The sequence below is a fragment of the Symphalangus syndactylus genome, chromosome 1 (assembly GCF_028878055.3).
Source record: "Symphalangus syndactylus isolate Jambi chromosome 1, NHGRI_mSymSyn1-v2.1_pri, whole genome shotgun sequence".
Classification (NCBI taxonomy): domain Eukaryota; kingdom Metazoa; phylum Chordata; class Mammalia; order Primates; family Hylobatidae; genus Symphalangus; species Symphalangus syndactylus.
This window is the reverse complement of record NC_072423.2, coordinates 114,326,470-114,447,358: the sequence shown is the minus strand read 5'-3', so window position 1 is coordinate 114,447,358 and position 120,889 is coordinate 114,326,470. Positions and strand designations below refer to the sequence as shown.

The 120,889-nt window shown below is 44.3% G+C and overlaps 3 protein-coding genes and 1 long non-coding RNA gene across 4 annotated transcripts; 3 read left to right on the top strand and 1 right to left on the bottom strand.

Annotated features, from left to right (window-relative positions):
* Positions 1–536: 536 nt before the first annotated feature.
* Positions 537–50,702, bottom strand: LRRC2 (leucine rich repeat containing 2). The gene is made up of 9 exons (XM_055279836.2): positions 50,411–50,702; positions 35,087–35,230; positions 28,387–28,594; positions 22,406–22,562; positions 14,643–14,779; positions 11,783–11,928; positions 9,255–9,410; positions 3,522–3,658; positions 537–1,079 (listed from the first exon to the last, which is right to left on the bottom strand). Exons 2-9 carry the CDS (start codon positions 35,209–35,211, stop codon positions 1,030–1,032), a joined length of 1,116 nt encoding a protein of 371 aa, XP_055135811.1. The 5' UTR covers positions 35,212–35,230; positions 50,411–50,702; the 3' UTR covers positions 537–1,029.
* On the top strand, positions 41,420–43,722 carry LOC134732175 (uncharacterized). Its single transcript, XR_010115051.1, has 3 exons — positions 41,420–41,450; positions 41,693–41,754; positions 43,186–43,722. It is a non-coding gene; the product is annotated as an uncharacterized lncRNA (long non-coding RNA).
* Positions 50,703–58,095: 7,393 nt separating the features above from the next.
* CRIPTO (cripto, EGF-CFC family member) lies at positions 58,096–62,795 on the top strand. The gene is made up of 6 exons (XM_055294662.2): positions 58,096–58,364; positions 59,457–59,509; positions 59,594–59,728; positions 60,104–60,218; positions 60,316–60,425; positions 61,451–62,795. Exons 1-6 carry the CDS (start codon positions 58,330–58,332, stop codon positions 61,567–61,569), a joined length of 567 nt encoding a protein of 188 aa, XP_055150637.1. The 5' UTR covers positions 58,096–58,329; the 3' UTR covers positions 61,570–62,795.
* Positions 62,796–94,821: 32,026 nt separating this feature from the next.
* Positions 94,822–109,564, top strand: FAM240A (family with sequence similarity 240 member A). Its single transcript, XM_055279799.2, has 3 exons — positions 94,822–94,995; positions 99,484–99,629; positions 108,145–109,564. The coding sequence occupies exons 1-3, from the start codon at positions 94,963–94,965 to the stop codon at positions 108,233–108,235; spliced, it is 270 nt and encodes an 89-aa protein (XP_055135774.1). The 5' UTR covers positions 94,822–94,962; the 3' UTR covers positions 108,236–109,564.
* The last annotated feature ends 11,325 nt before the right edge of the window (positions 109,565–120,889 follow it).

Below are 120,889 nucleotides of genomic sequence, written 5' to 3'. Positions count from 1 at the left end.
CTGAGGTGTGTCCCAGGGCCCCCAAGGTGACCACTCAGGGCAGGATGGCCGTCCATGAAGGCCACTGAAGACTTCCCATGAACAGCCAGGCCCACACTTCCTCAACTAGAGCTACCCATGCACCATCTGAGCATCTCGTGCCCAAAGCATGGGCAGATATTCCAGCCTTTCTTTCTTCAAGGCCTAGCTTGTACCTACAAGTCTCTCCTGGGAGTCTACAGTCGCCAAAATATAACTTAAAACATATGGAAATAGCAGTTTATATAAACTCAAGGAAGATTTTTCTCAGTAAAAGAAATAAACTCTTTCAAAATAACAAAATACTCTCATCTGATTAGTCCAATATAAATGCTTTTTTCACCATCCCTTTATCTTTTTTTTTTTTTTTTTTTGAGACAGAGTCTGGCTCTGTCACCCAGGCTGGAGTGCAGTGGCACAATCTCGGCTCACTGCAACTTCCACCTCCCAGGTTCAAGTGATTCTCCTGCCTCAGCCTCCTGAGTAGCTAGGATTACAGGCACCTGCCACCATGCCCAGCTAATTTTTTGTATTTTTAGTAGAGATAGGGTTTCGCCATGTTGGCCAAACTAGTCTGGAACTCCTGACCTCAGGTGATCCACCCACTTCGGCCTCCCAAAGTGCTAGGATTACAGGTGTGAGCCACACCACACCCGGCCCCTTTATCTTTTGATTCCTGAAAACAATGCACTTAACTTCAGTATTTGGTCTTTTAGTTATAATTCTTAAAAATAAGACATTTTAAAACATATTAAATGTGCATTATTTGGAAACAAATGTATGCAAATGAACCTGGAAATATCAATATATAAACCAGTTTTTCAATTCTCCAGTCCATGGAGGGAGATATTCATGTATTTGACATTTGAAAACCATTTTTCTTAGCAACTATGATAGTGGTTTCTAGACTTTGTCCTTAAGCACAAGCCATTCTTCCTATATGACATGATCATAACAAAGATTTATATATAGCTCCAGAGAGTAGTGAGATTTGCAGTCTTCTGATGGATATCAAAGTTGAAGGCTAAAAGACACTTTGGTGGTATAGCTGGGAACAGATTCTGTAACAGAAAGAAAAAAATATGCTCAATCATTCACCATTTTATTATGAAATCTAACTACATGCTATGGCCTATGTCAATACACTCATTATTGTCACTTCATGTTTTAAGTACAGAGATACTGTATAGGTGATAAATAATGCATTTGTCACCGTTAAGTAAGCCATCACAAATGTGCAGTCCAACTTTAGAAACGTTTATATCTAAGAATCATTAACTTTCATTCTTTGGCCATCTTTCCAGCCAACTCACAGTTACATCAAGATCTTGGAAGCTGTATGACCCTATAGTATTAATAGTTGACAAAATAGAAATAGATGGTCATGGACTTGGGACTGTGGCTAGTAGGTGGCAGAGGGTACCGTTTATAAGAGAAGTTTGGGCTGTTCCTAAACCATACATGATCTTTGAAAGTAAACCTTCTCTCAGCCTTGCTCTTCCCACTAGGTGCTGACCCCTCTTCTCTCTCCCTTCACAGCCAAAGTTTTGACAAAGGATGGTCTATACCAATGGTTCTCAAAGTGTACTTCTCAGACACAAGGCATCAACATCACCAGGGAGCTGGTCAGAAGTGTACTTTCTCAGGCCCTGCCCCAGGCCTGATGAGTAAAAACTCTCATTCCTATGTTCACTAAAGCTTGAGGACCAGTGAGGGCTTCACATCCTCATCCTTCTTGAATCACACAAGGTTGTAGGTCCTTGTGGGCAGATTAAATCTACTATTTTTTCACTCAGACATTGGTCTGATGGGGAAAGAAGGAAAACAGGGAAGACACCATGATAAAGAAAAGAAAACGAACAAATTTTTTAAAATTCAGAGCACATGCCTGACCATATCTAGGTTGAAACATTAAAAAGTGTAATTTCTGTAGCACAAAACCAGCTAAATATTAGCAATATCATGTGTTCAATCTAATATATATGAATATATACAGAATAAATTATTATTATTTAGAAATAAGTGAACAAATTAAAAATCTATCATCCCTAAAGTTAATTTTTAAAAGCAAATTATTTTAAAATAAATTAATTTAAGTAAATAATAACTAATATATTATCAATAAAATTAATAATAAATAATATATTTATTAAATGATATTTTATAACATATAAACATATTTATTTTATTTAAATTGATTAATTTTAAAAGCAAATTGCTATTGCTGGCCACATAGATCCAAAACTTAACACCTATTTTCTTTCTTTCTTGCAGTTTTACATAATAGCCCTACAATATAATTATGAATAAATAAATGAATAAAATGGAACACTAAAGGTTCTCACAAGAGGAAAACCATACAACCCAAAGGTAAATTTTGACAAACAAATGGTTCTGTTATTTCAGTTTCACATTTACAATAAATTTGTAATTTATTTCATATTAGTTCAGCATTCAAAATTAGGGATATCCAAACAGATTAAAAGTAACCATATAGAAATTTTAGTTTAGCTGAAACAATTTTTAATTTGCCCAATAAGTGACACTTTCCATCATTTCTAACTATCTGAATGTGACTAATCGTCTTCAGACATCTACTGATGAGGGAGGGGCATGCTCATACATGCCATTTTCTGAGGGTGGCTAAGGGAGCCTGCCCACAGATGCTCATCAGCAGAAGCCCAGGGCCAGTGCTGCTTCCTTCCTAAATCCACTTGTGGGACATCTCTCTTCCTGCCAGGTCTGCACCTAGCTCATCAAAGAACTGAAAAATTAAGGAATGACTCTCAGGCATCCACACCCAGAAAGGAGGCAGTGATTAGAAGACCAAAGACTGATGTATGCCTTTTTTCCTAGGGAAGCTGTCTTGTGATGGAAGGAAGGTCTTAAGGCTTCCAGAACACCATTAGGATCTCTCCACTCCTTTGGAAACAGCCGCCAGAATCTGGCGCTGGGAAAAAGCCTTCCCACCCTTTCTTGAGGTACTTGACCCCCCTCGCCCCTCTGTATTCTCACCACCCTATGGGAACCAAAACTAAATGCATCTATGCACAAATCGGCCATTCTGTGCTTTCCCTTTTGTGATTTTTATGTAAGTGTTCTTGATTTATGTGAGATAACTTTTTCAAAAGTTGAATGTAAATGGATTTTGAAATGACATCTTATTTTTCTAGTAACTTAGGATACTACTTTGTCAATATCGTTTAGTTAAAAACTCACGTATGGTTAGTAATGCAACCCTGACATTTTAAGTGCACGTTTCCCAGCCTCTCTGTCCAACAGTGGATGATTCATCAAGCATTCAAATGGACTAGGACAATTTGATATTTTAAGGAAATGTATCATTTGGAGTGTGTTGGAGGGTAAATGGAAAAATAATTTACAAAGTAACATGCCCCTCAACCAATAAACTTTTTGTCAATTTGACTTCTATTAACAAATGTATTCCATAAGTGGAAGTCTGTACACTAATTTTAAATAATTTTTAAATATGAGTAACCCACCTCTTTCTTTAAGGTCTTCAATATAGGCTTTCATAACTTCTTTATCAAAATGTTGGCGATCCCGTTCACTTTCCATTATTTCATTGCCATCTTCACAATGGGCATTACCAATAGGGTTGTCCATAAGGCTTACAAATCTATTCGAGAAAGCATGGAAAGTATCACATTATCACCTGTGCATTTTAAACTGCAAAATTCCTCACATAAAATAACCTCTGCTATCCCAAGTTCTGGCTTATCTTTAAAAGTCACAATTGACCACATGATACTAGCATCACCAGTGGAATTCCAGTGTGGAATAATCCAACAGTAATATAGAGCCAGTTTTAAAGTACAGACTTTTCAGAGGCCTGATGGGGAAATGAGAGCTCCTTAGTCACAGGCAGAGAGGACAGGAGGCCATGGAGTGGACAGTAACACCTCCTCTCAGGCAGATCCTCACAGCTGCATGTCGTCATGCAATGTTTGATGTTACTCCCAGTAAGGGACATCCAACTTTAAAATGATGTGTCCAAATTACAAAGGACTTAAGGAAAATCCCCACAAAATGGGTATTTAAAGGATAGGACATGGCTGGGCGCAGTGGCTCACTCCTGTAATCCCAGCACTTTGGGAGGCTGAGGCAGGTGGATCACCTGAGGTCAGGAGTTCGAGACTAGCCTAAACAACATGGTGAAAGCCCGTCTCTACTAAAAATACAAAAATTAGCTGGGTGTGGTGGCAGGCACCTATAATCCCAGCTACTCAGGAGGCTGAGGCAGGAGAATTGCTTGAACCTGGGAGGCAGAGGTTGCAGTGAGCCGAAATCACGCCATGGCACTCTAGCCTGGGCAACAGAGCGAGACTCAATCTCAAAAATAAACAAACAAATAAATAAATAAATAAAAGATAGGACAGGAACAGAGGCTCATGCCTATAATCCCAGCATTTTAGGAGGCCAAGGCAGGAGGATACGGTTGAGGCCAGGAGTTGGAGACCAGCCTGGGCAGCATAGAGAGACTCCATCTTTACAAGAAATATAAAAGATTAGCTGAGTGTGGTGGCACATGCCTGTCATCCCAGCTACTCGGCAGGCTGAGGCAAGAGAATCGCTTAGTCCAAGGAAGTCAAGGCTCCAGTGAGCTATGACGACACTACTGCACTCTAGCCTGGGCAACAGAATGAGAGAGACCTCATCTCTGAAAAAATAAGAATAAAATGAAATGAAAGATGAACTACTGCTAAAACACACACACACACACACACACACACACACACACACACACACACACAAGCTAAAGCGGGGAAACCCAAATGGCATTTGATCTTCCGTCTTCACAATTTTCAAAGATGTATCGATGTGAAAAATGTTATAATTATTTCAATTCAAAACAGTAAATCTCTTAAATAGTTTTTGGTTGCAGTTGCAGGCCCTGCTGTCTTGAGATGTTAGCGTGTTCTCATTGGATTATAGAAGAGGGCTGTATATATGGAAGATATGAGCCACGAGTGTTGTATTTTAGTATACATATATATTTCCCACTTCATTTTCCTTTTAATTTTATTTAATGTCTGAACATGGAGAAAGTTTAAAAGTTGTAATGTTTAATGTAGATAGAACCATTCAACTCTTACTTTATAATTTTTTCACTGAGTTAATGTTTATCATCCTTCCCTATTCAAAAATAAGAAATATACCTACATTTTATCATTCTTAAAATTTTTAATCAAAGTAATCATTGTACATATTTTTAAATCTTCAGAATGTAATCGTGCTTCTTTGTGAAGCAATAGTCTCTCACCCTCCCTTTGATTACTCTTCAGATCCCAAAAGCAATCTTTTTTCATTGGTCTATCACTGTTTTTCCTTAATCTATTTAAAATACCTTTTACCTTAGGACAAATACTTTCATGTCATTCAATCAAGTGTTGGTATTTCTCCCCTTCTTTCCAGTTTCCCAACCTTCACACTTCCAAATTTTTACCTACTATTTTACTTTTTAAACATTTCATTATGAAAATTCTTAAATATTCACAAAAGTAGAAAAAAGTTCACAGTGAACACCCATGTACAATCCCCTAGATTCCATGTTGAACATTTTGCTATTCTTGCTTTAACACATATCCACTCATCTGTCCACACACCTATCCGCCCAACTATCCACCCATCTATCCACCCATCCATCCACCCATTTTTCCAACCATCCATCCACCCATCTGTCCACCCATCTATCCACCCATCCATGCCCCCATCTACCCACCCATCTGTTCACACATCTATCCACCCATCTATCCACATGTCAGACATCTCATTGTTTTTGATGCATCTCAAAGCACAATCACAGACATTGTGTACTTTTACTTTGTTAAGGTCAATACTATACACATTCTGATGTGTAATCACATCTCACTTTTCTTTTGCCTGCAGTTTGATTCTAAAATTGAAAATCAATAAATAACATTTACATTTTTGTGACAACTATCTGGTAAGGCTGGTAATGCCTTCATATCTGAGAATGAGACAGTAGAATTTGGCTGGGCCCCTGAGTATGTGTGCAGCGCTGGCCAAGGTACTGGCCTCACTGTGGGTGATCACTCAGGGACGGAGCTAGCAGGTCCCCAGGGCAGTCGCCAAACACAGAACTCTGGGGTCTTTTCTCCAGGGCTACCTTAGAGAAAATCTCAGGCTTTTGGTCTGGGGCCTGGACTGCTGGTACAGAGTGGTCTGCCCCTTGTAATTAAGGAGGAGGTTGGGGGGTGCCTGTTGATATAAAAATTCTTCCGTTTTTCCTCTTGTTTTAAGCACCATATTTCTGTCTACAACTCCCTGTACTGAAATTTCTGGCCACCAAGCATCTTCAGGACAGATTGGCCTGCTCCTCGGCTTGTTCTCTGGCATTTGGTCTGTTTCACCTTACTTTCATCAATGACTGCTATTCTGTCTGCTTGATGTATCTCATAAAAATGTTGAGATTTCTCATATTTTAAATTTTTTCCTTTCATTTTAATAGGCTCTTATAAAGGATAAGTGTGTAAGTGTTAAAAGGGATCAAGCCATCATCATTAACATGGCATTCCTTATTCTTTTAATAACTTTCTTTTTATATTTAACTTGTCTCTTGGTCTAGTTTTCTTTCTATATGCTATTTATACCATATATTTGTGATATTAACTATATATGGCATATATAGCAATGTACTCCAAGATTTCTTATGCTATAAAGTGAAGAACAGGCTTTATCACTAGCCAGTTTCTTCATACCATATGAAGTCATTCATACTTTCCCCAGTTGCTTATGAAAATTCCTATATCATGTATTAGCATTGATTTCAGGACTATCTATTCTCTTCCAATAACTCACCTACAAATCATTGCCCAGCATTGCATCATTTTGAGGTCACCCCTTCTAAATGTATTGTAATTCTTTTTTTTTTTTTCAGATAGAGTCTTGCTCTGTCATCCAGGCTGCAGTGCAGTGGTGAACAATCACAGCTCACTGCAGCCTCGACCTCCCAAGCTCAAGCGACCCTTGCACCTCAGCCTCCCAGGTAGCTGGGACTACAGGCACATGCCACCAAGCCAGGCTTTTTTTTTTTTTTTTCTTTTGACAGGGTCTTGCTGTGTTGCTCAGGTTGGAGTGCAGCAGTGTGATCACGGCTCACTGAAACGTCGAACTCCCGGGCTCAAGCAATCCTCCCGCCTCAGCCTCCCAAGTAGCTAGGACTACAGGGGCATATCACCATGCCTGGCTAATTTCTTAATTTTTTGTAGATCCAGTATCTTGCTATGTTACCCACACTGGTCTCGAACTCCTGAGCTAAAGCAATCCTCCTGCCTCACCCTCACAAAGGGTTAGGTTACAGGCATGAGCCACTGTGCCCAGCCACACTATAATCCTTGATAAGCCAAGTTCTGTCACATTACTCTTGTTTTCTAAAATTATTATTACTGTCCTTAGCTTTTGTCTTTCTACATATACTGTCAAATACATTTTTCAAGCTCTGAAAAAGAAATTCCATTAGTGTTATGATTGGAATTACATTACACTTAAGTATAATTTTTGGAAGAAATCACATCTTTACCACCTTTTCACCCGGAAAAGATACATTATACCTTTTTCAAATATTCAAGTCTTCTTTATTATTCTTTGGGAAGACTGTTTAATACTCTTCATGTAAGAGAACTATTTTCACTAGAGGTTTTCCTAGATATTTTAGATTTTTGGTTATTATTATTAATGTCATCATTTCTTCCATTATTTTTCTACAGGTTATTTCCTTTTTTTTTTTTTTTTCTTTTTTTGATGGAGTCTCACTCTGTCACCAGGCTGTAGTGCAGTGGTGTGACCTCGGCTCATTGCAACCTCCGCCTCCCGGTTTCAAGCGATTCTCCTGCCTCAGCCTCCTGAGTAGCTGGGATTACAGGTGCCCATCACTGTGCCCAGCTAATTTTTTGTATTTTTAGTAGAGATGGGGTTTCACCGTGTTGGCCAGGCTGGTCTTGAACTGCTACAGGTTATTTCTAAGAATCAGTAAGCTATTAAATTTTTATGCAAACCTGTATCCTCTTTTATTGAAATTTCAATAATTCAAAGAGCTTCCATCTGATTCTCTTAGATTTCTGAGTCCTACAATTATATCATTTGAAATTACTTTAGTTAGGTGACAGGTTTACCCTGACTGCTATGAGACGTGAAGCTGCCAAGCCTGCTTCCAGGAGCTGGATGTGGAAGGGGCTCTGGGGAAGACTCCTGCTACCCCTCTCACCAGTGGTCTTCTTCTTATTCAAACAATATTCCACACACAGCCAAGCACAGTGGAAGACCTGTTCTAGTGGAAGGAGCGGAGTAGGGCATGTGTGAGATGTCTTACACCCTGTTTATCTTGTGCTTATGCAGATATGAAGTTGGTCTCTTTCTCTCCAGCAGTCGAACCTCTTTATTTGTTTGCCATGCATTTATTGCAAGGACAGGAAGATAAGATTGAACTCTGCTGACAGTAAGCTCTTACCACTGAAGAACTAGGAGCCCTGGGGAAATATTCTCGCTAGTGGTTGTGTGAAGAGCCACCTGGTGTTCAAGGCCAATGGGTCTCTGGACAGAGAGAAGGTGGCTGTTACTAGAGCAGCCTCGTGTGAAGAATGTGGGGAGGGCCCAAACCGCTAGGGATGGACAAAAATGGTCTCAGGTAGAATTAATGGGGCAACCCCAAAGCTCCAGATTCTGGGAGGTTGTGCTGCCAGGGAGCCATCAGCTGCCTTGGAGTCATTTCAGGGGAGGGCGGAGCTAGGACTTTTCAAGTCCACTTCCACATCCCCAGATTGAAGGCTATTTGGAGTACATTTGCATGGATGGTTTTTCTTAGTTGTGGGTGGTTTATAGGTTCACTTAAGGAAACCTAAAGAAGGGTGAAGCAACCAGGGAGGGTCCTTTCAACATCTGCTGACCCCTCCAGGCCAGCAGCGATGTGAGCACTGAGCGAGAGATCACAGGCCCTGGACATATGTCTCACAACACCATCAACCAGCATGCAGCATTTGTGCAGAAATCCTCTGAACCCTATGCCTCTTCCTTGTGTCATATGCCACAAACTCCAAAATCCTATAAAAAGTCACCAGAACTTCTGTGAGTTGGGATCAGGTTCTCAGAGTATGAGAGCCATCTAATCCGGGTCCTGAGACAGCTTCCCAGGCTCCGGTGCTTCTCACTCCTTACCTGTGTCTGACTGTGTCTACTGGGATTTCTGGGCTACTCACTTTAAAGGTGTGGACGAGTCACAAAGGGCAGTTGGGAGCTCCACCAAATGGTCCCCACTGACGACTAACAGAGTGAGCTTCTTCAGGTTCAGCATGCAGTAGGGAAGGTAGGTCAACTTGTTTTTATACAAGAGAAAGCTCTGCAGCTCCTCTAGCCTAAGAAGAGGTAAAAACAATCATAGCACTGGACTTAGCATCATAGCTAAGAAAACCAACATGAATTACAAATAAATTCTAATAGGAAGTCCCTACTTTATTTTATACATGTGACCTTTATAAGAACCAACTTATTCTCAGTTTTGTTCTTGGTTTTTTTTTGAGACAGGGTCTTACTATGTTGCCCAGGTTGGAGTGCAGTGGCACAATCTCGGCTCACTGCAGCCTCAACTTCCTGGGCTCAAATGATCCTCCCACCTCAGATTCCTGAGTAACTAGGACTACAGGCACACGCCACCATGCCCGGCTAATTATTTTTTGTATTTTTTGTAGAGACAGAGGGTCTTGCCATAGTGTCCAGGCTGGTCTTGAACTCCTGGGCTCAAGCAATCTGCCCGCCTCAACCTCCCAAAGTGTTGAGATTACAGGCATGAGCCACTATGCTCTGCCTAAGTTTTAAATAACTAAAGTCATGCCAGGTGACATGATTTTTTGTAAGTTTTCACTGACTTAATCACCAGTTGAAGACACAGCTATAGCAGCGGGATAAGCATACTGCACAATACACACTAGGCCATGATGGAGCCTCAAACATCAGTATGTCCCTTCTGAGAGTCTACTGCATTTACAAGGGTTAACAGGGCATGGGAAGGCAATCATACTAGAATTGAAATGAGAATAAACAGATTTTAGCAATGTACTTCCTTTGGTACACCTTTTTGTTTTTTAGTGAGAGAGACGGGGTCTCACTATGTTGCCTAGGCTTGTCTTGAACTCCTGGCTTTAAGCAATCCTCCTTCCTTGGCCTCCCAAAGTGCTAGGATTACAGCCAAGAGCCACTGTGCCCGGCCTCCTCTTGTACATCTTTAAACCCAGTCATTATCCTTCTCTCATCACATCTTCCAACTTTAAGACAGGAAGGCAACTGCAGAGTGAAAAATAAATGAGCAAAATATGTTCCAAATATGTCTTATTCTGTTTTCCATTTTATTCTAACTCAGTGGCCTCCCCCTGGGAATTTTTCTTTCATTTATTTCCAAAACTTTGGCTAATCCCAAAAATATTTCATAAAGTTCCCATGTTGCAAACTATAAGATTCCCTCTTAGTCTCAAAAGCCTAGAAAGCATCAATACACATCGCATGTACCAGGAATAAAGAAAAGTCACACAAGATGGCATTCAGGCCTAAGCCATTGCTGGCCTCTGTGTCATCATAGCTTGCTTGTGTTTCTTTATAAAAAAGATTGTAGGCCAGGCATGGTGCTCATGCCTGTAATCCCAGCACTTTGGGAGGCTGAGGCAGGAGGATCACTTGAGTCCAGGAATTCAAGACCAGCCTGGGTAATACAGCAAGACCTTGTCTCTGCAAATAATTATTTTAAAAAATTAGCCAGGTGTGATGGCGCACATCTGTGGCCCCAGCTACTTGGGAGGCTGAGGTGAGGGAATTGCTTGAGCCCAAGCAGTCGAAGCTGCAGTGAGCCATTACTGCACTACTGCAGTCCAGCCTGGGTCAGCTAGCGGGACTCTGTCTAAAAATAAATAAATAAATAAATAAATAAATAAATAAATAAATAAATAAATATAAAATAAATTGTAGGTTCCAGGATGCCAGAGATTGTGTTTCCTTTACCACTTTAAACCCATCCCATTCTCTAGGCTTGCCATACTGGAGTCTAATAATATCATAAGTGAATGACTGAATCTTACATGATAATTCTTATTTTAAAAAACATGAAATAGCTGCAAGAATATAATTTGGGCCAGGCACAGTGGCATGCCTATAATCACAGAACTTTGAGAGGCCAAGGCAGAAGGATTGCTTGCACCCAGGAGTTTGAGACCAGCCTGGGAAACAAAGCAAGACCCTGTCTCAACCAAAAATAAAAATTTAAAAATATGTGTACTTTTGATTTGAAAGAATATAATTTGAAAACCTGGCTAAGTATATCAATTTTGTTTGAAAGTTTATGTATAATGAATCAATAAGTGAAACTAATAAAATTTGTCCTCATTGATATTCTAAACATACAGTGATATGCTTCTATTCTATACTTAATAAATTAACTTTTCCACTTCTGTAGAGTGAAGGAAAGTTAATGGTGCCATTCTATGGAAGACTAAAGCAAATTAAAGTTCATCAAGACAATGAAGATGTGTTCAAATGCACGTAAACACATACATGTATGATGCAGACTGGAAATTGTCTTATTCTATAATTTCCTTGGAAACTGATTTCCTGGAAACAATAAATTCTGGAAAATTAGTTGATTCCAAAGAACATTCATGTACTGTACATGTTTTAAATGTTAACAGTGTTCGAAGCGTTAGTAACTAATACATACACCTCACCTTAGAATGCAAGTAGCTACCTGTCTATATCTTGCGGCAGGTCGGTCAGGTTATTGTTGCTGATATCCAACCACTGCAAATTCGACATCCGCAGGACACAGATTGGGACACTGGAAAACTTGTTTGCTGAGATATCTACAAATGTAACTTGCTTCAAATTACTTAACTAGAAATGAATAACAAAATGTTCTAATTACTTTTATAAGAGTGGGAATTAAGTTCAACTAATAATTTTAAGATTGGTATTTCTTCCCCAAAGGCATTTCTATGAATATATGCAAAGCAGATCAATACAGTACGTATTTTGAAGCACCTCAGATGTGTCATTCACTGTGTACACGTAGGGAAGTTAAGATAAATAATACACTGCGGCTGCCTTCCAGGATTTTATATTGCTATAAATTATCAGTGCAAGCTGGGTGTGGTTGCTCATGCCTGTACTTCTAGCACTTTGGGAGGCTGAGGTGGACAGATTGCTTGAGCCCAGAAGTTCAAGACCAGCCTGAACACCATGGCAAAACCCCATCTCTACTAAAAATACAAAAATTAGCCGGATGTGCTGGTGCACACCTGTAATCCCAACTACTTGGGAGGCTGAGGCAGGAGAATCACTTGAAACCGGATAGTGGAGGTTGCAGTGAGCTGAGATTATGCCACTGCACACAAAAAAGACATAACCGATACCAGGTAATTTATAAAGAAAAGAGGTTTAATGGATTCACAGTTCCACATTGCTAGGGAGGAATCACAACCATGGTGGAAGGCAAAGGAGAAGCAAAGGCACGTCTTACATGGCAGCAGCAAAAAGAGAGCTTATGCAGAGGAACTGCCATTTATAAAACCACCAGATCTCATGAGACTTATTCTCACGAGAACAGCACAAGAAAGACCTGCTCCCGTGATTCAATTACCTCCCACCAGGTCCCTCCCACGATGTGTGGGAATTATGAGAGCTGCAATTCAAGATGAGATTTGGGTGGGGACACAGCCAAACCATATCACCATATCGTGTAAAACATAACTATAAAAGAGTTAGAGTGACTATATTAATATCAGACCAATTATATTTAAGAAACAATATTGTTAAGAATAAAGAAAGACATTTCATAATAATAAAAGGGTCAATAGCAGGAGCTCCCCTGACGTATGTCAGGAAGATACAAGAATCATAAATATATATGCAACTAACAACTTAAAATATATGAAGTAAAAACTGATGGAATTAAAAGGACAAAGAGACAATTCAACAATTATAGTTAGATTTTTTTTTTTTTTTGAGATGGAGTTTCACTCTGTCACACAGGCTGGAGTGCAGTGGAGAGATCTCAGCCTCCACCTCCCATGTTGCCTAGTCCTGGGAGTGGGAATGGGGATTCATATCAAAGGAGCAAGAGAGAATTGGGGGTAGTGGGTGGGGAAGGAGTGATGGAAATGGCCTAAATTTGAATGGGTGAGTAGTATGGTGTGTGGATTACACTTCAATAAAGGAGGAAAAGGTAGAAGAATGGGCAGAGAAGCAAACAGGGAGGCTGTTGCCCCAGTCCAGATGACAGACAACACTGTCTTGACCAGGGTGGCAGTGGGAAGGTGATGAGAATGGTTAGACAGAGTATATTCTGGAGGGCATGCTCAACAGGATTTATTTATGGATTGGATATGGCACATGGGAGAAGAGAGGTTAAGGATGACTTAATTTACTTCCAGCCTTAACATCTGTGTGAAGATTGAGCCATTGCCTGAACTGGAAAAGACTGGGAGATGAGTGGATCTGTGCAGGGAACCATGACCCCTGGCTGTGCACCCTCACCAGGACCCGTGCTGTGCATCTCCTAGGGTAGAATGGGTGCTAACAGCTTAGAAGCAGACACTTCCTCCTACCCTGCAGCATTCAGGAAAGGAAAATAATGCCCCTTCTAGGATGGCAATCGGTGTCCCGTGCCTTGTCACCAGCAATCACCATTTTTAGCTCATTAATTACCAGTAGGATTGTGACATCCTTGCCTCGCTCCAGCATGAGATGCTTATTGAGTTTAATTTGGCATTAAAAATTGTTCACTTTTATGCGCTCTACTTTATCAGAAAATGATTTAAAATCATTTTTCCATGAATACAGACCAAAAGAAACTAATGAATATTTTTAAATCAGTGGATTTCTTAAATCCTATCTGTAGGACTACTTTAATCATCTACAAGTTTTGCTATGAGTATATAAAAAATTTTACCACTTTTATTTTCAATTTTACCATTGTGGATAAATAAATCAGGATCTGCATTAGAGACAACAGGCATCATATATTACAACCATTAACAAGCATTAAATAAAAATTTCTTGTGTGAAATTTTGCCTGGTTTTCCTTTGATAGCATTTCTGAACTTAAATTTGGGTTCTGACCTAGTATAAAATGTTTTTAAAGAAGGGCAGGTGCGGTGGCTCACGCCTGTAATCCCAGCACTCTGGGAGGCCAAGGAAGGTGGATCACCTGAGGTCAGGAGACCAGACTGGCCAACATAGCAAAACCCCATCTCTACTAAAAATACAAAAATTAGCTAGACGTGATGGTGTGCACCTGTAGTCCCAGCTACTCAGGAGGCTGAGGCAGGAGAATTGCTTGAACCCAGGAGGCAAAACCTGCAGTGAGCCGAGATCACACCACTGCACTCCAGCCTGGGTGACAGAGCAAGACTCCATCTCAAAAAAAAAAAAAAAAAAAAAAAAAAAAAAGAGTTTTTAAAGACCAGTATACGGTGATTGAAATGTCAGGAAAACGTGATATAATAAAGATAGATTTCATATGTTAAAACTTCTTGCCATATTATAGGCCATTCTATGTCATAAACCAAATAAAAGTAAATCGTAGTGCAGAAATGTTTATCTCTTACTTCAAAGGGTAGCTCCATTAATTCTAGATTTCCAGAACAATCCAGTCTCTCTAGATTTTCACAGTCTCCCAATTCTGGAGGAATGCTCTTCAGGTGGTTGAAACTCACATTGAGCTCTTTCAGGTTCTTCAAACAACCTGTCATTAGAAAAAGTTAACTTCCATTGAATAGGTCCTTTATGGTCTTTTAAGAACAAAAAACAAAACTAAGAAGTAAACAGCTCTGTAAATAATGATAGGGAAGGAACTAAACATAATTTAGTATTTGGGTTTTGGGGGGTGTATCTGATGAACATTATCTTGTAGCATCATGACCCCAAGGTTCTGGAAATCACAGTTTTTCAGTGTGATAAGGGTCCAACATTACAGAATCTAAAACAAAACTTTTAAGGCTCATGCCTTCAGTGTGTCATATTTTTAAATAACTGATTAGTCTATTCTTTCTTGAAATGCCCAGGGATCTTTTCCAGCTGAAATGAAGCTGCCTACCTACTCCCTGTTCTCCCAAAGCCCTCAGACCTAATTTCCAGTAAGGGGAAGATACTACAACTGGAGCACAGTGAATTGTATAGAGGCTCCTTGTTTCTAGAGCCCAAGGAGCAGCTTAAGGAATTACCATACCGTACAATATTTGAGTAAAAATGTTTAAATACAGATGCTGCCTAACTTACGATGGAGTTACACCTCAATAAGCCCACCATAAGTTGAAAATATCATTAGGTCAAAAATGCATTTAATACACCTAACGTGTCAAACATTGTAGCTTCACCTAGCCTACCTTAAATGTGCTCAGAACACTTACATTAGCCTACAGTTAGGCAAAATCATCCAACATAAAGCCTGTTTTATAATACAGTGTTGAATGTCTCCTGTAATAAATTGAATACCACACTGAAAATGAAAAGCAGAATGTTTGTATAGGTACTCACAGTTTCCTTCCTTCCTTCCTTCCTTCCTTCCTTTCTCCTTCCCTCCCTCCCTCCCTCTCTCTCTTTTCTTTCTTTTCTTTCTCTTTCTTTCTTTGTTTCTTTCTTTTTTCTCTTTCTTTCTCTTCCTTTCTTCCTTCCTTTCTTTTTTTTTTTCTTTTTGTTTTACTTTAAGTTCTGGGATACATGTGCAGAACATGCAGGTTTCTTACATAGGTATACATGTGCCATGGTGGTTTGCTGCACCTATCAACCCATCATCTAGGTTTTAAGCCCCACATGCATTAGGTATTTTCCTAATGTTCTCCCTCCCCTTTCCCCCCAGCCACCAACAGGCCTGGTGTGTGATGTTCCCTCCCTGTGTCCATGTGTTCTCATTGTTCAACTCCCACTATGAGTGAGAACATGCGGTGTTTGGTGTTCTGTTCCTTGTGTTAGTTTGCTGAAAATGATGGCTTCCAGCTTCATCCATGTCCCTGCAAAGGACAGGAACTCCTCCTTTTTTATGGCTGCATAGTATTCCATGGTGTATATGTGCCACATTTTCTTTATCCAGTCTGTCATTGATGGGCATTTGGGTTGGTTCCAACTCTTTACTATTGTAAATAGTGCTGCTCTTTTCTTTTCTTTTTTGTTGTATTTCTTTTCTTTTCTCTTTCTTTCTTTCTTTCTAGCAGCCGCACCCTTCTAGGAACAAAGTACAGTTTCTACTGAATGCACATCACTTTCACACCATCAAAAAGCTGAAAAACCTTACATCTAACCATTGTAAATTAGGGATCACCTGTAATTCCAATAATTAGCTATTTTAAATCCATATAATGATAATTTCTTGGGAGTTTCACAAAGAAGTTAAGAGCACCACTCGTTGTCATTCTTAATTCTTTGATGTCAAATGTCAAAAATAATTGCTCTAATAATGAGATAAAGAATACCCTGTCTAGTAATCACACCTCCCTGACTCCTCCCCTCCATCAGCCCTCAATAGATCTATAAGAAAACACGATAAGAGATCAAACCCCACCTCCTTTACAAAATTCAGCTGCTCAACATAAAAGAGCTAAAAATCCTTTGTTCATTCCCACATTCCTCACTATGCTTGAGCATCAGATCCTGCAGCTGAGTGTTTCTTCATTTATCCCTAGTTTGTAAGGAGATATATCTGCTCCTCTAGGAGAGAAACATGCTCTGAATTAATATGTTTTCATTTCTTTTCGTTTTGCCCCACATGTGAAAATTGATTTATTCTAGATGCTCTCAATACTTACGTTTGGTAAAAAAGAGGATTTACTCAAAATACTCCATGTTAATAACTCAAAGAGTATCAAGAAGCAAGTACTAGAAGAAAATTACCTAAATCGGGTTGGAAGAATCAATATCGTGAAAATGGCCATACTGCCCAAGGTAATTTATAGATTCAATGCCATCCCCATCAAGCTACCAATGACTTTCTTCACAGAATTGGAAAAAACTAAAGTTCATATGGAACCAAAAAAGAGCCCACATCACCAAGTCAATCCTAAGCCAAAAGAACAAAGCTGGAGGCATCACTCTACCTGACTTCAAACTATACTACAAGGCTACAGTAACCAAAACAGCATAGTACTGGTACCAAAACAGAGATACAGATCAATGGAACAGAACAGAGCCCTCAGAAATAATGCCACATATCTACAACTATCTGATCTTTGACAAACCTGACAAAAACAAGAAATGGGGAAAGGATTCCCTACTTAATAAATGGTGCTGGGAAAACTGGCTAGCCATATGTAGAAAGCTGAAACTGGATCCCTTCCTTACACCTTATACAAAAATTAATTCAAGATGGATTAAAGACTTACATGTTAGACCTAAAACCATAAAAACCCTAGAAGAAAACCTAGGCATTACCATTCAGGACACAGGCATGGGCAAGGACTTCATGTCTAAAACACCAAAAGCAATGGCAACAAAAGCCAAAATTGACAAATGGGATCTAATTAAACTAAAGAGCTTCTGCACAGCAAAAGAAATGATCATCAGAGTGAACAGGCAACCTACAAAATGGGAGAAAATTTTTGCAACCTACTCATCTGACAAAGGGCTAATATCCAGAATCTACAATGAACTTAAACAAATTTACAAGAAAAAAACAAACAGTGGGCAAAGGACATGAACAGACACTTCTCAAAAGAAGACATTTATGCAGCCAAAAGACACATGCAAAAATGCTCATCATCACTGGCCATCAGAGAAATGCAAATCAAAACCACAATGAGATACCATCTCACACCAGTTAGAATGGCCATCATTAAAAAGTCAGGGAACAACAGGTGCTGGAGAGGATATGGAGAAATAGGAACACTTTTACACTGTTGGTGGGACTGTAAACTAGTTCAACCATTGTGGAAGTCAGTGTGGCGATTCCTCAGGGATCTAGAAGTAGACATACCATTTGACCCAGCCATCCCATTACTGGGTATATACCCAAAGGACTATAAATCATGCTGCTATAAAGACACATGCACACGTATGTTTATTGCGGCACTATTCACAATAGCAAAGACTTGGAACCAACCCAAATGTCCAACAACGATAGACTGGATTAAGAAAATGTGGCACATATACACCATGGAATACTATGCAGCCATAAAAAATGATGAGTTCATGTCCTTTGTAGGGACATGGATGAAACTGGAAATCATCATTCTCAGTAAACTGTCGCAAGGACAAAAAACCAAACACTGCATGTTCTCACTCATAGGTGGGAATTGAACAATGAGAACACATGGACACAGGAAGGGGAACATCACACTCTGGGGACTGTTGTGGGGTGGGGGGAGCGGGGAGGGATAGCATGAGGAGATATACCTAATGCTAAATGACGAGTTAATGGGTGCAGCACACCAACATGGCACATGGATACGTATGTAACAAACCTGCACATTGTGCACATGTACACTAAAACTTAAAGTATAATAACAAAGTAAAATAAAAAAGAAAATTACCTAAATCATTCTAAGAACATCTCCCTCTTTATTATTGTGTTCTTTTCTTAAGAATTTCCTATATAATGATGAAAAATTGTGATACTCACATGTCATAAGAATTTCCAAACTGGAGATATGATATATGTCTCGGCCATGTGAGAAGGGAATGGTCTGTCTTTGCCTAAGTTATGGATGTATTTGGATAAATTATATTCCATTGATTTGAAATAGACTGAAAATTGTAAGTTGGATAAAATACATATATGACTTAAGTCTGGTATAGAAAGAGTATTAAAGCCTCTGAGATTTATTGTCTCCCTCCCTCCCATAGGTTAACTCACAAAAAAAAATTCAACTAGAGAATTTTAGAGGCGGCAGATGTTTTAAAGATCATTCTGACCCCTTATCCTACAAATGAGGATACTAAGATTTAAAAAATTAAAATATGTGCTCAAGTTACTCGAAGTTAGATAACATCTGCGTCTTCAGAATCTTAGGTCAGTCTTCAATTCACTAAGTTTAATTTTAAAATATTTGGGGAACAAGTTAAATAAATAATGCCATAATCATCACTCAGCTACTAAGGAGAATAGGGAAGGTTTAGATGTTCTGATACTGAAAAATAACATTAACATAAAGATGATTCTAATAATAGTAATAACAATAATAATGGCTAGTGAATACCAGTGATTCACCTACTCTAAATGCTTTCTATGTATTATCTATTTAATCCTCACAACAACCCTGTGAACTAGGTACTCTTGTTATCCCCATTTCACAGATGAGGAAACTGAAAACCAGTAAATGACTTGCTCAAGGTGACCTTCCAGTAAGTCAAAGAGCCAGGGAGCCTGATCCTAGAGTCCACCTCTGCCTTCATGGGGTGATCGGGGGAAACATGTGAGGCACAGACTGAAGAACACAGTGTAAGCCCATGTGTGTAAATATATTTAACATGCATGGTTACATGTCTGTTTATAAATAGCTACAACGTAGGTCTCTAGAAGAGCATGAGTGTATGTACAATGTGAATACTCAGGAAACTTAGCGCTTACTGAGAGGCTTGATTTACATTTTACACCTTTCTAGAATGTTTGAATAGTTTTCCCTGCACATGAATGAGGTCTGTGGGGATGACATCATGTTTTCAACAGGACTCGAGTGCCTTGGAATAATCACTTGAATGATCACTTGGAATAACAACTATGTACCCAATATGTTGGTGTTTATTGCCTTATCTAATCCTCGCAACAACTAAATGACAGCAACAACTATTATCCCAACTTTACAGATGAAGAAACTGAAGTGCAGAGAGATTAAGTATAGTGCCCCAGTCCCACATTGGTCCCCCCACGGATACGCCTCACCCACCAATCTCTTCTCCTCCTCCGAGTGTGCAAGGATAACATCCTCACTCCCCCACCAGTGGTCTCAACCATGGCTGCACATGGGAATCATGTAGGGAGTTTGTTAAATGCTGATTCCTGGCCCTGTACCCAGAGAATTGGTCTGCAGTGGGTCTTGGGCATTTAGATTTTTAAGGCTCTTTGGGGAATTCTAAGGTGTAGCCAGGGTGAAGACCACTGCTCAAATCAAACAGGCTCATGAGGAAAGAATGAATATTACATTGGTGTAGTGTGGGAAGTTAAAAAAGAACAGGTGTTAATCTTGCTGGAAATAATTTCAAGGAAGACATTTCAAGAGATGAACAAAAACACATATTAAGTGGAGCACCTCTGATGACATTTCAGACAACTTGTGAGCATGACTCATCCCATGGTGATGCTCTGATGCCCCCCTTTTGACGGATCCATGCTTAATACCCCATCTATCTTGCTGCCAACCACTGGATTCCCAAGCCCAGGTGGAGGATGGCAAGGATCCCTGAGTCTAGGTCAACCACTGTGGTTTCTCAAATGTATAAGGACAGAACCTTCCTACTTGAAAAGGGTTGTTTGTTTGTTTGTTTGTTTGTTTTGAGACAGGGTCTCACCCTGTCACCCAGGCTGGAGTGCAGCGGTGCCATCACCGCTCACTGCAGCTTCAACCTCCTGGGCTCAAGCGATCATCCCACAGGCACGTGCCATCATGTCTGGCTAATTGTTTACTTTTTGTAGAGATGGGGTTTCGCCATGTTGCCCGGGCTGGTCTCAAATTCCTAGGCTCAAGTGATCTGCCCGCCTCAGCCTCCCAAAGTGCTGGGATTCCAGGCATGAGCCACCGCCTCCAGCCTAAAAAGCGTTTTTAAAAGTAACTCAGTCCTCAGAAACTCTATCCAGTTATTTAAATATACCATGAGCTTGCCCAAAAATGACCTGCAAATAGTGAAATCTGGCTTCTAGGCCAGGCTCTGAAGAAGTTCCTTAGTGTAATATGTAAATGATAAATGATTCAGTCAGCTAACGTCAGTGGGTCTCTCCAATTTGCAAAATAAAGGGGCAGGAGGTAAATGACCCCTTATGTGTCAAAAATGGTACTTTTTAGTCATAAAAATTCTAAGGTCATTTCTACCTTTCCAGAAACTAGGCAAGGAAACAGAAGTACTCGTCCTTGTTGGGTCTAGAATTTGATTTTACCCTGCTTAGAAGCTAATAAGTTTTGCCTATTCCTGTTTCATGGATACCGGCAGAAGACACAAGGCTCCTGGTCCAAGACAGCATACTGATGTGAGTTGGACTTACAGCTAAGTCTACCAAGCCTGACGCAGATGGCCTGGATAGATGCTATGCAAATATACATCACAGCTGAGAACCCTGAGCTTGGGGAACCCACCGCTTTTACAGCAAGTGGTTAGAAAGGCTGCTCTTTGCCTGGGAGCAGGTGTCACCTCATCCCTCAAGGTTAGTACGTGCATAAACATCCCCAAGATCGGCCTGGGTAAGAGAGCGGTCAGAGCCTTGTAGTCTTGACACAGCCAGCAAGATGTGTACGAACACCAGAGGCCCCACAAGCCACCTGTCCCACAGGGTCTTGGCTTCTGGTAAATTTTCACATAACTATTTGAAACCACTGGTCCCAGGGCACATGCGTAAGAATGGAGCTCCGTGCAGCCCCAGACCTTCACTCCTCACACCCCAGGAAAAAGAGAAGCAATAATGATCACTCTTATTTTCATTTTAAGATAACACAACTGAATAATGACTGAGAATTATAAAATTTTGATCCATCAAAAAGACATAGGCTGGTTACGGTGGCTCACACCTGTAATCCCAGCATTTTGGGAGGCCAAGGCAGGCAGAGCATCTGAGGTCAGGAGTTTGAGACCAGCCTGGTCAACATGGTGAAACCCCTTCTCTACTAAAAAAAAATACAAAATCAGCTGGTGGCATGTGACTGTAATCCTAGCTACTTGGGAGGCTGAGGCAGGAGAATCGCTTGAACCAGGGAGGCAGAGGTTGCAGTGAGCCGAGATTGTGCCATTGCACTCCAGCCTGGGCAACAAGAGAGAAACTCTGTCTCAAGGAAAAAAAAAAAAAAGACATCATAAGTTAAACTAGATTTATCAATGGACTAATGTATAGGAACAATACATTACATTTATAATAAGCATATTGCATTTTTATAGGTTTAAAACTAAAAGAAAATAAACACAGAGTTCCTAAACAAAGTATTGCTCACTCATGAAACTTCTGGTTTCTGAGCAATTGGCAAGTGTCCCATGTGCTGAGTTATACAGGTGAGATGCCAACCTCACCGCCCAAACGGATGCTGCAAACAAGCAGCTCTGGGGAGCCTCGAAACTGCCCTGCCCAGCCACTTCCTGGGGCAGCTGGAAAGGAAACACGGTGTCTGCACAGTGTCTGTCACCTGCCTGACAGCTGCCTGTTTAACACACCAGAAGCCCGAAGACCCCTGCTAAGTTGACATACCGATTTCTGCTGGAAGATATGAGATTTGGTTTTTTGGCAGATCCAGAATTCTCATCGCTTGAAACAACTCAATATATGTAGGAATGATTTGAATCAGGGTATTGCTTATGTGCCATTCTCTCAGGTGTGTCTGCTCCTTCAATGAATCTGGGAGCTCCTAAAATAGAAAGAATGACATCAGTCAGGACTAGCTCCTCCGTGTGCACAAAGCCGTGTAAAGCCAAGCATTTATTTTAAAACAGGAAGAGAGAAAGCAGACACGAGAGCATAAAACTTAACCACCAGCACTCCAGCCATTTCAAAAAGAAACCAAAGATACCACAGTTGTCATCAACTTCACAACAGGATATTAGCCCTATTTCAAAACTGCCGTGAATTCATGATGTTATTAAAATTAAATCCCAGTGAACACAAAAAACCAGACTCACACTTACAGCCACAATATGTATTATTTATTTGCAACATACCAACTTAACATCCCCTAAGGTTTGTCTATACATTCGATTTCAAAATTTGCGCTTCGTTTCCCTTTGTCTGTAGTTGCTTTTAGAAATACTTGATAAACCTCTAATATTTGCTGCACCACATTTCCAAATATTCTTAAGAGTTTATGAAAGGGAAAAAGCATGAGAAAGACAGCTGGGACACCTGAGTTCTGGCCCAGGCCCTGCCATTTTTCAGTCACGCCACCTCCCTGGGTCTCCACTGCTGAAATGACATTGATGAACTCAGTGTCCAAGGCCTCCCCTAGCTCAAATGTTCTGGGATAAAACTGTAAAGGTGTCAAGCAAGAAGCATTTAAAGACGTTAGGGAGGCTATTTATCCAGCTGAAGAAATCTAATTCACCGAGAGTTATCAAGCCCCCACTGCAGCTGAGGGGTGCTCAGCACTGAGGGGTGGGGCAAATACGAGACACACAGGTCCCCTCACCTCAGAAGCTGACCACAATGCACCATCAGCAAAGTGGCTGGAGCACAGGGTGGAGGTGGGATGAGGTGTGGAAAACTCCATGGCAGTTGAAGGGGAGGTGGAGGGAGCAATGGAGTCCATAGTGATCCTTCTTTTTTGTACTTGGTACTTGTAATGTGCTTTACAACCATTGCCATCCTGTGTGTGGGTTAAGCCGTTAACTTGCAAAAGTGCTTTCACTCTAGTACTATCTCATGCAACAGTACCATAAGATAGGCAAAGTGGGCCGGGCACGGTGGCTCACGCCTGTAATCCCAGCACTTTGGGAGGCCAAGGTGGGTGAATCACCTGAGGTCAGGAGTTCGAGACCAGCCTGGCCAACATGGTGAAACCCCATCTCTACTAAAAATACAAAAATTAGCTGGGTGTGGTGGCATGCACTTGTAATCCCAGCTACTTGGGAGGCTGAGGCAGAAGAATCGCTTGAACCGGGTAGGTGAAGGTTGCAGTGAGCCAAAATAGCACCACTGCACTCCAGCCTGGTGTGAGGCTCCACCTCAAAAAAAAAAAAAAAATTGATAGGCAAAGTGAGCCCTTTTGGAAGAGGAAAGCTGAAACCCCAAAGACATTTAAGTGAATGATTTACAGTGAGGCTCCACTACTGAGTTTGCAGAGCCTAGTGCAAAATGAAAATGCGGGCACCTTGTTAAAAATTAAGAAGTTCAAGATGGTGAGCACAGAGCATTAAACCAAGCATAGGGCCCTGTGCCACTGCTTTTGCAGCCGACTACCTAGTTACCACCTGCCCCCTTCGAGTGGTCCTGGCAAACTGTCCCGACACCTCTTGATCTGAATGGAACCTGCACCACACCAGAGGGTTGCCTCCTGGAACTGAGACAAAATGAGTTGGGTCATCAGGGAGCTGACCACAGGCTCATAATCACAATCTCTTCGTTGAAACTTCAATGTACTGACTCCCTCATAAATAACCTATCTCGTTCCACTCTTTCAATAATGGCACACATGAAAGATTATTAAATTTCTAAAATTATGTTCATGACTATTTTTAACACGAAAAATTTAGGATAGGCCAGGCATGGTGGCTCACACCTATAATCCCAGCACTTTGGGAGGCCGAGGCGGGCAGATCACGAGGTCAGGAGATCGAGACCATCCTGGCTAACACAGTGAAACTCCGTCTCTACTAAAAATACAAAACATTAGCCGGGTGTGGTGGCGGGCGCCTGTAGTCCCAGCTACTCGGGAGGCTGAAGCAGGAGAATGGCGTGAACTCGGGAGGCGGACCTTGAAGTGAGCCAAGAATATGCCACTGCACTCCAGCCTGGGCAACAGAGCGAGACTCCGTCTCAAACAAACAAACAAACAAACAAAAATTAGGATATCACATGAAATAGAAATGAAAAGAATCGAGTAAAAATGACAGATTGAATGTATGCATGTACTTTTGCTCTTCTCCAAAATTCCATTAAAGACAACAGTACAGGAACTTTTTAGGTGCCATAAACTTTGTAGAAGGGCAAAGAGAAAGGGAAAGGAGACATCAGCTGCAAAATGTGGATAACCAGACAGCTGGAAGATGGTAACCTGGCTTCCCAGAGCTGCTCAATCTTAGACCAGCAGCAGAAACAACTGGGATACAACCTGGGCTTCTCACCAGAAGCCACCAGAGACTCGGCGGTAGAAGAGCCTGGTACCCCTGGAAGTGAGAGCTGAAGTCAGGGCCCAAAGAAAGAGATCGGGTTCAAAGTCTGAGGACCAGAACCTTGACCCCCATCCATGCCACAGAGCAATTACCTCTGCTCCCCACCAGTAGGAAGCTGAGGCTTAGTCACTGGAGGAGGTTCAACAAAGTCCCTGAACTGGGGTATCTCAGGCACAGCTGAGGCAGGGGAGGCGGCAATCAGATGATGAGTGACGAATGCTGAGATTCTCTCTGTCCCAGGAACTAAGAAGATCCTTCTCTGTATGCTCCCACAGCTCCAGACAAATCATGAATGTGCATTCATGAACATTCATGAATAATCATGAATAGGAGAGGGGAGGCACCAGTGAGATGAGGACTTTACAGCAAGGTCCTCGAAAGCTAAGTGTGGCCGACACACATTCAGAGCTTCTGGTCAGCTTGTTAGTGCTCTGGACAACCCAGTATCTCCAGACCTCCAAGAAAAGTCCCAACATCCAAGATAAAGACACATACCCTAAAAGAAAAGGGAAACTCTGAAACGAGAAAACATCCCCCCACCCCACAAAAAAACTATCCAGCACTTTGGGAGGCTAAGGCGAGACAATCACTTGAGCCCAGGAGTTCAAGACCAGCCTGGACCACAAAGTGAGACTCCATCTTTAAAAAAAAAAAAAATTAAATTAGCCGAGTGTGGTGGCATGCACCTGTTGGTTCCAGCTACAGAGAAGGCTAAGGTGGAAGGATCACTTGAGTCCAGGAGATAGAGGCTACAGTGAGCCATGTTCATGCCGCTGCACTCCAGACAGAGTGACTAAGCAAGGCTCTGTCTCAAAAAAACAAACAAAAGAAAAAAGAAGAAAAAAAAAAAAAGATTGATCCCAAGATAGCTAAGAAAAGCCATTACCCTGCAAAATAAAAACAGAACAAAATTTTAAAAGCTAAGATTAAGAGATATCTGTAAAAGTGGAAAAATAAAGCCACTTCACAGAATTCATCCATTTGAAGAAACAAACAGCAAACAGCTCTGGGAAATTAAACATGTGGTAGTAAAAATGAAAAATTCTATTGCAGGGTTGGAAAATAAAATTGAGGATCTCCCCTATAAGAGCAGGGTCTGGGGTCTGAGAGCTTCTGGCTCAAAACAGGAGCCCCAGCCCCCAGCCCAAGCTGGCCACACAGCCTCAGCCAGCCCTAAGGGCTGTAGCAGATCTCTACCTAGTCCCTAAGGCCCCAGAAGCTCCACAGCCCATTCCTTCCCTCCTGACCTCTTGCAGGGGCCAGGCAGGCTGCCGGGTGTGACTTCAGAGGCCACAACTCCCTCACTGCCACAGAGCACTCTAAGAGGTTGAAAAATCCCTTAACACACACAGCCTTTCACTCCTTAGTCAGAGGTGAGGCCGAAGCACAAGCTCTCTGGGGGAGGAAAATTGTAACTGAAATTCACTCTAATGAATACGTGGGGCCCAGAGCCTTCCTGGACTCTCCTGTACTCAGTCACAACAGAGTATAGCTTAGGGGATGGAGTATGGGGACAAAGAGATTGCAAGTTTTGAGGACGCCATCCACCTGGTTCACAATGGAGGTCTCTCCGAGCCTTCTGAATCCTAACCATCTTCCCATTCCCCTTACCATACCGGGCACATTAAACGCGCTTTACGTCCGGGTGCAGTGGCTCACGCCTGTAATCCCAGCACTTTGGGAGGCCGAGGCGGGCGGATCACAAGGTCAGGATATCGAGACCATCCTGATTAACAGGGTGAAACCCTGTCTCTACTAAAAATACAAAAATTTAGCCGGGTGTGGTGAGGGGTGCCTGTGGTCCCAGCTACTCAGGAGGCTGAGGCAGGAGAACGGCGAGAACCCGGGAGGCGGAGCTTGCAGCGAGCTGAGATCGTGCCACTGCACTCCAGCCTGGGCGACAGAGCGAGACTCCATCTCAAATAATAATAATAATAATAATAATAATAATAATAATAATAAATATGCTTTACAATGATTTTCAAAAGATAGATTGTGAAACATGAGGGCTCGTGACAGGTTCTCCAGGTGAACTGGACACCCTTACAGGGTAAGTGCCACAGCCAGGATCGTGTTTATTGGCCAATGGTGTTTAATTAACAATCCAGACACGCCTCCCTTCGTGCCCCAGAATAGGCAGCCCGTTACCTACTGATCTCAATGATGGGGATGCAAGGGAAAGAACAGCAAAGAGGTTTACAGTAATAACCTCTCGCATTTTTTAAGAACTTTATACTTCACAGAATGTTCATGCACTTCATCCTCTCAATAGCCCTCAGATAGGGTCAGGGCAAGCATTAGCAGCATTTTACTGATAAGAATGATAAAAACCCATAAAAGTGATATGCATTTTTATCAAATGATAAAAACCGCCTCGGATCACATGGCTAATAAAAGACAGCCCCGGGTCATGCCAAATATGTAGTCTCTCCACCGAGTCCTTTTAGTCACAAAATGGCAGGGTAATCAGCTTAAGCTCAGGAATTTGAGACCAGCCTGGGCAACCTGGCAAAACCCCGCCTCTAGAAAAAAAATACAAAGCCAGGGCACAGTGGCTTACGCCTGTAATCCCAGCACTTTGGGAGGCTGAGGCGGGCGGATCACCTGAGGTCAGGAGTTCGAGACCAACCTGGCCAACATGGTGAAACCCCTTCTCTACTAAAAATACAAAAATTAGCCAGGTGTGGTGGCGCGCACCTGTAGTCCCAGCTACTCGGGAAACTGAGATCTTGCCACTGCACTCCAGCCTGGGTGACAGAGCGAGACTCTTGAACAACAACAACAACAACAAAAGACACAAAATGGCAGGATAGAAAGAGATGGAGGGAGGGTCCCAGGGAACCCTCTCCCGATGAAATGGGCAATAGCCCAAGTTATTATGGGACCTGAGGAAAGAAAGATGGAATTGTCTTTGCCCTGGCCTCAGAATCTCAGGACAGGAAAACCAGATAAAGGATCTGCAGAAATTCCTTTGCTGCCCTTCGGCACTTCGGCAAGTAAGTAATTGCCCACTGCCAGGGTGTTAGATGAATGAAAGGGCACTGTCACTTAAATTAATGTTTTTTAAAGGCAAAGAATTATGTTAAGGGTCTGGGGCGGGGAACAGGAGAGGAACGCATCCTGAAAGACGGTGCTGTCCAGGAGAGGGTGCGAGCATCCCAGCTGCTCAGCCACAGAGGTATCCAAGTGGGTCCCATCACTGCTTCCAGGACTGCACTGCGTTTCACTGAGGAAGGGACAGGAGAACCGCCTCTAAAGGCAAAAGCATTCATTCATTCATCCTTGGGCTCAGGCGAGCAGCAGTCATCAACCACAGCACCTCATTGGGCGAGAACTGCCTCGACTCACCGTCCAGTGCTCCCCAGAAAGTTCAAACACAAACGCACTGCTCCGTTTGCCTCTGTCCTTGGGAAGTGAACTCTGCCTTGTGAGAGTGTTCCTTTCAATCTTGTCCAGAAGCCGCACGCTGGTGTCTATGAAGCCATTCTTGCAGTATACAGCCTGGGGGATGCCCTTCCTCCTGCATTCGGCCACAAAGTTCCACTCCTCCTTTATCCTAAAACAGGCAGCAGGGGTCACAGTTACTCTCCTGGGGGCTGGCCATCAGCTGCCTAGAGAAGTGAGTCAGCCACCTGGGCATGGGTGCTCTCCTTGTCATTCCCAGGCCTACGTAAGCACTCCCTTCCTCTTTCCTCCCTGCTGTGGGGGTGCAGGGGAAACCCTAAACCCTTTTGCGAATTATTAGTAACTTTAACTTTAAAAGTAGAGACGATGGGTTAGATGGAATTTCTGGCTATGCATTTAATTATAATTTCCTTTGAAATTATATCATGCCAACCTAAGTTTTAAAAAAGTGCAGGGCCACAGGGATTCACTGATCTTTCAAGGGTATTTGAATAGAAATACAGAGCTCCAGTGTATAAAACACCTGACTTTGGAATGTCACCATCAGCCACCTTGGGGAATTTCACTCCTGTAGATGGACCTGAGGTCCACTCAGACACTGGAGCTGGCTGAGGACTCAGCATCCCCACCAAACCTCACCACCCACGTGTCGCTAATTTTCTGACCTATCCTTTAGAGCTTTCCACATCCATAGCTCATCCCCCAGCTTGATGTTAAGCTCCATGATGACAGCTGGCATGTCTCACAGCCCTTCAGATGCCAACACAGCTGTCAGAACAGGGCTCTGCACCTGGTGGGCCTTTCTTCATTTCGGAATTTGTTTTCTGTTTGAGGCCTTTAACATATTCTATGTGATGCAAAACAAGATGCTTTGTGGTTTTCCTTCAAAACCATCAAACACAGATGTTGTCTGACTCAAAATAAGGTAGCCCACCTTTGATAGGGGCTTAGATGCATTCCACACTCAGCAAAGCATTCCACACCCTACTCAGCCCAACTGGGAACCTGGTGGCAGTCAGGATTCAGGTCTTCTGGGGGCTACTTTAGAAACAAGCTGCAGGTGCAGACTTGGTCTTCACATGGCCCAAGGCAGTATATACACTAAATAAGTGTGAGATAAGCCCCATGGTCAAGGAACAATCCTAGTATGGAAACTCTCTGCTGTTATCTGAAAGAAGGGTGGTTCAGAGTCTCAGTCAGGCTGTAGGGTGGCACTGTGGGGCACAGGCAAGCCTGCCATTGGAGTGGTTAGGAGGGGTCTGAAGATTTACTGCACCTAGGACAAGACCAGCTTCCAGGACTGGGCACGCAGGAAGTCCCGGTCTGGACCACTAGGCACTGTCAAGTGTAAGGAGAAATTTCAGATTTTGAAAGAAGCAAAACACAGCTGGATAGTGTTTTCCTGGAATGCTGGAGCCTCCAGGGGATTCTCCGATTCTATAGGAATGTACCTTTGACTTTGACTAAGCTATTTTATAACTCTGTAGAGAGTAAAGTTAACTTGTAGAAAACGGAAAGCCATACAAATAATTCTTATCCATAAACACACATAAATTCTACCCAGTGGAGGGACAACCCTCTCCCATCCCCAGAAACACCAATTTGCTCCTTTTTTTTTTTTTTTTTTGAGACAGAGTTTTGTTCTGTCACCCAGGCTGGAGTGCAATGGCACGGTCTCAGCTCACTGCAACCTCCGCCTCCCAGGTTCAAGCGATTCTCCTGCCTCAGCCTCCCCAGTAGCTGGGATTACAGGTGCCTGCCACAGTTTAGTTTATATCCCATTATCTCCCTGCTCTACACCTGCCCCCACACAGTAAATGAGATGAAGGAAAACACATAACCTTGCACACTGGTCTGGCTTTGAAAGGAAAACATATTCATGGCTCCCATTGTAATCACCTCCTGGCATCCATCCTTAACTCCCTTGCCCCTCTCTTGCCATCAGTGGCGTTTGCATTTGCTGTTACTCCTGCCTGGAACCCTTGTTCTTAGATTTCTGCAGGGCTGGCTCCCCAGGTCTACATGCAAATGTCACCTTCTTAATAAGATGTTTTGCTTTTAAGAAACCATTTCAGATATTGCTGGAGTTTCATGCTTGCCATTCAGCTGAGGGAAGCTGGAACATTTGAAAAAAAATATTTTGCTGACAGCACTGGCTGGCACAGCTCTATAGGTCTCAGTCCCAGTGAGCTGTGCTGGGGAAAGGCACCCAGCAATCAATGAGTCGGGGCTTCAGGATCTACATATGAAGTCTGTAAGTAATATAACAAAAGTGATAAATTTTAAAATATTGCCGGGTGCAGTGGCTCAGGCGGGAGGAACACTTGAGGCCAAGAGTTTGAGACCAGCTTGGGAAACAAAGTGAGACCCCTGTCCCTACAAAAAATACAAGAAAAAAAAAAAGTGGGGCTGGTGGCACATGCCTATAGTCCCAGCTACTCAGGAGGCTGAGCTAGGAAGACTGCTTAAGCCCTGGAGGTCGAGGCTGCAGTGAGCTATGATCACACCACTGCACTCCAGCCTGGGCAACAGAAAGAGACTTGTCTCAAAAAAATTAAAAGAAAAAAATATATATATATACATATAATGTGTGTGTGTGTGTGTGTGTCAGCACATGAAGGGATATGAATTTAAAAGCAGAAGAAAGTGCTGAAAGAGAAGTGGGCTCCTCTGGGAGAGGTTGTAGTGGCTTGGAATTGTTGCTTTTCCTTATTAGCTTTTCTGTGTGATTTAGTTTTATAACCATATGATAAAAATGAATTTTAGGCCGGGCGCGGTGGCTCACGCTTGTAATCCCAGCACTTTGGGAGGCCGAGGCGGGCGGATCACGAGGTCAGGAGATCGAGACCACGGTGAAACCCCGTCTCTACTAAAAATACAAAAAATTAGCCGGGCGCGGTGGCGGGCGCCTGTAGTCCCAGCTACTCGGAGAGGCTGAGGCAGGAGAATGGCGTGAACCCGGGAGGCGGAGCTTGCAATGAGCCGAGATCGCGCCACTGCACTCTAGCCTGGGCGACAGAGCGAGACTCCGTCTCAAAAAAAAAAAAAAAAAAAAAAAAAAAAAAAAAAAAAAAAAAAAAAAAAAATGAATTTTAAATATCTACCTGTAGATTTAGATCTTACTGTAGCAGTCAGGACAAGGGGCAGACTCTAGGTCAAAGACATGCTGCTGGAACTTCTGTTAGAAGCAATACCTCCAAAATTTTTAAAACCAACAGCACAGCCACTGCAAGTTTTTGTATTCACTGGGCACTTTTCAGATTAATGTCTCTAACTTTTCTTTCCTCATTTCTTAGACTGAACCTGAAGGCAGATCCTAGCAATATAATAAGATGATACCGGTTCATCCCTATGTAATATATCATTCCTATAGCACATATTACAAATTGTTATAAATATTTCACATATTTTGGCACAGCCAATATAAAATGGAGAAAAAAAGAAAATTAGATGTACCCCATTAAAAATAATTATATACCAAATCTATTTTGTAATCTTTCGTAAATATTTTTTGTCTTATTTTCTTTATTAAATATTTTATGTCTTATTCCCTCTGAAACCTAATGAAAGGAAAGTGAAGAAGGAAATATAAACTATTTTTTAATTCCATTCTCTTCCTTGAGAGTAATTAAAATAAATAAAATTCATTGTCTTTTCACTCTATCTCCCATATAATTGAATGTGAAATCTTCCTCTCAACTCAGTTTTAGGTGAATGCCAAATATGCAATAAACATACAAAAAAATGCCATTAGAGTTCTTCTAATTAAATCAATAAATGTGCAAATAAAATACCTTTTCCTTAGGAAAGGAACCCACAATCCCAGCCCAGATGGCAAACAGCCTCAATGGAGAAGAAATTCTTCACTTACAGCCTAACAATAGCTCTTTTATTTCTCCCTCTAAATCAGTGGTCCTCAACATTTTTGGCACCAGGGACCAGTTTCATGGAAGGCAATTTTTCCATAGATGAGGGGTTGGGGGGATGGTTTCGGGATAAAACTGTTCCACCTCAGATCATCAGGCATTAGATTCTCATAAGCAGTGGGCAACCTAGATCCCTTGTATGCACAATTCACAAAAGGGTTCGTGCTCCTATGAGAATCTAATGCTGCGGCTGATCTGACAGGAGGCGGAGCTCAGGCAGTAATGCTCGCTCGCCCACTGCACACCTCCTGCTGTGCGGCCCAGTTCCTAACAGGTCAGCCCAGGGCTTGGGAACCTCCACTCCAAATGATCAAGTTTCATTCGGAGAGAGTGGTATTTCGTATTTTATCTCTACTTATAATGTTTAAGCATCGGTATATACTTCATGGAACAGCTACAGCATTACAGGATGAGATACCCTAAAGCGAGGTCACAAAACAAGCTAGGAGGTTTTATTTGCTTCAATAAATTTAAATTAACCAAATAGTTGCCTTTTATAATCAGGCAGCCATTAATTTTTCAACGTATTAATTCCTCCTTTGCACAGTAAACAGATCATGAGAAACTAAAAGTTAACCCTCGAATAGTACAAATGATCACAGTATGAATTATATTATGGAAGCTCAAAAACACCTGTAAAGAAGGCAAATTCGCTACCCCCATTTCTGAGGAGCCTGAGAAACTAAGTTCCTTTCTTAAACATGCACATTCCTCCCCAGCCCTGCCTCACATTCCTCCTTATCTGCCCAGCCAACGTGGTGGCTGTTTTCCTTACCTTGGGCTAGAAAAGCCAAACAAATATCCGAGAAGTTTTCTGTCTTAGGTTAAGATGAGACAGTGCACAAGCTCAATGACAAGTCAAGCTCAATCCTACGTACATGAGAGGCCTGAAGCTGTTTAACACCACAAAGAAAGACAGGGTTGAAGGGCAGATCCCACTCCAAAGCAGATGAGAGAATACAGTTTGCAGACCCCAGGTGTCTGCAGATGGCTCCTCTTTCAAGAACCTCAGGAAGCTGCATCAGCTACAAGTGCTTCCCTAACTCCCCTCCCCACTGCCAAGGGCATGGGCCTCCATGCAGCAAGCTTGTTCTGCTCTAGAGTAACCCCAGATGCTAGGTGTGCAGAGGAAATCGAAGCACGGCTGAGAGCTACTTTGGGCTCTGGGACCTTGTATGATTTATGTGAGTGTAGGTCTCTTGGATGCGTTGCCATGTGGGCTTTCTGGTTTAAGGGTTCTAATTCTTTTTTGTTGTTTTTTTGTAAAGACGGAGTCTCACTATGTTGCCCAGGTTAGTCTCAAACTCCTCAAGCAATCCTTTACTTCATATTGGGCAATCTCAGATTAGTGGCAAGAGAAAAGATGTTCTAACTACCTGTGATTACAGCATTATATAGAGGCAAGGGCTTGGCCACATCTTCCACTTACCATCTATGTGAACTTGAGCAACTTACCTAAGTCCCAACTTCCTCATCTGCAAATTAGGGATGGTGGTAACCACCTGAAACCACTGTGATGAATACAGTAGCAGCTTAATTATCAAGCATGATCAGAATAGGTATTTGTTTAATCCAAAAAGATAATAAAGGTGGAGAACCAAGAATGTAGACACATTCACACCTTACACATCTTTTTTTTTTTTTTTTTTTTTTTGAGACGGAGTCTCACTCTGTCACCCAGGCTGGAGTGCAGTGGCTTGATCTCAGCTCACTGCAAGCTCTGCCTCCCGGGTTCACGCCATTCTCCTGCCTTGCTGCCTCAGCCTCCCAAGTAGCTGGGACTACAGGCGCCTGCCACCACACCCAGCTAATTTTTTATTTTTAGTAGAGACAGCGTTTCACCGTGTTAGCCAGGATGGTCTCGATCTCCTGACCTCGTGATCCGCCCGCCTCGGCCTCCCAAAGTGCTGGGATTACAGGTGTGAGCCACTGCACCCAGCCCCTACACATCTTATTTTTAACTTAAAGTGTGCAAATATACCATCATTGGCCAACTTGATGTAGGGTTGGGACTTGCTTTGAGAATGGGTCTGCCAGTGAGAATCCCACTGTGTCAGTCTTATATAAACAGCACCCCTAATGCATCATCCATGAGTTCCAGTTCTGGATTCTCCGCAGGGAATAAAAATTGCAGATATATGCAAAGCCACCTGCAACCTTTCTACCTTGTAGATTTTCCAAAGCACTCAACTTGGTGTTCATATACATAACTTTCTTTTACTCATATTTCATGGCCATATATGATAGGCAAATGACACCATTTCATCCAAGTAAAAATGACACCAACACAACGAATCTTACCTAGAATTTAGCTCAATGGGGGAGGGCTGAAGTGCACAACAGAGTAGCCTCAAGCTGCCCCAGATGGCAATCAGATGTTCTCCAGAGCGCCAGACAGCCTAGTGAGTTAGCTCAGTGAACTCTAGCTAGGCAGCCTGCTACAGCATTTGCTGTAGGGGGATTTATTGTGTCATCTCGGTCTTCCTCGTGCCTACCACGAGGGTGGTAAGTAGGTCCTTATAACCATGGGTGTTGCTATCATAGGAACTGCATATTTGTACTGAACAACAGTGTAAGGTTCTGAAGTTTAATGAGGAAAATGTTACCAACAGTGAGAAATCCCAGAAGAAAAGCATCCTCCTCCACAAAGCAACTGTTGCCTGTCCAAATCCTAATTCACCAAACAAGCTACAAGACTAGGTTGAGAAAACACGTACTTCTCCAAGGCACTCTTCTCAAGCCTTTCCGCTTCCTTCTTCTGCCAAGCTTTGTGCTTCTTGACACGAGTTTCCCACAAGGCTCTGATGACAGAAATGTCGAAGACAACGACTTTATGTCCCATTTTGGGAGCATGGAATTACCTATTTAAAAAATATATAGATATGTCAGCTTGATACACAAACAGAAAACAGTTTTAACATAAACTTTAAAATGAAATATGAATGAATCAGTTGGCTTAAGGAATGATATGCCTTACTACTTCAAGGATGACAGTTTTCTTTTTTTTTTTTTTTTTTTTTGGCTTGTTTGGATGGTTGGGTTTTGTTTTGTCTTGTTTTTATTGAGACAGTCTCACTCTGTTGCTCAGGCTGGAATGCAGTGGCACGATCATAGCTCCAACTGCAGCCTCAACCTCCTGGGCTCAAGCAATCTTCCTGCCTCAGCCTCCCAAGCAGCTGGGACTACAGGCTCACACCATCACACCCAACTAATTTTTAAATTTTTTGTAGAGACAGGGTCTCGCTCTATTGCCCAGGCTGGGAGGATGACAGTTTCCTAATGTTCTTAAGGTTTGGTAATACTTTGGTAAGTAAGTCATAGTTCAACACTCACCCTAGGGTCACCTTCTCTAGATGGTCACACTTGTCTCCTTAACCCTCAGATAGACTCTGGGCTCCCAAAGCCCCCTGGGGATTCCTCAAACTTCACGGTTCCACATTGTATTGAATTCACTAGTATATGTACCTAATATTCCCAGTAGGTTGTTACATAATCAAGGATAAGTTAGATGAATTAATCACAGGGCACGGGTGTGCACACACACACACGCAGGCACGCATGCACACACATCCTCTCTCCTCTCAAGTAGAATGGAATATAACTTCTTAGTTGTATTTAAATCTAAAAAAAAAAGCTCACATAGGCAGTGTTATAATTGCTTTTCTAAAAGTCCCCTTTCGTTAGTAGAAATTTATTCTAAAGATATTTGAGTGTTCTTTCCTTCCTTTAAGTATAGGACACGAGGCACATAACAGCGACTTTCTTCTGTAACCCATCACCTCAATCTTTCCCCTCTGGGATTGCCTTTTCCATCCTCCTCCTGCATTCTTTCATCAGTCCGGCTGATCTACCTCATTTCTGTTCTTCAGGGTAGTCTCTGCCACCACGAGTCTCTGCCTCTCCTCCCCAATATTCCCAGCCCTCATCATCTGAGGCCACAGGCCAGACACCATTAAGTTAAAAAAAAATGGCACTGAGCCCCACTGAGCATTCTGCCACCTAAGACTGACCACACAGCCTGGAGACATGTCCTCTGAGGTTTCCCTGCAGATTGAACCTTCACAAACCGTTGGTCTCTGTTTACCTGGTTTTCCAAAAGCAAGGAAAGTCAAACTTGGGCACATTTTGGCCATGACATCTCAGTGGGAATTTAGAGATGATTTAGTCTCTACTTTCAAATGAAACATGAGAGGCCCCCCAAAATTTTATGTCTATATCCCTCGCACCTAGTATAGTGCCTTGCACATGGTGGGCCCTCCATAAATATTTGTGGAATCCATGAGGGAGTGAATGAATGAATGAGTAAAAGAGATTGCTTCACTCTCAGGACACTAAATGAGCTCTCTTCTTTTTTATTTTCCTACTTTATATTTACTTTTGGTTTTAAGTAATTATTTGATCATTGCAAAAAAAAATTATCAGGACAGAAAAGTACCTTTCAGTGTCCATTCCACTAAGTTATACTTATGTCCCTTATCTAAGTAAAGCAACCTTCTAGATATTGTTTTGAAATTCCCTAACTGCAGCAGCAAAGTCTTGCTAAATCCATGTCCTGATTTGCACAAACACAGATTGTCAGTTGCTAAATAGTAGGGCTGGTGAATACTTTCCCCTCCAATTTCAGACACTTCTAAATAGCAATCATGGACATGAAGCCAAATATTTAATCTTCTTTTTCTTTTTCTTTTTCTTTCAGACAGGGTATTACCTGTTCCCCAGGCTGGAGGGCAGTGATCCAGGTGCAATCACTGCTCATTGCACCTGGATCTGGGCATAGTGGCCCACGTCTGTAGTCCCTCCTGGGCTCAGGGGATCCTCCCATCTCAGCCTCCCATGTAGCTGGGACCACAGTCGTGCGTCACCACACTTGGCGAATTTTTTAATTTTTTTGTAGAAGCGGGGCCTCGCTATGTTACCCAGGCTGGTCTTGAACTCCAGGGCTCAAGTGATCCTCCCGCCTCAGCCTCCCCCATAGTGCTGGGATCACAGATTTCATGCGTATCCATGTGAAGAGACCACCAAACGGGCTTTGTGTGAGCAACATGGCTGTTTATTTCACCTGCGTGCAGGTGGGCTGAGTCCAAAAAGAGAGTCAGCGAAGGGAGATAGGGGTGGGGCCGTTTTTTAGGATTTGGGTAGGTAAAGGAAAATTACAGTCAAAGGGGGATTGCTCTCTGGCGGACAGGAGTGGGGGTCACAAGGTACTCAGTGGGGGAGCTTTTGAGCCAGGATGAGCCAGGAGAAGGAATTTCACAAGACAATGTCATCAGTTAAGGCAGGAACAGGCCATTTTCACTTCTTTTGTGGTGGAATGTCATCAGTTAAGGCAGGAACCGGCGATCTGGATGTGTACATGCAGGTCACAGGGGATATGATGGCTTAGCTTGGGCTCAGAGGCCTGACAACAGGCACAAGCCATCATGCCTGGCCAAAATATTTAATCTTCTGACTCAAGAGTGTGCTCTCTATAAATTGCTTGCCAATAGGAGTGGGAGAACTGGCTTATGTTTGTGCAGCTGAAAATAAGAACGTGTATAATTTTACTCTAAAGATCTGACAATGCTGACCTAATTTATTCCCTTCTTTCCTTTGATTTCTGATGTCTGAGACTGCCTTTGTTTGTTGTTGTTGTTGTCGTTGTTGTTGTTTGGTTGGTTGTTTTTTGGTTTTTGGGGTTTTTTTTGTTTTTTTGTTTTTTTCCTGAAACAAGGTCTCACTCTGTTGCTCAGGCTAGAATGCAGTGACACCATCATGGTTCACTGTAGCCTCAACCTCCCAGGCTCAAGCATTCCTTCTACCTCCACCTCCCAAGTAGCTGGGACTACAGACATGCGCCACTATGCCCAGATAATTTTTGTATTTTTTGTAGAGTTGGTGGTCCCACTATGTTCCCCAGACTGGTCTCAAACTCCTGGGCTCACGCAATCCACCCACCTAGGCCTCCCAAAGTGCTGGGATTATGGGCATGAGACACTCTGCCCAGCCGGAGACTGCCTTTGTCTCCTTTAGAATTGTTTTACCTAAAGGAGGCCGGGTGCAGTGGCTCACGCCTGTAATCCCAGTACTTTGGGAGGCAGAGGTGGGCGGATCATGAGGTCAGGAATTCAAGACCACCATGGCCAATACGGTGAAACCCCGTCTCCACTAAAAATTACAAAAATTAGCCGGGCATGGTGGTGCACACCTGTAGTCCCAGCTACTCGGGAGGCTGAGGCAGAAGAATTGCTTGAACCTGGGAGGCGGACGTTGCAGTGAGCCGAGATCATGCCAGTGCACTCCAGCCTGGGAGACAGAGCAAGACTCTGTCTAAGAAAAAAAAGAAGAATTGTTTTACCTAAAGGAGATTTTTGACAAAAGTTAAAATGATGCACAAGTTTTTGTGTGTACATTTGTTGTCTTATCCTTGGTAAACATAAAGGAGAATTGTTAGGTTATATGATAACTCTATAGTTAACCTTTTTGTGAACTGTCAGACTGTTTTCCAAAGGAGCTACATCATTTTACATTCCCACCAGCAGTGTATGAAGATTCCTGTCTCTCCACATCCTCACCAACACTTGTTATTATCTGTCTTTTTTATTATAGCCATCCTAGTAGATGTGAAGAGGTATCTTGTTGTTTTGATTTGCATTTTCCTGATGACTAATGATGTTGAGCATATTTTCATATGCTTATTAGGCATTTATAGATCTTCTTTGAAGAAATGTCTATTCAGATCCTTTCCCCTTTTTTAATTGGGTTAATTGGTCTTTTTATTTATTGTTAAGTTGCAATAGTACTTCATATATTCTAGATACAGGTCCCTTACCAGGTATATAATTTGCAAAAAAATTTCTTCCATTTCGTGAGTTGCTTTTCACTTTCTTGATTCCATCATTTTATATTAATCTAACTATATGCTTATAGTTGATGTGAGATTTTGTAGACAGACTATTACTGGATCATTTATTTAACCAGTTCTGACTATCTCTGTCTTTAATTGACGTATGTATGCCATTTATATTTAATACACTTACTTGTATATTTGGATTTAAATCTGTAATTTTATTACTTTTTTTCTATTTGATCCCTCTTTTATTTTCCTCTTTTACACTTTCCTGCCTTCTTTTCTCTGAACATTATTCTTGTATTACATTTTATTTTCTCTATTATATATTTTACTATGTCTCTCTGGGTAGTTTTTTTCTCTTGTTTTATGGTTGCCCTAAGAATTATTACACATATTTACTTTTTCATAGTCCACTTAGAAACAGTATGTTACCACTTCAAGTGAGATGTAAAAATCTTACCACCATATAGGTCCTCCTACACTCCCACCTTTATGTTGCAGTTGTCTTATGTATTATGTCAATCAATGTTATATTTTTGGCTTCTAATCATCAAATTTAAAGAACTCATGAGGAGAAAACTAGTCCATTATATTTACCTTGATATTTATATGCTCCTGTTCCTTCCTTCCTGCTGTTCAAGTTTACATCTGTTATCATTTCCCTTCTATCTAAAAACTTGCCTTAATTATTTTAGAGAAAATATGCTGACATATTCTGGTTTCCTTCAACTGAAGATGTCTTTTTCTTACCTCCATTCATAAATATTATTTTTGCTGGATATAGAATTTGAAAGCAATCTTTTCTTTTCTATTAATCAGCACCTTTAGAATGTTGTGCCACTTTCTTTTGACATCCATAGTTTCTGATTAGAAATCTGAAATAATTTGAATCACACTTTTCTATAGGAGATGCATCATTTTTCTCTTGCTACTCTCTTTTTTTTTTCTTTCCCCCCTCCAGAGACAAGATCTCACTCTGTCACCCAAGCTGGAGTGCAGTGGCACCATCACAACTCACTGCAGCCTCAACTTCCTAGGCTCAAACAATCCTCCCATCTCAGCCTCTCAGGTAGCTGGAAACACAGGGATGCACCACTATACCTGACTAATTTTTTTAAAAAATATTTTTGCAGTGATGAGGTCTCACTATTGCCCAGGCTGGTCTCAAACTCCTGGGCACAAGTGATTCTCCCACCTCAACCTCCCAAAATGCTGGGATGACAGGCATGAGCCACTGCACCTGGCAAAATTTTTTCATCTTTGGGTTTCTTCAGGTTAATTATTATATCTGGGCATGGATTTTGGGTGGGATTATCCTGATTTGGATTTGTTTAGCTTTTTTAATCACTTGATTTATGTCTTTTGACAAATTTGGGGATTTTTCAGTCATTATTTCTTTTTTTTTTTTTTTTTGAGACAGAGTCTCGCTCTGTCGCCCAAGCTGGAGTGCAGTAGCGTGATCTCCGCTGACTGCAACCTCAGCCTCCCGGGTTCAAGCAATTCTCCTGCCTCAGCCTCCCGAGTAGCTAGGATTACAGGCACATGCCACCATGCCTGGCTAATTTTTGTATTTTTAGTAGAGACAGGGTTTCACCATGTTGATCAGGCTGGTCTTGAACTTCTGACCTTGTGATCCACCCGCCTCAGCCTCCCAAAGTGCTGGGATTACAGGCGTGAGCCATTGCGCACAGCCCCAGCCATTACTTCTTGAAAATTTTTTCTGCATTACACTTTTTCTCCTCTCCTTCTGGAATTCTGATGACACAAATATTAGACTTTTCAGTATTGTTCCATAGATTATTGAGAGCTTGTTCATTTTAGATAAATCTTTTCTTCTATTTTTTTTTTTTTCAGATTGGTAATACCCAGTGTCAGGCCTCTGAGCCCAAGCCAAGCCATCGCATTCCCTGTGACTTGCATATATACGCCCAGATGGCCTGAAGTAACCGAAGAATCACAAAAGAAGTGAAAATGCCCTGCCCCGCCTTAACTGATGACATTCTACCACAAAAGAAGTGAAAATGGCCGGTCCTTGCCTTAAGTGATGACATTACCTTGTGAAAGTCCTTTTCCTGGCTCATCCTGGCTCAAAAGCTCCCCCACTGGGCACCTTGCGACCCCCAGTCCTGCCCGCCAGAGAACAAACCCCCTTTGACTGTAATTTTCCTCTATCTACCCAAATCTTATAAAACGGCCCCACCCCTAACTCCCTTTGCTGACTCTCTTTTCGGACTCAGCCCACCTGCACCCAGGTGATTAAAAGCTTTATTGCTCACACAAAGCCTGTTTGGTGGTCTCTTCACACGGACGCGCACGAAACCCAGTGATCTACTTCAAGTTTCCTAGCTCTTCCCTATGCCATCTCCATTATGTTTGTGAGCCTATCCAGTATTTTATTTCAATTATTGTCTTTTTATTTCTAAAATTTCCAATTAGTTCTTTGTATCTTCTGTTTCTTTGTTGATATTTTTCTATCTTTTCATTCATACCCCAGGGCTGAGGTAGCATATCCAAGGAAGGGCCAAGTTGGAAGGGGTTCAGCCCATCAGATAGCAGGTAAGTCCACTGGTTTGGGCAGGCTAGTCTGGAGTTGCTCGGCAACTAATAGAAGAACCCCTCAAGTGCAGGTAGGGACAGCCAATCCGCAACTGGTGGCATGGGCATGTGATGGAAGTCCAGATGGCCTTCAGAGTGTGTGGACCACACAGGCACTTGCAGAAGGCATGGCAGGTTGACATGTGACCCTCAGGGGCACAGGCAGCTGTGTGCAGGTAATATGGAGGCTTGCGAAGAAAGTCGAAACACAAGCACAGGCAGGAGGTCTTCAGAGCACGTGGGCTGCACAAGGGCTCTGTTTTCTGGCTCAAGAGAGCTGTAGAAATATGACTACAAGGCCAAGGATGCAAAGTCGCAAAGGGACTGTTTTGAGCCCATGCTTGGGGCAGGTTCCGATGGATATTCTCACATGCACACTGCTGATCCCCAGCCCACGCCAAAAAGAGGCAGGAAGCCTCTTCCTACTACCTTGTCCCTCCAGTGCCTTCTACTGAGAAAGCATAGCACTGCGCTCACTTTAAAGGACCAATATTTAAAGGACCAATATTTAAAGGAATGCCATTGTATAACACAGGGTATATTTATTGAGTGGCGCATTCAAAGCTGAGAGGCAGTAAGTTGATAACTGACACCGTGGGTAACCAATTTGGTTGAGTTCAGACCACAAATTCCAACCTGCCTTCTGTGGGTTGTGATGCCCATGTCAGGTCAGTTTCCAGTTTTCGTGGTGCTATTCAGCTATGTTCCGTGTGCGCCACCCAGTGGCCAGGCTACGGCGTGGCTGAATGTCTATCTCAGTGTTCAGGTCTAACATCTTTGGAGTGCTGGTTAGGGTCAGATCCACGCATGCGCAGCTCGGGGAGGAATCCCAGGAACAAACTTACGGAGCTGTTTTCTCGCAATTCCTCCCTCTCTGTGATCTCCCTGGTCCTTTCCTGATCGCTGGGCTCCCTTTTTCGGTCCTCTGGCCAAAAACTTGGTGGTGTAGTTACCCTGCTCTGCCGTGCACTTCCTACAACTGTACCCACAGTCGCGGCCAAGCAGCGAAGATTTAAGAGAGTAAGAAAGCGTGACGGTTTGCTCCACTCTTTTGGGCTATAGCTCCTCTAATCAGAAAAGGAAGGTTCCCTGCATGTCCCACTTTATGTGAAATCTAAAAAAGTTGAACTCGTAGAAGGAGAGTGTAGAAAGAGGTTAGGGCCGGGGAGGAAGGGAATGGGGAGTTACTGGTCAAAGGGTACAAAGTTTCAGATAGGTAGGAGGAATGTTTTGAAATCTATTGCATAGCAGGGCGACTACAGTCAATAATAAAGTATTGCATATTTCAAAATCACTGAAAGGGTAAATTTCAAATGTCTACCATAAAAATGATAGGTAAAAGAAGTGCATTTAATTTTTCTTTTACCACTTTTCTTACTCTGTTATCTTCAGCTCAGGAGTATCTAACCTGCAAAGATCTTAATTAAGGCTTTGGCTTTCGACTTAAAAGTCTCTATAAAGGAACACTACGCGTCATCCTGAAAATAAAGATCAAAGTCCACAGCCAGTGGTGAAGAAACATTAATAAGAGAATCAGTCAGCCTAGTTTTTTTGAGGAAATCTCTACACAGATCCCAAGTCTACACATAAACCAACAAGCCAAAGTAAAGTTAACTGCATTTGAGCAGTGTGGGCAGCCCAGCCAGCCAGAGTAACTGAAGCTGGAAGAATTACTCCCTACACACAGGGCTCGTGTTCTCTAGATCAACCAGACACATCACAGACTCTGTTGTTGACGTTCTTTCATTTCCTTAGGCCAGTTAGCCCTTGGCAAGTAGCCAGAGCTGTACATTAACTGCCCCTACATTTTAAAAAACATTGCTTATGAATTGCTATGCATTAACTTAGAGAAATGTAATTCTAATTCCCATCTTAGAGGAATGGTCTCTTCTTAATGCCTTTGTGTTCTAAATATTTGATCATGTCAACAAAAAACAGCTTAATCATCTTTAATAAATTCCTGGAATTATGAAATTTAATTACCAAAGGCCCTGACATATTTTTAAGTAGTTATAAGTCATTACTACTCTCGGTATTTTGGTGGGAAAGAATATATTCTGTCTGTCATCTAACCATGTTCACCATTTTCCGTGTGTTTTTAAAAAGCAGAAAAAGAGGTTCTCTTACACAATTAAGGGGGCTTTGAGGCCGGGCGCGGTGGCTCACGCTTGTAATCCCAGCACTGTGGGAGGCCGAGGCGGGCGGATCACGAGGTCAGGAGATCGAGACCACGGTGAAACCCCGTCTCTACTAAAAATACAAAAATTAGCCGGGCGTGGTGGCGGGCGCCTGTAGTCCCAGCTACTCAGAGAGGCTGAGGCAGGAGAATGGCGTGAACGCGGGAGGCGGAGCTTGCAGTGAGCCGAGATTGCGCCACTGCACTCCAGCCTGGGTGACAGAGCGAGACTCCGTCTCAAAAAAAAAAAAAAAAAAAGGGGGGGGGGCTTTGAATGTACCGGGATGTAAATCAGCATCTTGCCTATAAGATGAAGTTTGGTTTGCAAACATGTATAATGAAAACTGGAGACTCTAAGAACAGTGGGTGATGACCACATTTGCTAGCAATTTACATGTGATGTCCAGAGGTGCTGGGAAGCTATGACATACAAAGTCCTGAGTGCCAGCTCCAGCCCAGCCCCTGGCATTCCATGTAGGACAGAGATAAGTCCAGACCTCTCTAGACAACTGGACAAATTTTACCTTAACCTAGAAGGTAGTTCATGGGTGGGTTCTGAGACTGAGAAAGTAGTTTCAAATGAGAGTCCATGTGTCAGTCCAGGGTAAGTAGGAGATTCTCCATCCAGGAGTGAAACCACACTGGGGAGCCCATAGGACACAGTTGTCAGGGACAGACATAGATGCCAGTCCCTCAACAGCTCAGGGGAGAAATCTCCTCACAAATTTACAAAGCTAATCTCTTCTTTGTAAAATAAATTCTAGTCAGCACAATCTTTCAGGCAAAGACATAGAATGCAATGTCCTAAGTACTAACTTTCTCTAGGACTATAGAAATGTCATCATCATTTGCTACTCCAACACAGAAAAGGGAAAAATTAACCTCTACGGGATCCAGTCAGGAAACCCTCAATACAAACAAAGCAATATCCTCTTATAGGAAACTTTACAACGAAGTAGATTCTACAAAGCAGCCTAAGTGTAAAGCTTCAGCCTGGGCCCTCATTGAATTTGACAGCAAAGTGTCATGGTTCCAAGACAGCATCTGATTCCGGTTCCCTGCTGTGGGTCTGGTTTTGTGTGGTTGTAGCAGAATTATGAGAACAAGCCTCCCTCGATTTGGGCTACACTGTCCACGGTCACACAGCATCTTCCAGGGAAGAAAACACCTGCAATGATGAGACAGAAGGAGAACGGTGGCATCTCTCACTGCAAAGGAGTGTTCCAGCACACTCTCAAAGGTTGGATTAAGGAAAATAACGCCTGGAAAATCTTTTGTTTTAGTGCAGGGCTGAGAAAACTTGATGGTAAATAATAGAGGTTTCACAGGCCAATAAGCAAAATTGAAGATATATGTAGGTGTTTACATAACAAAAGAGAATCCTCTGGCGAGCCTCTCCCTACTTGCCTCCAGAGAACCATCCGGAGTAGTGAGCATGTTTCATGTCCAGCTGCTGCTTGCCAAAAACATTCTCAGAACAAGAGGGACTAGCCCAAGAGGGAAAGGCCTAGCAGGTATGGTGAAAAAGGGGCAGGGTGGCTGGGTGCGGTGGCTCACACCTGTAATCACAGCAGTTTGGGAGGCTGAGGTGGATGGATTGCTTAAGCTCAGGAGTTTGAGAGCAGCCTGGGCAACATGGCAAAACCCTGTCTTTACCAAAAATAAAAAATAAAATAAATAAATAAAATAGCCGGGTGGTGGCATGCATCTGTGGTCCCAGCTACTAAGGAGGCTGATGTGAGAGGATCACTTGAGCCTGGGAGGCAGATGTTGCAGTGAGCTGAGATTGCACCAATGCACTCCAGCCTGGGTCTCAAAAAAACAGAGAGGAGAGAGGATGGCAGGGGAAGGGGCCGGGGAGTGAGCCTGCTGCAGTCCGTTTCTTTCTCTGCCCCAGTATCACCCAGACAGGTGCCTGTGTGTCCTTCTCTCCTCCAGTCGTCACAAGTTGGACAGCTGGCTGGAGGCAAGGTGACCTACTCAGTCACCAGCTCCTGAATTGAGATTCCACTGCTTGGTTGCTAACAATAGAGTCTCCAATGTGTAGATGGCAACCAGGGTGGGCCCTGGGCTGCAGCAAAATACAGCTGGCCAGGCGGACAGGAGCTGAGAGCAGTGGGGGAATAGAAACAGAAGAAAATACTCCAGCTTGGTCCCCAGATGCTCCAGCAGTGCCCACATTCCATATGCAAACAGGTGCCAGGCCTGCAGGTTATAGTTTACTGATCCTAGCTTTAGTGGACAATAAAATGTAAAATATTTTGCTTTGGTGGATGTGATGGTTTTAAACTATATCCACAAAGTCTTTCACATTCTTCCCTTTAAAAAGGTAGAACTTAATTCCTCCTCCCTTGAGCATGGGCTAGACTTAGCGACTCACTTCTAATGACTAGAATGTGGTGAAAGTAATGGTGTGTGGCTTCTGAGACTAGGTCTTCACTCTCTCTCAGATCACTCACTCTAGGAAGTCAGCTGCCATGTCATGATGATGCTCAAGCAGCCTTGTGGAAAAGCTTCACTAGGAGAGGAACTGAGGCCTCCTGTCAACAGCCATGAGAGGGGGCTGTCTTAAAAGCAGATCCTCCAGCCCCAGTCAAGCCTTCAGATGACGGCAGCCCCTGTGGACATCTTGATCACAACTTCGTGAGACCCTAAGCCAGAAACACTCAGCTAAACTGCTCTGGATTTCTGACTCTCAGAAACTGTGAGATAATAAATGTCTGTTATTCTAAACTGTTATGCCTGGGGGTAACTTGTTATGCAGCAATAAATAACCAAGACAGTGGATTTTTATAAAAGACACTTTAAAAATCAGTCTTAACTTCTAGTGCCATCTGGTGTGCATGCTCAGCTGCCTCCTTGAATATGCACTTGGATGTCTCACACATATCTCAAAGAAACATGATGTTCTCCAAACTTGCTCCTTTAGAGTCTGTCCATCCTAGGCCTCCCTTAATTCCACACCTCAAGAATAACTCCATCATAATCTAGAAGATCTAGAAGTTACTTCTTTTTTTTTTTTTTTTTTTTTGAGATGAAGTCTCACTCTGTCACCCAGGCTGGAGTGCAGTGGCACAATCTTAGCTCACTGCAAACTTCACTTCCTGGGTTCAAGCAATTCTCCTTCCTCAGCCTCCTGAGTAGCTGGGATTACAGGCAAAAGGCACCATATCCGGCTAATTTTTGTATTTTTAGTAGAGATAGGGTTTCACCATGTTGACCAGGCTAGTCTCGAACTCCTGACCTCAGGTGATCTGCCCGCCTCGGCATCCCAAAATGCTGGTACTACAGGTATGAGCCACTGCACTTGGCCAGAAGTCACTTCTTTTGCTTCGTTTCCTCACTCTGCCCACCCACTATGCAGACAGCATGCACACACACACGTGCATGCACACACACATTCATCCACACATCCAGTTATCACCTATGTCTTAGAGGGCATGCATTTCTCACCACCAACTAGTGTCACGCCTTGCCTCAGTTGGGGAAAGGCCTCCTAACTGGTCTCCTGGCTTCCCACTCAACCCCATCCAAACCATCTTCTACTCAATAGTGACAGTCACTTTCCAATGAGACCTAGATCATGCCACCACCTGGCACAAATCCCCCCGAGGCCTGCCTTTGAAATAAGAATGAGATCCCAGCTTTCCACAGAGGCAGTGAGCCCCTGGCATGGTCTGCCCTCGGCCAGCCCATCCCACCTCACCCCTCCTGCTCCCCTTCTCAGTGCTCATCCACCCCACGCCTCTTCCCGCTCAGAGCTCAGCACATACTGCTCCCTCAGCCTAGAGCAGTCCTCCCCAAGTCACGTGGCTTCCTCCCCACACCCCTGGAACCCACCTTAAATGTTTTCTCCTGTCTGGCCTTCCTGGCCTCCTCATCTAAAGTAAACTCGCCTGTTATTTTATTTCTCAGTCTACTGTTTATTTGCATCACAATACTTAGTGCAAGTTAAAGTATTTGATTCATTATATTTTATTTATCCATGGACCAAGCCATAGACGAGCCACAGTTTACTGACAGGAGCAGCCACTTGGGAGTCCCCAGACTTGGGTTCACAGCATGGCCCCCACGAGTTCAGCTGAGCAGGTCATACTGTAGCATACTATGGGAACTGGAGGGGCCTCTCCATCACCTTGTCCAAGCCCCTGCAGAGAGAGGTGTGCTATGGCCATCAAATGAGGAGGTTTTGAGTAGTCCAGGGGCTACAGATGCCAGTCTCCTGCTTCTGAACCTCAACATAGAAACCATGTGTACTGAGCCAGTGTACTTAGTGTGTATTTCTGTTTTTCAATGCCTAGGAACCCTAAGTGACATTATGGACACTCATTAAATGCAGAAAGACAGAAGTTTTGTCCATGCCTCCAAGTTCCCAATCTACAGGGGAGAGCATCGAAGGATATATTTGAGCACAGTACGTTCATTAGACAACAGAGGCTGAACCAACCCCTGTAGGAGCCAAAAGAGAAAGGGGAGGGGGAGGGGTTGGGAGAGTCCTGCAGGGACCTTGAGGAAGGGGAAAGGGCTAACAGTGCAGGTTTGGCTGAATAACGTTCCACATGCCCCTCCCCAACCCAGTTATATCAGAACCACTTTACAGAGCCATCCACTTTACAGAGCCATCCACTTTACAGAGCCAGAGGGCATGACTGGAAAAATATGTCCCCTGGCACCAGGGCACTAGGCTCCACTCAGAAGTCATATGCCAGGGGGAGGGGGGGCTTTCCGGTCACCTAGTCCTCTCCCTTCTTGTCAAATGACACTGGGTTGCTGGGTAGGAGGTGTGAAGTGGGTTCACAGTTAACCTCTCAGAGCATCCTAAGAAGGATCTGGGGGAGTCTGGGAGGAGACTCACCTCATCATGTAGGTGCCAAGCCATTCTTGGCACTCCCACTGAGGCTGGGAGGGGGACAGGAGCAAGGGATGGAGCAGGAGAGGAGGACGGAGCTGATGCCAGAGGTCACCTGAACCAGCCAGGCAGAGAGAGGTTCTCTCCTCCACACCTGCCCCTCAGAACTCCCAGGACCCCTCCACCCCAGGCTACCCAGCTCCAAGCCCTCCACAGCACCCTTCCAGGTATGTCATCAATGTAAGGAAAGCCTCTATCATTAGCCTTGCTGTATCCAAGAGAACAACTAACCCATGGGAATTTCTGGGGGCACCAAGATACAATGGGCAATAATAAGACAACCAAGGAGCTTTGGTGACTCACAAATTCCATTCTATCCTCACATAAGGCCACTGCCTGGACACTAGGGTTGGAATGAACGCAGTGAGTTTTCTGATAGAAACGGGGGTAAATAGGAGCTAAATAGTCAAGTAAGGTCAGTATAGTCAGCCAAATCCTGAATTAAATGACATTTATGCCACATGATCAGAGTTTCCCTGGGGACATCTGATTAATTTTATTGTAATTTGTTAAGCTAGCAAATCCAGCCGGGGAGGCAGAGGGTCCAGACGGGATTAAGAGGGCAGTTCCAGGGCCAAGTTGCCTGGGCTGGAGCCTTGCCTACCCACTCTCTGGCCACATGTCCCTGAGAACACGGCCTAACCTCTCTGAGCCTGGTGTTCTCATGTGGACGTGGTGGAACAAACAGCACTGAGCTCACAGGTTGGCGAGAACACCACGTAGGATCATTGTGTCAAGAGCTTAAGACAGTACCTGGCACCTAGTAAGGTCAAAAAAAAGTTCAATCATTTAAAGAAAAAAGAAAGGAAACTAAGAATCCCTGTCACCAATTAAACGTAAGACAAAAACAAGAGGTATGAGAGCATCCGAGGGTTTTTCTCCACCTGGCGTGATTAGCAGAGGTTCTTTGGGTGAATAATGGGTGAACCCCCAGTCCCTGAGTTCTGGGAGAGGGTTTGGTCCAGCAGAAGAGCTAGCAACAGCGCAGAGCCGCTAACAAGCCAGACAATTCCTTCTCCTCTGGGTCTCCAGTCACTTTCCGCCCTTGTCTCACGCCTGTCCCCACCCCAAGCCAGGGGGCGTGAGATGCTGGAAGAAAAGACTTCCCCGCCAGGGCCATGTGTCAATCATACCATTCAGGACACAAACAAAGTTGATTTATCTCCCCTGGACGGCGCTTTGGACCAGAAAGCTTTGGGCTCAGCCTTGGGCGCCGGAGCAGTACGCGCAGGGGAACTGCTAAGCCGGAGCGAGATTCACTCGCGGGGACCCCTGCCTCCCCACGCTCTCTCCTTTCTCGCCATCCCACCGTAATCCTGGACCTCAGATACCGGTCGATGCCTAAGCCCCAGCCGCTGTCCGGTTAGGGACGTTTACCCCTGTCGTTCCGGCCGACTGCAGGTCACCAAGGCACGGAGGAAGGAGTAAACAACTGAACGCCCGGGGCACCGGCCGTCGGCCCGCGTCCTCCCACGAGGAGCGCAAGGCCCCCGCTCCCGCCCCGCCGGCCACCTCGGACGCCCAGCGCTTACCTGCCGCGAGGGGCGGGCACTGACAGTCCTGGCCTGCCCGCCGCGGCTGTTTACACCGCAGAGGCTGTTTACACCGCAGAGGCTGTTTACACCCGCTGAGCAGCACGGCCGAGCGGGAAGAAGCCTCCCGTGCCTGTGCGCTAACAGGCTATATTTGTAGGCGGATAATATGATCTGGAGGACATGTGCTAAATCAACTATCTATCTATTCTATGTGACTCAGCCCAGCCTGAGACAAAACAGACTTCGTAGGGGAGGGCTTGGCACCCTGCGCGCTGCAGCCGGCCAGCGGCGAGCCCCGGCCCCAGGGACTATCTGCAGCCTCCTACCCAGGGCCAGGAGATCCCGGAGGGTGTGGAATGGAAAGGAGCGGGTTCCGAGTGCTCAGCACGCTAAGCTGGGAACCCAGCCAGACGCAGGCTTTGAAAGCCGTATGACCAAGGGAATGTAAAAGTGTTTTCGATGTTAGAAGCAGCAGACATCGAAGGTCTCAATTTCACCATTATATTTTATCTTTTTAATATCCTAAAATGTGTGTGAATTTAGGTTCTCTTTAGATACTTTACTAATTGGCCAAATATGTTTTGCTGATAGCCGATATCGTGAAAATATGACAATAATCAGTAATCAAGTCCCTGGCTGCTCCCAGGAGTCCATGTGACCACTTCCTGATCCTTAATGGCAATGGCTCCTCATATCCCTTAGCCTAAACTGAAAAATACCTTTTCTGTGATATATGTGTCACACTTCTAAAATTCATTTCCTTGAAAAGCATTATTTTCTTTTCTTTTCTTTTCTTTTCTTTTTTTTTTTTTTTGAGAGGAGTCTCACTCTGTCGCCCAGGCTGGAGTGCAGTGGCGCAATCTTGGCTCACTGCAACCTCCTCCATCTCCCAGGTTCAAGCAATTCTCCTGCCTCAGCCTCCCCAGTAACTGGGATTACAGGCGCCTGCCACCACGTGCGGCTAATTTTTGTATTTTTGTAGAGATGGGCTTTCACCATGTGGGCCAGGCTGGTCTAGAATTCCCGACCTCAGGTGACCCGCCCACCTCGGCTCCCAAAGTGCTGGGATTACAGGCATGAGCCACCGTGCCCGGCCTTTTGAAAATAATGCTTTTTGGCGGGGCACGTTGGCTCACGCCTGTAATCCCAGCACTTTGGGAGGCCGAGTCAGGTGGATCACCTGAGGTCCGGAGTTCGAGACCAGCCTGACCAACATAGTGAAACCCTGTCTCTACTAAAAATACAAAAAATTAGCCAGGCATGGTGGCAGGCACCTGTAATCCCAGCTACTCAGGAGGCTGAGGCAGGAGAATCATTTGAACCCAGGAGGTGGAGGTTGCAGTGAGCTGAGATTGTGTCATAGCACTCCAGCCTGGGAGACAAGAGTGAGACTCCATCTCAAAAAAAAAAGGGAAAGAAAAAAAATTAGCCAGGCGTGGTGGCACGTGCCTGTAGTCCCAGCTACTCAGGAGGCTGAGGCATGAAAATCACTTGAACCCAGCAGCAGGTAGAGGCTGCAGTGAGCCAAGACGGCACCACTGCACTACAGCCTGGGCAGCATAGCAAGACTCCATCTCAAAAAAAAATAGCCATTAAGAGCTGTATGTGATCAAATACAAAATCCACCACGTAAGAAGCACTTGTTTTTTCTGTTGTTGTTGTTTGTTTTTTTGTTTTTTGTTTTTTGAGATGGAGTTTCACTCTTGTTGCCCAGGCTGGAGTGCAATGGCCTGATCTCAGCTCACTGCAACCTCTGCCTCCCGGGTTCAAGCAATTCTCCTGCCTCAGCCTCCTGAGTAGCTCGGATTACAGGCGCCTGCCACCACGCCTGGCTAATTTTGTATTTTCAGCAGAGATAGGGTTTCTGAATGTTGGTCAGGCTGGTCTCAAACTCCTGACCTCAGGTGATCCGCCTGCCTTGGCCTCCCAAATCGCTGGGATTACAGGCATGAGCCACACCACCGGCTTAAGAAGCACTTTTAAATGAGATTGTGCAGGTCATGAAAACCAAGTGAGACCCCACCTTGCCTCCCAAGTCTAACTCCTGGGAGTCTGTCTGCCCATCTATCTGTCTGCTGGGGCTAAATGGCCTTGACTTGGTTGGTAGGAAATTAGGAAGTGACTGCCTCCTCACCATCAGCAGCTTACTGATCACACTAAAATGGCACTTCATTTAGATTACTGGGCTTGTCTTATCTCAGGGGAGGGGAGATGCAAGCAGGAGCCCTACCTTGGAAATCTCTGTTTACCCCATCGTGCTAAGTACAGATAGCTGATCAGTAAATATTTGTTGAATTTAATTGAAAAAAATTAAGATTTTGGTGTGAAAGAATTCTAAATTATAGCTATGTCTAAAAGTCTAAATCAGGGCTGGGTGCAGTGGCTCATGCCTGTAATCCCAGCACTTTGGGAGGCCAAGGCAGGCAGACTGCCTGAGGTCAGGAGTTCGAGACCAGCCTGGCCAACTGGTGAAACCCCTTCTCTACTAAAAATACAAAATTAGCCGGGCATGGTGGCGCACACCTGTAATCCCAGCTATCTAAGAGGCTGAGGCAGGAGAATCGCTTGAACCTGGGAAGCAGAGGTTGCAGTGAGCCAAGATTGCGACATTGCACTCCAGCCTGAGCATCAAGAATGAAAGTCCATCTCAAAAAAAAAAAAGGTTAAATCAGAGTTTCCATAGTCTAACATGGTTCCCAGTAAGTACATCAAAATTATCTTGTCTTATATGTGTTAAATACTCATTTCTTTTTTTTGAGACGGAGTCTCACTCTGTTGCCCAGGCTGGAGTGCAGTGGCGCGATCTCGGCTCACTGCAAGCTCCGCCTCCTGGGTTCACGCCATTCTCCTGCCTCAGCCTCCTGAGTAGCTGGGTCTACAGGCACCCGCCACCACGCCCGGCTAATTTTTTGTATTTTTAGTAGAGACGGGGTTTCACCGTGTTAGCCAGGATGGTCTCGATCTCCTGACCTCGTGATCCGCCTGCCTCGGCCTCCTAAAGTGCTAAGATTACAGGCGTGGGCCACCGTGCCTGGCTATATATGGTAAATACTCTTAATAAGTTGCCCAGAATTCAGCCCAGAATATCAGTGGTGGTTTGGGTTACATATTTCAAATTTGTCTTTTTTCCCTTCTTTGCTGGGGGAAGAGGGTATTCTTTGTTTTATTTCCAGGATCAAGTTTGTGGAAACAAGTTGTTTTCCTGTGGCACTTCTCAAGGACCTTGCCCTCGCCCCACCCCCATTTTAGAAACTAGGGCTGAGATTTAATATGTGTCTGTCGCAGATGCGGCTGGTGGAGAAATACTAAGCCAAAAGAAAACCAGCACAGGTAACCACTGCACTAGAGGCTGGAGAAGCTGAGGTTTCTGGAAGACCAGATTTCTGGACCTCTTAGTCCAAGGGAATAAAGGATAAGGGGAGAGTTGGTGAAAGACAAACACACACAGACACACACACACACACACACACACACACACAAGCAGTTTACAATACTGTGAGACCCGGCAAGGTGGCTCACGCCTGTAATCCCAGCACTTTGGGAGGCCAAGGCAGGCAGATGGCCTGAGGTTGGGAGTTTGAAACCAGCCTGGCCAACATGGTAAAACCGCGTCTCTACTAAAAATACAAAATTAGCCGGGCATGGTGGTGCATGCCTGTAATCGTAGCTACTCAGGGGACTGAGGCAGGAGAATCGCTTGAACCCAGGAGGCAGAGGTTGCGGTGAGCCGAGATCACGCCATTGCACTCCAGCCTGGGCAACAAGAGTGAAACTCCATCTAAAAATATATATATATATATATATATATATATATATATATATATATATATATATATATATACTGTGCTGACAAGATAAACTCTGGGGACAGTGGTTGCCCAGGACAGGGCTCTCAGAACAGCTGGAAGCTGGAGTAGGGAGGATGGTCTCAGCAAGGACTTCCCAGAGCAAATGACATTTGGGCTGAGTCTCAAAGAAGCCAGTCCAAGTGCTCTGTAAGAAGGACCAGCCAGGTCATAGAAAATGAAATACAAACACCCAATAACCACAGGACACAGTGCAAATCCAAGCAACAATGAAATACTACTTTTCACATACTGTATTAGCAAAACTTAAGATGCTTGCTGCAGCCAGAGCTGGTAAGTACTTGGGAGATGAGCTCTCAATACCAACTCAAGGGGGAGGGAGGAGGGGCGGAGGGGAGATTGGTGTAGGCTTCTTCGAAAATAATTTGGAAGCATCCACCCTTTAACTAAGCAATTCCAGTGCTAGAAATTTACAAGAGGGATATGCTCTCAAGCGTTCACCAAGATATATGTACAAGGAAGTTCACCATAAAATGTGGAAACATGTCATGTCTATTCATTGATAAAATAATGTATAGTATGTCTACATAGGAAGAAATATGATATGGCCCCCATGGCGCATGGATAAAAATGAAGTCCTCTCTTAAGCCCTTCTCCATTCCTCTTACACTGTTTATGTAACAATATGGCTCTAAAACGACTCGCTTGAGCACGTCTTCCCCACTGAAATTGCAGATTTTTGAATGCAGGAATCTGTCCTTTTATGTCCCACACAGAGACCTGTGGCAAATACCGAATAAGTTTCCAGTTGCAATTTGTAAGTTTGCCAGTGAAAACAGAAAGCCATTAACTTGTTAATGAAGTGTGGCCAGGACACACTGGGTGGATAATGCTTCCGCAGGAGTGTAGCTCAGGTGTTAACAGAAACTAAGCTTGATGAAATTAGAGGCCCCGACATTCCTCAGCGGGAGGGTACATACTTATACAGAATTCCCCCGCCCCCTCTGCTCTCTCTCATCCTCTGGCCTGCCTGGATGTTCAAGGGAACAATGACAGAGGTAAGACCTAAGTGCCCTATGATAAAAGGAGGCTTTTACCTTGAAATACTGTCATTGTACTGCAGACATGGCATTCTTTTGTTAACTCTTTGGTTGGAATTTAGTTCTACGTGTTCTCAACCATTTAAACAAGGTCGAATTGGCTTTTGATAGCTAAAATTGATCCCATTCTCCAAGTTTATTTTCTTCCTTGAATTTTAGGCAGACACAGCAATTCTGTCCTTTGATTATGATGTATTTCATTCCACCATTCTTGTTTGAATGGTTTTAAGTCAAATGCTTATTTGTGTGATTTTTAAACACAATTCTGCCCCAGTTTTTAATACAGAATGTCTCAAGGGCAGTACCAAGAAATGGCCAACACCAAGAGCATTGTTTTTCACTTTCTGCTCTCAGTGCCTTTCGTGAGAGATGAGATGGGCTGCCTGTGATTGGGGAACCCCCATTGCACAGCACTTCCCAATCCTAGGCCTGACCTTTTGACACAAAGCACTCATTGGCCTGGAGGCTGGCCAGCAGCCCAGTTTCAACAGTGACCAAGCAGAGGTGACCAGTGGCCATCCTAGGGTAGTCATTCAATTCCCCCACCTGAAGGCAGCAACAACTTTTTGCAGTTAGTACAATTAGAATCAACAGTTACTGTTCTTTCTCTCCAGCCTCACAGTGGGGTCACTTCTCACAACTGTTTCTCCAGAGCCAAGCTCCAGTCCACAGGCAGCCCAGTAGTAGACGTTAAATACCTGTTAAATAGCCCTTACATCTCTAGCCCAATGGCAAATATCTAACCTCTCTTAAACACCACAGCCCTTCCCTTCCCCTTCTCCCCACCCCCCATCCCAAAACCTGGCCCAGGCTCTGACTACCCTGGATCCACTTGGCTTCCTCTGCAGTCAGTACCTATGGGGAATGGGGATCTCTTCAGGGGGTTCTGGCCCTTACAGAAGGGATTTTGTGTGGCTGAAAAGCTGGCGTCCTGGGGTTCTGGTCCCGTCAATGCCAACATCGCCAGACTGGAGACCTCAGTTACTTCCTCTGAAAATGCAGTGATTTCCAGGGGTCCTATTTAAGCTCTAAAAATTCCACAAGAGCTTTAGATAAGGAAATAGCAATGCAGGGGTGTGTTCTGTTGCCGGTTCTGCCACAGGCCTGCCCAGTCTCTGAAGACAAGACCTGCAAATCCCCAAATAGAACTAGTTGTCTTGTCCATAAAGTGAGACTAATATTGTGGGCGCTACTTATCTACTTAGCACCTTGGACTGATGAGGACTGTGGTGCACAAGCTACCTTACAAATGTACCGCACTGAGTAACATCTTTAAACCTCCTTGCAGCTCCAGGGCTAGCCTTCTCCTTTGCAGAGCCCTCCCCCACCTCCGGCCTCCTAGAGCTTCAGGCCATGTTCCCCTGTCCCCTGTGAATCTCAGCATGCTACCTGAAGCGTTTCACCTGAAAAGGCCACACAAGGAAGAGGCGAAGCGCAGCAGGAATGAAATAGTCAACTGCTGTGGAGTTGGAAATGTTGCTGCATCCCACCATTGACTGGATGGGGCCTCACTCCCCCAATACAAATTATTTTACGTTTGCTTCTCCTAAGATCATGTGTAGAAGTAAATAACACCTCTTCCCAGCACCTGTGGATCCATGGCATCCACACAGGTGGGCACTGACGCTGAAATGGCCTCGGATGCTACCAATTCTTTCTGCCGAGGCCTAAATCCAATAACAGAGATGGAAACAACTATCTAATAAAAGTTTCGCATTTGTGTGCCTGCCAATATTAAGTAACCGTCAGGCTTTCCTTTAGAAATTGGAATTAAATGCGATTTAGAAACTATTAACGACTTTGGGCGTATTTAGTAACACATGAAATAACCCGGAGGACTGAAATGTTGGGTGAGGCGACTCCGGCTCATAGACGCGCCTCTCCATCTGGGGCATCTGGTGCACAGTGGAACCACTCAATAAACATGTTTACCCCTGCAAGCGGCACATCAGAGTCCGGGGGTAATTCTCGGTGTCTTGGGGCCAGGACGGCGAGGGGCTGGAAGAGGCCGCCCTGTGGGCGCTGGGAGGCTGAGATAAATTCCCGTGATTGGGGGCTGAAATGGCCTCCCATGCTGGACTGCCGTGGTTCTAGAACTTTTTCCTGGAACAGGCCGGCACTGCCACCGCCAGAGCCCCAGGGACTGCGCCCCTGGCCGCCCCTCCCCTCTCCCGGGCACCTGGCGCCGGCTCCCGCTTCCTTTCAGGAATTCAGGTCCGCCTGGAATTTGCACTTAAGTCTGAAGCCCCCTAGGAACCCTTCCTGACCCTGAACTTCTATTTCAGTTTCAAGCTTCCTAGTCTTCCCACACACACATACCTAGCTCCTCGGGTGGAGAGCACCCCTTTCTTGGCCACCCGGGTATCCCCCAGGGGGAGTACGGGGCTCAAAACTCCCTTTTGGAAAAACAAAGGTGGAAGCAAATTTCAGGAAGTAAAACTTCCTGAAATAAAATAAAATATCGAATGCCTTGAGACCCATACATTTTCAGGTCTTCCTAATTAAAGCAATTACTTTCCACCACCCCTCCAACCTGGAATCACCAACTTGATTAGAGAAACTGATTTTTCTTTTTTCTTTTTTTTCCCCAAAAGAGTACATCTGATCATTTTAGCCTGCAACTAGTAAGGATAGAGATATTAGGGTTAGTTAGTCACAGTTTTACACGACTCCTCTCCCCACTTGTGGGCCATTGTCATGCTGGGGGGCGTCCCGCCCACCTGAAAAGTCTCCCCGCCCCGACTGGGGCTTGTCGTTGAAGAAGGAGAATCCCCGGAAAGGCTGAGTCCCCAGCTCAAGGTCAAAACGTCCAAGGCCGAAAGCCCTCCAGTTTCCCCTGGACACCTTGCTCCTGCTTCTGCTACGGCCTTCTGGAGAACGCATATTTCTCATTTTCTTCTTAAATTGCCATTTTCGCTTTAGGAGATGAATGTTTTCCTTTGGCTGTTTTGGCAATGACTCTGAATTAAAGCGATGCTAACGCCTTTTTTCCTCCTAATTGTTAAAAGCTATGGACTGCAGGAAGATGGCCCGCTTCTCTTACAGGTATGAGCTAATCTTGAATGTGAACATTTTTTGATTGCTAGAGATTGCCAGCTTAGGAAATAATGTTCTACACCTGTCATTTGATTTTTCTCTTGCTCAAGACTTAAGAGAGCTGCCAATGGCACTGCTGTTTTTCCTGAAAGACCTGAAATTTCACACGGTTACTTCTAACTTTGCCATTGGCTTTTAACATTTTCGTGTTAATGTTGATTTTCATTTTATGTTAATGACTGCCTATGAAATAGTGTTTCTTTATTCTTGTATAAACAAAGGTCAATACTACAACCAAATTTAAAATCTTCTGAAAAGATTAAAGGTATAAGCAGATTCAATACTTGCAAAACCATTAAAATAATAGCAAAAAAAAAAAAACCACATTTTTTACCTAAAAACCTTTTAAATGTTTGGTTAAAATAGTTTGGCCGGGCACGGTGGCTCATGCCTGTAACCCTAGCACTTTGGGAGGCTGAGGCGGGTGGATCACCTGAGGTCAGGAGTTTGAGACCAGCCTGCCCAACATGGCGAAACCCCGTCTCTACTAAAAATACAAAAATTAGCCGGGCATGGTGGAGGGCACCTGTAATCCCAGCTACTCCGGAGGCTGAGGCAGGAGAATCGCTTGAACCAGGGAGGTGGAGGTTGCAGTGAGCCGAGATCGCACCATTGCACTGCAGCCTGGGTGAAAAAGCGAAACTCCATCTCAAAAATAAATAAATAAATAGTTTGTAAAATGTGATTCATCAGTAACATTGGATGCAGCCATTTTTAAATCTTTATATGAAAACTGTATGCAGGAGAAAAAATATGTGAAATAGAAGATAAAAGACATATACCTACTTAAAATTAGGTACTTATGTGAGGACGGGCCTAAGAAATAATAATGTATATTAAAAAGACTTGGATATTGGTGACTTTTTTTTCAACATTTTTCTTTGTTACATGAATTAACCATTAAAAAAAGAAAGGTGGTGCTCTACAATTTCTCTTTAGTGATCTGTGGTCTTGTCCTTGTGATGAGAGGACGCAGGTGTTAACTTGTAAGGTTTTTATTTCCTTTGTTTTGCTAACTCACGTCTGACTTCCTCTTCCTAGTGTCGTTTGGATCATGGCCATTTCTAAAGCCTTTGAGCTGGGATTAGTTGCCGGTGAGAGACCTTTTGTTCTTTTGATCACTCACAATTTTTATGTGACCTGAAATACAGACTCCTTGAATTGATTTTGTCGTTAAGGGCTGGGCCATCAGGAATTTGCGCGTCCATCTCGGGGAGACCTGGCCTTCAGAGATGACAGCATTCGGCCCCAGGAGGAGCCTGCAATTCGGCCTCGGTCTTCCCAGCGTGTGCCGCCCATGGGGATACAGCACAGTAAGAACTGACTGGCTTCGATGCTTCTGCGCTGGCCCTTCATGTGTCTCCTGAGGATCTTTCCAACACTCTGTCACCTAAAAGGGCACCTGGTTCTGGAACTGGGCAGGTGCTGGACTGCTTTTGGTTTTGGAAGTGAGACAGGGATTGTGTATTTTACTTCTCTAGAGCGCAGTTTTCCTCACCTAAGTCCGCTTCACGCTGGGGAACCCCAGAACCACCACTGGCCTATGCATGAAAATGACTTCTCTGCTCAAAGGCACAGAGTCTTATTCTGTGGTACAACACATTGGTGTTGCATTAACCTTCCCTTACAGGAATTGCCCTTGCACTTTTCCATCCCTACACCCTCAGTCATCTGTTCTTACCTTTCAGGTAAGGAGCTAAACAGAACCTGCTGCCTGAATGGGGGAACCTGCATGCTGGGGTCCTTTTGTGCCTGCCCCCCCTCCTTCTACGGACGGAACTGTGAACACAATGTGCGCAAAGAGTAAGCCATTCAGAGGGGCGGGGAGCCGTGGAGAGAAGAGGGAAAGGGAAGTGGAAATTTCAGACCCAAGGCTATCGCCTTACCTGTTCATTCTCAGGAACTGTGGGTCTGTGCCCCATGACACCTGGCTGCCCAAGAAGTGTTCCCTGTGTAAATGCTGGCACGGCCAGCTCCGCTGCTTTCCTCAGGCATTTCTACCCGGCTGTGGTAAGCGGAGGCTCTCCTCTTTGTTTTGCCCTTTGAAGTTACCTAGTTGCCTTGGGGGGTGCTTAGTTAGCAGGCTCTCCTTGTACCTCTTGGCTTGCTAGAGCCTGGCACCAAAGTTCTGCTTATAAAAGCATCGCAGACTCCTGTCTTGGTCTCTTTGATATTTATTTCCTCAGGAACCTGGCTAGTCCTGCTGCCTTTCAGATGGAGATGTATTTCAAGTCTATTTGACATTTTATGGTCTGAACTTCTACCGAGGAAAATAAACAAGTCTTGGTCTCTTGTTTAACCAAGAGATGTTCTCTGGTGTTCCTTTCCTTTGGGTAGGGGGACCCAAACCAGGATGGGCAGCTCATTTAGCGCCCACCCCAATGACAAATTCTATCAGAGGCTTGGCCCCTTGCTAGTCCTTTAGAAACTTCCAGGGTTCTAAAAGTCCCTGGTAACCACCTCCCCATACCTTACCATGACTGGTCGCAGAACCCTTTCACCTTATTGATTTTTACTGATTTGAGGAAAACAATGAAAAGAAAGGCAGCACCTGGAGAGAAAAAGAGGTGACAGTCCTCTCTCCACCCCAGCCTTAGCCAGGGGGCCCCCAAGTTCAGAGACCTATTCTAGTTCTGGGCTTGGAGATGTTAGAAATGGAAAATATTCAAGTCCAGGAAGTAAATGAAAGCAAACATTTCACTGAGAACAGGAAGGAATTCCCCAATCCAGACGGGGATTGTGTCTTTGCTATGCATCCTGGGTGTCAGGCTCAGAATAGGCGTTTGATAAGTGTGGGTTGGGTGATTGGATGTGTAGGGACCATGTTCTCTTCCCGGAACATGGGGCCCAATCAGAACCTAACCAGGTTCTGCTCATCCCTGCAAGTGAAGGCATCACCACTGGGCTAGGTTCCAGGTGTGAGTGTCCTGAGAAGAGCAGGTTCACAGTAGGCATGTGGATATGCCACGTTTGTGGGCAGCAGGATGAACTGCCAGAGAGGTTTCCTTTAATGACCAAGCATCCCTACCTTCCAGATGGCCTTGTGATGGATGAGCACCTCGTGGCTTCCAGGACTCCAGAACTACCACCGTCTGCACGTACTACCACTTTTATGCTAGCTGGCATCTGCCTTTCTATACAAAGCTACTATTAATTGACATTGATCTATTTCCAGAAATACAATTTTAGATATCATGCAAATTTCATGACCAGTAAAGGCTGCTGCTACAATGTCCTAACTGAAATATGATCATTTGTTAGTTGCCTTAAAATAATGAATACATTTCCAAAATAGCTTCTAACATTTCCTTACAGAACTAACTACTTCTTATCTCTTTGACCTGCCCTCTCCCAAAAAACTACTTCTTTTTTCAAAAGAAAGTCAGCCATATCTCCATTGTGCCCAAGTCCAATGTTTCTTTTTTTTTTTTTTTTTTTTTTTGAGACGGAGTCTTGCTCTGTCACCCAGGCTGGAGTGCAATGACGCGATCTCGGTTCACTGCAACCTCTGCATCCCAGGTTCAAGCAACTCTCCTGCCTCAGCCTCCCAAGTAGCTGGGATTACAGGCATGTGTCACCACGCCCAGCTAATTCTTTTGTATTTTTAGTAGAGACGGGGTTTCACCATATTAGCCAGGCTGGTCTCGAACTCCTGACCTCATGATCCACCCGCCTCGGCCTCTCAAAGCGCTGGGATTACACACGTGAGCAACTGCACAAGGCGTGGTGTTTCTTGATACATGTAATTCTACCAAGGTCTTCTTAATATGTTCTTTTAAATGATTGAATTATATCTTCAGATTATTCAAGACTAATTCTAATGTGGACCTTAGAATACAGTTTTGAGTAGAGTTGATCAAAATCAATTAAAATAGTCTCTTTAAAAGGAAAGAAAGCCTCTTTAAGGGGAGGAACAAGAGTGCTGAAGGAATGGAAGTCCATCTGCAAGTGTGCAGGGAGACTGGGTAGGAAAGAGGAAGCAAATAGAGGAGAGAGGTTGGAAAACATAAAATGGGTTACTTGATTGGTGATTAGCTGGTGGTAGAGAAGCAAGTAAAAAGGCTAAATGGAAGGGCAAGTTTCCATCATCTATAGAAAGCTATATAAGACAAGGACTCCCCTTTCTTTTCCCAAAGGCATTGTAAAAGAATGAAGTCTCCTTAGAAAAAAAAATTATACCTCAATATCCCCAACAAGATTTCTTAATAAATTGTGTTTCCTCCAAGCTATGCAATTATTTTAACTGTTGTAGAAGAGAAAATGTTCACAATATATTTAGTTGTAAACCAAGTGATCAAACTACATATTGTGAAGCCCATTTTTAAAATACATTGTATATATGTGTATGCACAGTAAAAGTGGAAACTATATTGACCTAAATGTGAACTGGTTATTTCTAGGTGGTGAGGTGCTTTATGGTGGTAGGTTTTTGCTCCCGATGTCCTTTTGCATTTTCCAAAGTACCATGGTGAGGATGTGTTATATCTGTTTTCCAGGGTCCTAAAAGTCCCTGGCAACTCCCTCCCCATACCCTACCATGACTGGTCACAGAACCCTTTCACCTTATTGATTTTTACTGATTTCATATGGAATATGGCAACTACATCTGGCTCAAAACTGGGGAAACCAGAAGAGCCGAGTCCCAGGTGAGTGCTCAGTTCTGTTTCTGGCTTTGATGTGTGTGTTCTGTGAAGGACAAGATTTGCTTCCATTATTTAGGTACCACTTGGTCCATAATTTGTGTTTTTCCAAATTAATTCCCTGCAGATGTAAACTGCCAAATAGGTGACATTTTTTACAGTGCCCAATGGAAAGAAAGTAAAATGGGATAAGCAAGAAGCAGTGAGGTGTACCAGAAAGCACAAAATCAGGAGGTGGACAGGCTGGGTTTGGAAGGTGGTCTGGCCACTTACTCACAGTGGGACCTAGCTTCCTAATCTGAATCTAGATTAGTGCCTACATTACAGTATTAGAACTAAGTGACATAAAATAGTTAAGTAGTTAAAACATTTATACAAAACAGGTTCTCACTAAATGTCATATTTTCTTCTCTTTTTACCTGCATATTTACCACAGAGGGTTTAAAAACATTTTTGGGGCCAGAAATAGAATTTATTTTTTTCTGAGACAGGGTTTCATGCTGTCCCCCAGGCTGGACTGCGGTGGTGCATTCACAGCAGCTCACTGCAGCCTTGACTGCCTGAGCTCAAGCGCTCCTGCCACAGTCTCCCGAGTAGCTGGGACCACAAGAGCACACCACCACGCCCAGCTAATTTTGCTTATTTTTTATAGAGATGGGTTCTTGATTTAAGCCACATCATCTGTGCTTATGCTTTTCTTTATATCAACTTATTTTTATTGTAAAATATACATAACATTTTACCATTTTAATCATTTGTAAGTTCAGTAGCATTTAAGTACATTTGCATTGTTGTGCAACTGTTACCACCATCTATTTCCAAAACTTCATCATCCCAAGCTGAAACTCTACCTATTAAACATTAACTACCCCTTTGCCCTTCCCCAGGCCCCCGGTAACCACACTTCCTTTGTCTCTGAATTTGACTGTTCTGGATACCTCCAGTAGGGGGAGTTATATGCTATTTGTCTTTTTGTGTCTGCCTTATTTCACTCAGCATCGTGTCTTCAAGGTTCATCCATGTTGTAGCATGTGTCAAACTTTTTTTTCTTTTTTTTTTTTTGAGACAGTCTCGCTCTGTTGCCCAGGCTGGAGTGCAGTGGCGCGATCTCGGCTCACCGCAAGCTCCGCATCCCCGGTTCACGCCATTCTCCTGCCTCAGTCTCCCGAGTAGCTGGGACTACAGGCGCCTGCCACCACGCCCGGCTAACTTTTTGTATTTTTTTTTTTTTTTTTTTAAGTAGCGACCGGGTTTCACCCTGTTGGCCAGGATGATCTCAATCTCCTGATCCGCCCACCTCGGCCTCCCAAAGTGCTAGGATTACAGGTGTGAGCCACCGCGCCGGGTCCGTCAAACTTTTTTTTAATGCTGAATATATTTCATTATATGTGTGTACCGCATTCATCCATTGATGGACATTTGAGTTGTTTCCACCTTTGGCTACTGTGAATCACGCTACTGTGAACACTGGTGTACAAATACCTGTTTTGAGTCCCTGCTTTCAATTCTTTTGTGTACATACTCAGAAGTGGAATTGCTGGATAATATGGTAATACCAAGTCTCAATTTTGTGACATTTTGCATTCCCACCAGCAATGCAGAAGGGTTCCAATTTCTCTACATCCTTGCCCAGCACCTGCTTTCTGTTTTGTTTTGTTTTGTTTTGTTTTGTTTTGTTTTGTTTTGTTTTGTTTTACTATTAGTTATCCCGATGAATGTGAAGTGGAATCTCCTTATGGTTTGGATTTGCATCTCCCTAATTATTAGAGATGAGGATTTTTTCATGTGCTTAGTGGCTATCAACTCATTTTTTTAAATGCTTTCTACTTGGCCAAAGGAATAGCATTTCTGAAGTCCCAGATAATTTACACAAGTCTTGAAATTAAAAAATAGTAATGGTCACCTGCAAGCCATCTAAAATTATGAAGCAGAGGTACATGTTGGGAAATGGTTCTCTGGGGGGATACACAAGACTCTAGATTCTACCTTCAAATGGCCTACAAAGTCCTCAAAGTACTGCTCCCTTGTAGTACCAATAGGCATGCCTGGGTCCACGTTCTGGGGGTGGAAGCCATTCCCTGTGGGTGGACTCCTCCTGGTTGGTTCAAAACACTGGTGCTGGTTTTTTGTTTTTGTTTTTTTGAGACGGGGTCTCACTCTGTTGCCCAGGCTGGAGTGCAGTGGCATGATCTTGGCTCACTGCAACCTCCGCCTCCTGGGTTCAAGCGATTCTCCTGCCTCAGCCTCCCAAGTAGTTGGGATTACAGACACCTGCCACCACACCTGGCTAATATTTGTATTTTTAGTAGAGATGGAGTTTCACCATATTGGCCAGGCTGGTCTCGAACTCCTGACCTCAAGTGATCTGCCTGCCTCAGCCTCCCAAAGTGCTGAGATTACAGCTGTGAGCCACCATGCCCGGCCACTGGGTGCTATTTTAAAGGCCTGACATCAGAGAATGGTTTACTTATCAGAGGTCAGCCTCCACCATGGAATATTACATCACCTTTAAAAAATCATCTTTAGAAAGGATTTTTAATGCTCTGGAGAAATGCTTAAGATACTATGTCAGGTGTTAAAGGGAGAAGACAGTATGGTCTCAACTAGAATTCTTAAAAGGTAAGAAACAAAAATATTAAAGTGGTCAGTTCTGAATAGGATAATTATGGGTAATTAAAAAAATATTTTTAACTACAATAGCATGTAATTAATTTCATAATTGGGGAGTTAAGATTTTTGTAAATAAAGGCAAAACTTAGTATGGACTTGTGAGGTTACAAATAATCCAAGTAAAGTTCATGGGTGCTTTCACGGGCAAAGGAGGAGTCATCCTGGGACAACTATGAAATTACAAGGGGAAAAAACCTTCGAGATGAGTGGCTAGATGCAGAACACAGGTTTCTATTTCAATGAAAATTGTGACAGGGTTATACTATGATGACATTAGTAAATAAAAGAAAATTACAGGCCAGGCATGGTGGCTCACGCCTGTAATCCCAGCACTTTGGGAAAAGGCCAAGGTGGATGGATCACCTGAGGTCAGGAGTTTTGAGACCAGCCTGGCCAACATGGTGAAACCCCATCTCCACTAAAAAAATACAAAAATTAGCTGAGTGTGGTGGTGTGCACCTGTAACCCTAGCTACTTGGGAGGCTGAGGCAGGAGTATCACTTGAACCTGGAAGGCAGAGGTTGCAGTGAGCTGAAATCCCACTCCTGCACTCCAGCCTGGGTGACAGTGAGACTTCATCTCAAAAAAAAAAAAAAGTAAATTGGAGGAAACACAACACTGGTAGAAGCAGTTGCTTTGGAACGTGTCTGAGATGAGGTTCACAAAGAGACTCGTGTCCCAGAGGGGTTTCTTGAGGAGTGCCCTGGGCGCAGCCCTTGCCAGCCAGGCAGAGGCGACACTGATGCTGCAGTCAGCAGACACCACCTGCATTGTTGGGTGTGATGGGGAGCTCTGGAGCCATGGGGAGTTCTGGAGCTGGGGTGGCCCTTCAGAGTTTTCCCCAGTTGAAGCAAGATGCCAGGCCTTCATACCCCCCGCATCAATTGGTCATGGAGCACAAGCTGCCCCCAGGAGGGCGCATGGCCTTGGGTAAGTGGACTCCTTTGAGATGAGGACAGTTAACACCCCTAGTCTCTGGGGGAAGGTGGGTCTCATCACAGTCCACCGCTCATGCTGCTGGTTCCATTTCCTCCAGGATTCTGAATGGTCAGTTTTCCTGGGTGAACTTTAACAGAGGAGGATTGGTGGGGCAGACTACACTCCCCTCTCCTGCAGCTGATCTCAGAGCACAACAGAGAACTGAGGTTCATCTCCCTCCTGTACCCATTCTGCCTCCCCTCACCCTGAGCTAGCACCTCTGTTGTATGCAGCTTACCTGGTGGGGGTAACCAAACCTTCATCCCTAGGGGGTCTAAATCCCTGATCCCCATGCCCTTCTCAGGCTCAAATTGGGCAGGGAGTACCAAAATATACCCCTGTGGATCACCTGAGCTGAACCTTTGTACCCCCACAGCATTAGAGTCTTTCCTGGGAGGAAGCACCTCCTTGGCATCAGCAGTTCCCGTCAAGGGTGAGTCCCAGAGAGAGACACTAAGCCAGGAGCAGACAACATGCTCTAATCCACCCCCAAGGAGTGCCCCCACAGCCTTCTCACATGTACACTGCCTGGCCCTTGCTGCTTCAATAACAATGAATATTCGGCTTCTCTGATCACAACTTCTGTGCTCCACAATTATCCTTCTACCTCACAGCTGACTCCTGAGCAAGACAGGGGTTACGGGAACTGACCCTTCGCTTAGTTGAAAGTCCATGTATAACTTTGGATTTCCCCAAAACTTAACTACTAATAGCCTACTGTTGACAAGAAGCCTTACCGATAACAGACAATTAACATATATTTTGTAAGTCATGTGTATTATATGTTGTATTCTTGAAATAAACTACAGAAAAGATTATTAAGAAAATTATAAGGAAGATAAAATATATTTACTATTCATACAGTGGAAGTGGGTCATCATAAAGGTCTTCATCCTCATCATCTTCATGTTGAGTAGGCCAAGGAGGAGAAGGAAGAGGAGGGGCTGGCCTTGCTGTCTCAGGGGTGGTGGAGGTGAAATTTGTGTATAAATGGATTCATGCCATTCAAACATATGTTGTTCAAGGGTCAACTGTGTATTATGTTATGAAACTATATGTGCCATTTCACAGGTCACCTCAGGACTTAGCTGTTGCAGTAATCATGCAACAGTTAATGTTTAACTGCTTCTTTATTAGCTTAGACATTAATCAGAGGCCATGCACTACTCCCATTTGTCAACATTCTCTGGTAGGGCTCCTCTCTGGCCTCAGCGAAGTCTTAAAACAACCAAAAAGCAAAACAAGAAAAAAAGGTTGCGTGGGGAGAACCCAGGAAGTCTGACTATTCACACTTTTCTGCAAGAACATCTCCCATCTGTAGTGCCCCCAGAGCATGGGTGAGAGTCCATGTCTGTCCCCTCTATAAATGGGGGAGCAGGGACACGGTCACTCCAAATTCTACCAGCCAGTGGGGAGTTTCCAGGTGCCTTGTATGAGCAAACAAGAAGAATGCAGTTACCTGTGAGCTCACTGTTTTGTCTTGGAGCTATTGTTTTGCAAAAGCTTCACTTTTAAACATTTCTACAGCTGGCAAAACCAGTTGGCTTTACATTGATTCTACCAACATTGGAGAGTAGTCAACTGTACAGATTTTGTCAGCTATGCACATGCACTGGTTAATTAAAAAGAATAAAAAGAGACTATCAAATTTCATCAAAGGAGCCAAGAGGAGGAATGGAGGGGAGGCCCTGGTGAAGGCAGCACTAGAGCCAAGGGCAGGGCTTGGCAGCTCAGGGATGAGCCCTCTATGACTCTTTGCTAAGGAAAGGAAAGAGCTGAGGGTCAGCCCTGATGAGCACCTGAGGACCAGATAGAGGAAGGAGGAACAACCCATGAGAAGACTTGAAGGTGGAAGAAGCTTTACCGACCTGGCGAGTGTGGCTGAGAAGTCAGGAGCTAAAGGATTTGAACCCCCATTTAATCAGAGGCAGCCCACAACACACAATGTGAAAGCATCCTGGGTTGCCACTAGCACCCCGGGGCTGACAACCTCACAGGCTGTTCAAGGAGCACAGCAAAGACAGCCCACATTTTAAAAGCTGGCATGGATGTCAATAGGCCTTAGGAAGTGGTTACGAGCTTTAAAATGTAGTGCTGAGATTGCAGCTCCAACTCGGATGGACAGAGCAGCATGCGGAGGCTCACATTGTGAATTTTAGCTCCAGAACGAGTGCAAAAACAAACCGGCAATCCCGAGAGGACCCACAGACCCTCTCAAGGAAGTGGACTGCTCCTGCAGGACCTGGGAGACACCCCAAATACTGTGCTGGTATCCATGGCTGAGAGACCCATAGATGGTTCACATCACAGGACTCTGTGCAGACAACCCCCAGTATCAGCCAGAGCCTGGTAGACTTGCTGGGTGGCTAGATCCAGAAGAGAGATAACAATCACTGCAGCTTGGCTCTCAGAAAGCCACATCCATAGGAAAAGGGGGAGAGTACTACATCAAGGGAACACCCCGTGGGACAAAAGGATCTGAACAACAGCCTTCAGCCCTAGACCTTCCCTCTGACAGAGCCTACCCAAATGAGAAGGAACCAGTAAACCAGCTCTGGTAAAATGACAAAACAGGCTCTTTAACAACCCTAAAAAATCACACTGGCTCACCAGCAATGGATCCAAACCAAAAAGAAATCTCTTATTTACCTGAAAAAGAATTCAGGATGTTTGTTATCAAACTAATCAGGGAGGCACCAGAAAAAGGTGAAGCCCAGTGCAAGAAAATCCAAAAAGGATACAAGAAGTAAAGAGAGAAATATTCAAGGAAATAGATAGCATAAAGAAAAAACAATCAAAACTTCAGGAAACATTAGATATAGAAATGCAAAATGCTCTAGAAAGTCTCAGCAATAGAATTGAATAAGTAGAAGAAAGAAATTCAGAGCTGAAAGACAATGTCTTCAAATTAACCCAATCCAACACAGACAAAGGAAAAAAAAAGAAAGAAAATATGAACAAAGCCTCCAAGAAGTCTGAGATTATGTTAAATGACCAAACCTAAGAATAATCAGTGTTCCTGAGGAAGAAGAGAAATCTAAAAGTTTGGAAAACATATTTGGGGCAAATAATTGAGGAAAACTTTCCAGCCTTGCTAGAGACTTGGACATCCAAATATAAGAAGCACAAAGAACACCTGGGAAATTCATCACAAAAAGCTCCTCGCCTAGGCACATTGTCATTAGGTTATCTAAAGTTAAGACAAAGGGAAGAATCTTAAGAGCTGTCAGACAGAAGCACCAGGTAACCTATAAAGGAAAACCTATCAGATTAACAGCAGATTTCTCAGGAAAAACCCTGCAAGCTAGAAAAGATTGGGTCCCTTTCTTCAGCCTCTTCAAACAACAATTATCAGCCAAGCATTTTGATCCAGCAAAACTAAGCATCACATATGAAGGAAAGATACAGTCTTTTTCAGACAAACAAACGCTGAGAGAATTTGCCACTACCAAGTCACCACTACAAGAACTGCTGAAAAAGAGCTCTAAATCTTGAAACAAATCCTGGAAACACATCAGAACAAAACCTCTATAAAGCATGAATCACACAGGACCTATAAAACAAATATATAATTTATAAAGCAAAAACAAAAAACAAAAAAACCAAGGCACACAGGCAACAAATAGCACAATGAACGAAATGGTACTTCACATCTCAATACTAACATTGAATGTAATTGGCCTAAATGCTCCTCTTAAAAGATACGGAACTGGAGAATGGATTAAAAAATCACCCACCAACTGTCTGCTGCCTTCAGGAGACTCACCTAGCACATAAGGACTCACATAAACTTAAAGGGATGGAAAAAGGCATTTCATGCAAATGGACGCCAAAAGCGAGCAGGGGTAGCTATTCTTCTATCAGACAAAACAAACTTTAAAGCAACAGCAGTTAAAACAAAGAGAGTCATTGTATAATGGTAAAAGGCCTTGTCCAACAGGAAAATATCACAATCCTAAACATATATACGCCTAACACTGGAGGTCCCCAATTTATAAAACAATTACTAAAAGACCTAGGAAATGAGATAGACAGCCACACAATAATAGCAGGGGACTTCAGTACTCCACTGACAGCACTAGACAGGTCATCAAATCAGAAACTCAACAAGGGAACAATGGATTTAAAGTATACCTTGGAACAAATGGACTTAGCAGATATATACAGAACATTTCATCCAACAACTGCAGAATACACATTCTATTCAACAGCGCATGGAACTTTCCCCAAGATAGACCATCCCATAGGCCACAAAATGAGTCTCAATAAATTTAAGAAAATTGAAATTATATCAAGCACTCTCTCAGACCACAGTGGAATAAAACAGAAAATAACTCCAAAAGGAAACTTCAAAACCATAGACATACATGGAAATTAAATAATCTGCTCCTGAATGATCATTGGGTCAAAAAGGAAAGCAAGAGGGAAATTTAAAAATTCTTTGAACTGAACAACAATAATGATACAACCTATCAAAACCTCTGGGATACAGCAAAGGCCATGCTAAGAGGAAAGTTCACAGCCTAAATGCCTGTATGAAAAAGACTGATAGGCCGGGCGCGGTGGCTCAAGCCTGTAATCCCAGCACTTTGGGAGGCCGAGGCGGGCGGATCACGAGGTCAGGAGATCGAGACCACGGTGAAACCCCGTCTCTACTAAAAATACAAAAAATTAGCCGGGCGCAGTGGCGGGCGCCTGTAGTCCCAGCTACTCAGGAGGCTGAGGCAGGAGAATGGCATGAACCTGGGAGGCGGAGCTTGCAGTGAGCCGAGATCGTGCCACTGCACTCCAGCCTGGGCGACAGAGCGAGACTCTGTCTCAAAAAAAAAAAAAAAAAAAAAAAAAAAAAAAAAAAAAAAAGAAAAAGACTGATAGACCACAAACTGACATCTAAGGTCACACCTCAAGAAACTAAAGAAATAAGAACAAACCAAACCCAAACCCAGCAGAAGAAATGAAATAACCAAGATTAGAGCAGAACTAAATGAAATTGAAACAACAACAAAAAAATACAAAAGCTGGTTTTTTGAAAAGATAAATAAAATTGATAGATCGTTAGCAAGATTAACCAAAAAAAGAAGAGAGAAAATTCAAATAACCTCATTAAGAAATGAAAAGGGAGATATTACAACTGACACCACTGAAATACAAAAGATCATTCAAGGCTACTATGAACACCTTTATACACATAAATTAGAAAACCTAGGAGAGATGGATAAATTTCTGGAAAAATGCAACCCTCCTGGCTTAAATCATGAAGAATTAGATACCCTCAACAGACCAAGAACAAGCAGCAAGATTGAAATGGTAATTTTAAAATTACCAACAATAAAAAGTCCAGGACCAGATGGATTCACAGCGGAATTCTACCAGACATTTAAAGAAGAATTAGTACTAATCCTTTTGGTACTATTCCACAAGACAGAGAAAGAAGGAGCCCTCCCTAATTTATTCTATGAAGCCATCATCACCCTAATCCCAAAACCAGGAAAGGACATAATCAAAAAAGAAAACTACAGACCGATATCCCTGACGAACATAGATGCTAATATCCTTAACAAAATACTAGCTAACCGAATCCAACAACATGTCAAAAAGGTAATCCACCACGTTCAAGTGGGTTTCATACCAGGGATGCAGGGGTGGTTTAACATATGCAAGTCAATAAATGTGATACACAACATAAACAGAATTTAAAAAAATCAATGATCACCTCAATATATGCAGAAAAAGCATTAGACAAAACCCAGGATCTCTTTATGATTAAAACTCTCAGCCGGGCACAGTGGCTCACGCCTATAATCCCAGCACTTTGGGAGGCTGAGGCAGGCGGATCACCTGAGGTCAGGAGTTCGAGACCAGCCTAAACATGGAGAAACCCCGTCTCTACTAAAAATACAAAATTAGCCGGGCATGGTGGTGCATGCCTGTAATCCCAGCTACTCGGGAGGCTGAGGCAGGAGAATTGCTTGAACCTGGGATGCAGAGGTTGTGGTGAGCCGAGATCACACCATTGCACTCCAGCCTAGGCAACAAGAGGGAAACTCCATCTCAAAAAAAAAAAAAAGTCATCAAAATTGGCCTACAAGGGACATACCTCAATGTAATAAAAGTCATCTATGACAAACCCACAGCCAACATAATACTGAATGGGGAAAAGTTGAAAGCATTCCTTCTGAGAAGTGGAACAAGACAAGGATGCCCACTCTCACTAGTCCTCTTCAACATAGTACTGGAAGCCTAGCTAGAGCAATATGACAAGGGAAAGAAATAAAGGGCATCCAGATCAGCAAAGAAGTCAAACTGGGCCGGGTGCGGTGGCTCACGCCTGTAATCCCAGCACTTTGGGAGGCCGAGGCGGGTGGATCACAAGGTCAGGAGATCAAGACCATCCTGGCTAACACGGTGAAACCCCATCTCTACTAAAAATACAAAAAATTAGCTGGGCGCAGTGGTGGGCCCCTGTAGTCCCAGCTAGGGACTGAGGCAAGAGAATGGCGTGAACCCGGGAGGCGGAGCTTGCAGTCAGCTGAGATAGTGCCACTGCAGTCCAGCCTGGGTGAAAGAACGAGACTCCGTCTCAAAAAAAAAAAGAAGTCAAACTGTTACTGTTTGCTGACAATATGATCATTTACCTCAAAAACCCTAAAGACTCCTCCGGAAAGCTCCTAGAACTGATAAAAGAATTCAGCAAAGTTTCTGGATACAAGATTAATGTATACAAATCAGTAGTTCTTCTATACAACAACAGCGACCAAGCAGAGAAACAAATCAAGAACTCAACCCCTTTTACAATAGCTGCAAAAAATATATATAAAATACCTAGGAATATACCTAACAAAGGAGTCAAAAGATCTCTACGAGGAAAACTACAAAACACTGCTGAAAGAAATCATAGACGACACAAACAAATGCAAACACATCCCATGCTCATGGATGGGTAGAATCAATATTGTAAAAATGACCACACTGCCAAAAGCAATCTACAAATTCAATGCAATTCCCATCAAAATGCCACCATCATTCTTCACAGAATTAGACAAAGCAATTCTAAAATTCACATGGAACCAAAAAAGAGCCCCCATAGCCAAAGCAAGACTAAGCAAAAAGAACAAATCTGAAGGCATCTTGTTTCAAACTATATTACAAGGCCATACTCACCAAAACAGCATGGTACTGGTATAAAAATAGGCACATAGACCAATGGACTAGAAGACAGAACCCAGAAATAAACCCAAATACTGACAGCCAACTGATCTTCAACAAAGCAAACAAAAACATGAAGTGGGGAAAGGACACCCTATTCAGCAAATGGCACTGGGATAATTGACAAGCTACATACAGGAGAATGAAACTGGATCCTTGTCTCTCACCTTATACAAAAATCAACTAAAGATGGATCAAAGATTTAAATCTAAGACCTGAAACTGTAAAAATTCTAGAAGATAACATTGAAAAAACCCTTCTAGACATTGGCTTAGGCAAGGATTTCATGACCAAGAACCCCAAAGCAAATGAAATAAAAACAAAGATAAATAGCTGGGACTTAATTAAACTAAAGAGCTTTTGCATGACAAAAGGAACAGTCAGCAGAGTAAACAGACAACCCACAGAGTGGGAGAAAATCTTCACAATCTGTACATCTGTCAAAGGACTAATACCCAGAATCTACAACGAATTCAAACAAATCAGTAAGAAAAAAACAAACAATCCCATCAAAAAGTGGGCTAAGGACATGAACAGACAATTCTCAAAAGAAGATATACAAATGGCCAACAAACGTGAAAACAATGCTCAACACCACTAATGATCAGGAAAATGCAAATCAAAACCACAATGTGATACCACCTTACTCCTGCAAGAATGGCCATAATCAAAAAATAAAAAAACAGTGGATGTTGGCGTGGATGCAGTGATCAGGGAACACTTCCACAGTGCTGGTGGGAATGTAAACTAGCACAGCCATTATGGAAAACAGTGTGGAGATTCCTTAAAGAACTAAAAGTAGAACTACCATTTGATCCAGCAATCCCACTACTGGGTATCTACCCAGAGGAAAAAAAGTCATTATACGAAAAAGATACTTGCACATGCATGTTTATCGCAGCACAATTTGCAATTGCAAAATTGTGGAACCAATCCAAATGCCCATCGATCGATGACTGGATAAAGAAACTGTGATATATATATATATATATATATATTTATATATATATGATGGAATACTACTCAGACATAAAAAGGAATGAATTAACAGCATTTGCAGCGACCTAGATGAGATTGGAGACTATTATTTTAAGCGAAGTAACTCAGGAATGGAAAAACAAACATCGTATGTTCTCACTGATAAGTGGGAGCTAAGCTATGAGGACACAAAGGCGTAAGAATGATACAATTGACTTTGGGGACTTGGAGAGAAGGGTGGGAAGGGGGTGAGGGATAAAAGACTATGAGTAGGGTGCACCATAATCTCACAAATCACCACTAAAGAACTTACTCATGGCCGGGCGCGGTGGCTCACGCTTGTAATCCCAGCACTTTGGAAGGCCGAGGCGGGCGGATCACGAGGTCAGGAGATGGAGACCACGGTGAAACCTCGTCTCTACTAAAAATACAAAAAATTAGCCGGGCGTGGTGGCGGGCGCCTGTAGTCCCAGCTACTCGGAGAGGCTGAGGCAGGAGAATGGCGTGAACCCGGGAGGCGGAGCTTGCAGTGAGCCAAGATTGCGCCACTGCACTCCAGCCTGGGCGACAGAGCGAGACTCCGTCTCAAAAAAAAAAAAAAAAAAGTCAAAATTGGCTTTTGGTTGAAAGCATTCCTTCCCCCTGAGAACTAGAACAAGACAAGGATGTCCACTCTCACCATTTCTATTCAACATAGTACTGGAGGTCCTAGCCAGAGCAATCAGACAAAAGAAAGAAAGAAAGGGCATCCAAATTAGTAAAGAGGAAGTCAAACTGCCTCCAGAATAAACACATAAAAATATAAAGCTAAGAGAGGCTGTCAGACTTGACTATAATGAAATAATTGTCCCATGTTGGGTGTTTACAGAAAAACATTTTATGAGTAATGAATAATCTTTTATGTCTCTAATACAATAGACTGGTTTCCATAGGACATTAATTGAAAATTACAGGAATCTGTAAAAATAGTGATTATCTGAGATCAGTCACCTACTGTGAAAAAAGAATTGTGTGAAAGTCATGCATATATACTGCTTTTCATGTACCAGTTTTCCCGTAGCTCTTAAAAAAGCTTTATTATTAATGATTTAAATCATTATTGATTTATTGCAATTGATGCATTATAATTAACTTATTACCTATGATTTTAATCAGTATTGATGGTTTAATTATTAGTGATTAAGTCAGCACTGGTGATTTAAATCGGAAGAGGAATTTAACCTTAAAACACCTCGTTAGCCTTTATAGCATCTCCTCGGGTGAAAATAGAAGGTTTTTATCAGACACAAGAAAAAAAATGGAAAGACCATTTCTTACCCACAGGTAGTAAAGTGGACAAAAGCTTGGGCTACAGAGCCCAAATGCCCACTGTGTGACCTCAGGCAAATCACTTACCCTCTCTGTGCCCCTGAAGGCTGAGGTGAGGACTGGATGTGAGTTCATTCATTTGAAGAATGTGAATGGTATCTCCCTAGAATGCTCTGCCAGTATCATTGTCACCGAGCCCTGTGCAGATATGAGCATACAGAGATGAGAACGTGTAGGCTCAGAGGGTTCATGGGTCCCTTGAAACCCATCCATGGTCCATGGACCTCGGCTTAGGAACCCTCTCAGAAATCACTGTGTGTTAAATGTGTGGAGATGACCTGAAACCCCCTCATTTCACAGATGAATCTAGAATGATAGGAGGGTTGAGAATGATAAGCGTTTCCAAGGCCACAACTCCACCAACGCATGTCTTCACTCGGCCCCTGGACTCTCCCAGTCCCCTAGGCTGTCCCCTGATGACACTCTGTTCATCAGGAGACAACATAAAAGGCCTTAACTGACAGAAGAGTAATTAGACCCTAGTAGAGCAGCTGGGAGGAGCCTGGAAAGAACCGATCCTGCATTAATGGTGGAGGTCCTCAAAGCCCTCAAGTCCAAATGCTGGCACCCCCCGTTGTCCAGCAGCTGCCCTGGCTGGTGCCATGGTCACTCACAAATCACAGGCTGCACTCCAGACCCGGTATGTCAGCCCGTGCCGTGACCTGAACACGTTTGTTCACCCACCCCTGGGCTGCAGAGTGGAGGGGGTTCCATTCCGTGGTCACTGCTGCCTGATCCCTTCTCCATGAAGCCCGCCTTGGGGCTGACAAGAGAGCTGCTCTGTGATCCACCTCCGCCCTCTCCAAGCTGTATACCTTGAAACCTAAGGACGTGCCCAGGCAGACGTGACTGGATTCAGTAGCCTCATTCTGAGTATCTGAAAAGACCCCAAAGAGTCTCTTCCTCAAAATAATCTACCCAACAGTACTGCTGGAGAATCTTCCCCTGATCTCATGTTTTCTTCAGAGAATGACGTGGAACACTCCAGTGAAAATGCTAGTGTAATCCAGGGCGGCTTACTAACTAGTATCCACCTCGACAGCCAAGCAGGAACTGCTTATCTGAAAGTAAAGGAATACGGATCCGATTTATAAAGGGGTTGGAAAATGTCAGGCCAAGTGAGAAACAAGCCCAGGCCATGTCAATTTTGCAATTCGTATCCATTGCCATGCACAATTTTAAATGAGGTCCTTGAAGATAAATCACCAGTGGCACAGACTTCCAATTACTCACAGATTTCTGCATCACAAAGTGGTACAGTCTTCCCAGAACACTCAAAGACACTTAAAGCCTCAGAGGGAGGCTTTTGTCAGAGTTGCAGAGGATGCTTCTCAGAGGAGCTCCAGTTCCTGGCACTGTATCAGTTGGGGTCTGTGGCGGGCAGGGGGATTGGGGTATATGGGTCGGCGACTCTGCCCAATCCCTCTGTCAAGTCCAGTGCCCTGCCCAGGTGGCCCAGCACGCATGGGCCTGCTCCCCTGCAGGCATCCTCCTCTTCTCTGATCACCCCCTCTGAAACAGGAACAGCATCATTTGGGGGCCTTCCCCTGCCTGTCTATGGCTTTTATTATATTTGTTGCATTTCTTAACACTTTTTCAAAATCCTCATTGATAACTGATTAAATTAGATAATGTAATTGAAAGCACTTTGTAAACTAAAAGTGTTCTACAAATTCTGTATTAAATTTTTATCATTGCAGACTCACAATCATGACTCAGGACTCTTGACCTGTCCATTAGGAGCCCAGCCTGGTAAGGGGCTTGCTGAGGGATGGAGGGAGACAACAGATGCTCAGCTGCTTCCTATTTAACAGTCCCCCATGGTCTTGGTGAAGGGGGCCCAGGTTGGCCCAAGGTGAAAGCCACCCAGATATGGCAGAGTAAGGGACACAGCCCCTTGGTCAGTCACTGATGTTATTTCCTGACTTCCCTTGGATCTGGCCTAGCCATCCAGATTTTTTTTTTTTTTGAAATGGAGTCTCACTGTGTCTCCCAGGCTGGAGTGCAGTGGCGCGATCTTAGCTCACTGCAGCCTCCGCCTCCTGGGTTCAAAAGACTCTCCTACCTCAGCCTCACAGGTAGCTGGGATTACAGATGCCTACCACCCCACCCAGCTAGTTTTTTTTTGTTTTTTTGTTTTTTTTGAGACAGAGTCTCACTCTGTCACCCAGACTGGAGTACAGTGGCACGATCTCGGCTCACTGCAACCTCTGCCTCCTGGGTTCAAGCGATTCTTCTGCCTCAGCCTTCCGAGTAGCTAAGACTACAGGCATGCATCACCACGTCTGGCTAATTTTTGTATTTTTAGTAGAGACAGGGTTTCACCATATTGGCCAGGCTGGTCTCGAACTCCTGACCTCATGATCTGCCCCCTCGACCTCCCAAAGTGCTGGGATTACAGGCATGAGCCACTGAGCCAGGCTAATTTTTATATTTTTAGTAGAGTGGGTTTTACCATGTTGGCCAAGCTGGTCTTGAATACCCAACCTCAGGTGATCCACCCACCTCGGCCTCCCAAAGTGCTGGGATTACAGGTGTGAGCCACCATGCCCAGCCCAGAGATTTCTTTACTTATGGTGACCATATTTTAGAAACCGAGAAAAAAAGATACCATGATCTTCAAGTAGTAGCATCCTTCAGGAATAAGAAGTTGGAATATCTGTAGTTAAGTCTGTCCTCAAAATGCTGGGTGGAATGGTGACCATACCTTTGTCATCTTGGTTATGTGCATCTTCTAATTGCCTATATTTGGTGATGTGGTCTTTTGGGCTGTACATTCATGAGGGTTTCTTGCTTTCCAGTCAATCCCAGGCCATATCATAACAGAGATGAAGCCCTTGTTCTGCATTTCACAGCTAGTGATGTTGAGCTGTCAAGAGTTGCACGCAATACATTGGATTCCAGAACCTACACTTGCAGACTCCAAGTTGTAGACTCCTTCACTTTCTGTTGAGCAAAGCTCAGCCATCCCATTTTAGTTGGCCATTTATTTGGCCATCTGTTTTTAATTGACCACATTGGCTAATAGTTATTTTCTATTTAAGTATCAAAGATTTAACTTTGAATTTCCTAACTCCTCTCTGTTAAATGATGACTAGAAATGCCAACATGTTTTTGTCAAGTCTGGTTCAAATTACACAATGTTAATAAGGTTTTATGTGGATATTTACCATTGATATTTAGTGTGTTTTGCATACGGATCAATTTCAACAAGATACAAGCATAACAGCTTCAAGAGCACTTGCATGCTTTGAGATCAGACAGATTTGAGTACCAGCTCTGCCATTTAAGCTGTGGCATGTGATTCGGTTACAGGCATGTGATTCAGTCTTTCTCAGTCTCAGTTTTCATGCCTTTAAAACAGGGAAGATAGGCCAGGCACGGTGGCTCACGTGTAATCCCAGCACTTTGGGAGGCTGAGGCGGGTGGATCACAAGGTTAGGAGTTCAAGACCAGCCTGGCCAAGATGGTGAAACCCCATCTCTACTAAAAATACAAAAATTAGCCGGCGTGGTGGCAGGTGCCTGTAATCCCAGCTACTTGGGAGGCTGAGGCAGAGAATTGCTTGAACCTGGGAGCTGGAGTTTGCAGTGAGCCGAGATTGCGCCACTGCACTTCAGCCTGGGCGACAGAGCAAGACTCTGTCTCAAAAAAAAAAAAAGAAGAAGAAGAAGAAGATAACCTCGTGTAAAGACTTTCAGAGAAGGCTACAATATAAGATACAATGCTTCACAATAAAATGTACATAAATATTAGTTTCATTTTCCTCTTTCTCCCTTTCATAGAAAATTTATCTCCTATGCTTCAATTTAAACATTCTTTTTACCATTTTTACACTCCTTCCAACTATGATGTGATGGGGTAACTAATATGTCGTGTGTAAATGTCACGTCATCATAGGGTCCTGCAGGGAACAGAGCTCACCCTATGGAGCCTTACGAAGAAAGACCATCATTAGGTTAATAGGAAGGTCCATGCTACCAACCCTGGGGAGGCCTTTCCTGGTCTGGTCAGCCTATGCCAGAAAAGCAGCCAAGCGAAGGCTGGAAACACCATATGGCTCATATAGATACTTCCAGTGTCACAAAACCAACACTACTAAGAGGTGGGAATCAGCTGAAGAAGTAAGTTGGCTCCTCGCACCCCCTAGCTTCTGGCATATTGACCTTGAACTTGCCTGTGAAAGGTCTAAGCACCGTTGAGGAGCTGTCCTGGCATCTCAGCAGTGAACAAAGGCCTCTTCCTCTGACGAGGGATTTCTCAGAGCCCCCATCACAAAGGATAGAGATGGCCCTTCCTGGGGCTGTTTCAATGTCCACAGCCTAGACGGCAAGCATGTTTCCTGCCAGCCCTTTCTGACCAACGCCTTCTAACTTCCTCTGCTCCCACTCAGTCCCCATGCTCAGTCCAGCAGCCCCCTGCCATATGAATGGGATGACTTGCACAGTCTCATCTGTGAATCTGCTAGGTGGACCAGCTTCCTACTTCCTTGCAGCTGAATCAACTCTCGATGGTTAGGATTCCTGGTTCGCAGGCTGGGTTTTAGTTAGCTGATTTGGTGGAGGGTTTTTACAACCTGGGTTCTTATCTTCCACAGGACAGGCCTCTTTTCATTCCATTTATTCCATTCTGCCCCTGCCCGCTCCCACTACCACATCTAATCAGTCAGCTCTGAGAGCCAAGAGTATATGCTGTGCTGAACGCAATGCTTCAAAATCCACCTAAATCTTGGCAAACCCTGGAATTTTCTTCCATTGTTTGGGGATAGCCATGGTCAAACATTTAAGCAGCGTAAATCTCTCATTTCCAAGAGAAGAGAAAGAAGAAAGGATCTGTGCAATGACAATAGTAATGGTAATAGAAGCAAAATCTCCATCTATCAGGGCCTCCCGGGGACAGGAGCTTTATTTTCCAAATGTTCTGCCTGTGGGCATTTTAAAAGACACCCTCGGCTATGGCCCCTGCTTCTCTCTTGTCCTCCAAGGACTGCTTCAGCCACACAGCTCTTGCAGCTGCCACTGGCCTAACAGAGCCCACGATAGGAGTCAATGAAACCCTCAACCCAGAAAATGTCCATGCCCACTGTATTGGGCTGCCCCAGTAGTAAATGTGATTAGAAAGCAACCACAGCACCAGGATCTGCAGCGTCCCCATGACTCACTTCAGAAAGCCCGAGACCCAGGCACTGAAAGGACTTGGAAGCTAGGACCCCTCCATGGCCCAGGCACACCCAGTGCCGGGTCTTGTTTATAAATTCCTCTCTCCTGTAAAAGGTGCCAGAGCTCCTTGGAGAAATGGCTGATTCCAGGGCTGGGACAGGGAAAATACCAGATGACACTAAAGCATCTTGTGCCAAAAAGTAAAGATGTGCACAAAGAATGATGGGGACACCTCAAAGGGACACAGAAACCAGCCTGAAGTGACTCCCACTGGCCAAACGTGAGACAACTTGAGCATCAAAATTAAAAGTGAAATGGCTGGGAGTGGAGGCTCACTCCTGTAATCCCAGCACTTTGGGAGGCCAACATGGGAGGATCACTCAAGTCCAGGAGTTCAAGACCAGCCTAGACAACATGGCAAAAACCCATCTCTACAAAAAATACAAAAATTAGCCGTACAGCTGGGCACGGTGGCTAACGCTTGTAATCCCAGCACTTTGGGAGGCCGAGGTGGGCAGATCACGAGGTCAGGAGATCGAGACCACAGTGAAACCCCGTCTCTACTAAAAATACAAAAAATTAGCCTGGCGTGGTGGCGGGCGCCTGTAGTCCCAGCTACTTGGAGAGGCTGAGGCAGGAGAATGGCGTGAACCCGGGAGGCGGAGCTTGCAGTGAGCCGAGATCGCGCCACTGCACTCCAGCCTGGGTGACAGAGCAAGACTCCGTCTCAAAAAAAAAAAAGTGATAATAACATAAGCTATTAAATAAAATAATAATTTATAAATTCATACTGATAGTAAATTGATATCTAGGTAAATAGATCAGTAGGCTGATGGTTGAGAAGAGGAAACTTCTCTACTGTAGGATGTCAACTAATAAATGCCGAGGGAAAGATGGAGTTAGAAAATTACATGTGTGTGGCCGGGCGCGGTGGCTCACGCTTGTAATCCCAGCACTTTGGGAGGCCGAGGCGGGCGGATCACGAGGTCAGGAGATCGAGACCACGGTGAAACCCCGTATCTACTATAAATACAAAAAAATTAGCCGGGCGTGGTGGCGGGCGCCTGTAGTCCCAGCTACTAGGAGAGGCTGAGGCAGGAGAATGGCGTGAACCCGGGAGGCGGAGCTTGCAGTGAGCCGAGATCGAGCCACTGCACTCCAGCCTGGGTGACAGAGCGAGACTCCGTCTCAAAAAAAAAAAAAAGAAAAGAAAATTATGTGTGTGGACAGGTACAGTGGCTCATGCCTGTAATCCCAACACTTTGGCAGGCTGAGGCAGAAGGATCACTTGAGGCAAGGAGTTTGAGCCCATCCTGAGCAACATAGCAGGATCTTATCTCTACAAGAAAAAAAAATACAAAAATTAGCAGGGTGTGGTGGTGCACACGTGTAGTCCCAACTACTCTGAAGACTGAGGCAGGAGGATGCCTTGAGCCCAGGAGTTCAAGGCTGCAGTGAGCTATGATAGCGCCACTGCACTCCAGCCTAGGTGAGAGAGTGAGATCTCATCTGTAAAAAATAATAAGTTAAAAATAAAGGAAAGTTGCCAGGTGCAGTGGCTCACGCCTGCAATCCCAGCACTTTGGGAGGCCGAGGCAGGCGGATCACGAGGTCAGGAGATCGAGACCATCCTGGCTAACACGGTGAAACCCCGTCTCTACTAAAAAATACAAAAAATTAGCCAGGCGTGGTGGCGGGCGCCTGTAGTCCCAGCTACTCGGAGAGGCTGAGGCAGGAGAATGGCGTGAACCCAGGAGGTGGAGCTTGCAGTGAGCCGAGATCAAGCCACTGCACTCCAGCCTGGGCGACAGAGGGAGACTCTGTCTCAAAAAAAAAAAAAAAAAAAAAAAAAAAGGAAAGTTACATTTGTAACCATCATAATAAAAATTGTTGGTAGCAAGAATCATCAGTGGATGCTAAAACTCGAGTCTGAAAGTTTGACGGGCAACAAGATGTTTGCTTAGTCTCACAGCATCTCCCCACAAGATGCTTATTCACTGTGAAGGGAGAAATAGTCACTTTACAGTTAGAAAACTGATAGATTCCACCTTGATCAAGTGATCAACGTTGACACCAATATAGGAACAAATGGCTATCTTACGCCTCCTGTGAGGATGCCCCAATGGGAAACATCATCACTTCAGTGGCACTCATACCCAAAATCCACAGGCTGAGTCTAGTAATGATGAAACATCAACCAAAACCAAATTGAGAGGCATCCTACAAAGTGCTGGCCTGTGATCTTTAAAAATGTCAGTGTCACAAAAGAAAAAAAGGTGCTGAGGAAGTGTGCAAAGCTAAAAGTGGCTAAAGAGACATGACGAGTGAATGTTGTGTGTGATCTGGGATTGAATACTAGGAAAAAGAATTGCTATAAGTTGCATCAAATCTGAAAAGTATTTGTATATTAGATAACATTTGTTAAAATTCCTAATTTTGATCACCATATGGTAGTTATATAAGTTATGACAGTGAAAGAGATCTGGCCTAAATTTCTGGGAGAAATTTAGTTTACAGTTTAAATGATAATACCCCTTCCCAAAACTAAACCTCTTTTGTAAAACTCATGAAAGAGGAGCCTGAATTCTTCTAAGATAGTTAAATAATTACAAGCCATTATTCTAGAGGTTCTTAAGAAATACACAATGAAGAATTTCGTGGTAAAAAGGCATGTTATTTGCAACTTACCTTCAAACGACTCAAAAACAGAACTAGATGGATAGATAGGTGGTGGGTATAGCAAGAGACAGAGAAAGAGTCAGGAAATGCTACAGCAATGGTGGCAAAATGACATTTGGTTAATCTTGGTGAAGGATATTCTATGTACTATTCTTGAAACTTTGCTATTAAATGTGAAATTATTTTAAAGTAGCAAGTTTATTAAAAAGCAAAGCAAAACATGACAAGTGAAAAGGAAGATATTAAGTAGGATATATGTAGGGTGGGAATATAAAATGGTGCAGACACTCTGGAAAATAGTTTGGCAGTTTCCTAAAACACTAAACATGTGCTTATCACATGACCCACCAATTGAGCTCTTGGGTGTTTATCCTAAAGAAAGGAAAACTTATGTCCACTAAAAACCTGTACATGAATGTTCCTAGCAGCTTTATTGGTAATACTCAAAAACTTGAAACAACCAAAACATCCTTCAACAGGTGACTGGTTAAACAAACTGGTATATTTGCACCATGGAATACTACTTAGCAATAAAAAGGAACGAGCTATTCGTATATGCAACGGTTTGGATGAATCTCAAGGAAATTATGCTGAGTACAAAAAGCCAAGCTCAAAAAAGGTCACACACAGTAGGATTCTATTTATATAACGTTCTCAAAATGTTACAGAGCACAGATTTGTAGTTTTTGTGCTCTGAAACTACTATTAGAGGATGTGGAGAAAGGGATGGAGGGAAGAGGCTATGACTCTAAAAGGACAATCAGAGGGACCTTTGTGATGGAATGGTCCTGTAGCTTGACTGCAATAGATACACAAATCTACACATACTGCAACTGCATTTGCAAAACTCATAACAGTGAAAAAATTATGACAGTGAAAGAGATCTGGCCTAGCCAATTCCATCTTGCCTTTATCTTTCAAACTGCCCTTGTTCATTCCTGGGCATGGGCCAAGCTAACTCTGGAAGAAATTTAGTTTACAGTTTAAATGATAATACCCCTTCCCAAAACTAAACCTCTTTTGTAAAACTCCTGAAAGGCTCCCACATTACAAGAGGAGCCTGAATTCTTCTAAGATAATTAAATAATTACAAGCCATTATTCTGGAGGTCACAAGATTTGCAACTTCTCCAAATACTCCTGTAATTAACATCACTATTGTCCAACCTAACATTGGCCTTTGAGATATCTTTTCAGGCTTTTGCATTCCAGTGACTGGATGGCTCCTCCTGGACTGGCAACTCCTCTGTGGCCCCACCCAAAAGCAAACTCAGCACACCAGGACCATTTTCCACACCCCTTTAATTGCATCCCCTACCAATCAGTATTCCTCCTTTCTTATCCCCCTGCCCACAAAACTATCCTTGAAAATCCCTAGCCTCCAAATTTTGGGGCAGGCTGATTTGAGTAATAATAAAATTCCAGTCTCCCATTTAGCCAGCTCTATGTGTATAAAACTCTTGCAATTAAACTCTATTGCAATTTCCCCTGTCTTGATAAATCAGCTCTATCTAGGCAGCAGGCAAAATGAACCCACCGGTTGGTTACAATATGACCAAGTCGAATAGAGCTATACATGCCCACACACACACAAATAAGTGCATGTGAGAAATCCGAAGAAGCCCTGTGGATAGTACAAATGTCCATTTCCTGCTCTTGATACTGTGCTATGGTTATGCAAGAGGCTAACACTAGAGGAAGGGTGCACAGGACCTCCCTGTACATTTCTTTGCAACTGCCTGTAAATCTATAACTATTCCAAAATACAAAGTTGAAAGCAAACAAACAAAAAAAGCAAGTCTAAGACAAAGCCTGTGTGTACTCCCTTGCTATACCACTGGTGACTCTGCTCCCAAGAGATGTCCTGTGGGGAGTCTATCCTTCAGACTGTCATCCTGTCTTATCTTGTCTCATAACCCCCGTCTTAGTCCACTGTGTGTTGCTATAAAGGAATATCTGAGATTGGTTCATTTATAAAGAAGAGAGGTTTGTTTGGCTCATGGTTTTGCAGGTTGTACAAGAAGCATGGTGCCAGCATCTGCATTGGGTGAGGGCCCCTGGCTGCTTCTCATGGTGGAAGGGAGCTGGTGTGTGTAGAGATCACATAACAAGAGAGAAAGCAACAGGCGAGGCAAGAGGTAATCTGGCTCTTTTTAACAACCAGCTCTTGTGGCAACATAGAGTGAGAACTCACTCACCTTGGAGAGAGGGCATTAATCTATTCATGAGGGATCTGTCTCTAATACACAAACACCTCCCATTAGGCCCCACCTCCAACACTGAGGATCAAATTTCAACATGAGGTTTTCCGGGGACAATTATCCAAACTATAGCAACTCTCAAAACTTTGTGTGTGATCTCAGCCCCCTTCTTCATGTATCTTAGCAGTAGGAACAGATGGTGGAAGTACAAGGGCAGAGACACACAAGAGTCTGGGTGTAGCCTTTAAGCACAGGATCAACTCTGAATGCTGGAGCTCACATTGGATTAGGACTTTGAAGTCAGGCTATTGGATTCAAAGGCCAATCTGTCACTATTCACAAAATCTTAGATACAGTGCTTACCCATTTGTGTTTCAGTTTTCTTATCTATGAAATGAGGATGATAATAGTACCCATATCGTAGGACTATTCTGTGTGTGTGAGGTATGCATGTATATGTAGCTTAGAACAGTACCAAACACCTAGAGTTAGTAAATATTAGTTGTTATTTATAATACTCATAAAAACAACTGCTTAATGTTATTATATCTCTCTACAAGTTTTAACATTCCTATTTTACAATGAAGAAGCTGGGTCTTGGCAAAACTAATTAACTAGAATGGGCCCACTAGTCACAGGACAAAGTTTATGCCCTTGTCAATATGCCTATTTGATTAAGTCTCTATGGATACCTTACTAGCAAAAGAAGAAAAAAAAATCCAGAAAGCAGAGAAAAGGACAAAGAATAAATTCTAGGCTGGGTGCAGTGGCTCACGCCTGTAATCCCAACACTTTGGGAGGCCAAGGCGGGTGGATCACGAGGTCAGGAGTTCAGGACCGGCCTGGCCAAGATGGTGAAACCCCGTCTCTACTAAAAATACAAAAATTAGCTGGGCGTCATGGTGGGTGCTTGTAATCCCAGTTACTCAGGAGGCTGAGGCAGAGAATTGCTTGAACCCGGGAGGCAGAGCTTGTAGTGAGCCAAGATACTGCCACTGCACTCTAGCCTAGGCAACAGAGCGAGACTCCATCTCAAAAAAAAAAAAAAGAATAAATTCTATCCCAGGAAGAAAGATTGTACGGTTGACATTCAACAACTCAGGAGTTAGGGGTGCTGATGGCCCATGCAGTCGAATCTGCCTATAACCTTTGACTCCCCCAGAACTCAACTACTACAAGTGTACCGTTGGCCCAAAGCCTTATTGGTAACATAAACAGTATATTAGCACATATTTTGTATGCTATGTGTATTATATACTACATTCTTACAATAAAATAGAGAAAAAATGTTATTAAGAAAATCATAAAGAAGGTAAAATTTATTGGCAAGGCACGATGGCTCATGCCTGTAATCCCAAAACTTTAGAAGGCCAAGATGGGAAGATCACATGAGGCCAGGAGTTCAAAACCAGCCTGGCCAACATAGCAAGACCCCCCTCTCTACAAAGAACACAAAAATTAGCTAGGCATAGTGGCACACGCCTATTGTCCCAGCTAGTCAAGAAGCTGAGACAGGAGGATTGTTTGAGCCCAGGAATTCAAGCCTGCAGTCAGCCATGTTCATGCCACTGCACTCCAGCCTCGGCAATAGAATGAGAATTTTTTTTTTTTTTTTTTTTTTTTTTGAGACAGAGTCTCGCTCTGTCGCCCAGGCTGGAGTGCAGTGGCGCAATCTCGGCTCACTGCACACTCCGCCTCCCGGGTTCACGCCATTCACCTGCCTCAGCCTCTCCGAGTAGCTGGGACTACAGGTGCCTGCCACCATGCCCGGCTAATTTTTTGTATTTTTAGTAGAGATGGGGTTTCACCGTGGTCTCGATCTCCTGACCTCGTGATCCGCCCGCGTCGGCCTCCCAAAGTGCTGGGATTACAAGCGTGAGCCACCGTGCCCGGCCTAGAATGAGAATTTTTAAAAAATCTTTATAAAATAAAATGTCTTCATAAAAAACAAATTTTTCAAAATTAAATTAATGAAATGCAATAAAATATATATATTTGCTATTTATTAAGTGGAAGTGGATCATCATGAATATCTTTATCGTCATTGCCTTCATATTGAGTAGGCTAAGGAGGAGGAGAAAGAGGAAGAAATGGTTGGCTTTGCTGTCTAAGGGGTGGCATAGACAGAAGAAAATCTATGTATAAGTGAAGCTGCACAGTTCAAACCCAAGTTGTTCAAGGGCCCACTGTAAAAAAAATCTCAAGTTACTTAAACTATGAAGGAAGTTAATTTTCATACTTACCACGAATGTCCAAGTTTGGGAGCCTCGGGGGATGGTGAATTCAGTGGCTCAGCAATGTCATCAGTAACATAGGTTTTTCTGTCTCTCTGCTTTGCCAGCTTTAGCGATGGTTTAGCTCCCACTATGGTCCCAACATGACTGCACTATTTCCACACAACAAAATCCAAAGGAGAAGGAAGACTACTCCCAACATGTGTTTTTTAAGAAGGGGAAATCTTAACCAGCGCCTTAGGGTTGTGTCACCAGCCCATGGACTGTCATGACTGGCTCGGTGAAGCAACTGGCTGTGTGGAGAAGGGTGGGTTACCCAAGCAAAATTAAGGTTGAGTCACAGGAAAGAAGTGGACAGTGCCTCTTGGGTAGTAACCAGTATCCTCCTCCTACCATGAAAAGCACCCTTCTCCTTTGACATTCCCTTATCAACAGGCAAAATAGTAGTCAATTTTAAAACTAAGCAACAATACCAATCTATTTTATTTATTTATTTATTGAGATAGAGTCTCACTCTGTTGCCCAGGCTGGAGTGCAGTGTCGCAATCTCAGCTCACTGCAACCTCCACCTCCCAGGTTCAAGCGATTCTCCTGCCTCAGCCTCCTGAGTAGCTGAGATTATAGGCACCCACCACCATGCCCAGCTAATTTTTTTATTTTAGTAGAGACGGAGTTTTGCCATGGCAACAACACAAATCTCACAAAGGTTCAGCCAGAGCATACTTAGTTTTTGACAATTATATTTGATATATGTGTGTATCAGTCAGAAAGGCTGGTTTATGATGCCATAATAGGCAACACCAAGTTGTCTGAAACATACAACTGTGGCAGTTTATTTTTTGTTCCCAAAACTTACAGCCAATGTCTCAGGGCCATCCAAGGTCTTACTCAGCCCCAGGCTTATGCAATCTTCCAGCAACATGAGGCTTTGGGGTTCACAGCAGTAGGAGGAGCAAGCATGGAAAATCTCACACCAGGGAACAAGTTGCCTCCTTTCCAGGCCTTTGCTAGAGCCAGTCCCATGGCTCTCCATGGAAGTCAGGTAAAGCCATCCTCTTTGTGTCCAGAAGAGGGAGGGGAGCCAGAAATGTCCACGAGTACTAGTAAAGGCAAACACACCCCCTGTCCAGGAAGCGTGCCAGGAAGGGGCTCCTGTTCCACATGGGTCCGGGCATCAGGGAAGGAACCTTGACACTGCCAGGACTAGCTGGGGAAGCAAAGGGCCTGTCCACTTTGGTTATTACAGCTCCCTCCTCTAGTGGGATCCCTGTCATTAGGTAGGAGCTTGGTTTCCAGTGGGATAAATAGCTTGAGCTAACCAGAACTATTTGTTTTTTGTTGTTGTTGTTGTTGTTTTTTTTTTTTTTTTTTTTTGAGACGGAGTCTTGCTCTGTCACCCAGGCTGGAGTGCAGTGGCGCAATCTCGGCTCACTGCAAGCTCCGCCTCCCGGGTTCATGCCATTCTCCTGCCTCAGCCTCTCCGAATAGCTGGGACTACAGGCGCCCGCCACCACACCCGGCTAATTTTTTTTGTATTTTTTTTAGTAGAGACAGGGTTTCACCGTGGTCTCGATCTCCTGGCCTAGTGATCCGCCCACGTCGGCCTCCCAAAGTGCTGGGATTACAAGCGTGAGCCACCACACCCGGCCAACCAGAACTATTTGAAATCAAGCCATGAAGTGGCAAATACAAAACTTTGCAAAAATAAAAAAAACACACACACACAAACCTAGATGGGAGCTTGCTAAATTGGGAAATGGTCATGCCCTATTATCACCCAGGCCCCTCCCAAGCTGTAAGATTTTTAAGTACAATTTTAAATGCTTCCTAGCCTATAATGTGAACAACACTGGTGTCAGAGCAGGAAGGACCTTGTGCTAAACATCTCTCCCTCCATCCCTATATGACTGTAAACCCTGAAATGTGAGAGAGCACCTCAGGAACAGGTCCAAGTGAACAACTTTGGCTACGGAACACAGAATCAGCCACAGCCCACTCCCAGCCCCACAGAGAAATTTTCTTCTGTCTCTGGAGTCTTCTTAAACTTCTCAGAGAAAGTCTGCGGGTAACATGGATTAAAGACATACTCTAACTCTAAATAAGATACATGGCTTCAGTCTGAATGAGAAGACCCTTGTAGGAGTCTCTGTCCATTAAATAAATTATAAACAGAATGGAAATTTGGAAATTCAGAAAGTTGTTGATTCAAAATTCGGCTGAACTGGGAAAATTGTAAATGTTTGTGCTTTGAAGTAAACAAATTATGGAGGCTATGAAATTCCTGCTAGTGGATTAGGGTTTTGTTTTTTTTTATCATTTGTGAGCCCAAGAGGAGTAGCAACACTTAAGCTTAATTTCATAAGCTTTTTCTTGGAGGACTTGCTAATGGCTTCAATAAAGTTTAAGGAATCTAACGTAATGAAAAAGACTTTCCCAGCATTTAGCATGTCATTGAATAAACAAAAACAAAACAACCCAATCCTTCAAGATGATCTTCTACCTATTAAATATTCAGTTTCACTGTTAATTTTTTAAAGAGGAAATGGGTATTTAAACTTACAGTAGAAATAGTTAAACAACATGTTTATCCTGTTCTGTCTGCTTGTGTATAACATTTATCAGCAGAAAAAAACAAAAAGCAAAGTGGGTATTTGTGTTGCCTTTAATTATATTCCAGTGATAGCAGTGTTGCCCTTAGTATCAACACTGTGACTCCTGTGACCTAAGTCAGAAGCAGGCTTATTAGTGGCAAAGCAGGGTTTGATCATGACCTGAACTGGGTCTGTTTCCAGACAAGGGACCACCCCAGAAGTTTCACGCAAGAACATACCATGCTCCTTGAAATGCCTAAAGGGCATTTTCAACTGAGAAGTGAAAGTTTGGTTCACTTTTTGGTTTGATGCCTTTTACTGGAAAATGGCCACTGTTCCTGCCCCCATTGGGGGAGGACTGAGCATATTGTGAAATGTCCTCACCCAGCTCTATCCTTGGATTAGCGGCTCCAAAGAAAAACATGCCTCTCTAAGTCACCCTGTAAGGTGACCCCGAAGTGTGACTTGTCACATCATCCCGCCTTCTTTACCCCCTGAGCCGTGGAGGGCAGCCTGGCCTGATGCACCAAGGATTCATGCTCACAGATGATCCAGGGCATGTTCTAAACATTAACTTTACTTCCAGCCAAGTCATGGCCTCTGTGGAACCTGCCAGAGCAGAAGCTTACCTGCCCCCGGGGCGGGCAGAGGAAGCAGGGGATGGGGACTGTTTAACACTTTGTCCCTGGAATAAGATCTCTATGAATCTAGTGCTAATTTCGTGTGTGTAACCTTGTCAGGCGAAGGCATTTCTCTAACTCCTCCTCTCTGCATATAAAAGATTAAGACCCTGAGGTTTCAGGACCAGATCGTGGCCTCTGAGAGACCCAGAGCTGAGGAAACAGGAGTTACAATACTCGCCTTCTGTCACAACACATTAAGGCAGCAGCAGATTCATCTCAAAGGTAAAGGATGTTGAACTTGATGTGGATGGGAACCTGGCGGAGGTTCATCTCACTCTTCGGCGGGGAGGGAAGTGGATGTGCCCCTTGTAAGCCTGTAAACCTGTCTTTCTCAGTGGCTGGGATTCAGCTTTCCCCCTGAACCCCCTTGCTTGCATCTGCTTGGGAATGACTCACAAATCCTAATGGGGCCTTTCCATATCTAATTTATATAATTAGATGATGCAACCAAAACAAGTTAAACTGTGAGAAAGCCAGAAATCAGTGCCAGTGTCCACTTAACCAGGCTCTGAGAAAAATAGTACATATGGATTGTGAGATGCCAATACCCCAAAGAAATGAACACTCTCAAGGAATGTTCAAATAGAGTTGCTTGACCACAGTGGGCTTCTCGGGAGACTAGCATTGAGGAGGCTGTACCTTAGCTTCGGCCTTTGTAATTCTAAAGCAGAGCTGCTTAAACTGCAGTATGCACAGGAGTCATCTGGGGATGAGATGAAAATGCAGGGTTTGATTCCGATCTGGGCCTTGATAAATTCTGCACTTGTACCAACTCTGTGGTGATGCCAGTGCTGCTGGTTCACGGGACAATCGGGTGGCAGGGCTCACTGGGGTCTCAGTGACAGTACATAATCTTTGAGACTTTTCCATGCCTGAATCTTATCAAATCAGCAGAGTCAAAATGCATTTTACCAAAAGCGTTTTCTGTTCTGTTTTTTTTTGTTGTTGTTGTTTTTATTTTTTTTTTTTTTTGAGACGGAGTCTTTCTCTGTCACCCAGGCTGGAGTGCAGTGGCGCGATCTCGGCTCACTGCAATCTCCGCCTCCCGGGTTCACGCCATTCTCCTGCCTCAGCCTCTCCGAGTAGCTGGGACTACAGGCGCCCGCCACCACGCCCGGCTAATTTTTTGTATTTTTGGTAGAGACGGGGTTTCACCATGGTCTCGATCTCCTGACCTCGTGATCCGCCCGCCTCGGCCTCCCAAAGTGCTGGGATTACAAGCGTGAGCCACCGCGCCCGGCCTCTGTTCTGTTTTTAAAGTTTTTATTTTTAAATTAACACACAGTAAAAAATGACTCTTTCGTGTGTACTCAGTTCTATGAATTTTAACGTACATACAGCTTCATGTAACCACCACCATGAAGAATGCAGAACAATTCCATCAGGTTCCCCACAGTTCCTTCATGCCTTGCCTCTGCAGTCATACCCTCCCCGACCTCTAATCCCAGGCAGTCGTGATAGTTTTGTCTTTTCAAGAATACCATATAAATGGAATCACAGAAAACATATACCAACCAGCCCAGGCAACACGGCAAGACCCTGTCTCTACAAAAAATACCAAAATTACCCAGGTGTGGTAGTGCACACCTGTAGTCCTAGCCACTCTGGAGGCTGAGATAGGAGGATCACCTGGAGCTGGAGGAGGTCAAAGCTGCAGTGAGCTGTGATCGTGCCCCTGCACTCCAGACTGGGCAGCAGAGTGAGACTCTGTCTCAGTTTAAAAAAAAAAAAAGAAAAGTAAGAAAGAAAATATATACCCTTTTGAGAATGCCTTGTTCTACCGAGCATAATGCCTTTGAGATTCATCCAAGTTATTGCATGTGTTGAATAGTTTGTTCCCTCTTATTGCTGCACAATATTCTATTGTATGAATGTTTGACAGATTTTTATCCATTCATCCATTGAAGAACTATTAGGTTCTTTTTGGCAATCACGAATAAAGCTGTGTACAGGTGTGCAAGTTTTTGCTTGAACACAAGTTTACATTTCTCTAGTCTAAATACCTAGAAGTGGAATTGCTGGGTCATATGGTGAGTATAGTTTAACTTTATAAGTAACTACAGCCGGCCGGGCATAGTGGCTCACGCCTGTAATCCCAGCACTTTGGGAGGCCTAGGTGGGTGGATCACCCGAAGGTCAGGAGTTCGAGATCAACCTGGCCAATATGGTGAAACCCCGTCTCTACTAAAAATATAAACAATTAGCCAGGTGTGGTGGTGGGTGCCTGTAATCCCAGCTACTTGGGAGGCTGAGGCAGGAGAATCGCTTGAACCTGGGAGGCGGATGTTGCAGTGAGCCAGGATTGCACCATTGCACTCCAGCCTGGGCAACAAGAGGGAAATTTCTTCTCAAAATAAATAAATAAATAAATAAAATAGAAAAGAAACTGCTGCCAAACTGTTTTTCACAATAATACCTGTACCATTCTGCAGTCCTGCCAGCAATATGTGAGAGTTCCAATTCCCTTTCTCCCTGGAGCCAGAGGACTTCTCAGAGCTCTTTCTAACCTTGTTCCCACTTCTGGGTTGCCTTGAGTCTAAACAGGGGATACCAGAGTAAAAATAGAAAATTTAGCACTGTTCAATGGTAATTGGAATTCTGGGGTTTTTCCCCTAATCTACCTGCTGCTGTTTACTTTTCAGAGTCCTCAAACAGCTGCGCCACACATTCTGTCCAGGCTGCATTCTTTGGAAGGACAGGTTAGGGTGTGCTTCCTCCATCTTACTTGGAACTGGAACCCTTCTGTTCTATTTCAAGCCCCAAGCATAAAGAAAAATGTAAAAGGTGGTTAAACATACTTTTGGATATGTGAAAAATAATCATGCAATACTTGCTCTCAGGAGGTGTTGAACAGGCAAGAAGTACATGAGCAGTGTGCACAGTCAGCTGGTGTGCATTGAACCTCCCTAGCCAAGAGCCACAAGCACGCTCAGTGTAAGCCAAAAGCCTCTTTTAAAAAAGCAACTCTCAGATTTCTCAATTTGAGTTTAATACTCTGGGTAACTGAGACTTGGGAAATCAAATTGCTGGCACAGCGTTAAGGCTCACGAGGGACAAATGTTCCTTTGTTTTTGTTGATTTGCCGAACGTGAGTTGGCTCCTGGGGCAGCACAGAGGCCTCACAGGCGGTCAAGTGCGACACATTTGGTTTGACTGAATCAATGTCTTCACATCCCTTCATGCGGTTGTTCTCTGTAAGTGTTTGTTGATTTTGTGAAGTAAAATTCCTAATGGTTATGGAGGCTATGGTTTGTCCAAGTTGGTGCTGATTCACTGGACGCAGCAGCACGAATTCTCTCAAGCACAAGATTAGATGGTGTTTTGGGCTGAGGGGATACAGAGGAATAGAGCTATTTGCTTATCAAGAGCTTTCCAACTATGGACAGTCTCCTCATCACACTTCTACTAGGAGGAGCAGTTGTCCTCATTGTAGACACCAGGAAACCGAAACACAAATACTCACAGAAACACATGTTACCTGTGAAGGAATGGGCTAAACCCTAATGACAAGATGCTAAGAGTCTCCCAGTAGGTTAGAGCCAGGGAACTTGAACTTCTAGTCCAAAGACAGAAGAAGCTTTTCCCCTATGTTTACTGAGGAATAACTTGTGTGTAGTGAAATTCACTCATATAAAATGTAGAGTTTGGTAAGTTTTAGCAATTGTATACTGCTATATAATCAACACTATAAACAAGACACAGGCCGGGCACAGTGGCTCACACCTGTAATCCCAGCACTTTTGGAGACCAAAGCGGGTGGATCACCTGAGGTCAGGAGTTTGAGACCAGCCTGGCCAACATGGCGAAACCCTGTCTCTACTAAAAATACAAAAATTAGCCCGGCATGGTGGCAGGCACCTGTAATCCCAGCTACTGGGGAGGCTGAAGCAGGAGAATCGCTTGAACCCAGGAAGTGGAGGTTGCAGTGAGCTGAGATCATGCCACTGCAATCCAGCCTGGGTGACAGAGTGAAACTCCTTCTAAATAAATAAATAAATAAATAAATAAATAAATAAATAAATAAATAATAAACAAGACACAGAACATTTCCATTACCCTAAAAAGTGCCCCCATGCTCCTTTGCCCTCAGTCCCCTCCCCCAACTCGACCTCAGCCAATCCTCAATCTGTTTCTGCAACTCTTTGTTCTGCAAGATTTCCACTGCAGGTCTCTGCACAGGCCACTTCCTGCACCCTGGGTGCTCCTGACCGCTCATCCTGCAAGTCCCTCCCCCTTGAAGGAGCCCCAAACCCTCAGCCAGGTGAGGGCACCCTCCTTGTGTGTCCCATTTCAGTGCTTGTCACATGAAGTGCCAGTGCCTCACTCCCTGTTATCTGAAGTCCCCTGAGGAGGGGCCCTGTCTTATCCCAGTGTCAGCCCTTTAGAGCGAAGAAGGATGGGGTATTAGATATTTGTTTGTTTGTTTGTTTGTTTGTTTGTTTGAGACAGGGTCTCGCTTTGTCCCCCAGGCTGGAGTGCAGTGGTACAAACATGGCTCACTATGGCCTTGACCTCTTGGGCTCAAGCAGTCTTCCTACCTCAGCCTCCTGAGTAGCTGGGACCACAGGAACATACCACTATGCCCAGCTAATTTTTTATTTTTTATTTTTGTAGAGACAGGATCTCTGTATGTTGCCCAGCCTGGTCTCAAACTCCTGGGATCAAGTGGCCCTCCAGTCCCAGCCTCCCAAAGTGCTGGGATTACAGGAGTGAGCCACTGCACCTGGCCTAAATATCTTTAATCCCCTCTTTCTGCCTTATTTTTATCTTTTCCTAAAAGTATATTTCTAAAGTTATCATTAATTGTGTTTCCCTGAAGCTACAAAATTGGTGATAGGAGCCACTACATTTCTGCTCATAGTGAGGACAATGACTAAAACAAGTTAAGAAGACAAGGTAGTTTGTTTAAAAGTGAAATGCATTTTTTCTTAGAGATTTTACTTGTTTTCACCATTGTGTCAGCAGCATTTTCCAGCAAAACACACACCCACAGCTGGTTAGTTTGTAAAATAACGTTATGCAGATCTAGGTAGAGATGGATGTCACTCTTCAACCCAGAGGGAGCTCTGCTATTTCTTAGAAAAACAAGTATCTCCCATTTTACACATGTGTGACACCTCCCAGTGAGTGGGCATGGTGAGGCTTATCTCTGACATACCAGAAGTGAAAGAACGCAGGACAAACGCTCTTACCCAATGCTCCTCTGGACATGGCCCTACATGGAACATGGTTCAACTTAAGAACTTCTACTGTCATCCAAGCTTTCCTAAACGGTGGCCAACAGACCAAGGATAGAGATAAATGAATCTGTCATATGCCCAAGAAGCCACACACTCAATATTGTGTGTAAATAAAGATTCACACTTATTCAAGGTTGTCAATGACATTTAATTAGCTCGGACTAATGATGTCCCTATGCCGGACTAATGATTCCCTATGCCAGACAACAGTCAGAAAAATCAGTGGGCCAGGACCAAGCTCATCAGTTATATTTATTCAGAACTTTATAAATTGCAGAACACTTTCACATCTGGGGTCAAACTTGGCCTTTAGAGAAATTTTAAAGATGAGAAAACTGAGGCCAGGAGAACCCATGTGACAAATAGACGGCACATCAAGGCAGTGGAAACACAGGTCTGGAGTGAACATCTGGCTTCAAACCCCTTTCTCCTTCTATCCTGCCCCACTGTCCCAGTCTGTCTTTCTGAGAGCTGTGGCCCAGACCTCTATGCTGAGTTCCAGACCCACGCGTCAGGCACCCCTCCAGTGCTTCCCCCTGGCAGTCGGCACCCAGGAAACTCAAACTCCATCCAGCACAGCCTGATCCCGCTCCCCATAGCCCTCCTCCTCCTCCGTTTCCCATCTGTGCACAGGCAGAGCCAGGGCAGTACCCACTGACAGCCCTTTTCCTTCATTTTCCACGCAGAGTTTCCTGTGAATGTGTCCACTGTTCATCATATTTGCCCCTCCCACCCTGGTCACAGCATCTCTCTGGGCTCCTCTGGCAGCCCAGTTCCTCCTCCCCCGGCGTCCGCTTTCACCAATCCAGTCTCTGCCCCCAGAACATCTGGCAAAATGCCCGTCTGGACCCACCATTTCCCCACTGAAAGCTCTTCCTGGGATAAGGTCCAAATCCTCTCTGGGGCATGCCAGGCCAGCTTCTCCAGGCTCCCATCTCCCCACAGTCTTCTGCAGGGGTTCCCACCAGCAGACAGGAACATCTGCAGCCCCTGCTTTTGAGCTTTCTACTATATCCACTCAGCTGGTCTGAAAGTTGAGCAGAGTTTCTGCATGTAAAAAAGTGAGCATTTTGAGTGTCTGATATATATAATTCCACACACTAGAGCCCACATGTGTGCATGCACACACACACACACCTCAAAGCAGCTTGCTCTGGGGGCGTCAGGCACTGGAAACATTTCCTCTGATAAACCCCTTTAGTAAAGGGCCTGGAAACTTTCAGAAGTCTGAAGCCTGTCACTCCTCAAATGTCTCACCTAAAAGATGAAGAAAGCCATGGCCATTTCATGTGGATGTTGTGATAACGAAATGGACTTAGGTGCACAAAATTCCTGGTGTGTGTTCCTGCTACCAGAAGTTGAGAAATGATTCTTCTGTGAGGAGGAAGGAAGGGCAGAGGCGTTTGCCAGTGCCAGCTTGCGGAAGGCCTGCACTCACATTTCACTGTGTTCTGACAACCAGCCAGCAGCAAGCACTGAGGCCACCATTGTCCTCCCACTTTTAGAGGTCCTGTGGCTGGCCAGGTTTCTCTCATGTCAACAGCAGGGTTAGGATGCCTATACCCTGCAGAGTCTCAGGGATCATGGTTTATGGGGGTTCAGCTTCTATTTTTTTTTATTTCAATAGCTTTAGGAGTATAAGTGGGTTTTGGTTACATGGATAAATTGTACAGTGTTAAAGTCTTGGCTTTTAGTGCACTTGTCACCAAAATAGTGTACATGGCACCCAATAAGTGACATTTTATCCCTAACCTCTCTCCTTCTGAGTCTCCAATGCCCATTATACCACTCTGTTTGCCTTTATAAACCCGTGGCTTAGCTCCCACTTATAAGTGAGAATATGCAATATTTGGTTTTCCATTCCAAAGTTACTTCATCAGGATAATGGCCTCCAGTTCCATCTGGGTTGCTGCAAAAGACAGTATTTTGTTCTTTATTATGGCTGAGTAGTATTCCATTACACACACACACACACACACACACACACACAAAACATTTTCTTGATCCAGTCATCAGTTAATGAGCACTTAGTTTGACTCCATATCTTTGCAATTGTGAATTGCGCTGTGATAAACAAACACACTCAGGGGTCTTTTTTATATAATTACTTCTTTTCCTTTGGGTAGGTACCCAGTAGTCAGAATTGCTGGATCGAATGGTAGATCTACTCTCAGTTCTTTGAGAAATCTCCATACTGTTTTCCAAAGAGGTGGTACTAATTTACATTCCTACCAACAGCATATAAGTGTTCTCTTTTCTCTGCATCTGCACCAACACCTATTAGTTTTTTGAGTTTTAAACAGTCAAATTGGAGTAAGGTGGATTGGAGTAAGATGGTAGGTATCTCATTGTGGTTTTAATTTACCTTTCCCTGATAATGAGTGATGTTGAGCATTTCTTCATATGTTTTTTGGTTATTTGTATGGCTATTTTCTTTTTTAGGGGATGAACAATCAATACACCCGTCGGGAGGTCTTCTGCCGGAACACCTGCCAGGATCTCAAGCGTTTCTGGGAAAGGGAAATTGGCAAACAGACTTACTACCGAGAATCGGAGGAACATCGTCTGAGAAGAAGCGCACTGAGAAAGTATGTGGCTTGTTTGTCTACTTTTTAGAATTAATTCATCTTTAAAATACATCTTATAATTTAGAACTGTTTTAGGTTCACAGCAAAATTGAGCAGAAGGTACTAAGAGTTCCCTGAGCCCCCACGCAATTGCCCCACTATCAACATCTGCACCAGTGGTACCTTTGTGACCATTGAAGAACTTTCACTGACTTTCAAGTCATTATTATGTCGTCTGTTTTGTAACAGCAAAATTAATTTCCCCAGAAGAATGCCAGATGGGCATCTTAGAGGAGGTAATTATTTCAATTTTCAATGCTTACAGGCCTTTAATTCTTATCTTTATGAACTGGAAAACTCTCTCCTCTCTGTCGCCATGTCACCTTCTAGCACATGAAGGTTACACTAAATGGGGCGGGGGTGGGGGAACAAACACTGTGTCTGTGAAAAGCAATCAAGCAAAGGAAGCAGTGCCCAGTTCTCAGCGCCCATTTGGGTGAAAACACAAGATGGCCTGCGTGGTTCCTGGAAGGGAAGGCAGGCTCTCCCCTTGTGTGCATCCCTGTTCTGGCCCAGTGAGTCTGCCGAGCAGTGGAGTGCAGTGACTCCCGTGGGCAAACGAGGGTCACCTTGCCGTGGAAGCAGTGCAGGCTCGCTGCCCTCACACACACACAGCAGAAAGCCATCATGGGCTGCAGGGAGGGACCACCCTTTTGAGTTCTGTCCCTTCAAAGGGAACAGCTCAGCCAGCTGTCTGACGAGGCCATGGCTTATGTGTGGTAAGGGAGTATGAGAGACCTTGTGTGCTGTCCAGACAGCAGGGCCCATGACTCCATGGCCACTGGACTGATGACATGCCTTAATTCACAGGTGGTAAACTTACTGCTGCCTTCCCAAAGCCCCTCCTGAACCCTAGAGGGGAAACCAGCCTCCCACTTACAGAGATCTGCTCAGCCTTATTCCCGACTACCATCCCGCCTGCTGAAGTACAGCCGTGGGGCACAGAAAGCTGACTTGGGTGGCCAGTCATTTCTGCAGTTCCTGCCATCTTTGTCCCCCAGGCCAGGCCACTCAGAGTCCTGTACCATGTGTGGGTTCCCTGGGGAGCAGGCAAAAGGCCTCAGGTGAAGTGAAATTGGCCCAAGGAAGATGCAGAAACCAAAGGCTCCAAGAGAGGCACAAGCCAAGGTGTGAACGAAACAGCCTCTGAAGCAAATTGTGCAGGCTGTTAAAATATTAAAAATATATACATGCGGCCGGGCACGGTGGCTCACGCCTGCAATCCCAACACTTTGGGAGGCCAAGGCGGGAGGATCACCTGAGGTCGAGAGTTTGAGACCAGCCCAACCAACATGGAGAAACCCCATCTCTACTAAAAATACAAAATTAGCGGGACGTGGTGGCACATGCCTGTAATCCCAGCTACTCAGGAGGCTGAGGCAGGAGAATCACATGAACCCGGGAGGCGGAGGTTGTGGTGAGCCGAGATCTTGCCATTGCACTCCAGCCTGGGTGACAAGAGCAAAACTCTGTCTCAAAAAATAAATAAATAAATATATATATACACACACACACACACACACACATGCAGTATCTATGTATGCATATAACAAAAGAATGCAAGGAGATAAACTTTCTGGTTGACAGGATGGCAGAAGACTTTAGCTTATTTGTTCTCCTCACCGTCTTCTGATTTGAATCCGGGTAGCCAGGCTCCAGAGGCTCTGCTCTAATTAATACTCTATGTTGTCCCTTCACAAAATAGAATGTTAGTTCCCCTCCTTCTTCTGCACTCCCATTTAACAATCCAGGATCTAATATGGCAGCAGCAATACGCCAAAGGAAGACTTCCCTTGGAGGAGAAAAACAAGATGAAAACAAAATTGCAAGAGTGGGCAAGGGTGGGAACAAGCTCAGAATAGTGGTGAAGAGCAGAGACTTTGCAGCTGGTTGCCTGGGCTTACCCTTTTCTCCCTTGGGTCTCAGTGTCCTCATCATTATTTTCATCATAGAGAAACAGACACTAAGAGAAGTAAGAGGGACGCTGGAGAGTTACTGCCCTTTGAGTGTGGGCAGAGGGAATGCGGACTTGATCTTCTTTCATTAGCAGATGGAGCACCTGGGCTACTGATGCACACAGGGGTGTGCACAAACCTCCCCCATTCTGGAACTGGTCAGGGAGGAGACACAGATGCTGCCATCTCCCGCCTGTCCACTACAGGATCTGAGCGTTTCTTTCTGCAGTCTTCTGGGGGTCCCAGCTTCAGAGCTGGTTCACTTGGCCCTTGGGCACCAGCAGCTTGTTGAGCTGCTGTGCAGATGTGTTGGCATGCTGGTTGGCTGCCCGCACTCTGAGGTCCAGCCCTCCAGGTAACTAGCATGGCACCGTCCAATCTCATCTCTCAGGGAAGAGAGAGTTGGGCAAATGTGGGAGAATGGGCAAGAGCATTCTAGGCAGAAGAAATGCCATGTGCAAACACCCCGAGGCAAGGGAACAGCTTGCCCTATTTGTGGAATGGAGAAACCGCCATTTTTATATATTGCTCGTGTATTCTCCAAAGTCCCTACTGCAGTGCTGAACATATAATAGGTGCTCAAGAAAAGCACGCTTGACTGTATCCAAGAAAACCATGGAATTGGCTCTTGGATGGGTCTTTGCTGCCTACTTACTTTGGCCCAGCACTCACTCCCATTCCTGGCTTCCTTGCCAGGGTGATCTCCTTTGACCCCCACCCCCATCAATTCTCCTCCCTCAGCTGACCCCACTTCCCATGCTAGTCCTTTAATCACCTTGTCCTTCAGCTTCTGGCTAGATTCTGTCAACAGGAGATGAGAGGACTGGAGGCTAAGTCTGCCTATTTCTTCCCCACACCCTTCCTGCCCTGGATCTACTTGGATTGTGAAGAGGTGGTCAGGAAGAAGGGAAAGGGAAATTGCATTCTTTTTTTTCAAGATAACATTTTTTAGAAAACCTTTATAGTAGAAGATTTCAAGCATACAAAAAAGTAGAGAAACTAGTAATCTAAAAATCCTGTTTTCTAGCGGTGACTTCATCTCTCCTGGACTACAGCTCCTGCTGCAGATCCCCTCCCCCATGGCTCCAGGCTCCAAACACAAGTGACAATGGGACTGGTAGAAAGAAGCTATCGACATTTGGCAACACCTAATGAAAGTAAATTGGATCTAATGATCATTAATATCTGCTAACATCAAAAAAAGAGAGATACAACCGGACAGATTTGATGACCATCCATTATATCACCCATAATGTAGTTTTGTCAAAAAAAAGAAAAAAATCCGGATCTAATCAAACTTCTAGTGCTAGCCACTAATTAACAGCATATACAGGAAACAGAGGAATGGGTTAGAGTCACACAGGAATACAGTCAGCAAAATTCAAACTGTGCATACTCTGCAGAACAAACAATCTGGTTTCAAAAAAAGAAAACAAAAACTGCAAGGGAAGGGGAAAGATGAGGGAGAATTTCCAGATTAAAGAAAACCTAAAAGATATAGCAACAAATAGGAATGCATGCGCTTTATTCGGGTCCTGATTCAACCAACCTACCGTTCAACATTAAAAGACAATCAGAGTTGTGAACCAATGGGATATTTATTTGATGATATCAAGTACCTCTGGTTAATTTTTTAAGTGTGATAATGGCAAGGTAGTTTCTTTTTAAAGGAGTTATTATCTTTAAGGACAAAATAGCTAAATGCAGTTATTTTGTTTAACATGCAGGAGAAGGGAGATATGGGAAACAAGATCAGCCTTAAGCTGGGGAAGCTGGGGAGTGGCTACAGGGGAATTCTTAGATTACTAGTTTCTCTACTTTTTTGTATGCTTGAAATCTTCTACTATAAAGGTTTTCTAAAAAATGTTATCTTGAAAAAAAAGAATGCAATTTCCCTTTCCCTTCTTCCTCACCACCTCTTCACAATCCAAGTAGTTCCATTAATTTTTTCTGTTTGTATTTTGAGGCTATTTTATTAGGTGCATGCATGTTTAGAAGTGTAATATCTTCATGGTGAGGTGAACCTTTTTATTATTAGGCAGTGACTTTATCCCTGATGATTTTTTGTTTGAAGATCTTTTTATCAACAGACTTTATAACTGTATTAACAGACTTTATATTAAGTCTGTTAATATAGCCAAACCAACCTTGGTTTTATTAGCATCTGCCTTATATATCTTTGTTCCGTCTTCTTATTTTCAACTTATCTCTGTCCTTATAATTTAGATGTGTCTTTTTTATTTTTTATTTTTTATTTATTTATTTATTTATTTATTTTTTGAGACGGAGTCTCGCTCTGTCACCCAGGCTGGAGTGCAGTGTTGCGATCTCCGCTCGCTGTAAGCTCTGCCTCCCGGGCTCATGCCATTCTCCTGCCTCAGCCTCCGGAGTAGCTGGGACTACAGGCGCCCGCCACCACGCCCGGAGAATTTTTTGTATTTTTAGTAGAGACAGGGTTTCACCGTGTTAGCCAGGATGGTCTCGATCTCCTGACCTCGTGATCCACCCGCCTCGGCCTTCTAAAGTGCTGAGATTACAGGCGTGAGCCACCGTGCCCAGCCTAGATGTGTCTTTTTTAAACAGCACATAGTTGTCTGAGCACGGTGGCTCATGCCTGTAATCCCAGCACTCTGGGAAGCCAAGGCAGGTAGAACACTTGAGTTTGAGACCAGGCTGGGCAATATGGCAAAATTCTGTCCCTATAAAAAATAAAAAAATTGGCCAGGTGTGCTACCACGAGCCTGTAGTCCCAGCTACTGGGGGGAAAGGAGGAGTGGGGCTGAAATAGGAGGATCACTTGAGACTCGGGAGGTCGAGGCTCCAGTGAGCGGTGATCGTGCCACTGCAATCCAGCCTGGGTAACAGAGACCCCGCCTTCTCAAAAAAAAAAAAAAAAGAAAGTACACAGTTGGATTGGATGTTTTTCTAATCTGACATATTTTAGTATAAATGGTGAGTTTAGTCCTTTTTCATTTATTGGAACTGGCTTGTTTCTACCATCTTAGTTACTTAGAGTGCTTTATGATTTCCCTTTTCTTTATTCCTTTTTATTTTTTTCTTACTCTTTGAATTGATATCCATATCTCCTTAATAGATAAGAACTATTTTCTAGTTTCGTCTCTCATCTTCATCATTGTCTTCTTTTCATTTTCTTTGGGTTTATTCTTTTGCAGAGATGTTCTCAATTTTGATCAAGTCTAATTTATGAGAAAAATTTCTTTTTTTTTTTTTTTTTGTGAGACAGAGTCTCTGTCACCCAGTGCAGTGGCTCAATCTTGGCTCACTGCAAGCTCCATCTCCAAGGTTCATGCCATTCTCCTGCCTCAGCCTCCCGAGTAGCTGGGACTACAGGTGCCCACCACCACGCCCAGCTAATTTTTTGTATTTTTTAGTAGAGACGGGATTTCACCATGTTAGCCAGGATGGTCTCAATCTTCTGACCTCGTGATCTGCCCACCTCGGCCTCCCAAAGTGCTGGGATTACAGGCGTGAGCCACCACGCCCGGCCGAGAAAAATTTCTTTTATAGATTTTGCTTTTGTTGAATCTAAGAAGACTATGCCTATCCCAAGGTCACAAAGATTGTCTTCTGTTTTATTTCTAGAAGTCTTATGAATTTAAGTTTTGCATTTAGATTAATAATATCTTTTGACTTAATTTTTAATATAATGTGAGGTACAGGCTGCAGTTCACTTTTTTTGCATATCCAGTGGTTCCAGCACCATTTGTTGAAAAGACTATCCTTTCTCCACTACATTGTCTTTGCATGTTTGTTGAAAATTAATAACTCATCTATGTGTAGGAATGTTTTTGGACCTTTTCTGTCCCATTGATCTATTTGTCCATTGGCCCAGTGTCACACTGTTTTGATTACTTAGGTTTATAATAATTCTTGAAGTCAGGTGGTGTAAGTCTTACAAGTTTTTCAAAATTGTTTTAGTTATCCTAGGTTCTCTGCATTTTCATATGAATTTTGGAATCAACTTGTAAATTTCTGTTACGTAAAACAGCCTGCTGGTTTGATTGGGATGGAATTGAATCTATAGGTCAATTTAGGGAGAAATGACGTCCTAATAATATTTAGAGTATCTGATATATAAACACAATATATACGTCCCTTTATTTAGGTCTATTTTATCATCTCTCAGCAATGGTTTGCAGTTTTCAGCACATAAGTCATATATATCTTTTGTCAGATTTACCTCTATTTTGTATTTTTGATATTATTATAATTGATTTTTTAAAATTTCAATTTATGGTTGTTTCTTTGATTTATGGGTTATTTAGAATTTGTTATTTAGTTTCAAAATATTTAGGAGACTTTCCACATATCTTTCTGTTATTAAGTCTAATTTAATTATTGCAGACAGGGAACATGTTGAACCCTTTTAAATTTATTGAGACTTGTTTTATAGCCCAGAATATTTTCTATCTTTGTAAATATTCCATGTATGTTTGAAAAAGAATGTGTGTTCCACTGTTGTTAGGGAGAACATTCTATAAATATTGATTATATCAAGTTGGTTGATAGTGTTGTTCAAGTGTTTTATATCCTTATCATTTACTGATTATTGAAAGATGGGTATTGAAATCTCTGCTATAATTACAGATTTGTCTACTTCTCCTTGCAGTTCTTTTTTTTTTTTTTGAGACGGAGTCTCGTTCTGTCACCCAGGCTGGAGTGCAGTGGCACGATCCCGGCTCACTGCAAGCTCTGCCTCCCGGGTTCACGCCATTCTCCTGCCTCAGCCTCTCCGAGTAGCTGGGACTACAGGCGCCCGCCACCACGCTCGGCTAATTTTTTTTTATTTTTAGTAGAGACGGGGTTTCACCGTGGTCTCGATCTCCTGACCTCGTGATCCGCCCGCCTCAGCCTCCCAAAGTGCTGGGATTACAAACGTGAGCCACCGCACCCGTCCTCCTTGCAGTTCTATCACATTTTGCTTCATGTATTTTGAAGTTCTGTTATTAGGTACATAAATGTTTCAGATTGTTATATCATCTTGATGAATTGACCCCCTTATTACAAAATGACCCTCTTTCTCTTTGGTAATATTTTTTGCTATGAAATCTACTTTGATATTAATATAACCACACCAGCCTTCTTTGATTAGGTTTAGCATGGACTATCTCTTCGTCCTTTTACTTTTAACCTATTTTGTCTTCATATTTAAAATGGATTTCTTATAAGCAGCACATATTTGGATACTGTCTTTTAAAAATCCAATTTGACAGTCTTTGCATTTTTATTGCATTGTTTACACCATTAACATTAATTGGTATGATTTGTTTTAAATCTACCATCATGCTATGTGTCCTCTATTTCTCTCATGTGTTGTTTATTCCCTTTTTTTCTTTTTATGACTTGTTTTGGATCAAGTATTTTTTATGATTCCATGTTATCTCTTCTGTTGGCTTTTTAACTATTGTTCTTTGTGTTTAGTGGTTGCTTTAGGATATATAGTACACATCCTTAACTTATCACAGCCTGCCTGCCTTCAGGTGATATTTTATCACTTTTTGTGTAGCATGAGAACCTTACAATGGTATATTCTCATTTCTCCCCTCTTGGCCTTTATGCTATTGTACAAAGTACAACTTTACTTCTACATATGCTATAACCCCACAGTACATCATTAACAGTTTCACTTTCAACGGTGGGCTTTTTTTTTTTTTTTTTTTGAGACAGAATCTTACTCTGTCGCCCAAGCTGAAGTGCAGTGGCACAATCTCGGCTCACTGCAACCTCTGCCTCCCAGGTTCAAGCAATTGTCCTGCCTCAGCCTTCCGAGTAGCTGGAACTGCAGGCACCTGCCACCATGACCAGCTAATTTTTGTGCTTTTAGTAGAGACGGGGTTTCACCATATTGGCCAGGCTGGTCTCGAACTCCTGACCTTGTGATCTGTCTGCCTTGGCCTCCCAAAGTGCTGAGATTACAGGAGTGAGCCACTGTGCCTGACCACAGCGGGCTATTTTCAAAGAGATTTAAGTAGTTTTAAAAAGTATTAATATATAACCGCATAGTTGCTTTTCAGATGCTGTTCATTCCATGTGTACATCCAGATTTCCGTCTTGTGTCACTTTCCTTCTGTTTGAAGGAATTCCTTTAACATGTCGTGTAGTGACAGTCTGCTGGTGATTTCTTTCAGTTTGTATACGTCTAAAAATATCTTTATTTCACTTCTGCTGTTGAAAGATAGGTTTGCTGTGTAAAGAAGTCTAGACTGACAGGTTTACTCTCCCTGACTTGAAATATATTTTCAAAGGAAAATCCAGAGAATTAAAATTAAGTACTTCTAACAAAAATGAGAGCCTGTTTACTATCGCTTATATAAATAAATAAATATGAATAAATTATAAATATATAAATATATTTAAACTTGCATGTCTTCTCCATGCCTTTTAAAACCTGAACACATACACGCAATTTCAGGGGCTGGAAGGACAGGAAGAAAGCTATCCCGAACCAATAGCCATGGAAATGAATGCTTCATCTGTGCATGTTTGGTTTCTATTTTCAGGCTCAGAGAAGAATGGAAGCAGAGGCTGGAAACAAAGCTGAGGCTGCGGAACAATCCAGAGGACACTGAAAAGAGGACAAATGTTGGCTGAGAGCTTCCTGCTTTGTTGACACAAGAAGATGCAAAACACTGAGGTCACTTTGCTAGAAGTCAATGCAAATTCCTGAGTCCCTTTGCTATACCAGTCAGCTCTCACACTACTGTTTCCCCACCTGGCAGAGGACTTAACCTGTAAATCCTTTCCGAGTGTTTGATGGCAGTTATTGGCCAAGTCAGTCTTCTGTGCATGGGGGCCAGGTTATTATCCCAAATGTCTCTAAAGATAGCTTATTTAATATCGAAGCTCCATGCAGCATTCCTTGCTTCTATGTAATTATCTTCTAATTTTGAAATCCAAATATTTTAAACTCTAAACACACCAAGAGGAATCCTCAACCTTCATGGTCAAACTTTAAACACTGCACAGTGGTATTTCCCCACCATTTCACCTAGGAAACACAGCTTTAAGGAATTCTTGTTTTCTTTTTATGAGAAGAGAAATGCACCTATCTGTAGAAATTAAAAAAAAAAAATTATCAATAGTCAAAGTACAGTTTGAAAATAAATTGATCTAATATTCATTTTTCTTCATATAAATTTAATTAGCTTTTTCAAAAATATGTTTATCGAGAATAATATCAGAATAATTTTAATAAAACTTGGTTGTCCTGTCATCACTATGCACATGCCTTCATTTTATTGCTTTATTTTAATCTCTGCATGTTTGCACTGGTTGGCTCTCTGTCAGCCCAGCCAATGCATATCTAGCCACTCCACAGAGTGCTTACCACACAGATTCTGGATTTTGAAATGGTACAGTCACTCCCTTGCCATCTCTCAAGTTCAGAAGCACCAGGGTTTGATGCTTCCAAGAGTGCAAACTGTAACTGGGCCTGAGGCAATTATTTTAACCAAGGGAAGGGAGAAGAGATGCAATGATATAAAGTCCTGGGTACTTGCTGGCTGTAAGCAGCACCTGCAAGGCCTTATATACTATACACAGAGGCAATGTTTATGGCAGACGCACCTGACAGCAATAACAAGATAACAAGTTAAGCAAATACACTGAGAATGACATTATGGTCTAAGAAGAATGTGTGTTCAGAGTCCCAAGCTAAGGAATCCGGGAGTGGCCAACCGGGAGTTTCATACCTTAACTGTGAAGGACACCTGAACCCCCAGCCATCCTTTGGAACATAGGTTGTACGGGGGATCAAAGCCTTCTGTTTTGGGTTAGATGGTGGTTGCTAGGTGGAGGGTGCTAAGTGAAAATGCTATATAAACTGCATGCTTTTTACAAACAGTAGTGGTTTTCTTGTCCAGCCCGCTGCTATTGGACCATCCCTATGTAAGTTCCCCCAATAAACCCTATGTCTCATTCGCTGTCTCTGAGTGTCTTCTTTGTCTTCTCAGACACAGTGCCATTCCATTGGAGTTAATAGAAGCCTGTCTTGACATAACATTACTAGGAGATGCAGAGAGTCAGGCTGGCCAATTCTGCCAGTGGTGAGTGTGGTGTTGCAGTCTTCTAAATATCCTTTTTTTTTTTTCTTTTTTTTTCTTTTTTTTTTTTTTTTCTTTTGAGACGGAGTCTCGCTCTGTCACCCAGGCTGGAGTGCAGTGGCGCGATCTCGGCTCACTGCAAGCTCCGCCTCCCGGGTTCACGCCATTCTCCTGCCTCAGCCTCCCCTAGTAGCTGGGACTACAGGCGCCCGCCATCACGCCCGGCTAATTTTTGGTGTTTTTAGTAGAGACGGGGTTTCACCATGGTCTCGATCTCCTGACCTCGTGATCCGCCCGCCTCGGCCTCCCAAAGTGCTGGGATTACAAGCGTGAGCCACCGCGCCCGGCCCTAAATATCCTAATACGGCATTAAGTAGATCTATCCACATCCCTAGGGAACCCATTAGGCTTCATCAGACCAATGGGAACCTCCTGGAGGAAAGCAGTACTGGGGGAGTATTTCCCCAGCTTCCACACTTAATATGATCCAAGGAACAGGGCTTAGAGCCCTCTCTCCCTCTATGGTCTCTTATTCAATCTCGGATTCAATTCAACTAATAAATTACAAATTCGAGCTGGGGAAATTTGAGGATGTTTAGATGAAGAAGGAATTTTTGTTGGGTGTAGGAGGAACGTAGGAATTAAATAGAGGTCGAAGAAAAGTCATAGCTTGCAGGGCTGAGAGGCTCTCAGAAGCAAAGGCCTGCCTTCACAAACTGCAAATGCTGTTGCTGGGATTGAAATGCAGTAGAGTGAGGCGGGAAATATAGGTGAAGATTCACTGTGCATTTACTCATTCACCATATGCCAGGCACTGTGCTAGACAACTAGAATCCAGCAGAAAAAAACAGAGGTGTTAGCTCTGGAAGCCACAGTCTAGGGAAGAAACCACTGGGAGTCACAGCAGGCCATGGTGCCCACACCCTGTGGGAACACACTCTGGCCTAAGGAAGATCATATACACATGATCCAGGAGCAGTGAGTATTCAGAGCTGGCAGGTCCTGGGTACTTTGAGGAAACACATTCAGCAAAGTTAGAGTGGGAGGGCCGGGCGCGGTGGCTCACGCTTGTAATCCCAGCACTTTGGGAGGCCGAGGCAGGTGGATCACGAGGTCAGGAGATCAAGACCACGGTGAAACCCCGTCTCTACTAAAAAATACAAAAAAATTAGCCGGGCGTGGTGGCAGGCGCCTGTAGTCCCAGCTACTCGGAGAGGCTGAGCCAGAAGAATGGCGTGAACCCGGGAGGCGGAGCTTGCAGTGAGCCGAGATTGTGCCACTGCACTCCAGCCTGGGCAACAGAGCGAGACTCCGCCTCAAAAAAAAAAAAAAAATAGACAGTTCTTGAAAGAAGATATACAGTCAACAAACACATGAAAAAATGCTCAACATCACTAATCATCAGGGAAATGCAAATTAAAACTACAATTACATACCACCTTACTCCTGAAAGAATGGCCATAATTAAAAAGTCACAAAGCAATAGATATTGATGGTGTGGAAGTAGTGAAAAGAGAACACTTTTACATTGCTGGTGGGGATGTAAATTAGTATAACCATACTGTAGAAAACAGTGTGGAGATTCCTTAAAGAACTAAAAGTAGATCTACCATTCGATCCAGCAATCCCACTACTGGGTATCTACCCAAAGGAAAGAAGTCATTACATGAAAAAGACACTTGCACACACATGTTTATAGCAGCACAATTCACAATTGCAAAGATATGGAACCAATCTAAGTGCCCATTGACCAACAAGTGGATCAAGAAAATATGATATATATACATCATGGAATAACTCTCAGCCATAAAAAGGAACAAAATAATGTCTTTTGCAGCAACTTGGATGGAGCTGGAGGCCACTATTCTAAGTGAAGTAACTTAGGAATGGAAAACCAAATACCGTATGTTCTCACTCACAAGTGAAAGCTAAATTATGAGGACGCAAAGGCATAAGAACGGTATAAGGGACTGTGGAAACTTGGGAGGGGGACAGCTGGGAGCAGAGTGAGGGATAAAAGACCATATACTGGGTACAGTATACACTGCTTTATGGATGCACTAAATCTCAGAAATCACCACTAAAGAACTTATCCATGTAACCAAAGCCCACCTGTACCCCAAAAACTATTGAAATAAATATAAAAACAAATCCATTGAAGAGGCAAGCTGGATAGCTCCCATTTACCCTTTTAGATCTGCTCTACACCCTTTTTTTTTTTTTGAGACGGAGTCTCGCTCTGTCACCCAGGCTGGAGAGCAGTGGCGCGATCTTGGCTCACTGCAAGCTCCACCTCCCGGGTTCACACCATTCTCCTGCCTCAGCCTCTCCGAGTAGCTGGGACTACAGGCGCCCGCCACCACGCCCGGCTAATTTTTTTGTATTTTTAGTAGAGACGGGGTTTCACCGTAGTCTCGATCTCCTGACCTCGTGATCTGCCCGCCTCGGCCTCCCAAAGTGCTGAGATTACAAGCATGAGCCACCGCGCCCGGCCGGCTAGATCTGCTCTACACCCTTTTACATCTCTCTCTGTAACCAGATTCTGGGGGCCTCTGGCTCCCAGCTGGGTGCAGCATATTGAGTGGTGGTTTTATTCTGGGCCGCCCAGTGCCAACACCAACGCATACAGCAGCCTCTGCAGGGGCCCTATTTCAACCGTTCTCTCATCTGTTTCTCATTAAAGTCCTTCTCTGTTGCCCCATCAGGCTAGTAATACTAAGTGTCTCACCATTATTGCTAGCCGCAGGGTGGTTCCTCTCCTTGTTAGTTTCTGTAAACACAGCCCACACTTTTGGAAAGAGGCCCTATGGTTCCATCTATCGAGAGGACCATCTGTCTCCTGCTGCAAACTTGACCAATACAGAACAACATTAAAATCAGAAGAACAATATTTTTTTTTTTTTTTTTTTTTTTTTTTTTTTTTTTTTTTTTTTTTTTTTGAGACGGAGTCTCGCTCTGTCGCCCAGGCTAGAGTGCAGTGGCGCAATCTCGGCTCACTGCAAGCTCCGCCTCCCGGGTTCACGCCATTCTCCTGCCTCAGCCTCTCCGAGTAGCTGGGACTACAGGCGCCCGCCACCACGCCCGGCTAATTTTTTGTATTTTTAGTAGAGACGGGGTTTCACTGTGGTCTCGATCTCCTAACCTCGTGATCCGCCCGCCTCGGCCTCCCAAAGTGCTGGGATTACAAGCGTGAGCCACCGCGCCCGGCCCAGAAGAACAATATTAAAATCAGCTGGGCATTGAGGAGTGAATGGGCATGGAGAATTAGGGTAAATTCTGGAACAGGGGTCCCCAACCCCCTTCACGGTACTGGTCCATGGCCTGTTAGGAGCCAGGCCACAGAGCAGGAGGTGAGCAGTGGGCGAGAAAGCAAAGCTTCGCCTGTATTTACAGCCACTCCCCATCACTGGCATTACCACCTGAGCACCTCCTCCTGTCTGATCAGCAGCATTAGATTCTCATAGGAGTGCAAACCCCTTTGTGAACTGCGCATGCGAGAGATCTATGTTGCAGATTCCTTACGAGAACCTAATGCTTCATGATCTGTCACTGTCTCCCATCACCCTTTGATAGGACCATCTCTAGTTGCAGGAAAACAAGCTCAGGGCTCCCACTGACTCTGCATTCTGGTGAGTTGTATAATCATTTCTTTACATACTACAATGTAATAATAATAGAAATAAAGTGCACAATAAGTGTAATGCGCTTGAATCATCCCGAAATCACCTCCCCGCCCCGCCCCTAGTCTGTGGAAAAACTGTCTTCCACAAAACTGGTCTCTGGTGCCAAAAAGGTTGGGGGCCACTGTTTTAGAAGATTCATATGGCAGAATTATAGATTACAAGGTTTAATAAATGCCAGAATTGTGGCTGGAAAGGAGGGTAGAAGTCAATTCCAGAAGGTGCCTTTCCTGTTGTGCAGTTGACTCAGAACTGGGATGCTAGAAAGTTGCTCTGTGATCTGTGGAGGGAATCCACACTAACCACAGGAAATCACCCATGACATTTGCAAGACAGAAGGAAGGAGAAACTGAACTAAGGGGTGGTAGCAGAACTGGACAAGAGGTAGTGCAGAGAAGAATTATTTACATGTTGAACCAATGGAGTTAAGAACTAAATGTTGGATCTTTTTTTTTTTTTTTTTTTTTTGGTGGAGGCGGGATCTCACTATGTTGCCCCAGCTACAGTGCAGTGGTGCAAACAAGGCTCACTGCAGCCTCAACCTCTTGGGCTCAAGTAATCCTCCTGCCTCAGCCTCCTGAGTAGCTGGGACTACAGGCACATGCCACCATGCCCAGCTAATTTTTAAAATGTTTATACAGATGAGGTCTCACTATGTTGCCAAGGCTGGTCTCAAACTCCTGAGCTCAAGTGATCCTCCCACCTTGGCCTCCCTAACTGCTGGGAGCCACTGCACCCAGCCTACTGGGCATTTTTTAATGCCCAACCTTAGCAAGGCATCTGCCTCACAGCAGACCCTCAATTACTAGCTCTTGGTGAATTTAGTCCAGTTGCACCTTGATCTCCGCCCAGCAGGTTATCAGTATTTGACTATACTAAACATTTCATTTAAAGAATGCTTTGAGCCCGGGCATGGTGGCTCATGCCTGTAACCCCAGCACTTTGGGAGGCCGAAGCGGGCAGATCACCTGAGGTCAGGGGTTGAGACCAGGCTGGCCAACATAGTGAAATCCCGTCTCTACCAAAAATACAAAAATTAGCTGGGCATGATGGCGCACGCCTGTAATCCCAGCTACATGGGAGGCTGAGGCAGGAGAATCACTTGAACCTGGGAAGCAGAGATTGCAGTGAGCTGAGATTGCACCACTGCAGTCCAGCTTGGGTGACTGAGTGAGACTCTGTCTTAAAAAAAAAAAAAAATGCTCTGCATGCCCGCCTGTAACCAAAAATAAATATTAATTGCTGAGTTACTTTTACTGTGGAAAAACTACTCATCTGCTTGACATTGCTCTTTGACCAAGGGGCATTCTGTTGTTTCACCTCTGCAATTTAAAATTTCTAGTGAAATTAAATTATGTTACTTGTTGTGGCTGTGTACCATCTTAAACTATCATTACTCACAAAGACAGATAATACCAAGGAATGATTTCAATGCTGCGCCTGCTAGTAGCAGAGAACTGCAAGCTGGAATCAGCCTCTGCTGAGGTGCAGACCCCAAGAGAGAGCAGCATCTGTGTAGAAACCAAACACATGCCTTTGTTTCCTCTGTGTTTATAGAATTGTCTTCCGTTTACGGTCATTGCTGCTGGATTTCCACATACACAGGGATATGAAGTTTCCCATTTTAATAGATTCCCATTTTTAAGTAGAAGTATAGAAAAACTCTAAAAGTTAAATGATGAATAGTAGGTTTGGCAAGGACTGTTCTGTTTACCTAGTGCTGCACTAAAAAGCCAGCCCAAAACAATGGCTTGAAACAATAGCCGGAGTTTATTTTGCTCAGGAATCTGGGGCTGACTGGGCTGCTAGGCAGCTGTTGCCTGGGGGCATCTCTAAGGTTCCAGTCCATGGAGGCTGCAGTCACACGCGAGTGTCCTCACTCACGCACCCAGTGTCTGGGCTGGTAAGACTCCAGACACCGGATGCTGGATAGGCTGGGTCTACTGGGTCTCTCTGAGGTGTCCTCACATGGCAGCTCAGGGCTGCCAGACTCCTAGCATGATGGTTAAAGGCTCCCAGCACAAGCATCCCAGGAGAACTGGCAGGATCTGTGTGGCTTTCTATAAGCAGCCTCAGAAGGCACTCGGCTCTTTCCTGCTGCAATCATTAAGGGCCGTGGTTTAAGGTGAAGTTCGTGGCCTCTGCATCTTGATGGGGAGAGTGTGGAAGAATTGGTGGATATGTTTGAAAGCCATCACCAGTGCAGAAAAAAAACCACTGAGAGGCTGAACATTAGGGGATATGGGGAAACCCCCCTGCAGGTTTTGAAAGTCTTTCTCACTTGGGGTTTGCCTGACCTCCCCGCAACTCGTTTCCCAGCTCTCTGCATTCTGGAAAGTCAGGCTCTTCTACCGCTAGGCCTTTGTCTCTGCCTTCCCCCATGCCAGGCAAGCCATTCCTCCCTCTGGCAAATTCATTCTTCAAGATCCAGTTTCATGGTGCTGTCTGCTAAGACAGGGCCCCCACCTCTGCCCTCTTCCTGCTGTGACCACACAGACTAGGCATGTTTTCCAGGCTCTTTCTCCAGCAGGACCGGGCACACAGGAAACCAATGACCACTCACTTCCTCAAGGTCACCTTTCCTCGGAGGCACTGGCAAGACTCACTGTGTAAACACAGGTTGATTTCAGCTCACCTGCTATCACCCGTGCTTGTCCCTGGGGATGCCTTGGCCAAACCTGAAAGAAATGCAAGAACTAGTGATGGATAGTCCTGTGCTAGTGCCTGAGACAGGCCAGGGGCCTCCTGCAGCCACTTGTCCGCACTGCTCATGTACAGATGCGTGGGTGCACCTGCTTGCTCGTATGTCCACCTGGTTTGGCTGCATGACAGCAAAGTATAAAAGATCCTTTCTGGTTTGAAACAGTGGTTCCCTGAGGTCAAGGTATCTCCCATGTGCCTGCTGGCCCCTTTCTCTCTCCTCCAGTGCTCTCTGCCGCCCCTTAGAAGGGTCCATCACATTTCCCACGAGGACCAAAGCAATTGTATGGGAGAGAAGAGCTTGCCTCTGAAGGCAGGCCTTGGAGATGGCCCCTTATTGATGGTCCTCACCCCTTCCTCATGGTCCTGTGCTAACCAGGCCACACAGACCCAGAGCCCTCACTGCACCAGGCACTGCTGCCCCAGCTCCAGGCTGCCACCCTCTGGGCTCCAGCAGCTGGGGGTGCAGAGAGCACCTGGCTCCTCAGGACACAGAGGAAGCACCTCAATGCTCCCCTGGGCAGCTCGGCCACGCAGGTCCTTTCAAGCCATCAGAGCAGGGAAAGATGTCACTGTCCCCAGAGGAGACAGTGGGCAGGGCGCATCTGTCCCAGCCGCCAGCAACCTCCACCCAAAAGCACCCCATGCACTCCAGTTAGCTCTGTCTTCACACGCCCTGGCATGGGCTGCAGCACTGCTCTGAGCCCTGGGAGCCAAGGAAGACAGCCAAACCCCTTGGGGCACAAGGTCATATGGCCCTGCAGCTCAGTCCCATTTGCCCAAGCTGTGACTTCCCACTCCTGTTCCCTGCCCTCCAGGAAAAGCCACATGTTATACTCACCCTCACCCGCACCTCCCTTCACCCCTGGGCCTGGAATTGCTGGTGGGTCCAGGGATGAAGGGTTTCCCACTGAGCAGACCTTGGGTATGGACTTGATGCTTCAAATCCTCCTTGCTCACTTCTTGGCTTAGTGCTGGGACAAACAACCTGAAAACCGATCTGAGTCTCCAGGAGTGCTGCCCTCCCCGACTCCAACCCCAGCACAGAGGGGCCCAGTAGGTCTTATTTCCATTGGAAGTTTCACTGCCGGGTGGTTTAGAGTCCTTGTCATTCTCTTCCCTGTCCTAGCTCATGGATGTGTGTTACTGTTTCAATTTGGAGCAGGATCCTTAAAGGGGCAGGGTCATGGCTCCCCAGCCTCAGGGGTGTCATCAATAATGTTCTGGGCCGGGTGTGGTAGCTCACGCCTGTAATCCCAGCACCTTGGGAGGCTGAGGTGGGTGGATCACTTGAGGTCACGAGTTCAAGACCAGCCTGGCCAACATGGTGAAACACTGTCTTTACTAAAAACACAAAAATTATCCAGGCATGGTGGCGCACGCCTGTAATCCCAGCCACTTGGGAGGCTGAGACAGGAGAATCACTTGAACCTGGGAGGCAGAGGTTGCAGTGAGTGGAGATCATGCCATTGCACTTCGGCCTGGGCGACAGAGTGAGACTCTGTGGCAAAAGAAAAAAAAATAGTGTTCTGAATTATTCAAGCCCTGTCCTGGAGTCAAACTGAACCCTTCCCTCTAACTCCCCAACTAGCCACACTGAGGAGCAACAGCTGCCTTGAATCCCCTGCTGTTCCATTCACTAAACTAGATTAGATGGGGAGGGGGAGGGCATAGAAAGTGCTGGGGAGCTGCAGCCTTCTTGTTGTCATTCATTCACTTAATGGATCTTGTGCAGAGCACAGTTCAAGGCCCTGGGGATGAAGTAGTGACAAGACAGAGGAGGCCTCTCCCTGCCCTCCCCAGGCACCCAGTCCAGCAAGGAGCAGGGGATTTACCCAGGAGAGGGTGTCAGTGAGGACAAAACATGCACAATGACGGGATGCAGGGAGAGGGTGGAGGCGGCAAACCGTGGGTCAGGGAAGCCTCTCGTGGGAAGCAATGTTTAGCCTGGAACCTGAAGGACAAGAATGAGCCTGCTCCAGGGAGAGTGAGGGCCAGGCAGGGGACACCAGTGCAGGGCCAAGAGGTGGGAGAGGCTCAGGGGGCTCCAGGAACATCCAGACAGGTGGCAAGAGTGAAGAGAGCACAGAGAGGAAAGAGGGTAGGAGTCATGAGGGGCTGGCAGAGGGATTCCAGGGCGACCCCTGGGACCGGGCCTGTGAGTCAATAGAAAAAGGCTGGATTGATTCTAGGCACTGGGAAGCCATGGAGGGATGTAAGCAGGGCTGATTTCATGAAGCTGCCTCTGGCTGCAGTGTTGGCACCTGGCTGGGATGGGGGCGGGAGAGGCAGCAGGAAGACCAGGGAGGAGGCTGGGGCAGGAGGTGTCCAGCTGGGAGGGGACCAGGGCCTGGAGAAGGGTGTGCATGGGCACGGAGAGAAGCAGATGTGCCCAAGACCCATGTTGCCTTCGGGCTGACAGAGGTGCTGATGGAGCAGAGGTGGGGACGAGGAGGGAGGAATCCCAGATCAGAGTGCTCAGCACTGAGGGGTGCACTCTCAATCAGGGCCTGACCAGGGATGAAGGGAAGCTCTGAAGATGGGTGAGGGAGGGATGTCAGGTCTCCGTTAGGAAACGGAGTGGAGAATGGGCTGTGACTGCACAGCTCCCTGGGAATCTTGCACGTATCCACGCAGGCCACATAAGCAGGGCTCAACTGCAGTCCAACCTGTGTCTCGGCTGAATGCCCTACAATTCCTCCTGCAGCCAGGGGAGCTAAGACTTGGGAGAAGCCACTGAGAGGTCTTTCTCAGCTGCAGGCTACAAAATTGTTTGGCTGTAATATGAGGCAGCTCCTACATGGCTGAGTGACCCTCTGCTCACACTGTCATCCGATCCCTCTGAGCCAGAGTCAGACTGTGGGATGAGGGATGAGGGAGCTGACCTCCTGCCCATTTTGCTTCTGCTGTTCTTGTAAATAATAAACTGTCTAAATCCACGTGGGCTCACTGTCTCATCCCTGGCTGGATGCATGGAAGTGCGCCAGATCCACCCGCAGCTGCAGTCATGTAGCCACCCCTGTTGTCGCTTGGAAATTGCTTCACAGTTTGATAAATTGGTCCCAAACGTGGGGCCAGTAAGGGTACAATGCCTTTCTGGAGAGAAGACAGAAAAGGCCCACGTGGCCGACCAAATGAAGAGATGTGGAAGACCCCAGGATCGCCCAGGCATGCTGTCTCCCCGGGAAGGTGAGAGGAGGGGAACAGGCTAACCCTCTGTCCTACCTCCTGAGGAATGTTTGCAGGCTGAGTAGCAAGAGGAAGAATTGAAACCAGCCATCCAAGTGCTGCCCCTCCTGATGTCCAGAGAGTTCTTGGGCTCAGGGAGATGTAAAAACGAAAACAAAAACCAGACAGGATGAAATAGAGGAGGAGGCTGGGTCAGGGGGCCTGGAAGGAGAGAGCAGCTCTGCACATCAGCTGATGCTGTGACTCCTGACTGCAAGGTCTGCTCCCAGAGGGGAAGGGCCACAGTTAGGACAGTGGCCAGTGGGACAAGCACACACCTGGGAGCCCACCAGGCTTTGCGTGCCCTGCCAGTTGGTGGCAGTAAAGCAGCATAGAATAGAAGAGGGCAGGGGCCACAGCACTAAAGAGCTGGAGAGGAAGAGGTGCGTAAGGAAACCATCTGGCAGTTGTGCAGACTGCCCTCCCCAGCCAATTAGCCCTGAAGAGCCTTGAAAATTATGAGTGTGCGTGGCGGACAATTACTCAGCCTGGAGCCGGTTGCAGCCGGATGCTGGCAGTCAGCAAAGGTGACCCCTGGTGTTCTGAGTACAGCAGTCGCTTGACAGACAGGGCCCAGCATACCCCCTTGAGTGGCAATTACTGGCTTGCAGCTGGGTGTAGGTAGACACTGAGGGTGGAGCTGCCCGTGCATGGTTCCTCCCAGGCAGCCCCTTATAGGCTGGGTCTGGAGGAAAGACACCAACACAGTGGACACTGCCCAGCAAATGTCTGTCATCAAATGACAGGGGGACAGCCAAGAAAGGAGGAAGCCAGGCATCAAAAGAATCTCCCACCAGCCTGAAAAACTGGCCAATCAGCCGCCAGGCGCAGCTACCCCAGTCCTGGGGTCTGCACCAGCACCTCAGGCTCCTTGTGAACTTCACCACAGCGCAGTCCCTGAGGAGACCTGGGCCTGATTCACAGACAGATCAGCCAAGCTACAGGACCCACAGAAAAAACTGATGAAAGCTGCATACGAAGAAAGAAGTCTGCCCAGGGGCAGTGGTGCAGGCTGTGGTGCTTGCCCTGGAAACTGCCCCCACCTAAGTTCACAGCCAGTGGGCTGACCATGTGGTCTGGCAACAACTGGATGTCAAGTCCCAACCCTGGTTGCGACAAACATTAGGCTGCAGATTGCACAGGGCCCAGGGCCTCTGAAAACCCAGGGAAAAGGACCCCTTGGCAGTGAACATCAGTGAAACCAACAAGCTGACCAATTCTGCATAGCCCAGGTAAGCATCAGAGCCACCTGGATACACCATCACACGAGGCCTGGCCATCTGTCTATAGCTCAGGACTGGGGCCCACGTCAAAGACTAGTGAGGCCAGCACACAAGGCCAAGCAAGCCTGCAAGTGTACCAGCTCCACAGTCAAGGGACAAAGTGACTCCAGTGCACACAGCGACCTGTGCACTCCAGTACAGACCTGGCCAGTCCTGGAAAACAGACTCCACGGACCCCTTCCCCTTCTGCCAGGAGCACCACTGGGTGCTGACGACAGTAGATGCCTTTCTTGGGTATGACACAGCAATTCCCATCTGCGGGGAACATGGGCCGTGCTGCTTGACAAGTCCTAAGTGTACTGCTGCCTATCT

Coding starts and splice junctions, on each gene's coding strand:
- LRRC2 (XM_055279836.2), bottom strand. CDS start 35,211: ATGGGACATAAAGTCGTTGTCTTCGACATTTCTGTCATCAGAGCCTTG. Junction 11,929..14,642: donor TAATGGAGCTACCCTTTGAA/GTAAGAGATAAA, acceptor ATTCATTTCTAG/TTAAGTAATTTGAAGCAAGT. Junction 3,659..9,254: donor GACTCGTCCACACCTTTAAA/GTGAGTAGCCCA, acceptor TTTCTCGAATAG/ATTTGTAAGCCTTATGGACA.
- CRIPTO (XM_055294662.2), top strand. CDS start 58,330: ATGGACTGCAGGAAGATGGCCCGCTTCTCTTACAG. Junction 58,365..59,456: donor ATGGCCCGCTTCTCTTACAG/GTATGAGCTAAT, acceptor TCCTCTTCCTAG/TGTCGTTTGGATCATGGCCA. Junction 60,426..61,450: donor GGCATTTCTACCCGGCTGTG/GTAAGCGGAGGC, acceptor CCTACCTTCCAG/ATGGCCTTGTGATGGATGAG.
- FAM240A (XM_055279799.2), top strand. CDS start 94,963: ATGTCTTCACATCCCTTCATGCGGTTGTTCTCT. Junction 94,996..99,483: donor CCTTCATGCGGTTGTTCTCT/GTAAGTGTTTGT, acceptor TTTCTTTTTTAG/GGGATGAACAATCAATACAC. Junction 99,630..108,144: donor AGAAGAAGCGCACTGAGAAA/GTATGTGGCTTG, acceptor TTCTATTTTCAG/GCTCAGAGAAGAATGGAAGC.